The sequence below is a fragment of the Cryptomeria japonica genome, chromosome 3 (assembly GCF_030272615.1).
Source record: "Cryptomeria japonica chromosome 3, Sugi_1.0, whole genome shotgun sequence".
In the NCBI taxonomy this organism is placed as follows: domain Eukaryota; kingdom Viridiplantae; phylum Streptophyta; class Pinopsida; order Cupressales; family Cupressaceae; genus Cryptomeria; species Cryptomeria japonica.
The window spans coordinates 28,694,915-28,839,093 of NC_081407.1; the positions used below are offsets into that span (position 1 = coordinate 28,694,915).

General features: G+C 38.5%; 1 protein-coding gene across 1 annotated transcript; it reads right to left on the bottom strand.

Annotated features, from left to right (window-relative positions):
- Positions 1 to 28,321: 28,321 nt before the first annotated feature.
- On the bottom strand, positions 28,322 to 91,158 carry LOC131068603 (uncharacterized). The gene is made up of 3 exons (XM_058003831.2): positions 91,010 to 91,158; positions 28,858 to 29,556; positions 28,322 to 28,731 (listed from the first exon to the last, which is right to left on the bottom strand). Exons 1-3 carry the CDS (start codon positions 91,085 to 91,087, stop codon positions 28,378 to 28,380), a joined length of 1,131 nt encoding a protein of 376 aa, XP_057859814.2. The 5' UTR covers positions 91,088 to 91,158; the 3' UTR covers positions 28,322 to 28,377.
- Positions 91,159 to 144,179: the final 53,021 nt, after the last annotated feature.

Below are 144,179 nucleotides of genomic sequence, written 5' to 3' on the forward strand. Positions count from 1 at the left end.
CCCCAGGATGGATGGTCAGTCAAGGGATGCCCAGGTGCCCGCGGGGTATTCTAGGGATGGCAGGGAGTCCCCAAGCTACCCCTTGTAGAAGGGAATAACCCCTGCACAATATTCTTTGCACTGCCAGGACGTCCTAGGGATGTTCCCCCTTGTAGGTGGCTAGAGGGGTGGCAGGGGGGCATCCCTGCCACAAAAAAGACTGGATTTTGGGGGGAACATGTTTCCATGGAACGCTGCTTAAAAGTCGGGGGAAATGATGGGTGAGTTTTATATCCTATTTTGTTCTTTATTGAATGATGGAGTATACTCTTATGCTTCTATGTATTGGTTATTGGTGATGGGATTTGAAAAATTATTTGATTTATTTAGCTCAGCTGATGTTTTTGATTAAGTTAGCAGGGAAAGGGCCCTGATGTGGTTATGGTGGACTGATTAGCATTGTTTACAGGCTGATTTGTAGTTCTGAATGTATTTTCATTACCATTGTGTTAACATGGTATACTCATATGTTGATCCTTTTTGGTGATTGTTGTGAGGTATTCACACATCGCCCCATTGCAAATGGGGACCCCCACTTTTTCGCTTTCTAGGTTAGTCGTCTTAGCTTAGTTGCTAGTTGTTGTCGAGTCTTTGCTATTAACCTTGTGCATGTAGTAGCTCAAAAGCTGGTCAAATCTCTCTCTTTGAGATGAAGTGCGGTTCAACACTCCCTTTACCCAACCAAGGCATAATCACCTCCACTTCTCCCAATCCTGTCAGTGGGTGCCCAAACCCGATCACTCCCGTTTCCATTTCGCATCATTGCCATCACCATTTCACCATTCCATTTCCACCTCCCCTACTACACTTCACTTCCATTTACCATAACCTCTACCCACCTACCTTTCTATCCTCTATCAACCCTTTCTTCATCCATTCCCATATCCTAACCTACTTCACCTGCATGACCTACCTTATATTTCCTCTCCATCCTGTTGACGTATTTTTTATGACAACGTCTAACACAAAATAAAGTTGCCTAACGGTCACTTCACTCTCTCTTGATCAAAGGACGATTGCATGCTAAGATTGCAAGAAGTTCAAACAATCGACTCCAAGGTTCCTAAAATGCATGGACGTGACTCAGTTGGCTGATGTGATTGCTGGTAATCCAAGGGGCCTTACGTGTGCATCGTTCTTTCACTTCTTTGCTGTGGCTGGAACTCCATCATCGGATATGGCAATTCTGCGATGCTATTGCTTCGAATGGACTAAAATGAATTGAAAGTAAAAGGAAAAAGGTTTAGAAGGATCTAAATCTACTCCTAAGGGCAGTGATAACAATGGATAGTGCTTTGGTGGACAGATTCCAAATAAACCAAGCTCTGCTTCGCCAAGATAAACTACAACTCCGTAGGAACCGGTGCAATCTTCTGAGGATGTTGGAGGATTTTCATATTGAGAAAAGTGCATCTGAATACCCAACACGGCGCAATCCAAACGACTATTCACAATTGAACTTAGCACAAATTTGGGGGTTCAAGCTAACTTTACACTGCAACTTACAATCAGCAAGATGCAAAAAGTATGAACCATGGAAATTCATCAAACACCATTACATTCTCCATTGGAATCAAAGCACTAAACTAATTCTAATCTAAGCGAGGAAGGTGAAACCATGCAAGTTTTGAAAAAATAACTTAAGTGGACACCATCAAAGAACAATGTTTCACTATTATTATCTCAAAACTTATCGCAACAATTTCATACAAAGCTCCCTCTCTTACAAATGAGGGGGGTCATCCCTTTATATAGGCCTCCGGCCATGATTACATGCAAACCCTAATTAGGGTTTTCCCTAAAAGATTCTCCACTCAAGATGCAACAAGGTGGGAATCTCCAATTAATAACCCATCATGCCCATATACAATTAATTCAAAAGTACCCAAAATAGCATCCATTGTGCATTAAATGCACCACCTCCTTCAAATTCGCCCAACATGCGTTGAATATTCATCCATGCAAAAATCACCCCATTATGTCATAAATGCTCCATCATTTCCACATGCGGCGGCTGCATGCAAAAGGAATCTGTCATAAATTCAACATGCAATGACTAGGTTGCCATTTGGTCAAATATTCCGGCAACGAATGCGCCACCATACTGCCATGCGTTCAATAGATCCTCGCCATGCAAATGGACTCTGCCGTCGTATATCCGCTCCTGCACATCTAGAATTGTTGGAGAGGGAAAATTTGATTCAAGAAGAATTTTCTTGAAGTCTCCTCAACTTTCCTTGCTTGAAGAAGGTTTTTCATCAATTCTACACATTTCCTATTTTTTAAGAAGATTTCCAAATTAGGGTTCCACGGTCCAGGAGAGAGAAAATTCTCCTACGAATCCAAATCTGTAAAACTTTTGAAATTTGGATGTGATTTGATGCCCGAGAATGGATTTTTCAAATTTTTCCTAGAGGGGAAATTTCTTGTTCAGTTCATCCCTGATTCCTTCCTTGCCTTAGAAATTTTATGTTCAATTCATCCTTGGGTGTATTTCTTCCTTGCTTGGAATTTTGTCCCGAAGGAAGGAATTTCCAATACTTAGCCAAATTTTCATCTTTCCTGGAATTTTGTCGTGAAGGAAGGAATTTCCAACACTTAGTCAATTTTTCACCTTTCTTGGAATTATGTCCTGAAGGAAGGAATTTCCATTACTTTGTGAATTGTCCATGTCTCCTTTTCAACATCCCTATTTTTAGGGATCCTCCTAAAATTTAGGAGTCAGTTCATTGGATGGAGAATTCTACTACGATTCCGAATCTATAAAATTTTCCACACTCTGTCGAGATTCGGTGTCTAAAAATAGCAAATTCAAAAATTTGCCCGAGGGGAATTTTGTTGTTTTTATTCCTCCTTGACTCCTTGGATTCCGTGCCTCAGGCGAAATTCCAATTCTTTTAGCTCAGGTGAAATTTTCATTACGCTCATGGATTCATGGATTTTCTTCCTGTGAATACCTTCCTGGTTTCAGAGCTCCAGCCCAGATCTGGGCGCATTTTCAGCATGTCTATGGAGAGGTTGATTTTTCCACTTGTGAATTCATTCTTGGTTTCAGCGCTCCAGCCCAGATCTGGGCGCATTTTCAACATGTCCATGGAGAGGTGGATTTTTCCACTTGTGAATTCATTCTTGGTTTTAGCGCCCCAACCCTGACTTGGGTGCATTTTCAACATGTCCATGGAGAGGTGGATTTTGCCACTTGTGAATTCATTCTTGGTTTTAGTGCCCTAGCCTTGACTTGGGCGCATTTTGGCCATGTCCATGGACACATGGATTTTTTTCACAAGTTCCAGGCTCTTCATTAGGATATAGATATGAAATATAACATTTAAGTATAAGTCATACTTTAAGTTATATTTCATATATATTGTCAGGATGTTTGAGAGTGGTTTCAGGTCCATAGGAATCATAATGCAAATTCTGGATTTTGGAAGATCTTCCAAATTTCCAGACTTAGTCAAATTTCAGGCCATTTTCGGATCAGGATGACATTGGTGGATTGATGTGAATTTCTGGACTTGGATGATTTTGCATGCTTTCCTCTTCTGGAATAGGAGTTCCAAACCTAACCATTTTTTGACCCAAATTGTTTGCCTTCTGACTCTTTCGGATTTAGAAATGGTCTTCAGGAACATTCAGTCTTCAGAGATATTCAGCTTTCAGTGTTTTCCTATGAAGGACCTGCCAAAAATAGATTTTTCCAAATAGTAAGTGTTTCAAAATGTCAAGGTTTGGGCAAAATAGGTCAGAAAAGCACTTACTAAAAATAGAAACTTACTAAAAATAGAACTTACTAAAAATATTAAGTTTAATTTTTGGCAAAATTAGACCAATCCGGGACTCAGTAAAATCCCTAAAAAATAGGGACTTTCTAAAAATAGAAAGTTGCTCCATTTTGGCTCAAATTTTACTGGGAGGTTCCTTGAAGGATCCTAATTCCAGGTGTATGTTCAGTTTTTCCAAAACCCTAATAGAAACCCCTAAAATCTAGGACAAAAGGCAAAAACCCTAAAATTCACAAATGAGTCCTAGACTTAGCCGAATTCGCTCAAACAAAAAAGCAGATTTAATCAATATGACCCCAAACACTTGCAAAGCAGAGGGATTGACAAGACTGTTGCGAAAAGACCACAAAAACGCAAGCCAAAAAATCGGGAGGGCCTAAAAAGAAGGGGGTCCCCATTTGCAATGGGGCGATGTGTGAAAACGTCACAACACATCCCCCATCCTTAACCTACCCCTACCACTACCTTTACCTTTACCTCCATCACCCATTCCATCTCATTCACCTCCCACCTTCTAACCTATACCTTTACCTACCTAATCCTCTTCCCATCCTAGCATACTCATCCCCTACCCTTCACCTACACTCACACCTATATCCTCTACCCTCTATGATGGGGAGGTTACTCAAAGAGAGCTAATTCCTTGCTTAAGGGCAGTCAGATGTTATTCTAGTGGGCTTCATGCATTGTTCATATTGTCTTATAATCAATTTAGACACCTAAGTTCTCTAAGAGTGCCCCCAGTCCAGATGTGCTCACTGGTTGCTCAAGCATGGTTGAGATTCACAAGGGTAAATCCAACCTTACACTCTAAAACTCCTTAAGAAGTGCTTGCAGAGGTTGTATTAGGTATTTGGGAAGTTTTTCAAGATCAATCAATTGGTTTTGAGTGAGGATTTCAGTCTTTTCCCCATCGCTCCTTCCTTTTCCTATTTTCTAGGCCTAGTAGCCCTAGAGCCCCAATTAGCCCTACCTAACCGGTTTTTGTGGATTTTCTCCCAATTTCTCCAAAGACCCACACAATCTCTTTGCTGATCAGGATACCCTTTTGGAAGTACTTTCCAACTTCTGAGTTTAGGAATCCTAGTCTGACCGTACAGGTACAAAACCCGAGAAATGCTTGTTTTGGGTGGTTTTGGGCTTGTTTTGGTCTTTTTCCAAGGGTTAGGTGTCTTCCTTGATCTGCCACACCTCCAAATTCACACATATGTTCTGCCACACATCATTTGTTCATCCCAAACACTTTGCAACTCCAAACCTGCTCATTCCTGCAAACACTTGCATAATCTCATTCATTTCCTAACTGGGCTATGATTGAGCTTGCCTAGGAAATGATGCTCATTGGCCCTTCAATGACCTCCAAAGGAAAATAAAAGCTATATGCACTACACAAAGTTTCCATGGCTCAAGTCACAAGGGTTATTGAGAAGAACTCAAAGGACTTCAAGCTAGAACCATGTCTGGGCCTCTCAAACCCTTACTCAGGCCGAGAGCTTACAAAATTGAAAACTCAATTCAAACCTGCAAATAAACTAATCAAATTGCTTCCTGAGTACTACAAGAACATGTGCAAAACAACAAGCAAGGTACAATAATGCAATCAATCCATCAAGTACGGATTGCTGCTCTAATTCTTGACAATTGCAATGTAAAACTTCAAAAATGGTCTCAAAATGTATTCCAATCTACTCCAAGCATTGAACAACCTTGTTACATCCATTCTCAGGGTTTTTATATGCCATTTGTGTCCTAACTAACTCTCCATTGGTTCCCTAACCAACCTTTTGCTCAATGTTGCAAAAAGTTGTCAAGCAACTTTGACAACTTTGGCCAAAAATATGCATTTTTGCCTTACATGCTTAATTCTCTCCTCCAAACCATCTAAGATGACTAAAAACCATTACATTGACATGTCCCAATGCCAAACAAGGCTATTCAAGGCATGTTTCATCAAAATGCAAGATTTTGCCATTTTAGGCTTACAAGCCAAAATTGAGCAAATGCACTGTCCTAAGGACATTCAACCTACCAAAGCACTACAAAAACATATTAAGACCTAAGAGAAGACTCTTATTCATCATTCCAAACCAACCTATGAACAAACACACCAAAATGAAGAAACTGGACTCAAAACTAGGTGCTCCTGCACCACTCTATCCTCCATCTCACACCTCCTACCCTTCTACTTCCCTTAGCCTACCCTTTCCCTTACCTACCACTCTCTACCTCCTCCCCCTATCCTAGCCTAACCCACCTTCCATTTCCTACCTTTTCCCTTAACTACCACCTCACCTCCTCTACCCTTTCATTACCCCCTTATACCTCCCATTACATTTTACTCCCCAACCTCCGCTAACTCCATCTACTACTCCTTATACCTCTTAACCCCACGTATCTCCTACTTCCATCATTTATATCCCTTATGTCCCCCTTTCCTCCAACATCCCATTCCCCTCTTTCTCCACGTAGCAGCTACCCTTAACATTTCCTACCACTCCTCCCTCTTATTTCTCTCCATCGTATCACATTATATGCTGGGCTCCACACACTTCAAAATGGAGAATTAAATAGATTTGTCTTAAGGACTCTTGCCGGGACCCACTAACCACTGGCTGAGAATGAAAACTGTTTTTTTAATCTTTGATATTGCATGGACCACCACCACAAATTTTGAATGAAAGATAAGTTTTTTTTTAGGAATTTTAAAAGATAAAGTATCCACCTCATCAGTCCTTGCAAGGTGTGGCAACAAAACATAAGGAGCTGGCCTCTGAATGAAGATGTGTCACTTTAGTGAAGATAGAGTAAAACAGACCCGTTAAAATCCACCGTCTATATAAGAGGACATACATCCTCATTCCAAAGCATGAATCAAAGCAATTGATACGATCTGCTCTGCAATCTAAAGACAGTGAATTACAGCAGACAGAGAGGCAGAGCTACAAATTTGAGGATCAAAATTCAGATCAGAACTGATTTCAAGGACTAATTCCATCAGTAGATTGTTATTTCCCAGATTTGAATTGATATTTGAAAGCACAATTAATGATGCATTAGGGGTGTGTAAGATTGTTTTATTTGCATTCATTATGTGTCTTTCAGGTTTTGATAAGGGGACCGAAAGCTAATGAAGAGATGATTTCATTAGGAAGTTCAAAGACTTCTCTCCAAGGCAAATCAAATTCAAGGAGGACTAACACATCAATATCAACATTTGGGAAAGGGACAATATCAAGGTTCGATCACATGAAGAGGGTGGATCAGACCATTACTATGCACTTACAGAGCTGACTGCAGGAGATTCACCACCTTAAACAGAGTTGGAGTTTGATACAAAAGCAAAGGGAAGCTCATGGAATGATGAAGAAGAACGAGCAAGTGCATCATGTTTACTAAATTTCTTCAAGTTTGAAATCCACTTCATGCTCAAGGCTAGAGGAGCGTACTTCATCACTTCAAGGAGAAGAGCGAACTTCATGTGATGGTTGATAGGAACGACTTCATGAGTTCAGCATTTGGAGTGAATTTCCTACTTCATGAGTTCAACATTTGGAGCGAATTTCCTACTTCATGACTTGCCATGTTGGAGCGAACTTCATGACTTGCCACCTTGGAGTGAACTTCATGACTTCACCTTTTGGAGCGAATCTGATTAATGAGCATACATAAGCGAGTCCACATGAGCGAAATTGAAGGAAAAATGAAGAATGTTTGATAGCAATCGCCTTGAATGGATTCAATTCCAAATGCACTTCGTGAGTTGACAAATTGAAGCGAAATTTCTTACTTCTTGAGCTTAGCAATTGGAGCGAAATTTCCTACTTCATGAGTTGCAAGTTTGGAGCGAACTTCATGACTTTGCATTTTGGAGCGAATTTCCTACTTCATGAGTTGCAAGTTTGGAGCGAACTTCATGACTTTGCATTTTGGAGTGAATTTCCTACTTCATGACTTAGCATCTTGGAACGAACTTCATGACTTAGCCTTTTTGGAGTGAACTTCACAACTTCACCTTTTGGAGCGAACTTTACAAAATGAACTTCATGAATCAATGAAATGGAGCGGACTTTATACAAAATGCACTTCACGAGTAAGGGAAATGGAGCGAAATTTGTGATCAAAGGTAGAAGAACAAATTCAAGTGTATTGAGAAGCATAAATGCACTTCATGAGTTAGAGGTTTAGAGCGAATTTCATGATTTAAGAAAATGGAGCAAATTCCCTATGAAGGTGAACTTCATGAATTCATAATTTGGGCGAACTGCATGTTTGAGAGATTTTAAGCGAACTTCATGAGTTCAAGGTTTGGAGCGAACTTCAGGAGTTGAAGATTTGGAGCGAATTTCTACAAAGGTGAACTTCATGACTTAGAAGATTGGAACGAATTGATTGAAGCAAGCTTCACGTCCACACCATCTAGAGCAATCTTCATCTTCAAACATATATAAGCGAATCTCAGCTTCATGTTCGAACCTACACGAGCAAATCTCAACTTCATGAATTAGCATGCATGAGCAAATTTCATATTGAACTTCACAAACTCAACATGCAAGAGTGAACTTCATGAATGGATAGAGGGGAGCAAACTTCATGTTCTGAGCTGCAAAAGTGAATTTCAAGAATGAAAGTAAATTCAAAGGCAAGACGAGGACAACTTAATGAACATCAAGGGTGGAATAAACTTCAAGAACTCCTCTCCAAAGAGCGCAAAAACAACTTCAAGTGTTGCTTCATGAGGGCGAATTCTCTTTATATGTTCTTAATCTATATATCAAGTGTATTTGATACTCGTTTGTTTTGTAGGAGATGAAGCAAGATACAAGGAGAACCTCTTCAAGAAGCTTCATCAGCAAACACAAGAACATCAAGGAGGAAAAGATCTCAAAGTGTTTAAAGCCTCTCACCACCTCAATTGCATGAAGAAGACTCAAAATGTTACTAGGTTGAAAGACTTCAAATGTTCAATAGCTGCAAGCAATAGAGCGGGATATCTTCAAGGTTCTCATTTTATCACATTAACATGGAGAGATCACAGGAGTGCAAAGGAGAAATCATCCAACTACCTCAAGGCACTAGAACATAAAGGAAGGGTAACCTACATGATGGAAGGATGTTTTGCAATATTGAATTCCCTTCAAGAATCCAAGAATCGAAGTCAGTACGATGAAGAGCTGCATTCAATCAGTTGCATCATTCATCAAGTATGTTGAAAATGAAAGAGGATCAACCAAAGTCATCACAAGACCTACATCGAGCATGATTGAAGAAGCAAATAGTATCAGAAGAGTTAATCAAAGTTTGCTTCTCATCATCATCATTACACTGAGTAAACTGGATAATGTTGAGTATCAAGAGATATCTCTCAACATCCCTTCATGATGATGAATCAAATCAAGATACACAAGTGCAAGATTGAGGTGGCAACCTAGTCATCCCTTCCACCAATCAATGAAGTCCACATTAGCACGTCTTGATTCAATGTACCTGACTCACTAGTGATGGCACAAACTCTGAGGCACCTACCCTTGTTATCTATTGGTCATGCCAAAGTGTTGTAACTATTTCATTGGCCAAATTGAGTTTGTTGTAACAAAACCTAATTAGGGTTTCAACTGTAAAATCTTGGCCACTGATCTCAAATTGATCCGAGTTGTTGAATTGTATTGAGAGCACTATAAAAAGCTCAGGCTCTTCATTTGTAAAGGTTAACAACTAATAGTGTTAGAATAATAGTTAGCAAATAGTGAATAGAATAGCAATTAGAATAGAAGTTAGATTAGGAGAAGGCAAAGATTGTTGTCAAATCTTGTTGTAGAGAACAATTGATTTCATTGAAGTTATGGTGAATTTGATTGTTGCTTCAACAACTCGCATGGTCTTTACTTCTCAATTTACTTTCATGTAAATTAAGATTGAATGGAGGAATTTGTTGAATGTATTTGTATGGAATCCGTTTTGTCCATACCACTGGCCTCTTGCTAATTGTAAGTGTGCCTTGTGTGGTCAACTAGAATGATATGAACTTAACTTTGAATCGTTATACACTCATTGTTTATGCACTAACTTGAATGGTGATCAATGTTTGATGGTATTGATTCGAACATCTTTGAAACGTCCTTAGAAGATTGCACTGAGCTTGTGTCAAATTGTTCAGTTTGATGGTGAGACCTCGCTCAATAGGATTTCATCTAATCATTCACATCTTCCTACATTCTTAGGATTAGAATAGACTCTCTCAACCCCTCATCTTTTGCCATTTTTTCAAACTCTAGCTAGTTTAGGGTCAAAAGCATCACCATATTGTAACATCAGATGATCTAAGTTCCAGCGAATCAAGCATTCAAATGTAAGTACCCTTGTGATTCTAGCATAATCACATCAACCAACAAAGCTTATCTAGACGTAGTGACCCTACATTCATGAACCTTGGAGTCTTCTCAAGTGATCCTTAAGCTAATCTTCAGCATTTGAGAGATTTTGTTCAAGAGAGGATAAGATACTCTTGGGTATTTTATTTTGTGTTCGCATGTGCATAAAAAACACATCAACAGTGATCAATTGTACCAATATGTTTATCATTACATTAAACTAGAGTTCCATGACTTGCGGCGAGTCACGCGAGTTAGCGGGCCGGGTGACCTCCGCCGGGTCACGGTGACCCTGACCCGGGCCCAGATGAGTCACAGGGTGTGACTCGCCTAACTCGCCGAGTCAGCGAGTCACCCCCTGACTCGCCGAGTACGAGGGTCGTGACCCGACCGGGGCAGCTTGCAAAAAGTGGATGCAAAAAAAAAAAAAATACAACACATTTTTATTATGTTTTGTGCCATTTGCCTTTGTTATAACCCTAAAAGGGATTGCCATTCAGTTTTATGAGTGGAAGAGAGGAAAAAAGAGAGGAAGAGAGGAAAAAAGAGAGCCATAGTTTTGCAACCAGCTGAGAGGAAGAGGTGAAAAGCTTGCACAAATCACATTGGGGCAGCACTACAGTTGCATTGAGAGCATCAAGGAGCTCATTTCAAACACTTGTCAACAAATTTGAAAGAGGTAAGTGTTAATTTTTATTGATTATGTTGGTTTTTTTTCTATATTTATGGATTTTTTCATTTTTTTGTTATTTTTTTTCTAACTTCAGCTTTCCAAATCTATATTGCTGCTTGCATACTTCAATGATTCAATCACAATGACATAAATAGAACAATAGCATAGCAAACCCTAGACTTTTTTTTTTGAAAAAATTGTATACATGTATTTATAATTTTTTCTAAAAAAAATCTAGGGTTTGCTGATTTTTCTGAATTGTTAATTTCTTTCTTTGAAATTTGAAAATTTTCAAGAAAAAAAACAATGCACAAATTAGTCTTTGCTGATTTTTTTTAATTAGTTTAAAATTTTTAATTTAAAACTTTGTCAAACACAATGCTCAAATGGTGATTTGTAAAATTGTCTTATTGCAGCAACCCTCACGTTTTGAAAACAATTTTTTTTCCTAATGGCTCATCCTAATCCTCCACCTAGGAAACATGGTCAGAAAGATGAGGCATGGAAATACACTGAAGAATTCCCTGGTAGACAAAGAAATCAAACCAAGTGTATGTTTTGTAAAGAAATTAACCATGGGAGGATAAATAGATTAAAATATCATATTGCTGGCATACGTGGTCATGATATTGAGCCTTGTGACAAGGCAACTCCCGAAGCAGTCCATTTTTGTTACGTCCTATTAGAAAACTTTGAAATACATAAGCAAACAAAAAAAAGACAAAGAGAGGAGTTATGTCATATTGGTTCCCCTCCACCCACATCCGCATCCGGCTCCGCATCCACAGTTGCATCCATAGGTTGTGTTGGAGAGGGTTCTTCTATGCCTCCCTTTCGTCCTAGTGCTTCTGCTAGTGTTAGTACTTCTATTCCTACTCCTAGTCACACTTTTGGTCCTGTTGACGTGTATTTTGTACACAATCATACACAGAATAAAATACCTAAAGGCATCTTATCCTCTCTTGAGAAAATAGTCTCTAACTGCTGAAGATTCGCGTAAAGGATCAGTTAGGTAGACTCCAAGGTTCTTTTAGTGGGATCTCCACGTGTGGACAAGCTTTTTAGTGGTATGATGTGATTTGCTGGAATCACAAGGGGACTTACATTGAACTTCCGATCTGCTTTGCTGGACACAGGCTCTTACTAACTTAGATTAAAAAAAAGGAAAAAAGGATAAGGGCGAAAAGAGGATCTAATCCTAATACTAAGAATGTAGGAGCAATGATTTGATTTTTGATGAAACTCTAACTAGGTCTTGTTTTGACATCAATGGAACATCTACACAAGACTAGTGCGATCTTCTAGGGAAGCTTTATGATGTTCAAGTCATCACCGCAGGCATAGATACCATCCAAGTTGATGCATATCAATGAAGAGGCGACAAATTGAAATTGAGCTTAAGTTGAATGATTCCAGTTGACTACGCAAGGCAAGTCTGCAATCAACAAACTGCTAGTAGTATGGATGTACGAATTCCACCATCAATCAATCACATTTCCTCCATTCATCTAATCATCTACCATCTAAGATTGAAGACTCAACAAGAAACCATGCAAATTGCAAGAAAACGACATATTTCACCATTACTTCAATGAAAATGGAGTTTGTTTACAATCAATGGCAACAATTTCTTGCCTTGTCCTCCTATTCTACTCTAATTGCTATTCTATCAACTATATTCTAACTCTTCCAACTATTTACAACTCTCTCTAATCATCTAAAATTCTCCTCTTGATTTTTATTAATTAATAAATAATTAATTAAATGCCTTTATCATTTAAATTGACAAATTTGATTTTTACAAGGCAAAATAATTAATTAACATTAAGCGCAATACTTAAATGCTATTTTTAATAAAATATCGATTTTGTTAGCATTTAAATAAATTAAAAAATGTGTTTTAAGCGCCAAAATGAAAAAGTGAGAAGATACGTACCTCATCGCCCTGGTCCCTGACTGGGGGACAGGAGCGATCCATCAATTTGATCATAATTCTTGCATTTTGACGTTCAAAGTTCTCATCTCCACGTTGATTTTGCGATGTTTGTTGGGTCCTTCAAGCTTGAATGTCTTTCTTGTGCGAACAAGTGCATCTCATGACCATTATCGCCCTGGTCCCTTGGAGAGGGACAGGAGCGATCTCCATTCTTTTACGTGAGATTCTTCGTTCTTGATGTCAATTCCTCGTCCATTATCCTTTAAACAACGTTTTGAACCTTTTGCAAGTTTGTTTTGCCATGATCTTCGAAGGAAAATGAGTGCTTTGGCAAATATCGCCCTGGTCCCTTCCTGAGGGACAGGAGCGATCCTAGTGTCCTGGCTCAAATTTGCAAACTTTTGATCTTCGTTCTTCGTTCATTGCCTTCCAAAGGACGCCCTTGATCTTGCGTGAACTTGCCTTGACATGCATTTAAAGGAACATGAGTGTTTTAATGAAATCGCCTTGGTCCTTGTCCAAAGGACAGGAGCGATATGGGTTCCTTAGCTTAATTGATAGCATTTGGACGTTCCAAACTTTGATATATCACTTTCAAAAGACGCCTTGGACCTCTTGCGACCTTGGAAAACCTTGACCTCACGTGATTTTTGCATGAATTAGCAAATATATTCAACATCGCTCTGGTCCCTTCCTGAGGGACAGGAGCGAATTTCAAGATTTTGAGCTTGTCTTTGCCTTTTTCAACTTGCCATTGCCTTCATTGGGTAAAACGTGGTCCCTTGATCCTCCTCAATCACTTGATGCGTGATAAACTTTCAAAATTTAGAACCTTTATACAAATTTCGCTCTGGTCCCTTCCTGAGGGACAGGAGCGAACTGGGAGTCTTAGTGCAAATCTTTCAATGTGACGACCTTTGTAACTTGTTGCTTGATGGAAATGCCTTGAAATGTCCCTCGCCACCTTGTCTTGACTTGGATCGACCTTGAACTTGCATAGGAAGTAACATCACCATTGTATCGCCCTGGCCCCTTGGAGAGGGACAGGAGCGATCCTCCTTTTGTGGCCTTCATTTTACTTTGTCACCTTCCAAATTTATATTCAATGGATTTGTCATGCTCCACTCCATTCATCCATGCCTTGACGTCATTCGTAACTTTGCAAGAAAAGCAATTATATCAAAAATCGCTCTGGTCCCTTCCTGAGGGACAGGAGCGAACTAGACATTTAGGACCTTTGTGGACGTCCAAAAAAATCTTCATTTTGTATTCAATGCGTCCATCTCATGTTCTTCCTTGCTTTTGAACGTACACTTGTCTTGACATTTGCCTGGATTCTGTCTAATGAAGGGAATCGCTCTGGTCCCTGGGAGAGGGACGAGAGCTACAAGGTACCTCGCCCTGGTCCCTTGGAGAGGGACAGGAGCGAACTTAAGCATTTTGGTCCTTTGTTGACGTTTGATAATCTTCAATTTGTCTTCAACGGGTTCGATTGACCTCCTTTCTTGCCTTCGAACATAAAATTTGCTTGGTCTTTGCCCAGATCGTACCTTATGAAGAATTTCGCTCTGGTCCTTCAGTGAGGGACAGGAGCGAATTTGACCCTCTAGGCAAAAACTTCATCATTTCATTGTTTTTGATCAAGTCTGGATGCTCTATCATGCTCATTTCGTCCTTCACCATGCCTATGATGTCTCGATTCGTCCAAACAAGGTCAGGAATGGCTCAACTAAGCATTTTCGCTCTGGTCCCTTGGTGAGGGACACGAGCGATTCGCCTTGGTCCCTTGGAGAGGGACAGGAGCGCTTTTCGCTCTGGACCCTTGGAGAAGGACACGAGCAAAATTTGACTTTTCGCACTCTCAATCAGGACAATTTTAATGGAATATAACATTTAAGTATAAGTGTATACTTTAAGTTATATTCCATATATACTTTCAGGATGTTTGAGAGTGGTTTCAAACCTCCAGGAGTTATATTGCAAAATCTAGTTTTTGGAGGTTTTTTCAGTTTCCAGACTTAGTCAAATTCCAGGATCAGGACATTCCAGACTTAGCCAAATTTCAGGATCAGGGCCTCACTCAAGCCGGACTTGCCACCCTATTGATTTCCCCGACAGCGCTTCAAGTTATATTCATTTGATAAAATGTACCTCTTTGGACCTTTTCACATCGTCAAGACGTTAAAATCTTGCAAGGACAAAGCAAAATTGGATTTGTAGCTCTGGTCCTTCACTGAGGGACAGGAGCGATTTAGGCAATTAGCACTGTTATGGACGTCCCAAAAATCTTCAATTTATATTCAACGCATTTATCTCATGTTTTTCCTTGTTTTTGAACGTAAACTTGCCTTGACCTTTGTCTGGATTTTGCATAATGAAGGAAATCGCTCTGGTCCCTGGGAGAGGGACGAGAGCTACAAGGTACCTCGCCCTGGTCCCTTGGAGAGGGACGGGAGCGATTGGGTCAATATAGGTCATTCTCCTTCGTTTTTGCATCTCAAATTATATTCATTTGGCAAAGCATCTTCCCTTGGACGTCCTCAAATCATTAAGTTGTCGAAATCTTGCAAGGACAAGACGAAATTTGAATTGTAGCTCCGGTCCTTCACTGAGGGACAGGAGCGATTTTCCTCCTGGAGGCATTTCTGTGCTCATGAAAATCTTCAATTTATATTCAATGGAAAGATCTCGCCGTTCTCCGTCACTTCAAACGTAAAATTTGTCTGGACTCTGCAAGAATGATGAGATATTTGAGATTGAGCTCCTGTCCTTCACTGAGGGACAGGAGCGATTTTGCTCCTACAGGCCAAAATAACAAGATTTTTCACATTTTAACACTTCACGAGGCGAAAACAAATCATTTGAGATGCCTAGGATCAAAATTCAAAAAAGTCAAAATTTGGTCAAAAATATTCAATTGGACAAAAAATCACATTTCATCTTCAACACTTAGACAAATTTAAGCTCTGCATCAACATTCCAATTGAAAATTAGACCATTCTGGCGAATTCATTTCATTCAAAATTTGCATTCTAGAAAAGGAAACTCAAAAGCCCTCAAAAACGACTGGATTTTGGTCCGAAAAGACGGTAATTAGAACCCTAAGGCTTGACCCTAAATCCAGACAACTAACAAACTAACAAAACCCTAGAAAAAGCAAAGCGAAAACGAACAAAATGAGCAAAAAAACATGGGTCCCCATTTGCAATGGGGCGATGTGTGAAAACGTCACAACAGGTCCTAGAGTGCGAAAATCCAAGATAGACAATTTTTTTGTACCACGCACTACTCCTGGCGCACAGCCCTCGCTTGAGAGCATGTCTTGGAACAAGGAGGTCCATGATACAGGAAGAAAAGCAATTTGCAAGTTTTGGTACTTCTGCAACATTCCATTTATTGCAGCCAGGTACTTTTTTATTTGATTGTTTTAAATTAAAATTTAAAATTTTATGGTTTGAATTTGAAAGTTGAAATTGAAATTGAACTTTTCTTATTTAATCTATTTCAATTTGTGACAGGTCTCCTTATTGGCAAGGCATGATTGATGCAGTAACCATTTGCGGGCCGGCGTTTAAAGCCCCTAGTGATACTGAGTTGAGTGGCCCTCTCTTGTTGGAAATGGTGGAAGATATGAAAGTTGACCTAGAGGACCACCGCCAATCTTGGAGCCAGAAGGGTTGCACCATCATGACAAATGGTTGGACTGATAGGAGGATTAGAACACTCCTAAATTTTCTTGTTTCCAGCGGAGGTGATTGATCATTTTACTTCTCTATATGCATTGTGATTGAAATTGAATAATTTACATTCTAATTTATTGATAATTAATTTGTTTTATTTTCAGGATCCACCATGTTTTTGAAGTCCATCGATGCTTCCTCACATGTCAAAAATGCGGCATACTTATGTGAGGCTATTGAGGAAGTTATAGATGAGATGGGGGACGAAAATGTGGTGCAAGTGGTGACGGATAATGCAGCAAGTTATGTTGCTGCAGGTAAACTTTAAAAGTTTTCTTTTAAGTTTTAAGTTTTAAGTTTTTAACTTTTAAGTTTTTAACTTTTAAATATTAATGGTAAAATTTCTTGATACTTATCACATCTAATTCTTTAACTAATTTAAAATTGTTGCAGGAAAACTTTTGATAGAGAGGCACCCAAAAGTCTTTTGGTCTCCATGTGCGGCCCATTGCCTTGACCTCATGCTGGAGGATATAGGTAAGCTTGGATGGGTGAAAGAATGCGTTGAAAGGGCCAAGAATATATGCAAATTTATTTACAATCATGCATTGGTCCTTAGCATTATGAGGCAATACACGGGGGAAAGGGAATTGGCTCGTCCTGGTATAACGAGATTTGCCTCAAATTTCCTCACATTGAAATCCTTGTTAAAATCAAAGGCATCTTTGAGGCGCGTGTTTGTGGGTGAGGAGTGGACTTCCTCATCCTATGCTATGACCACTGCAGGGATGGATGTAGTAGATTGCATTTTTGATGAGCCAGGTTTTTGGATCCCTTGTGCAGAGATCGTGCAGGTAATTTTATAAATTTATAATATTATATGCATATTTTTGTTTTGTTTGCATTGTGCAACTTTGCAATTTTTCTTATTTTCATGCACACTTGTGAGTTAACTATTTTTGTTTAACATTATTTGCAGGTCACTAAGCCTCTAGTAGTTCTCCTACGAGTTGTTGATGGGGAGAAGCCCGCTATGGGCTACATATATGAGGGCATGGATAGGGCCAAGGAGGCCATTAGATCCATATATGCTGGAGTTGAGGATAAGTATAGGCCCATTTGGGACATAATTGATAGAAGATGGCATAACCAACTTCATAGGCCCATCCATGCAGTAGCTTATTACCTCAATCCATCATTTCGTTTCCGTGCTAATTTCAAAGCGGATGAGGAGGTTCTTAGCGGGCTATATTCAATAGTACAACGAAAGGGCACTGATACCATAGCTACACTTCTCGAGATGGATGCATTTAATAATGCATCAGGGGCAATCTTTGCCAGCCAATTGTGCAAAGAGGGTCGGACAAAATTGCAGCCAGGTAGAAAATTCTAAAGTTTATGACATGCATTTTAATTTTTCATTTTATAATCTACCTTTAAAGTTGGAAATGAGACTAATGTTTTTTTCTTTTCCTTATCTCAGATAGATCGTGGCAAATGTTTGGGCCTTCAACCCCAAACCTTCAAAAAATTGTCATCCGCATATTGAGCCAGCCGTGCAGCGCTTCTAGATGTGAGCGCAACTAGAGCATGTTCGAGCACATCCACTCGAAGAGGCGAAATAGATTGTCTGTGGGGAGGTTGAATGATCTAGTCTTTGTTCATTACAACCTCCATCTCAAGACCAGACAGATTTTGAATGATGACTCCTCTCCGATCACTCTAGAGGAAGTCGACCCCGAGTCCGATTGGCTCACTGAGTCCACCGATCCAGTCTTCACTGATGAGGACCTTGAGTGGGTTGACCAGGCAGACAGAGAGGCTGAGGCTGTGGCGATGGCAGAGGAGGAGGATAGAGCACGATCAAGCACAGCACCTATGGCTACTCAGACTGGCACATCACAGGTAGAGACTATGGCTACTCAGTCATCCAGGACCTACCTTAGACGCCTTTGTAGGAGGCAGATAGACGAGGCTGAGCCAGAGCCTAAGCCATAGACTTGTTTTTTTTTACACTTTACAGTTCGATATATGTTTGGGAACATTTGAAGTCATGGATTTTATATTATACATTGGACAACATTTATAACTCTATATATCGATGTTTTCTAATTCCTTCAGCTACAATTTACATTTATACGCATGTGATGGATGTATGTTTATGTATGTGATCAAATTAGCTTCTATTTGATGATGTTATAGTGTCTTTAAGCTTAATTCAATAATGGGTGTATGAAACAAGTTTTAAATCGTTAAAAATCTCTAAATTTCAAGGGTTTTCTTATTTTGCCGAGTCCGAGCCGAGTCACGAGTCGAGTCAGCCTTGCCGAGTCAGAGCCGAGTCCGAGTCTGGGCTCCTTTTTGCTCTTTGATCAAGATTATCACCCATCTTGACCTCTTCACCTTTTTCCACCATATTTTGCTCAACTACCACTATTGGATCATTTTCAAAGTTCGGAGTTTCACTACTGATTTCAGGGACTGACCATTGAACTGAGTTATGTGGAAACTAAAATTATTTTTTGCACTCTCTCTGATAATATATGTTTTCTTTGTCACATGGATACATGAGATAACAACTGCTACATGATAGAATTAGCATAAAAATCACAGGCTGGCAAGATCACTAGGTCTAATACCACTATAACAACCCACCCTACCATTTTTTTTGCAATATAAAATGCAATGTGATGTATTCAACACTTCCTGATCACTGAGATCTCACAGTGGGCATGGTGAGAGCATATGGTCCAACCACGTGATTAATCTAGATGAATGCAATTACATATGAGATGGTGGCAAGCTGACTACAATACATAGGTAGTAGAGCCAGCCTTCTCAACACCTCTTCAATATATGGTGTAATATGACACATAGGCAACAAAACCAACCTATCAACCCCTCTTTAGTGGATTGTGTGTATGTAATGCAAAGCCACTGACATAATTTCTAAGCTTGACTTAAACCAAATGGTTGATAATGCTAGCTTGTTTATGCCAAAACAGGTTAAATGTAAAATGTTACAATTATTGGTGGTATAGTGTCCAACTTACAGAATGATAATGCTTTCAATGAAAGGCTTCAGAGGTACCACCATATGGGGTTTATGAGATTATATGAGATGCATACAAAGCAACATTTTGAGAAATAAATTGTTGATATAAGTTGATACAAAGTTCTGATTATAAACTTAGACTTCTACAATAACTCAAAATACATCAAATAACATGGATAAATTAGTCTTATCATGAACCAACTACAGAGTAGCTTGCAAAGATCAAATAAATGTTGGTACAAGTCTGATATTACTCTACTATGCTGATAACATTGCTCAAACAGGTTTGGAACACACTGTTAACACATTGAAAGCAATGCTCAGAAGCATGCCAATACCACCAAACCGTCATACAATTGTAAGCACATTCCAAAACTCGTCTACACACACCCAAACACAATAAAAGGATTAATTTATCAAACTGATAATAAAAACTAGACATAATAGTTCTATAAAGACTTACTGTGTTGCTGGTACAACAAGTACATTTTCATCAAAATCTCACCGAACATTCATGTGTCCACCCAACAATGACTTATAATCTACAAACAAGCATGAAATGCCTCAAAACTGAGTGATCAATGCTCCCATAGAGGAGAATTTCCCTTCACTTCACATGCCCCTACACCAGCTTGTACAACCAGCAAGTACAATGGTACAACCTCCCAAACTTCAAACTTCACCTCACAACAGCTTGGGTGGCAAGGACAGGTTTGTACAGCTGGGAATGATGATGATTTGTTGCTTCAATTCATGAAAAATCAAAGACTATTTCTGGTATGGCCTCGCCAAGAAGAACTACAACCAATATGAGAAGTAGTACAACCACCCCTAGCACCTCTAATCATGTCCACACACAGGAAAGAAACTCATACAAACAATATCAAATAACATTGCAAACCAAACTTGTCAAAATACATCAAAATGTCCATCTCCAATAACAAACTGGAAAACCTTCACTTGCAGGCACAATTGTGACTTTTGGACGAAATCAACAAGTCCAGCTAGGAGGGTTTTGGTCCTTTGTTTACTGCTATATCTGATAAATTAAATACATGAAGTAACAATACAAATGACAATGCATACCAGATATAGGAGTAAAATATATCTTTATTCGCACATGAAATTATTGAAGACCAGAGATAGTCGGCCAAGGATTCCTGTTTATTCAACTATACCATGCTACACTCCTTGATGGTACACAACATATTTAAAGGACCTGATGATTGCCAAGAGGAACACAACCATCAAACTACCAACACATATAAGTCATAACTATCCAAGAGTGACAACAACTTAATTTGGACAATTAATATATTGTTGAATAACCAATATTATCAAACATAACAATAGGCATTATACGCTAACTACATCATCCCCCCAAAAGAAAAAGTCGTTTTCTAGATGACAAGTAAACATCAAATTATATTTGGAAAAACTAATGACGAGTGTAGACAATGACTTGTACTAGGCAATCCCAACTTGTAGTGTACCTAACAAATCAAATGGGTGCCCCTAATGGGCTCAAGGGGCAATGCCCCTTGTGAAGGTCTGGGGGTAGTGCCCCCAACGAGGTCAAGGGGCAACACCCCTCATGGGGTCCCGGGGTAGCGATTCCATGTCAAAACCACACAAAACTCTTAAGACGTTAGAAGCAATGCTGATGAAGCCAAAAAATAGTGATTCCATGTCAAAATCAGGATCCACTCATGCTAACTACCCTAAAATCTGTATGATATGTTTTGTCATACTCTGCCAATAATGATGAAAAAGCCGTACATAAAAATGATGCCAAGTTTGTTATATAACATAGGTTGAAGGATATTGTACAAATGGAGGATGTGAATGCTCTATGAGAGCAATAGGGCTCTGTCGTACGACCAAGAACTGTCGCATGGTGCTATCAAGCAACAACTGTTGTACGGTACCACCAACTAGCAATCATCGTATGGTGGAGAGAAATGGCTTAGGACGTACCAAATAATGAAGATGCCATATGGAATGATGACCAAGATGTTGTATGGGATGGAGTCCAAGATGTCGTAAAAGACCAAAATGTTGTACAGTTTGATGTTGTGAGAAATAGTGTCATTTGGAAGAACTTGCCAAAAATGTGTTGTATGTGAGAACATGGCAAGTAGTGGCGTATGGTACTACTAAGCCATACAGAAAGAGCATCAAGGTGTCGTATGGGAAGCACAAAGGATTGTTGTACGATGGGCAACTTAACATGCCATATGTTATGAAATGGAGATCGCACGTGAGAAAGACAATGTCACCGTACGGTGCAAAATGTGAAATGGCACTTCCGCATTTGGGGTGTTGTACAGTGATGAGCAGAAGCCGTATGGGCTTTAGAAGCTATCATGCAGTTTGGAAAGTACTCCCTACGCAATGCCTTACAATATACAGTGGAAACCATCTTTGCAACTATGGAGTCTGAATGCATGCAAATGTAACAAGTGGAATATGCATATAACTTAGCCTATTCAAACAAGAACATGTAAACCTCAAAATGATTAGTAGCTTGATATAATGATGATTGGTTGGATATGGTTTCTCATTGATCCAGCAACATAATGGTGGTGTGAAGATGATTGAGTGATAAACTTGACAGCATAATGATAGCATATGAAGGGATGATTAAAATGAAAGAAAAGGCCCCCATTTATAGATTTTTCATGAGGAAAATAAAGGGCCAAGATTAAAAGATAAATGGATGGTTAGGATTTAGAAGGGAGTGTGGTCCCAGATTTGAAGGCTTAGCCTTGTGACAAGTGTCACAAGGAGAAGTGGGGTGTAAGGGTAAGTGTGTGAGCACACATGGGGAAGTTGATAAAAGGGACATGTTTATGACATGTATAAGAGGTAAGTTGACTTGTGAGTCACATGTTGAAAAGGTAGAGTGGTGCAGGAGCACCTAGTGAAATTCATGCCTCAAGGAGGCCATTTTGTGAAAAATACTTTGTGTTCATGTAATAAGGCCTTTTAGGCAATTTTTAATTGAGTTGTGTCAATTAGGAGTCTTAGGGAGTCATTTGGCAAAAGTTGCTCAAAAAGTGAAAAGTTGTCATGCAACTTTTTGTTGTAAATGTTGCCATTATGAACATAATCATGTTTTTGTTGGTTACAACTCAAAAGTTGGTTTGTAACCATTGGAAATGATGTAAAACATATAAATACCTTGTATTCATCGACCAAAGGTTGGTTGGTGTCATTTTGGAGTGATAAGCAATAAAATTCTGCCTTTTTCTCCTGCATTTTAACATTTTGGTCTCTGTTGCAGCAGTTTGTACGTTCTTGTACAAAAGGATTATCCTTTGAAACTAGGAGAATCTGAAAGAGGGGTGAATTTACTTTCATTTGGTCCAAGTCATCATCAATTTTCATTGGGTGTTTTGCATTCTACAAGATTTGTTCTGAAAACAGTCCAGAAACCCTAGTTTTGAGGGTTTGGAGAGGAAAAATCATGAAATAGGGCCATTCCACCGATGGAAAATTCTACAAATTGGTGGAATGGAAGCATTTTGCATATATTTTGAGTTCCATAAGGTTTCAGGGGCAGGAAAAGGTGTTGGGGGCAATTTTGGTGATTCCCTAGCCTAATATCCCTATGTATTAGGCTTGTTTTGCATTAGTAGAAGAAGGGTTTGGTTGAATGGTGAATTGTGGAGTGTTCCAGGGGATGGAACTTGTTGGTTCAAACCTTTTCTAACTTGCTTAGTGCCCAAGAGTGAAGGATTGAGAGTTGGGATTAAGAATCTTGCCACTTGCTTTGTAAAAGTGACCTAATTATGCTGGCATTTTTGATGATGTTTTGGAAAATGTTGGCATGATATGCGACCGGTAAAGGACTGATGTTGGAATGTGATGAAGAGATTGCAATTGTTGATTGATGACTAAGTTTTGTGTTGTCATTGATGGCAACAATGTTTTTGTAGTCATCTAAGTCTTGTAGACCAACCGGTAAGGCATAACCGGTACAGAAGATAGTTTAACAATGAACCGATAATTAGGACCTCAACCGATGAATGAGGAACAAAGTTGCATTCAAGCAACCGGTATAGGCGATCTATGGAGAGTTGGATGATGCGGTTTTACAAGTGTGTTGGAGACGGGTATTTGGAGCTATATTCACAACCGCATTGGCAGATTCAACAGGATGATCGAGTTTTGATGTACAGTGTAGACAGCCTTGAAGAACATTTAACCGGTAGTGATAAACTCACTTAGATGGGTAAACCGGTACAGTTTTTGTTTTATTTTTGGATTGTTATGTCGGTGGCCGACATAAGTAAGGCGTATAATGTAGGAATGTCTACATTCATTGAACCTAGGAAATTGTTCCAAGGTTGTAGCCGACTAAAGAGATGTTTATAAAAAGTGTGATGAGTTATGAGTTGGTGTGTGTGAGATCATAATCGAAGGATGCGAATTTGATTGTGTGGTGATTAGTGAAGCTCTGTAATGATGTGTTGTTGAAGTTTTTGAAGGATCTAAAGCGGATCTTATCAGACACAAAGGTGTTATATGAAGATCACTTAACTATTGTTATCCTAACAGTTGCAGCGGTCAAATCCCTTGACCGGGAGGTTCTAACAGACCTCAATTTGTAAATCCCCTAACAGGGTAGCTCAACATCTGAGTTTAAATCCTCTTGCGAGGTTGCTCCTAACAGGGAAAAGCTCCTAATAGGGCTCACCTTAGCAAATCCCTTCACCGGGTGACTCCTAATAGGGTCTGCTCCTAACAGGGCATATTTCTAAGATCTTAACTGGACAGAGATTTCTATTCTGTAGATAGTGAATCTTGTGGGTACTAACTCCCACCGTGGTTTTTCCCTTTTGGGTTTCCACGTATAAATATCTTGTGCTATGCGGAGTTTGTTATATTGGATGATAGCTTATGTGGTGATACTTCTTTTGTGCTTGATAAGTTTTAAGTTATATAAGTTGGTGATTAGATTCATATTGTTTTTGCTTGCACTGATTCACCCCCTCCTCTCAGTGCCTTATAAGTTTATCAATTGGTATCAGAGCCTAACTTCCTTGAGGCTTAACCGCTTGGGAAGGATCCTTAAGGCAGACATGGGGGAAGGAATGAGCTATAGAGAGAAGTCTAATAGACTTGCAGAAACTGAGGAAGCCCTAGAAACATTGAGAGGCAAGTATAAAGCCTCACTTGCTAAGAGAAAAGAGCTAATTGAACAACTGTTGGAGTTTTCTGAAAGCAGTTCTTCTGATGAGGCAAACATAGATGCATTGGTTGATGAAGTTGAGAAACTGAATGATGAGAAGGCTAACTTGAGAAGAGAGCTAGAAGCCCTAACCATCAGAATGAGCCAAGAACTTGAAGCAAGGAGGACAACAGAATACAAGATTAAAGAGAAAGAAGATGGATCTTTAAGTTGAATCAGGGAGTTGGCACTCTATATGCTCATTGGCATGAAGAAAAAGAGGAAAAAGAAGAAATAAAGGCAGATCTTGATATGGCAATGTCTCTTAGAGAGACCCTTATGAAGCAGAATGAAGATCTTACTAAAGAGCTTGTTGATGCTAATGAAAAACTTGCTAAGTTTAACAAAAGTTCTACCATGCTTGATGAATAGATTCAATCACAAAGGATGAAAGGTGACACAACAGAATTGGGTTATATAACATTTGAGAAAGGCGAGTCTTCCGGTACTAAGGACAACATGGAAGAAGGTAAATCTGCACCTAAAATTCAAAAATCCACCGGTAAGAAATCCTATAAGTCTGTTTGTTTCAATTGTCATAAGCCAGGACATACTACTAATGTTTGTAGAAGCAGATCTAATGTTAATATTGGTTATAAATTTAATACTCATCAAAGATATGTGCCTAAAAATTTTAATGTATATTGTTACACATGCAAGATGTATGGTCATAGATCTAATGAATGCAGGTATGGAGCTAATAATCCAACACCTCACATGAATCAGAGATCTGGTGGTGATTGGAGAAAGAATTTTAATGACCGGAGAAACCCTACTTTTTAGAGACCCTATGCTAACCAGTCTAGCCCCTATGAGATGGAAAAAAGGATGAATGTGATTTGCACAATCTGTCATAACTTTGGACATGTGGCTATGAATTGCAGAAGGAGGACTGGTAGAGGCAATGCAAGACCTTGGAGAGCATCTGGAATGGCTTGATTTCATTGTCACCAACTGGGACACCTTGCAAAGTTTTGTAGAGAAAAGATAAATCAACCGGTAAATCAATCTGCTGACCGAAAACAAAAGAAGAAAGTTAGTGTTGAGGAAACCAGAGCTGAAATGAACAAAATTTGGATGAAAAAGAGCGATGAGAAACCATCGAAAGAGTCCCATTCTTCACCTAGTGTGGAGAACCCTTCATCGGTTAATTAAGTTGTTTATACAACTCGGGGAGAGCTTATTGTCAAATCTTTTCAGAAACCCCTGGATGAAGTGTGGTAAGTCAAATCTACACATTTTGATACTTTTAGATGTTATGAAGTGATTTTGAATCATAACCGGTAGAAATTTCATAATTTTGGCAACCAGTAGTATGTTAGAAGAAGTTTTAGGGTTTTATCGGTAAAAGCAATTAATGCGGTAGATAATGGGTAAATAAAAGGAACTTTTTGAATATCATTTGTCACATTGCATTCTTGTGAGCACACAGAGAGCGAATAGAGCAGAGAAGAGATTGTATATGCAGCATCTGAACAGATTGGCAGGAGATTTGGTTTGATTTGTGATCGGTAATCGGTGAGAGAACATTGTTGGTGTTTGGAACCCTAGTGTGGAAGCGTTGAAAGGTATTTATCTTGTTATCTGTTTATCTGCCTGAATCTTTGAGAATGGACACCCCACATTTGGTAGATGTTACCGATAGACCTCAACCTGAATTCAAAAGGCACCCATTTAAGTCTGAGGAAACTGATCCCGCCAGAGCTTTATCCGGAGTTCCTTATGGAGTGTTACATGTAGAAGATGCTAGATCTTTTTATCATTGAAAACTGGAGGATCTTGGTATGTTTGCGATTTTTTATCAATATAGAGTGTTGTGTGATAAGAATGGTGTGTTGAAGGAACAGTTCAAGAGGGTTACTGAGAAAGGGTTTCACCATGCCCTTAACTCTATTGATGATTTTGATGATGAAAACGTCAGATATGTTCTTAGCAGGATTCATGACCAATTTATGTGGCTCAACAGACCACATTAAATCTCAAAAGAAGCTATTCATGCAGTCACTGGATTTTGTGCCACCAGTGAGGTTCCAGACTTAAGATCCGTTCCGAAGGATGATGTAGCTAATTTGACAAGTTCAAAATGGGATGGAAGAGCTATGATAGTAAATAATATCAATGATCCGCAGTTAAATATGCTTCTATGGTTATTGGTTACCGGATTTATCATTCTAGTAGGATCAACAACATCCTTGCTGCTGCCATTCACACCGCCTACAGGATGATAAAGGAAGATATTGATTATGATTTATCTGAGGCATTAAGGAGTTAGTTGATGCTGAATCTTGAGTCCATCAAGAAGGAAAAAAGATTAAAGTTTAAATTTGGACAGTTGATTCTTGGTTTATTCTTCTATTTTCAGAATTGTTTACCCGGTATTGGTGATGTGCACTGGATAGATGGCACTCTAGCATTGATACAGATGAAGAACAACATAAGAATGTTGGGAAATGATTTTGGTAAAATTGCATGGGGATACTTCAAAGCTAAGTTACTGGTTCGGGTTCGAAGAACCCGGTACGCCGGTACGGCAAAATTTTGAAAAGGGGTTTGGGTTCGTTAGTACAAAAACATGTAAATTTTATATATATATATATATATATATATATATATTTGATATTTGTGAAGCCTATAAGCATGAATTAAAATTTGCATGTCACATAGCATCATATAAACAACAAAACAAACATAAGCTTGTAATAATAGCATCATGATGATACCAGTTCAAGAGGGTTACCGAGAAAGGGTTTCACATGCCCTTAACTCTATTGATGGTTTTGATGACGAAATCATCAAATATGTTCTTAGCAGGATTCACGACCAATTTATGTGGCTCGACAGACCACATAAAATCTCAAAAGAAGCTATTCACGCAGTCACTGGATTTTGTGCCACCGGTGAGGTTCCAGTCTTAAGATCTGTTCTGAAGGATGATGTAGCTAATTTGACAAGTTCAAAATGGGATGGAAGAGCTATGATAGTAAATAATATCAATGATCCGACAGTTAAATATGCTTCTATGGTTATTGGTTACCGGATTTATCATTCTAGTAGGATGAACAACATCCCTGCTGCTGCCATTCACACTGCCTACTGGATGATAAAGGAAGATATTGATTATGATTTATCTGAGGCATTAAGGAGTTAGTTGATGCTGAATCTTGAGTCCATCAAGAAGGAAAAAGATTAAAGTTTAAATTTGGACAGTTGATTCTTGGTTTATTCTTCTATTTTCAGAATTGTTTCCTCGGTATCGGTGATGTGCATTGGATAGATGGCACTTCAGCATTGATACAGATGAAGAACAACATAAGAATGTTGGGAAATGATTTTGGTAAAATTGCATGGGGATACTTCAAAGCTAAGTTAGCAGTTCGGGTTCGAAGAACCCCGTACGACAAAATTTTGAAAAGGGGTTTGGGTTCGTTAGTACAAAAATATGTAATATATATATATATATATTTGTGAAGTCTATAAGCATGAATTAAAATTTGCATGTCACATAGCATCATGATGATACCATAATAGCATCATATACATCAAGTTTAATATCAAAATGACAAAATATTCAAGTATCATTGTTTCAACTTTCAACAATATAAAGTTTAATCATCAGATGGATCATCTAATTCATCCTCCTCCTCCTCCTCATTGACACTGACATTAGATGAGACAATGCCACTTGCACTTGCACTATAAGTTGGCTCGATATCCGAGTCATCAAGTGTCAATGCAAGAAGCTGAGAAGCGGGAGCATCCAAATCAGTATGCTCTGGCTCTATAACCCACATCTTCATTTCCCCTTGTGTGTAGTCATGTTGTTTGTGTGAAAGAAGACGTACATTGGAATGCACATATACTAAATTCTTCGCTCTTTTTGATAGCAACCTATTGCGCTTTACTGAGTGGATGAAAGAGTATGTGCTCCAATTTCTTTCTGAAGCAGATGAACTAGCAACCTATGAAGACAAAGTAAACAATTAAAGTTATACATTAATAAAAATAAAATTACTAGCAACCTATGAAGACAAAGTAAATTATAAATAAACTAAAACTTGTAAATTTAAAATTTTAATTAATTAAACTTGTGATAAAAAATTTATAGCGAGGGGTTGTAGGTGTTGGAAGCATGTGCCATGGAAGTACCACCAACTATGAGCATCCTTCTTGGATCTATGACGAAGTGCATCAACACTTAGACCATTCCCATTTGCGAATTCTATGAACTCACTTGTAACAACATCTCGCAAATCATCATCAAGATATAGTCTAAGAAATGCTGCCTTGTACCCATCAGATACTTCTAGATCTCTCCATGGTGGAATCCTTCTTGGTTTATCAAGAAACTGATTGCTATAGTACTTAGGTGTCAAGGCATAGGCAAGAAGATGCAAAGGAGTGGTCATCTTATTCCACCTTTCTACAACAATTGCTTCCAGTTCTTTGAAGAATTTCTCTTGGGGGTCATTCTCTTTTCCTTTTATAGTGACCTTTATTTTTTCAAGCATTGAGTCAATGCCATCATAAATCTCACCTATGCAAGGCCTATCCATGTCTGTATAGCGAATCACGCTCATGATGGGCTCAGTAATACTTAGGAGATATGTAACAAGATCCCACCATTTCTCAATCAATATTCTCTCCCTAGTTTTTTTTGCCCTCTCAGTGCTACTCTGCTTCCATACAACCCAATTGGTGTTGATCACCATATTGCATAGTGCCACTCTAAATTTCACAAGTCGTCTTAAGACAATTGTGTTTGATGCAAAATGGGTCTCAGCAACCTGTAACACGAATTATTAATTAATGCCAAATGATTAAAAAATAAAGCCAAACTTTAAAGAAGAATACACAATATAGCTTACAAAATGATATTATGAACATTGAAAATTAAAAAAATCAGAAAATGTAAAATTATATTACTATTTCACTTACCTTCAATAGCTCCAAATTCGAATAGGTTCTAAAAATCCCTTGAGACATGTGGTGGTTTGTGATGAACATCTGGATGTCCTCAGCCTCTGCATACACATCTCTGATCCATTTTATTTTTTGCCCAATCCTTTGTAGCATAAGATTGAGTGAATTTACTGCATAATGTGTCCAAAAGATGTGATCATTGCGTTGCTCAACCAACAAACCAGTAGCTCTACAATTTTTTGCATTGTCCGTTATGACTTGGACAACATTGCGGGGTCCCACTGACTCAATGGCGGAGATGAGAATTTCTGCAATAAATTGGCCATCTTTTATTTGGCCCTCACAATCCACAGCTTTCAAAAACATTGCCCCTTTAGGGGACACCGCTATGACATTGATCAAGGGACAGTTCTTAGCATCTTTCCACCCATCTGAAACAATTGTTACACCTATCTCAACCCATGAATCCCTTATGAGTTTCAATGCATCTTCAACCCTCTTCACCTCTTTCTCCAATAATGTTCCACGTACCTTCTCATAACTGGGGTCCTTATACCCTCTTGGAGCCTCATTAACACTTTTTATCATTTGCTTCCAATATGGGGAGAGAACAACATTGAAAGACAACCCATTTGCATAAATGCTCCTTACTATATTTTCGTCAACAATGTCTCTACTCTCATTTTGGAATGCGGTTTCTAAAGGCCCCTTTATTCTTTTGTGTGTCAAGGGTGGTTCACTTTGAGGTTCATTTGTGGCAAAGAAGGGGTAGTCTTCTACTACAATATTGGGATTAGAAGGGGCTTGCATTCCCCTTGTTTTCTTTGATGCAGTTTGGTTCAATCTATGGGATTCTCTCTCTTCTGCCGCCTCATGCTCCCTAATATATTCCATCACTGTCTCATCTGGTATAAGTTTACCATCTTTTCCAGGGCATTTTTTGATGCCTCTTCCTTTTATTCCACACAAATGGCCTACCACCCGATAATATGAACTATTACGTTCAATACCACATCCTTGGCATCTCCAACGGAATCCCCTAGCTCCTGGAAGTTGTTTTATAATGTCAACATACTTCCATAAAGGAGAATTTGGATCATTTCTTTGTTTTGCAATTGTTTGTTCATTGCCAATGGAGGAAGATGTAGATGTCATTCTAGTTCCTATGGCAAGAAATAATATAAACACATTCAAAAACAAAAACTAAATAATGAAAAAAAATTCAAGTTTCATGTTTGACAATTTGTGAAACAAAAATAGTTGGAAAAAAATGTTAAAAAACCTACCTCTTGCAACCAATGGAAGCTTGAAAATGTATGGAAATGATGCTGCAACACTTGTTGAAGCTTCAAAAATCAGTCTTCAACTCCTCTTTGATCTTGGAAGCCAAATTTTGTTCACCCTTTCTTCAACCTGCTCTCATAAAACTTTTCTTTGCAACACAAATGAGGTGAAATGAGTGAATATAATGTTTTAGAAGTCACTTTTAGGGTATGAGTTTCACTTTTTAGCAAGCAGAATTAAAAAAATAAATAAATTTTGCATATAATTTGCTTTTTTGGGCCGCCTGGGTTTGACATGGGTCCGCCCGAGTTCGACTGGGTTCAACCAAGGAAGAACCACCTCTAGGTTTTTCGAATCCTGGTCGAACCTAGTCCGAACCAAGAACCCATTCAAACCAGGACCAATACCGGAGGGGTCCAAGGGCGAACCTGGTAATTTAGCTTCAAAGATTTTCAGAAGAAAATGCATGCAAGGGAAAGGATACTGGCAAAAGTTGTTAATCGGTATGAGAATACAGTTTGTTTTATGGTAGACATTGATACATGCATGACGGAGGCAGCTGATCCCAGGACAACTTGGGTGATGCCCATGGGATACAAAGTAGACAAAGATCTTTTGATAGCCTATGCTGGTCATTTGCTAGCCCAACCGGTAGACACAACTGCTGAGCGGTTTGACACCTACAAAGAAAAATCCTTACAGGTGCATTCAGAACTTAATAAACCGGTTATTGCTAAGAAGGTAAGGAAAGAAGTTGAGGCGTTTGCTGAGCAACAAGGATTCACCAAGGAGAAAGTTGTTGAGGCTAGAGATAAACATGCTTCACAACAGGCAGGTGCATCAAGTACTTCAACCGGTACCTCCATCGGTGTGGAAACAAGAGCTGGAAAGGAGAAAACTGCAAAGAAAGACAAACCAACAGAAGCTAAGAAGGAGAAATCAGTAGAGACTAAGAAGGAAAAACCTTCTAAGATTCAGTTCAAAAGAAAAGGTAAGATTGTTGAACCACCTGCTGCACTGGTAAAGATTGGTAAAAGAAAAAAGCAACAAGCACAAAAACCAGCAGTTGTAGATGATGAAGAGACCAAATCTAAAGGAGAGAAGAAATCCCTAAGGGCCAACGGCAAAAGGTCTAAGGGTGTTGGTACATCAACTGTGAAATCTTCAAAGGAACCGGTAACAAAGCTCACACCTCTTGAAAACTTAATAATAAACATTAAGGAGTATGGTTTATTGTCTGGTGTGAAGAAACTCTATAATATTTTTAAAGAGGATGAACAAAGACAGATAGAGGATTCAGTTGTTTTCATGATGAATAAATACAACAAAGCTCTAATTGAGTTGCAAGGGCAGATTCCAAATTCATTGTATAATAAGATTGATGCAAGATGATAGGCAGCCATGAAACAGGATAGAGAATTTGTTGAATTCATTCTTAAAAATCTGCAACCTGAAGCTACAAGAGAGGAGATAGATGAAATTATTGCTAAGATAAAATCATCTTTTAGGTCTAAGAAAAGGTTGACAAGAATTTTAATTGGTGAGATCCAATCAGTTCATATGGAAACTGAACAAATTTTGAAAAAGTTACTGGGTTTGATTCCGGAAAAGAGGAAGAAGATGAGAAAGATGAACCGGAGAGGCCTAAGGCTGAAGATCTTCCAAAAGGTGTTAAAATTACTGATTTTGAGCCTGATGAAATTGTGATGGGTGATCAACCGATAGATGATCAACTGGTGAATGCACAGACTGAGACAGAGACAATTGTCATATCTGATGATGACATCGGTAATGATGATGTTGATGCAACTAATGATGTTGATGTGCAGGTTGAAGATGTCCAGATGAATGACCAATAGGAACAGGGACAGGAAGAGAAGAAAGATGAAGAAGAAAAGAGAACAGAAGAGCCACCGGTAATAACTCAGACCGTTAATACACAACCGCCACCGGTAAAGGATAGTGAAGAAGAAAAGGAAAGAGATAATGACAAGGAGAAGGAAGAGGAAAAGAAAGAGGAGAAGAAAACAGAGATGTCACTTCTAAGAAGAAAGTTGTTGATGATGTGGATGATGATGATGCTATAAGCATTCAAGGACCAATTGATATGGATAACTTGAGTTCAACTGAATTGATGGAGATTGCAACAGCCATGCAATCCCGAGCCAAGAAGAAGAGGATGAAGGAGCAACAGAAAGAGGCTGAAACAATAAAGAATGCACTTGAAATTTTATCTAGTTTACTCCCGGAGACCGATATAGACAACTTTGCTACTCCAATTGACAAGCTTGGTCAATTGGTAGCTGATGCCGAAGAACCGATGAAATCTTTTGAGGATACAACATATGTAAATGTTGAAAAGGAATACAAGAAGCAGCAGACTGAGCAACTAATGAAAGATATTGATAAAAGGAAAGTTGCTCTAACTGTGAATAAGGACCACTTGAAGGAAGCATTGGAGACTGGTGGTAAGATCCTTTCTACTGTGGCCAAATTTTCATTATTTTGTGATGATTTGAACAAGAAGAAGCAAGAAGCAAAGAAAGAACTAAGTTCTAAGTGAATCATTTAAGCCCCTAAATGATTCTGTAATAACCTTTGGAAATCAGTAGTTGAACTTCAACATAAGCTGAAAGCTTATGAAAACAGGGTAAGAGGACAAGATCCCTGCAGGAACTATAGACATAGTTGATACCAAAGGTTGAAATCTTGCAAAGAGCTTATAAAGAGTCTGAAGGAATCCTTGCAACACCGGAGATGAGCACCATAGATGCCATGAAGGAGCTTGCTGGACAAATTAGAACACGTGGAGATAACCGGCACTATTTTGGAAACCTGGCATAATGATCTAAAGCAATTGAAATCTCATTTTAGTGATGCTTTTTCTAGAATTACATTGTAAAAGACATTATAATCTTGACATTTATATGCAATTTTGATATAAATGTATTTATCTTTTCATGTATTTACTTTCCTTTGTCATTGTTGTCAAAGGGGGAGTAGTAGTTGTAAGAGTTAGTCAAAATTTTGTTGTAATTATAATGGGTAGTAGTAGTATGAGTCTTGTAATAGTTTAAATTTTTTGTAATAGCATGTAATTGCTAAGGGGGAGTAGATGTCATGACTCAAGTAAATTTTTGTATTGCACACTTAGTTGACAAAAATTTTCCGAAGTGTTGCCATCAATGCCAAAGGGGGAGAATGTTGGCATTTCTGATGATGTTTTGGAAAATGCTAGCATGATATGCAACCGGTAAAGGACTGGTGTTGGAATGTGATGAAGACATTGAGATTGCTGATTGATGACTAAGTTTTGTGTTGTCATTTATGGCAACAATGTTTTTGTAGTCTTCTAAGTCTTGTAGACCAACTGGTAAGGCATAACCGGTACAAAAGATAGTTTAACAGTGAGCCGATAATTAGGACCTCAACCGGTAAATGAGGAACAAAGTTGCATTCAAGCAACCGGTACAGGCGATCTATGGAGAGTTGGATGATGCAGTTTTACAGGTGTGTTGGAGACAGGTATTTGGAGCTATATTCACAACCGCATTGGCAGATTCAACAGGATGATCGAGTTGTGATGTACAAAGTAGACAAACTTGAAGAACATTTAACCTGTAGTGATAAAGTCACTTAGATCGGTAAACTGGTACAGTTTTTGTTTTATTTTTGGATTGTTATGTCGGTGGCTGACATAAGTAAGGCGTATAATGTAAGAATGCCTAGATTCATTGAACCTAGGAAATTGTTCCAAGGTTGTAGCCGACTAAAGAGATGTTTATAAAAAGTGTGATGAGTTATGAGTCGGTGTGTGAGATCATAAGCGAAGGATGCGAATTTGATTGTGCGGTGATTAGTGAAGCTCTGTAATGATGTGTTGTTGAAGTTTTTGAAGGATCTGAAGCAGATCTTATCAGACACAAACATGTTATATGAAGATCACTTAACTGTTGTTATCCTAACCATTACAGCGGTCAAATCCCTTAACCAGGTAGGTTCTAACAAATCTTAATTTGTAAATCCCCTAACAGGGTAGCTCAACATCTGAGTTTAAATCCTCTTGCGAAGTTGCTCCTAACAGGGCTCATCTTAGCAAATCCCTTCACCGGGTGACTCCTAACAGGGTCTACTCCTAACAGGGCATATTTGTAAGACCTTAACCGATCAAAGATTTCTATTCTGTAGATAGTGAATCTTGTGGGTACTAACTCCCACCATGGTTTTTCCCTTTTGGGTTTCCACGTATAAATCTCGTGTTATGTGGAGTTTGTTATATTGGATAATAGCTTATGTGGTGATACTTCTTTTGTGCTTGATAAGTTTTAAGTTATTTAAGTTGGTGATTAGATTCATATTGTTTTTGCTTGCACTGATTCACCCCCGCCCTTCTCAGTGCCTTATGAGTTTATCAAATTAGGCCTATTTGGGACTAGGACAATCCATTTCTGAAGCATACTTTCCAAAGAAACCCTATCCCATTTTGACATATGTTGTATAAAGCCCAAATGGGTATTTGAAACAAGTTTCCTTTCTGGGAGATCGACTTTGATTTGAAAGTTATGGGCAAAATACACGTGTTGCTACTCTAATTAGGCCTTAGGACATAATTACCGATCAATTATTGAGCCATGTGTTCCAAAGTAACCCTAGCCACAAACTGGATATGTTGGAAAATGGCCAAACGGGTACTCAAAAATGTTTTCTTCTTTTGTCTAAAGTTGTCTGTACAGAAAGTTATGCCCCAAAAATCCGTTTGGGAGGGCTACAAGGATTGAGACCTAGTGAAGGGTGTTCATCATTGAGTCATGCCCAAGGTTTTGAACCAGTACATGATTGATTCTACCTTGTTTTTCTAAGTCACTTGAGAGGTCTGCATTTGTAGTTAGGATTCGGTTGAATCCTTTTCTAAAAGATATGGGAAGATAAGCTTGGTGTAGTATACCCAAAGGGAGTTTTGAAGAGTTTATGATAAACCATCAAACCAAACCCCATAATTGTGAAACTTGACCAGTTTGTGATCTGTTTGAAGGCAACCTACCCCTGCTCTACATCATAGAGGGCTAGTGAAAGTGACACAGTGTAAGAGGTAGGGTGGCTATGAGGTGACCTTTCATGCTCACACATGTGCGAGCACGACGAGGGTAGGAACACTTGTCACATGATGACAAGTTTAGATGTTGATCCATGTAGATGGATTCAAGGGCTAGGATTGAGTGGTCAAGGATTGAGGTGAGGCGGAATTAAATAATAGGGAAAATGGTAATGAGGTTTAATTAGCTTAAATCAAGTAATTAAGCAAGTATTAATTAAATGATTTAGTAGGAGGTTTTGGAGGACAAGGTTAGACAATTAAATAAATGTAAATTTATTTAATTAAGGGTGAAAGATAGTTAAATAAATGCAAATTTATTTAATTAAGGGTGAAGGCTGAATTTAATTAAATAAATGTAAATTTTTTTAATTAAAGGTGGTGGGTTAAGATAAATGATTAATTTTAAGTAAATAATAAATATTTATTTAATTGGCTAGAATGGGATAAGGTCAAGTGTAGTTGGGTATAGACAATTTTAGGTGTCTACAGAGTCCATACGGAATAACATACCTCGGGCTGTACGATACAGAATGGAGGTTGTGCAACAAAAACAGTAGGCTCCCTTGACAATGATATTGTTGTATGAGGAAAAACCTATCGTACACAATGTGCTTTATTTTTCTCTTTCACCAGCTCCCCTTTAAATTTGATAATTTTTCCCGTTTCCATTATTTTTTGCTTTCTATTTCCCATCCCTCTTAATTCCCTCTTCCTTATCCTATGAATTTCCAACGAAGCTGATTTCCCTTGACAATTATTTATATGCTCCACATTACATATTCTTCTCTTCGTACTGTCACGATGTATCGTTCATAACTTTACATGCTTTCATTGATTTCTCTTCAACAAGAGTTGTAGCTTTAAGAAAATTACATGTTGACGAGAACACCTCATAGTCCTCCACTTGCCAGTGAAATAATCCATTCAGGGAACTGTTGATGTGTTTTTTGTACACATGCGAACACAAAATAAAATACCAAGGTATCTTATCCTCTCTTGAACAAAGTTTCCCGACTGCTGAAGATCTCACCGAAGGATCAGTCGGAGTAACTCCAAGGTTCTTGTATGTAGGGTCTCTACATGTGGATAAGCTTCTCACGGTATGATGTGATTTTGCTGGAATCACAAGGGGACTTACATTCGATTGCCTGAGCATCTGATTTGCTTTGAATATTGTTGGAACGTGAGATTTTACTGGTCCTAGATTTTGAAAAAGGAAAAAAAGGATAAGGGCGAGGGAAGGATCTAATTCCAACACTAAGAATGTAGGAGCAATGAATGACCTTTGATGAAATTCTAACTAAGTCTTGCTTTGACATCCCATGACCATCTCCACAAGGTTAGTGCGATCTTCTGAGGAAAGCTTTATGATGTTCAGATCACTGCTACACGCATGGACACCATCAAGCTGATGCATATCAATGAAGAAGCAACAATTGAAGTTAAGCTTAAGCTGAATGACTCCAGTTGACTACACAAGGCAAGTCTGCAATCAACAAACTGCTAGTAGTATGGATATACAAATGTCACCATCAATCATACACATTTCTTCCACTCATCTAATAACATGAAATCAAATTTGAGAAGTATAGAGACCATGCAAATTGTTGAATCGACCCATAGAATTCACCATTTCTTCAATGAAGTTTAAAAGTCCTTTACAACAACATCTTGGCAACAATCTTTGCCTTCTCTTTCTATTCTACTCTAACTATTTCCTACTCTCTGACTATTCCCTATTATCTATTCTCTATCAACCAACTATTAACTATTAACTAACTATTGTCTATTAACTAGCTATTCCCTATTAGCTAGCTATTCTCTATCAACCCACTATTAACTATTAACTAACTATTAACCTTTACAAATAGACGGCTCTGATTGATTTAGAATCAATGGCTAGGATTACAAGATAGAAACCCTAATTAGGGTTTGTTACAACAAACTTCCTTAGCCAATTAGAAAATTACATTCCAAGAGTGAGGACCAATAGGAAGCAAGGGTAGGTGCCTCGAAGTTTGTGCCGCCTCAGATAAATTAGGTACATTGAATCTGGACATGTTGAGGTGGACCAATCCGATTGGAGGAATGATGACTGGGATGCCACCTTGTCTGACACTTGTAACTTGGTTGATGTTTAATTTGATGAGGTTGAGAAGCTAACATTGATTAACTCCTCTGAGACTATCTGCTTCTTCAACAGACCCTTGCACTGACCTTATTTGATTCTCCTCTGTCTTTGACGTGATGGATGGGTGGTGTACCTTTCCTTGAAATGCTGGCAACGCCTTTCATTGTCATCTTGTGGTTCCTTAGTGTGGCAAAGTGAAGGTTCTGGAGGTAGCTGGCAATTCCTTGAACACCTTGAGTCTTCCCTTTTGCCTGTGGAACGTCCTTGACGATGATTGACTGGAATTGGTCGTCCTTGATGATGCTGGACCGAAAGAGGTCATCCTTGATGATGCTGGATTGGAAGAGGTCGTCCTTGATGATGCTCGACTGATTTTCTCCATCTGCAAAATAAACCAAAAGGTGTTTAAGTACATATGACATGTTCATTTCAACAAAGCATTTTCACCTTAAATCATCAACAAGAAGACTTTAAAATAAAATAAGAATTTCGCCTTGGACCCTTTGGAAGGATCAGGAGCGAAATTTTGCATTCCTGGCTCAAATTCTTCTCACTTTGTGACCATACTTGCTTAGATACATGTCCAAGGATGCCCTCATTCTCAACCAACACCAAGCTTGATGTAAATTTGCGGCAAAATAGAGGTTTTAAGAATTTCGCTTTGGACCCTTCGAAAGGGTCAGGGGTGAAATTTGCATTTTAGGACAAAATCTATCATGTCTCTACTCCAAAATGCCTTCCAAGGCAAGCATACACTAGTCTTCTCTCCTCTAAAGCCTAGGAATCCACAACATGACCATCATGAGCAAATTAGGTGAAATTGAGGATTTTGCCCTGGACCCTTTGGAAGGGTCAGGAGCGAATTTCTTGATCTTGGACAAAACACTCACTTCTTTCACTCACAACCCCCTCTAAGGCATGCTTGAGCAATCTTTTAAGCCTAGTCACCCTCACCAATGATTTGACCTAACACAATTTTGAACGAAAAAAGAGATTTTGTGAATTTTGCTCTGGACCCTTTGGAAGGGTCAGGAGCGAAATTCATGATTTGCTTGTTTTCCTTCACCAAGGTCCATCTTTTTCACTTTCTATACTTGGAATCTCATCCTTGGATCCCTCTCCCATGCTCGCAACATTTTGTTTGACCTCAAAATGACTAGAAAAGAGAATTTCGCTAGAAATCATGGCCAAGGACAGGACCTATAATGAATTTCGCCCTGGACCCTTTGGAAGGGCCAAGAGCGAATTTCTTCCTCTAGCCAAAAATCATCATTTTTGAAGGCAACAAACCATTCAAGGGCAATCCTAGGGGCATCCCCAACTTGGTCTAGGCCTAGCTTGGCACAAATTTTTGGAGGACAGGATGGGTTTTAGGATTTTTGCTCTCGACCCTTTGGAAGGGTCGGGATCGAAATTGAAATTCGCTTTGGACCCTTTGGAAGGGTCAGGAGCGAAATTTGACATTTTAGCCTCTCCGTCAAGATTCATATATGGAATATAACATTTAAGTATAAGAAAGAAGAAAGATATACTTTAAGTTATATTCCATATATACTGTCAGGATGTTTGAGAGTGGTTTCAGACCTCCGGGAGTTATAATGCAAAATCTAGTTTTTGGAGGATTCTTCAATTTTCCAGATAGTCAAATTTCAGGATCAGGATGACATTCCAGACAGCCAAATTTCAGGACATTTGAAGATCAGGATGACATTCCAGACTTCATCACTCATCAACTTGACCTAACTCAGACCTTCAAAGAGGATATTCACTCACCAAGCTTCATTGACCTCCTCAAACTCAAACAAGACACAATTAGCAACAAGAGCAAAACCTTGGCCTAAGGGAGACTTTCAAAGAAACCCTAACCTGGAGCATCCACTGACTCACCTTTAGCTAAAACAGAGCCTGCTCTCTTAGTGATCCCTTTGGCAACACTCAGCATGCAAAGGCTAATAGACAAAACCCTAAAAGACCTAGAAAAACAAACCCTAGAAAGCAAAAAAGTAGGGGTCCCCATTTGCAATGGGGCGATGTGTGAATACGTCACAACAGGAACTCGTCTCATCTTCAGATTAATCTTCCAACTCGAGTACCCCTTCATCATTTCGTTCCATGCCTTTCCTTCCTTTGTCCATACCCGACTCTCCATCTTTCGACTTTGATTCGAAGGATGCCAACTCCTTGCTCACCACCTAATTTTTTAAGTCGAAGACGTACTTCCTCTTGTTACTCTTGATTGAGAGTGTGTTTCACTTCCAATTGTGATTTTCCTTAGCGATGATCAACTAACCCCTTCGGGGAGTGCATCGTATGCCTTCTTTTGTAATGGGATGACTACAAAGTCCAAAATAAATTGTTGTGTTCCAATCATTACTTTTTGTGCCATCAATGTTCCCAACAGTTTGATGTTGTGCTGGCCGACACCTACCAAGTGGAAGGACGACAACTAGAGTGTTGGTCTTCTTAGGCATTTCCAAGTATCTTCTAGTAGTATGTATACTCCTAAGCCTTTGTCGACGATGGTGTTTGTCAATTTCCTTCCCATAATTTCCAACTCGACGATGGTTGTCTTCCTATCAATGCTCACCATCAGCAACATTGGATCATTGGCCTCATTCCCTTCACATGGTGGTTTCCTTGCTGGTTGCTCTTGTGGCTTACATTGTTTTGAGTGCACTACGTTGTCATTGACTGTGTTGGTAATTGCCACTCCTAGATGCAACATAGTTCAAAGAAGGTCTATCACTTGACCGTGTTGGTAATTGATTATGATCGAAGATGATAATCCTAACATTTGCGTAAGTCCCCAAGTGAACACAACAATTCACATCGACCATTGAGTTACCCACTCGTCAAGACCTGGCATGTAAAAACCTTGGAATCATTTTAGTTGATCATACCCTTAGCATCTGAGGTGATTTTGTTCTCGAGAGGATAAATTACTTTGGTATTTTATTCTGAAATGTTATGTGCATAAAAAACACATCAACATTCTTTTGGCGCTAGAAGGATGGCCTGAGTATTATTAAGCCGTGAATAGCTGAACTGCAGATCATATCAATTCATATTCGCAAGGAGTTATCCAGGACTTTTGTCCCTCCTTCGCGCTCAACATCCTTTTGGGTCGGCCTGATTTGCGATCATCTTCAAAGATTATTGGTGTTCCCTGAGGAAGAACTTATCCAAGGTGAACAAAGAGATATCATTTCACAATTCAACACTCTTGCTTGGAGAAACCAAAGTAGTCATGCTGAATTCGGACAAGTGAGAGCAGTGATAGATAAAGAAGAACAGTTGGGAAACTTGCCTCCGATTATCATTGTTCCTGGAGCAGTTGATCATGAGAACCGGTCTACCAATCAGCCTAGAAGAAATTGAACCAGTTGAAGATTTTTAAGTTGATATGAGACACAATGGTGCTGCCTGATCCTGATAGAACAAACGAGCTTGAATTGGACAAACTTGAGTTCAAGCAACCGAACCTAGGAGACGAAAGAAAGATCATATCCAGTTTGAACAACCTTGCCTGGGAAGTGAAAACAAGTGCACCACAATACATCGTAGTTTCTTTTGTCCTGGACGAAGAAGAAGAGATAGCTGAACGAATTTACGAACAAATTGAGGAGCAGATTGAAAGGGATTTACTTGCTCAAAGATTACAACAAGTCCGGATTGATTCTAGATAGATCACACTAGAGCATATCAATTCCTTTTCACCCGAGAGACTTCAGAGAATTCTAAGGTCAACTCTTGGAGAACGAAGACATTGTGAGTTGAGGACTCCTTGCAGATTCAGACTTGGAAGGCGAGAGGCTTCCCCGAGTTCAAATATATCAGACAAAGATAGATTATTCAATCAAAGGGACATGCTGAGAGAAGACAATACATTTCAGGATCAAGATCCAAATCAAGAGGAAGCTCAATAGTTTCAACAAGAAGACCAAGAGATGGCACAAAATCAAGGACCACCTCCAAACGACGCTACCTGGTTAGTTACCAATCCATCACCGCTCGCTTTCAATGACATTCATGAGATGCCGAAAAATCCAGATAATTTTTGTTCAAAGTACAATGCTAGTGACTCAAGCCGGACGGCGGAAGATCACATCAAGATGTTTGAAGACCATCTGAGAAATAGACCAATTGAGTATGGAGATGTGGCTTGCAAACTTTTTTCCTATTCCTTGGGAGAAGAAGCGTATCATTGGTTCATCCACTTACCTACAAGATCCATCACCTCATGGGAAGAATTGAAGGAAGCATTCATTGGAAAGTTTGGAATTCAAATTTCCCCATCGGAGTTGCATAGACAGTTTGTTGAGTGTAAAAGACAAGAGAATGAACCTATCAATTCATTCAACAACCGATTTCAGAAAGCTTATACAAGGTTGCAGACTCCTCTTATTCCAGGTGCTCGAGAGATATACTATCATGCTCTAGATCCACTTACAGCTATGTTTGTGCGAACTCATCCCTCTCCAGCAAATTTGAATGAAGCATATGCAAAGGCGATAGAAGTTAGTAAAATATTGCGTCAGAATCTTACTGGAACTTTGCTCAATTTGGGGTCGCCTGTGGCTGCAAATCAAATTCAGAATTTAAGCCAAGTTCTGGTGCATCATACGCCAATAATGAATCAAGTCCCACAACTGATGTATCCAGTTGCTCAGTCATCAAATCAGTTGGTACTCCATCCTGGAGCACCCATTTCTCAAGCTCCGCAAACGCATCTAGTGTACATGCAAAATGTCGTGACATCCATGAGGACACAAGAGGAGAAGGAAGAAATGAAAGAGTTGATAGACCAAGTAAAGAAATTATCTACAAAAGTTACTCATTTGAGGAACCAGAACAATCAGCTCTACAGTATGAATAGAAATTACCAAGGTGGTAATCAAAATAACAATCAAGGTTACCAAAGTAACAATCAGAATTATCAGAGCAACAATCAGAATAACCAAGGATATCGTGGCAATAATCAAAACTATCAGAAAAGAACGTGGAATACTACGCTCAAAAATGGAAATGCGTCGTCACCTCTTGGCAATCCGCCAGCTTCAAAAAGTCGACCGGCTAATAGAGTCTTCCTTGTGGAGGCAACCTTATCAAATTGGTGAAGATTACACAACACTAGTCAGCATTCAGAATTGCATTGTCCCGAATTCAAGGTTGTTGTTGATATTTTCCAGCAGGAAGTACGAAATAATGAAGCATCAGAAAGCACTCCAACAACGGGATATGAAATTGTTCCCACTACAAGATATGACCAAGCATAATCATTCAACAATTCAAGTTTCCTCCAGTTTATAAAGAAAGTTTAGTATGCAAACAAAGTGGGAGATTTCCTCCAGAATCGGCGAATGGACCTATAGTTTCGCCTAGTTCTCAGTTCCCACCTACTTCAGCCAATGGGCCTATTGAAGATCCAGACTATTATTTTCCACCATTGAATAACAGTGTTTTGGTTGAAGGAATTAAAGAAGTGTTTCATCAGTCGTCAGAATAAATGGACCCAGAGTTTATCAAGGGAATCAAGAGCCCTTAACTACTTCCGTTCCTCCGAATAATTTGCTACGCCACCAAATCCTAGTGCTAGCAATACACCAAGCTATCCACAAGATTAACTTGAGTATAGACAAAAGAACATTCCCCCTCCAAGAGAGGAGTTGAAGCGGTTGAGTCTGTGTGTGTTAGAAGAATTCAAGAAAGTCAAGGTAAGCCTACCATTGTTCGAACTAATGAAGGTACCTGATATCAGAGATACATAAATGAATGGACTAAATGAGAACAATGTCGGGAGAGCTATAGCTCAAACCAGTTCCAACATTCAAAGAGGTACAAATGTTCCTCAAGCAAGCATAAATGTGGTTCAAGATGAACCAAATATTCAACAATTATTAGAAGAGGCATGTGTAGTTCAAGATTCATCTAATATGTTGTTGATGTGTTTTTTATGCACTATCAAACACAGAATAAAATACCCAAAGGTACTTTATCCTCTCTTGAGTAAAGCCTTTGAATGTTGAAGATATCGCGAGAAAGGATCAATCAGGGTGACTTCAAGGTTCTTCGTTGTAGGATCTCTACGTGTGGATAAGCACCAGTGGTCGTTGTAAATGCTATTTCTTCAAGGGGCCTTACGTTTTCGAACTACAGGAACATAATTTTCCTAAAACTAACAAGTTCTCAAAAAAGATCAAAAGATAGGGTTTGCAAGAGATGAATTCTAATCTAATCCTAAGAATGACTCAATGTAGGCTAGACTTGGTAAGATTCTACCAATTTCAGTATTGCCAAGGAATTACAACTCTACTGGAATTGATGCGATCTTCTAAGGTGATTAGTGATTTTCAAATCATCAAGAATTACAAATACTACCATAAAGGTACATATCAATAGTTCAATAATGATTGAAGGTTTGAGCAGTCCAAAGATCTCCAGTTGACCACACAAGGCGTCCTTACAATCAGTAAGAAGCTAGTGGTTTGGAACGTGAATCTCACCAAAGATCAAGCCCAACACTTAGTCCTTCAAACTTAAATACTACTTCGACTGAGAATGATTCAAGAAAGTAAACAACCATGAAAATAGCCGCAATAATTGCAATAAAACATCATAACCTCAATATTTTATTGATCTCAAAGCCAAAATAGACAACAATTGCTTGAAATTCTTTCTTCAATGCTCAATTTTGCTACAAAATTACTCTCTTCTCTCCAAAAGCTCTAATCTTCTGATTTCTAACTATGACAAAATGAAAATGAGTGAGGGTATATATAGCATCCTCAATTACAATGAACGGCTCAGATCAAAAGAAGATCAACGGCTGAGATTCTGACACCTAAACCCTAATTAGGGTTTGTTACAAAAAGTCCCCCTTTTAGTTGAACATTATTAAAAGCATAGCCAAATATTTAATTGGCACAAAAATCGAGGGAACATAGACCAATGATAATTAAGATGCCACATCATTTTATAACAACTTCTCTTCTAGAACCTTATTCCCCTTCCAATGTTCTTTCTTAGCATATGCAACGAATTTGGACACAATTCCTTCAATCTCAGCAATAGGAATCTCGGGAAGATTCCTCATTCGTTCCTCCAAATGGACAACCTGATCAAAGGCCTTGAGAAGAGCAGCTTCCCATCCAAGTTCGAGTTCTTTGATCTTCTCAATCAGGAGCATAGTAGTGAACATTAGATCCCGTTGCTCATCTATGATGACATTCTCATCTTTGCAAAAGATGACTTTGACTCTGTCTTCCAACTCTTGAAGGTCCACATCTGTCTCAACTTCGACCTCCTGCCAAGAATGGTACACAACACTTCAAACACCTTGTCCTGAATTGGATGGACGACACCCTCAACTTGATTGCATTTGGTGTTGATGTCCTCGAAAAGAACCTCTTTCATTTGGAGTAGAGTTGACCACTGAAGTAAATTATGAGCTCCTCCATCCATTATCTTTTCTTGTGCTAGGATCTTCCTTGGTGTTTGCCTGATTACTTGCAGAACAAGAATGATAACATCTCTAGTGTGAGCGAAAGCGGCTACAGTTATCATTAGGTTATGGATAATCTCAAGAACCTGGATAGCTCGATGGATTGTTTGCATCATTCTTGTTGCGAATTCAACGGCAATTGTGTGGGATTTGTCAATCCAAGAGCTCATAAGCTGAACCAAGCTCTTGACTCTTTCTGCCTCGCCAACTAATTCAAGGGGAAGTGCTTGCACAGGAGACACTGCTAGATCCTGACGTCCCAACGGCTGATTGAGATGGCTAAAGTAGCCTCTCCAAGCACCGACCTCTCTCTCAAGCTTTCTATTCTTTTCCATTTCTTCCTTAAGCTTGTCTTTAAGTACTTCAAATGAATCGGTTGCCTCATCCAGTGCCTGTTCAGCAGTGAGTGGACCAAGCTCAAATGTTTCTACGTCATACTCTTCTGCGAGAATTTCACCTTCACACTTGTCCACTATTGGTGTAGCTATCTGCAACTTCCTGGACCTTGTCTCATCTCTGATCATCTTGGACATCTTGGTGGCCTTCTTTTTCTCCGTTGCTTCTTGAGAATTTCCTATAAGGCTCTCTAAGTCAATTACATCATCTTCATCTTCAATCACAATCACCCTTGTCAGTCTCTCCTTCAACCAATCTGGAATGGCGGATCTTGTCTCTTTAACTTGTATTTCCTTAAACAATGGTTCATCTTCTCGGAGAGGAGATGTCACTTCATCATCATTCTTTTCTTCATGTAGCTCATCAACTTGGGGAGATTGACTTGACAAATGCTGAGGTGCCTTCCCCTTTTCAGGTTTATCATTCTGTACCATTGACTCCATAGATTCATCAACCTCAGGCACCGTCTTCTCTTGTCCTTCAACTTGACTTGTCCCTTTTTCATGTCGAGACGATGTACCTAATGAGCGATCTCGATTGGCCTCTTGCTTCTTCTTGGAGGGTTCCCTTTTCTCAGGTCTTTCTTCCCTCTTCGCGCCTCTAGGATGAGAATTGCCTTCACTCGCGCTTGCTCCTCCTTCTTCTGGTCTTTCCTCCAAAGTAAAAGTCATTGATATGTTCTGTTCTCTTAACTTCTGATGTTGTACATCTACCCATCTGCGAGTACATGACAAAACTGGGGCCATCAAAGCTCTCAAGTCTGAAATCTCAAGCTCGTTCCAATCTATCTTCACTGCTTTGTCTTCCCTGTCATAGGATGACTGGAGATGTTTGCCACTGTCCTGAGCTTGATCGGCCACTCTGTAGACTTTGCATTTCCTGATGAAATCTAAAGGTAATCTGGAATGCATCTTTCTTTTTACTTCTAAATCACTTGAGAGATTCATCCAAAAATCTTCTACCTGAAATTCATGCTTGTACTTTCTACCAGCTATCTCTTCCATATACCCATAAGGATCAAAATTCTCCCTCAAGGCAAAGAACGTGAATGAATATAAAGCCAATTCCTTCTCTGCATCATCCAAGGCTAAAGCATTAGGACATACCTCAACTGAATTCCCCAATATGATGGGCACGGGAATTCCACTTCCATGCCTGTGTCTGAATGCCTTCGCTTAAGCTGCCAACTGCCTAGTCACCTCAAGTAGCACTATCCTGTCTGTCGGATACCTCAGCAACATATAGGGAGGTGAAGGACACCCATGAACTCTGATATATGTAAACTTTTGAAATTGGATGAACCAAGCACCATACCTTTTTACAAGCTCTTGTGCATCCAGAGATAGTCGATTGTGAATCCTGCCTTGCAATATCCTGGTGATGTTCATCGTGAAGGTATCATTGACTAACTTGTAGTCACTTCTAGGTGGATGATGCAAATGAACATAAGAGTCACAAACTCTCACCTCTCCGGGTCCTCTTCCGATCACTCCTCTGTGAGGTAGTCCTGCATATTCGAAACTCCTGATCAAGGCATATATGACGTATGAGCTCATGTGGAACGACTTGGTAGGCTTTAGTCTTCTCAACTGCACGTCCAAGCAATGGCTAATAATTCTAGCCCAATGAATCATTCCTTTCCCTTGAACTATCACTTGGATGAAGTAGAACATCCACTTCTCAAAGTAGAAGGCTTGAGGAGTCCCTGTAACTCGATTGAGCAAAGTTATCAAATCTCTGTACTCCTCCTGGAAGTCGATCCTATGTGGTGCGTTGGGAATCTTGCTCAGGCGAGGACGACTTTTGAGTAACCAATTCTTATTAATGATGCTCAAGCAAGTGTCGGGATAATCTTCATACATTGATCTGGCTCCTTCTAGGCTTTTGTAAATTATATCTTTATGCTCTGGAAGATGGAAAGCTTCACTTATAGCCTTCTCTGAAAGGTACGCCAAAGTGTTCCCTTCCTTGGATACAATTGATCTTGATTGTGAGTCATAATGGCGGGCACACTCGATCATCAGCTCATGGCACTGGACTACTGGAGGGAAACCGGCCGCCTTGATGATGCCACTTTCAATTATTCTCTTTGCGACAGGTGATGGCTTGCCAATGTAAGGGACCTCTCGAAACTTCTTGACACTGAAGTTTCCCAAGTTGGTATCTCCAATATTGCTCCACTTGGACATGATCTTGGTCTCCAATTCCTCGTTCCTCTGATCTTCCTTCATGAGGGTTGGACGACTAGTAGATGCTCCTGCCTTTGGAGTCGCCATCTTGACACCTACACAACATTTCATAATTAGTAAAATATCTTGAAGCGTAGAAATATAGAGTAGAAAGGAAGATTTAAGATTTTTAATTAGGAAACTTCATGATAAATCTTGAGTTATCATTTTCTAATTAACTACATCAAACTTAGGATTTTCAAAACAAAGCGCAAAATTCAAATCTTCAATAATGGTGTCAAAGTGATTTCGCCATACCTCCTCTTGAGAATTAATTCTAAGAAATGATGCAAAAATAGGAGAATTCGCTAGGCAAAATGTGGATCAAAACTCCCTTTAGCAAAATGCGCCTCCTTTAGTCTTCACAAGCATCAACTCCACCACCTCTAGTCTTCAATCCTTGAGATAAAATCGCTCCAAATAGACCAGCTTTCGCACTTCCTTCTTGCTCTCCAAATTCACACTTGAAATAATGAGTGAATGATTGATTAAACTTGATCAAAACACCCCTATTATATAGGGCACTCACCATTTTGCTCCCCATAGGCCGACTTATCAAAATAGGCCTAAAAAACAAATAAAATTGCAAAAAGGAGAGGCCGACTTGACAAAATAAATGAAAATAAGCCTCCAAGCGCTCCATTTTTAATTTTAATTTGATGAAAATTAATTTTAAATGCCTTTATAAAAAAATCGATTTTCTAAGGCTCAAAATTAATTTATTAAATACCAATGCACCTTTTATTAAATGCCAAATTAATTAATTTTTTTCAAATATTTCGAAGTTGTCAATTTTGGCATCTAATGCGATTTTTAGAGGATATCAACGTTGAAATAAGGTAAAAAATAAAGAAGGCCAATAACTTCGCCCTGGTCCCTTGGAGAGGGACAGGAGCGAACTTGCAATTTAAACCTTGCATTCTTCATTTTTAATTGCCAAAACTTCATCTAGGCATCTAAAATGGCATTTTCAATTGGGACCTTGAGTTTAATTTCAATCGATCTCTAGGAGGAAAGAGTCTTTAGGACTTTTTCGCCTTGGACCCTTGGAGAGGGACAGGAGCGATTTTTACTTTTGTCCTCAATCCTTAAATTGCCAACTCACGTTGTGGGGTAAGCAATGATCCCTTTCATTCATTCAATGCATGCTTAACTCGTTTTTGCAAGGCAAAATTGATTCTCGAAGATTTTCGCCCTGGTCCTCCAGTGAAGGACAGGAGCAACTTTTGTATTTTAGCCTAGGATTATCAAGTTTTGGAGTCAAACCTTTGTTCACCATGCTTTAGAAGACCTTTCCCATCTTGCACAATCTTTCCTTAGAGTAATCTTGGAGGGAAATTGTTGATTTTATAAAAATCGCCCTAGTCCTTCAGTGAGGGACAGGAGCGCTTTTGAGTCCTTGTGCAAATTCTTGATCGTTTCAATCTTCAAATTACCCTCCAGGCGTAGAATATCACACCTCACTACCTCGAGTCTTGGGAACAAAAATATCATTTCAAAATGTAAGGTACATGGGCACATTTGGAAATTTCGCCCTGGACCCTTGGAGAGGGACAAGAGCGATTTTCCTTATTATCATCAAAATTTGCAAATCTTGCTCCTCAATTCCACCTCGAAGCATTTTAAACATCATTTCAAACTTGTGCCTTGGCCTAGATTTGTCCAAAATTGGAGAGAAGAGCTAGATATTAGGTTTTTCGCCCTGGTCCCTCAAAGAGGGACAGGAGCGATTTTGCAATTTCAAGCTTATTCATCCTTTGTTAGTCTTCCAAATTGTCTTCAACGGGCTAAACATGCCTTCTTTCATTCATTTCAATCACAAAACTTGCCTTGTCTTTGCAAGAAAATTGCACTTTTGGAGAATCGCTCTGGATCCTTGGAGAGGGACAAGAGCGCCTTTTTACTTCTTGGTATATTTCTTTGTCCTTTAAACTCCCAATCGCACCTAAGGTATAAAACATCATTTCTCCCTCCTATCTAAGTCAGGTTTTGCCTCAAAATCTCAAACAAAGAAGAGAATCTTGAAAAAACGCCATGGTCCTTCAAAGAGGGACAGGAGCGCCTATTGTCATTTGGGTTGATTTCCTCCTTTGTGGACCACTCAAGTTATATTCAACGGACAAATCATGCTTTCCTTGATCTCTTCAAATCATAAAATCACTTTGATCTTGCAAAAATAGTGCAAATTTGAAATTCAAGCTCCGGTCCTTCAGTGAGGGACAGGAGCGCTTTTTGCCTTCTAGGCCAAAATGCTTCATCTTTCATCATGAAATGTCTTTGCGAGGGAAGATTTCATCTTGTTACACGCCATGAATAAGAGTTCAAGTCCAAGAAAGGTCAAAAAATGTGGATATAAAGAATTTTGCCCTGGACCCTTGGAGAGGGACAGGAGCGAATTTACCCTTCTGGACAAAAACTCCATCATTTTATTGTCTTTAATCAAGTCAGGATGCTCTATCACGTTCATTTCGTCTTCCACCATGCCTTTGATGTTTCAATTTTGGCCAAACAAGGTCGCGAATGACTCTGCTAAGTCTTTTCGCCCTGGTCCTTCAGAGAGGGACAGGAGCGATTTTTCCTTAAGCCTTCAAAATTCATCATTTTCATGCCTTCAAAATCTTCAGAAGCATTAAGTCACATCCAATTGTCTCTCTTGGAGACCCTGCACAAAACAAAATAGAAAAGTCAGTGACAAATATGCATTAAATAACATTTTCGCCCTGGTCCCTTGGAGAGGGACAGGAGCGATTTTATCCTTTCTGGCTAATCCATCCAAAATTTAAGTCTCCAATCACTTCACAAGGCAGAGTTAGGTCATCTTCAAGGCCAGGAACCAGTTAGCAAGGCTTCTCAAAACAAGAAATTGTACTTAGAAAGAATTTCGCCCTGGGCCTCCAGTGAAGGACAAGAGCGATTTCTCTGTTTCAGGCATCATCTTGCCTCCAAAATTTGATCAAAATTTACCTATGCAAGAACACACAATTCCATCTTCAAAATGCTAACACTTAGACAAAATTTGGATTTTACCTCAAAAACCCCTGAATCTAGACCTACCCTGAGACCTACCTGACTCTCTTGACAGGCACACCTTACTTTAACAATCTCAACCCTCGGAAGGACGCTTAATAATTTTCAAAATTTGACTGGACTCAGCTTAAAAAAACATTCAAAAGGAACCCCTAAGGTTTAGTCCTAGCCCAGACAGATCACTCATTCACTCAAAACCCTAAAAGCAGAGAGAAGAACAGGCAAAACAAAAGCGAAAAAAAAAAGAGGGTCCCCATTCTAATGGGGCGATGTGTGAAATGGTCACAACATATGCCCTACAAAGAAGAGTTAGTAAAGACGGTAGATGTTCCAAAGAAAGAAGATATGTTAGAAGGAAAACTTTTCTCACAAGAGACAATGTAAAAAGAGTTAAGAATTCACCAATTTTGACCGAAAAACCTACCAAGGGTGAAGTCCTTCCTAAGAGCGAGATTGCTTCCGTCGAAAGCGTGATTAAAAATGAAGTTTCCAAAGAAAGTGTGAAAAAAGAAGAGAACTTGCAAGTCCATAGGGATAAGCCAGCAGTGAATTATCAAGATGAGCCACCCCCATTCTTGCTTTCAGTAAGGATTTTCGGCAAGCTTTTGCATAATTGTCTCGTAGATTCTGGAGCTTCAAGTAATGTGATGCCAAAGGCTATATGCGAGAAATTTGGTCTCATTCCCATACAGACTAGTAAAAGAGTTACACAATTGGATAAAAAAGAGGTACCTATGATTGGAGAGTTAAACAATATTCATGTGCAGTTGGTTGTGGATCCTAGAGTCCAGCACTTCATAGATATATCAGTTGTAGACATTCCAAATGGATATGGCATGCTCCTGAATCGAGATTGGTCACGAAGACTGAATGGTTACTTTTCGACTGATTTCTCTCACATGTGGCTGCCATGGAGAGGTGTACCAAACCAAATCAAGATAGATAGTACCCCAAGATTAAGATTGATGATAACGGAATATGGGGAAAACAATGAAATTCTTTTCCTAGAAACCGATCTAGGGAATTACAAACCAAAAGTTGCGGAGGTTTTGATGCTTCAAAACCCAGTTGAAAAGATAGAAGAAAATTATGAGATTGTGAATTCCACAGAAGTTGTAGTAGAAAGTGATCATGATATAGATGAGGAAGTTGATATGTTTGAAAGTTTCGGAGGATTTGTATTCAAGAATATTCAGCAGGGAGTTGAGTTAGGCAATCGTGCTCACATTCAAGATTTATTATTGCCTAATTGGTGCTGAATTCACAATGCTGCTCATTTTGAATTCTCTTGCACAATGTGCAAGGTTGCTTTGAATCAAATACACGAGAATTCCTGAAATTTTGACACTTGAAGAAATTAAAGAGGCCTCTCCTAGGCCAGATGAAGAAATTACAAATAAAACTGAAGAAGAAATACACAACGAAGATCAAGTTTGGACATTGAGATTTGATAGTTCAAAGTCAAAGAAAGGATTAGGAGCCGGATTTGAATTGATCAGTCCCTTAGGGGAAACTTATTTGGCCTCCCATAGATTACAGTTTCCATGTACGAACAATGTTGCTGAGTATGAATCCTTAGCTCATGGGTTGCTGTTAGCCATTCAAAAGAAAGTGAAGATTTTACATGTGTTTGGGGATTTGGAGATTGTAGTAAGACAAGTGCAGGAGCAGTATGTCTGTCACAACAAGAGATTGACAAAATAAGGTAATAGGATATGGGATCTCATCGAAAGCTTTGATGCTTTCAATATCAAGTCAATATACAGATCACAAAACCAAGTGGTAAATGCACTTGCACAGGCTGCTAGTTCCTTGGCACCCATCGCCATGGAAGAATTGAAGAAGTTTACAGTGGAACTCGCATCAGTTCCATCCGTACCAGATAATGTTACCAATTTCCAAGTTTTTGAAGACGATAAGCATATATTGGATTTTCTAACAAATATAGATATTTTCCTGAGTCAGGTTATTGATGAAGAGGAAGCCGAAAAAGCAGAATATGATTCAGATGGTATCCTAGATTTGAAGACAAACTTCATTCCTAAGGGAATGATAGAGCTAGAAAGAATATTTGATCGAAATAAAATGAAAGTAGAAAGATTGCATGACTCAAGTGGAAGTGCCTGTGAAACAGTGAATTTGGGAAATGACAAAGAATTTAAGAATGTATTCATAGGGAAAGCATGCACGCCCAGTGAAAGGGAAGGCATATTGAAGAACATGAGAGATTTTCCCGATGTGATTGCATGGGAATATGATGATTTGAAGACATATGATACATCAATCATTACACATACTATTCCCTTGAAACCAGACAATATGCCATTTAGGCAGAGACAGAGGCCAGTGAACCCTTTGCTAGAGCCTCTCATATATCAAGAAGTGAAGAAATTATTATCAGCAAGGATTATCTTTCCCGTGCGACACTCGACGTGGGTCGCCAATTTGGTCCCAGTTAGAAAAAAGAGTGGAGAGATAAGGCTTTGTGTTGATTTCAGAAATTTGAATAAAGCGTCAAAGAAAGATAACTACCCACTTCCATCATTGGATGAGGTTTTACAGATTGTGACTGGATCGCAAATGATGTCCTTTTTGGACGGATATTCAGGATACGATCAGGTGATGGTAGAATATGAAGATAGATTAAAGACAACCTTCACCACAAAGTGGGGTACGTTTGCATACAGAAGGATGCCATTTGGCTTAATTAATGCTAGAGCCACGTTCCAAAGAGCCATGGACATTGCATTTCAAGGTTTGATTGGAAAATGCATCATTATTTACATGGATGACATTACAATTTTCTCAAGAAAAAGAGAAGATCACATTGAAGATTTGAGAAAGGTGTTTCAAAGATGCAAAAAGTATGGGATATCTCTTAATCCCAAGAAATGCATATTCGAGGTTACAGAAGGTAAATTGTTCGGACATATTATCTCAGAAAAAGGAATTTCCATTGATCCGGAAAGAGTTGAAGCTATATCCAAGATAAACCTCCTGAGCAGTAAGAAAGAACTGAAGTCCTTCTTTGGTAAAATTAATTTTGTGAGGAAATTTATCTCCGGATTTGCTGAGATAATACTACCACTGAATGAGATGTTGAAGAAAGACGCTAAGATGGAATGGATGACAGAAGCAAAGAAAGAATTTGAAGAAATCAAGTCCACCATCGTTGAGGCTCCTGTTTTGGTCAATCCTGATTATGCGAGACCTTTTTATGTGTATTCATTCACCTCAGAACATACTTGTGCTACAGTCCTTACATAGAAGAACGAAGATAAAGATGAACATCCCATAGCATTTATGAGCACACCATTAAAAGATGCGAAATTGAGACATCCAAACGTAGCGAAACAAGCTTATGTTTTGGTTAAAGCAATTAAGAAATTCAGACATTACATTTTGAGGGAAAAAGTTCACGCCATTGTCTTAGATACAGCAATTTATGCAGAATGAATTAGGCGAAAGGAGAGGAAAGTGGGTCGCCACTATCCAGGAGTACGACATTGAGATCCAACCAATGAGACTTGTTCGAGGTCAAGCCTTAGCGCAGATTTTAGCAGTTGATGGACCCAGATTAGTCCAACAAGTCTATGCAATTGAGTACGTCACTCCAAATGAATGGTATAGAGATATTGTTTGCTATTTATTAAACCAGAAATGCCCCGTGCATATGAACTTTATGTTACAAGGCTTGATTTATTAAACCAAATTTTGAGAGCAGGCTATTACTGGCCTACTTTGTTCCAAGATACTGATGAACATGTGAAGACATGTCACACATGCCAGGTTGTTGTCGTTCGAGAGAAGAATCCAGCTATGCCGCTGCAGCTCGTGATCAAGTCCAAACCCTTCGCTATGTGGGGTATCGACTTCATTGGTATGATCAATCCGCCTTCCTCTGCGCAACACAGGTACATTCTAACCGTGACTGATTACTGTACTCGGTAGTCAGAAGCTCAAGCTTTGAAGTTATGTACAACTGACGGTATGATTAAATTCTTAGAGGAGAACATCATTACCAGGTTTGGTTGTCCACATGCTATTGTTTGTGATAATGGTTTGGCCTTTACATCATTAAAATTTTCGAATTGGGGTTTTGAATATGGTATAACCCTTAAGTTTTCGTCAAATTATTATCCTCAAGGTAATGGATTAGCCGAATCAACAAGTAAGAATTTGCTGAGTGTTATCAAGAAATTGCTAGAGAAAAATCTGAAAGATTGGCACACGCAATTGAGATTCACCCTTTGGGCAGATAGAACGAGAGTGAAGAATTCATTGGGCACTTCCCCACATTTTCTGGTATATGGCCAAGAACCTGTCTTCCTCGTACAACTGAGAATTCCTACGACAGAGTGCAAACAAGACTGACACAGTTGATGAACTTAGAAGAAAAGAGAGATAAAGCATTAGAGAATTTCGCCAAACATCAGGGCGTAGTTAAGAGATGGTTTGACAGACAAGCACGGGTAAAAGCCTTGAGGATTTCTGACCTAGTGTTGTATTGGGATAAAGCCCACGAAAGAAGGGGAGATCACGACAAATTTGACAAACTATGGAAAGGCCCCTATCAGATTGCTGAGATATTGGGAGAAAATGCATTCAAGATGAGAACCTTAACTGGTGAGGATGTTCCGTTGCCCGTCAATGGACAATTCCTCAAGCATTACTTCCAACCTTAGGCTTCTTCTAAAGCCTACCCCTTGTATCATAGTTAGAATAGGTCTACTTTGGTTTGCCTTAGTTTAGGTCCGCTTCCGATTCTGCTTTAGGTTTTAGGTCGGCTTTGCTTAGGTGTTAGTTCCGAGGGATATCCGCTTGTGATGTGGGAGTTGTTGTCAAGACACACTCTGCATTTCACCAGGTTTTGTTTAGTCCATTTCTTGAGCGATACCTCATGAAATTCTTTGAATTAGAGATTGTTTTTGTATAGTGTGTCATAGGTTGAATCCGTATTTGACAGGATTGGAAAACTTTTATTGTATTTTGACACTAACATCATTTGATTATTATATTTCACACATTAATTTTGTCCGAGTTATTATAGATTCTCAGGAGAAGCTGTGACTAGTGAAAAATCTTATATCCTGCTTCAGTGCCATTGTAATTCTCGAACCCTAGTAAGTTCATTGCTTATGAGCTAAAGGAATTGACAGAATATGAAAGGAAATATCGAAAAAAAAAAAAAAGAAATGCAAAGAAATGAAATATCTAAATTGGCTAATGGGAATATACGAGTAACTCCACCGAGGCTATAGACGTTTGGTCGGCAGTGGAGTAATATTCGTAAGGTTGCAATTGGCCACTTGCGAAGTATGGACATCTTACGTAACTAGTCTCACTGGATCCTTTGACTTTACAATATTCTCATGAAGGTAATGAACGCAATTGCACACACGTGGATAAGCAATGACTAAGTAACTTGATACAATTTTTGGATTCCATCTTTTCAAATGTGTTTACTAACCTTTTGCTATGTTGTGCAAGGATTAATTGAAGATTCTAAGAGTCGGATTGAACTTTATTCTTGAAATGTTCTAGAACATTTCCTCTGTGGAGTCGCCAGATGTTGTGACCTTTTCACACATCGCCCCATTGCTAACGAGGATCCCCTTTTTTCTTGCTTTCTGCGTTGTTAGGTTAGGGTTTTGGGCTGTTTAGTGGGCAATTTTGTGTTTCCCGTGCCCGAGTTTCAGAGTTTTGATCATGCCTAGTGCCGTTTAGGGTTTTGAGGTTATAGGATCAAGAGCGTAAAATTAAGATTTTAGTGATCCTAGTTTTGTCTAAGTGTAGACCCTTTTGGAACGTTAACGTGTTTTAAAATGTCCTCGTCAGTGATTTAAGTGCTAAGGTGTTTTCAAACCTTTTGGAATTGTTTTCTCGCTCCTAGAGAATTATTTAAGTTAATTTCGCACTTTGTCCTAATAGATTCCCTTGTGTTACGCTCCAATTTTAATGAATTTGCCTAAGTCCAGTTGAGTTTTATTAAGTTTCGAAGTTTCTAAGTGATTCTGAGTAGAAAAATCATCATTTTCCGAAGTAAAATCCATATTCTAAGGGTTAAAAGGTCAAAATTCCATACTAGAGGTGCTTTTCCCCTCATATTTCTGACTACCCATGGTTTTCCCCTCTCAGAATCCAAACTGGACATGGATTTCCCCTAAAATCCATACTTGCTCCATTTTTCCACCACTATGAATCCATACTAGGGTCGTTTTTCCCTTGGAAGCATTAAAATTTGAGTAAGTGTCAGGATTTATCCTGACCACCCACGATTTTCCACTAGGGAGGTATGGATAGGTTGCTGATGATGTTTGCATTCATTCCACACCTGGGTCGATTTTCCACCAGGTCTTTATGACAAGTTTTTGAAGATTTTTGTTCGGATTTTCATCCAAACACAGCGATTTTCCACTGAAAATGCATTCCATGATTTTGAGTCTAGATTTTCATCCAGACTGAGGTCGTTTTTCCACCAGAGGGGTAATTTTGGGTGATGACTTAATTTTAGGTGGAATTTTTCATTCCACTCATATCGATTTTCCCCTAGCCCCATTTTTGTGCACATTTGATAATTTTGAGTCCGGATTTTCATCCAGACTAGGATCGATTTCCCCCAAAGGGGATATTTGGCAATTTTTAAAGTGATTTTGTGAGGATTTTTTAATCCTTACTAGGATCGATTTTTCCCAAATGGCCCATTTTTTATTTAAATTGAAATATTTTAATAAATGAGCCTCATTTTAATTGTTTTTAATAAAAGGCAATGATTATTTAAAAGATGAAAGCAATTAATAAATGATTTGCAATGAGCATTTAATGTTTTCAACCTTCTAGAAGAAAATTAGTTTCACCCAAGAAAGTATAAGAACAAGTGTTTTATCCCACATTGCTTGTGTGGTGAAAATTGGTGATGAAAGTAAGTTTAAAGGGAGGAGTCTAGCATTATTTTATTATTAAGTTTGACAGGTGGATTCCATGCAAGGGCGATTTTCTCCATAATTGGCGATTTTGGAGCAAGTGTTGAAGTGAAGTGTTAGATTGAAGACTTATTCCTTCCTCCATTGCAGCTAGTTGGACAATCCACTCCATTGTTGCCATTGAAGCTTATTGACTCCATTGTTTTCGGATTTTCGATTTTTGGGAGATGGTGATTTTTTTTCCAAGTTTGGCAACTTTAGTGGCTAGGCGATTTTCTTCAAGTTTGGCGATTTTGGGTGAAGTCCGCCATTTTTACTTGCTGATTGGAGTGCCATTGAGACCCCCCCATGCCACGATTTCAATGTGAAGTCCGCCATTTTTGGGTGAATTTCACGATTTTGGTGAAGGCGATTTTTTGTGTTGAGTTTTCCACCCTCTAAACTTTGGCAATCTTCCTTGCCCACTTGCTGTTCTCAGACCTAAGTTAGCAGATTGCATGCACATCGGAGACATTTTTCAGATTTGTGGAGGATGGCGCCATAGCTGGAAAGTTCGATTTTATATTTGTCAAGTGTTTGGGGCATATTTTGGTGGATTCGTGGATTCCTTTCATGTTTGATGCTGCCATCGCCCTCCTACTTGCTGTCATTTGCCTCAGATCTGAGTGTTAACTCCATTGCTTTAGGTTTTGACCTCCATTGTTGGTTGTACATTCATTTTTCAAACTTAACTTTTATTGCCCAGCCAGCTGCAACTTTAGCGATTTGCATTTGGAGACATTTTGGAGGCATTTTGGGATCATTTTCAGACCATTGGAGGGCTCTCTCGAGTCTGCAACTATGTTATTGGCTGCTTGTCCTCATAAATTTATCTTTTACCAGCCATACCTATGTTCCCAAGATTGATTATTTTCATCATCAAGACTGATTTTTATCAAGTTTGTGCATATTTTTGAAGGATTGCAACATGTTTTGAGAGGTTAATTCATTTAGTTGCAGGTTGTCTTCAGATTTGTGACCTCCATTGTTGACTACGAAAGGTGTCTTCAGACATAATTTTTTTTATGAAAACACAACCTTTCACACCTTTCCCTAGTCACTCTTGATCCGGTATACTCCTTTGCACTATGGTTTACACGAAATTTCTAAGTATAAGGAGGTGTTGATTTCATGAGGGTTTTATACCCTAGTCTTGTCACATTTTGTGTTTAAATTGTTAAGATCTACCTAGAGTGTGGACTATTTTTCTGACTTCATGCTCTAATTAGCCTAAATCATTAGGAAGTCAGGAATTCTATTAAGAATATTATATTTTTCCTAAGTTCTAACTTCAAGCTTCGTATAGGTGCAATGTCAAAGTCCAGATTTAAGGAAAGGAGAACAACAGAAGATACTGGAGACTGGATTCTATCCAAAATCCAAGATGTCATCCAGATGGAAGGAGATTACGGATACAAACATGCATTTCCTGAGCCTGAACCTGATGCGACAGCGGATGTTCGGAGTCGGAAATTAGATTCCTTCCCCAACATATGTAAACATTATGAAGAGTGGTATTTTTCAAGCCATTGGGTTTCCACAGTCCATACAATGCAGTGAGCTTATCTTGGAATGTGCACGATGTTATGATCCTCGCTCGCGAATGATCAAGACTCCTAAGGGCGCTGTCATTGCCTACCTTGCTAAGGATGCAATTGTTGAGGTGTTTGGAATTCCACACGGAGCGGATATGAAGAATGCAACTAAGGATGAATATGAAGAGCGGTACACGAAGAAGATGGATGCGTGTAAGAGTATGATAAACAAAGAGTGGATGATTGAGCCTAGGCTTCATCATTCCAAGGCTCCCAAGACACTCACGTGCACAAACTTCAAAGAGGAATATAGTGACTTAGTATTACTACTTAACAGAGTGATTGTGACGCCGCAGGGTGCAATATTCGATGGATGGATGTTCTACTTCATCCAGGATTGTCTTAAAGGGACATTGATAAATTGGTCTAGAATCATAAGTGACAATCTGGACTTTCAGTTGAGGAATGTAGAGCGGTCCAAGTCATTCGCCATGACTTCCTACTTGGTATACCTACTTGCACGGTTTGTTTCATACAAAGGATTGATATGCAGAGGTGAATTAGAGAATGGGCAAGGATAATTCAGGAGTCATGAGTGCTATCCCCAGCTGAACATGTATAGAATTGAAGACTATAAGAGAGTGAATGATGTATTCACCATGTACATCATGCGGATGCAGCAAGGCGGAATCCACAGAAGATTGTCCAAGGAGGCAACAAAGCTAATAGAGAAATATGGATCGTGGTATATTCAGTTTCCCACTTTCACGTACCTTAGGATTCATGGGTTTAAATCCGAACCCTACAGGCTTCCTAGGTATCCGTCTGACAGAATGATCTTGTTGGAAGTGGTGAGATAGATTCTAGAGTTTGATTCAATTCAAAGAGAGAAGCATAGGACGGGCATGACATTCCCTATTTCAATTGGGAAGACGTTGGAGGTTTGCCATTTTGCCTTAACTGCCAACACTGTGAGTGAAGAGCTTGTATTCTATCGATTTGCAACCTTCAAGAAAAGAGAAAGATTTGATCCCGATAAGAAATTTGGAAGGATCATGAGAGAGAAGTTCATCCACAAGGTAGACATAGAAGATTATTGGGCCAATGTGATGGACGAGCAAGCAGTGAAGAGACGAATGCGGTCTAGAATGTCAATGGATTTCATGAGGAAGTGTGGACTTTTCCTCATTCCTGATCAGGTGTTAGATGACAGGGATCATACGCATCCACAGTATGAAAATGAAATGAAGAAGGCAATCTTATTGACTAATTGGTCAGAATCAGAAGAGATTGATTTGAATGTATTGATGAGAGAGGTCTTGAGTTTCTCCCGTACATGGGTAGATATTCAGACGAATAAGTTAGTTGATATGGGTGTTTCCTTCACTTATGAAAAGATGAAGCCGAAAGAGTCTACTTCCAAAGATGAACAGAGGACTATCAATGAGGTCAAGATTCATGTAGATGAAGAGAGTCAAGCTCCCAAGAGAAGGAAAAATGCGCCAGGAGGAGTCAAGGCCAAAGGGAAGAAGATTGAGGAGGTAAAGAAGAAGAAACAAAAGACTATCATTCCTCCACCTATCATTCCTTCACCACCTCTCAGTGTCTCATCAATTAGGGAAATTGAAATAACAGAACAGAATAAGGAAACCCAACAATGTTCCAACACAGTGATACTACCAAAGAATATTCAGGAGTTACATGCCACAACGATATCTGCTCCACCAAATGAGAATGATGATCAGTCGGGATCCCCTACTGTCCTTTTGGAGGTTAGTTTGGGAAATGAGATATACGATTTGACCAAGAGTAATCCTGATGATGATGATGATGATGTTATCTTGGCATTGAGCGGACTTGATAGAGATATGTGTCTCGATGATGGTATGGAGATGGCCGCTATTCCTGATTGGCTGATGAGAAGTATGGAAAAGAGTATGAAAATGATAGAGGTACAACCTATTGATAACATTGATGATTACCTAGCTAGGAGCAATAAGGAGAAAGAACTCAAGAGAGCTGAGATTTTGTCGCACATAGCTAGAGATGAGATAGGAATGCGGATTGCGCAGGTTGCTATTCCTATTGGAGGTGTGACAAAGGACATTGCTACTCCTATGGATTTCCAGATTACTTCAATTTCCCTTGGTTGTACATCGAGAGAGCAATACTTTCAGGAGGTTGGTGATGACCTTAAGGCGATCATCGCAAGGTTAGATGGAGAAATTGAAGAGAAGGAGAAGTGCAGAGAAGAGAATATCAGACTTAAAGAGTATATTGCGGGGATAAGGCATGAGAATCCCACCCTTATTTCCCCTATTGCGGTTGATCATGGACTACATTCACACTATGAGGCAGCAAGAGACACACTCTCGGAGGTGGAAAAGTGGATTGAGAGTGCAAGAAAACAGGCAGATGATTTCCTTACTCAATTTGTCCAAGCATATGATAGGACAACAAGGCTCGTGTTTAGAATCCAGTATTTGGAGGGAGTTTGGGAAGATTTCCGGCCTATTCAGGAGAAGACTATTCCAAGCCTCAAAGCTTTGAAGAAGATTCCTAACTCCACTTTGATCAACGAGAGCATTGTGCACAATGGAGACAGATACGATTTCCATGTCTGGTATTGTTCATTGACCGTAAAGAGATCAACTTATGAGAACACCCAGTTGAGTTGTACGGAGATGGAAGGATTGACTCAGGACATTCAGATGAAGATCCTTGCCTCAATTGAGGAGTTATTGGGTGTTGATTTTAATGATGCTAGTGGTTTACACTTAGCCGAATTAAGAGACAAGATGAAACTTATGTATTTTTGTCAGTTGGACTCTTTGAAGAAGAGTCAGATAGATGACTTGGTCTCTTTGTTGATTCATGTTCATAGTTCCCAAAAGCTCATGCCAGATTGGGAGAACACTTTGGACGCTTGCTCGGATTCAATGGACGTGATTGATTTGCAGCAAAATACCTTGCCTAGCATTTCCATGGAGGAGTTAGATTTTGTATTGGCTAGATTCTTGGAGTATGCTAGGAGAGAGAGAGATGCGGGGAGGAATCTTCTATAAGATTCCCTATTTGATGACTAGGTATCTTTTTATTGGGCCATATCTTGGTGGCACCATTTTTTATGTAAACCCTAATTAGGGCAATTCTAGGGTTTTGTTGGCATGATCTTGGCCATACATTTTTGTAAGATACTCTATAGATACCTCCTTGCCTCTCATTTGTAAGAGAGGGTTTTTGTAGAATTGTTGGTATATGTTGCAACTATTTGAATCTAAATCATTGTTCAATTGTTGGTGATTTTGCTCTTCAAATGTTGTCTTTGCATTCATGGTTCTCAATTCCTCCAAGTTAGATTAGAATTTAGTTTCATGTTTGTTAGATTGAGTGAAAGACTTGTTGAATATATTTGTGTGGAATCTTAATCCATACCACTAGCCTCTTGCCGCTGGTGAGTGCGCCTTGTGTGGTCAACTGGAGATTTGAGTAAGCTTAACTTCATCTATTATACGCCCCTTGACAAGCATCAACTTGGATGGTGTCAACGTTTGATGGTGATAGTCTGAAAATCCATAAGTATACCTTAGACGATTGCACAAAGCTTGTGTCAATACCTGTTTGTGAGACCTTGCCTAGTTTGATTCCACTAAATTTGTTCATCATTTCCTACATTCCTAGGATTAGAATAGATTTCCTGAACCCTATTCCTTTTGCCCCCATTTTAGTAAGAATTAAATCCAGAACTATATTGCTAAATCCTAAGTTGTCAGCATACCTATTCCGCATATTTCATGTTTGAAGAAGATAATCCTAACATTTGCGTAAGTCCCCAAGTGAACACAGCAATTCACATCGACCATTGAGTTACCCACTCGTCAAGACCTGACATGTAAAAACCTTGGAATCATTTTAGTTGATCTTACCCTTAGCATCTGAGGTGATTTTAATCAAGAGAGGGTAAATTACTTTGGTATTTTATTCTGAAATATTATGTGCATAAAACACACATCAACACGTCGCCAAAAGGTAATGTCTGAATTTTTGCACGACATATACCATCCCTAGGGCCTCTTGCTCTGTCGTACTTGTTGTGACCATTTCACACATCACCCCATTAAAATGGGGACCCCCTCTTTTTGCTCGTTTTTGCTCGCCTTTCGCTTTGCTTTTTAGGGTTTTGGTAGTGTGCCAGTTGTCTGGATTAGGATCAAGCCTTAGGGTTCCCGTTTTGTCGTTTTCTGGCCAGTATCCAGTCAATCTTGAGAGTTTTTTTGAGCTTCCTCTCGCAGGATGCAATTTTGAATAAAGTGAATTCGCCAGAGGCTAAGTGAGTTGGTCTATTTTTTCAATTGGAATTTTGAATGCAGAGTCTAAATTTGTCTAAGTGTGAATGATGAGATTTTTTGTTTTTGTCTGATTGAGTGATTTTGACCAAATTTTGAAAATTTTGATGATTGATCCCCGGCATTGGAAATGACTTGTTTTTACCTTGTGAAGTGATTAAACCCTTGAAATCATGATATTTTGGCCTGTAGGAGCAAAATCGCTCCTGTCCCTCAGTGAAGGACCGGAGCTTGTTTCTCGAAATTTTACTGTCTCTGCAGGATCAAGACGAATTTCGAATTGGAAGTGATAAAGGGAGGCATGATCTTTCCGTTGAATATAATTTGAAGAATTTCGCAAAGACAAAAATATGCCAGAAGTAAAAATCGCTCCTGTCCCTCAGTGAGGGACCGAAGCTCAAAATCAAACATTGCCTTGTCCTTGCAGGATTTAAACAATTTGACGATTTGAGGAGAACCAAGGAGATATGTTTCATCAGTTGAATATAAGTTGAAAGCGCAAACATGAGGAAAACATGACTTTGAAGCAAAATCGCTCCTGTCCCTCAGCCAGGGACCAGGGCGAACTCAATGATAGCTCTCGTCCCTCTCCCAGGGACCAGAGCGAAATTCCTCATGAGGCATGTTTTGGGCAACAAGCAAGCAAGTTTTGAGTTTGAAGCAAGAAAGGAGGATGAAATGAACCCGTTGAAGACAAATTGAAGATTACAAGACATCAATAGGAGACTCAAATTGGCCTAGGCGCTCCTGTCCCTCAGTCAGGGACCAGAGCGATTTTTGCCTTAGGTCAATTTCTCGCCAAGTTTGAACAAACTCCAAGCCAAAGTTGAATGAAATGGGGCACTACAAGACCGTTGAAGATAAATTTGGAAGTTGGCAAAGTGTAGTTGAGCTTGAAAATGCAAATTCGCTCCTGTCCCTCAGCCAGGGACCAGGGCGAAATAATGGTTATCTTGCCTTCCACTCAAGTTCAAACCATTCCAAGTCAGGATACAAGGAGGCAAGGACGTTTGGGGTGTCTCGACGAAGAACAAAGTTACAAAGACCGCCAAGGATGAAGGATTTTCATTATATGCTTAAATTCGCTCCTGTCCCTCAGTCAGGGACCAGAGCGAAATCTTCATGAAGGCTTAAATTTTGAATGTTAATCACGTTGCAAGCGTTCAAGAAGGATCAAAGGACCTCGTTTTACATTGTGAAGGCAAGTGCGCGTTGATAAGAACAAGGATGAGCCCAGGATACCTAAAATCGCTCCTGTCCCTCAATCAGGGACCAGGGCGATATTTACCATATTGGCCAAATCCTTCAAAAATCACGCCAAGTCAAGGATGTACAAGGTTGCACAAGGTCAAAGTGTTCTTGAGAAGATGATATGCAAAGAAACCAAACGTCAAATGGTGATCAATTTGAACAAGGAGATAAAATCGCTCCTGTCCTTTAGGCAAGGACCAAGGCGATTTTCACATAATCACTCATTTTCCTTCAAGATCACGTCAAAGCCAAGGTACACAAGATCAAAGATATCATTTGGAAGGCGATGAACAAGGAGCAAAGGTTAAAAGACAGTAAATTTGAGCTAGAACATAGGGATCGCTCCTGTCCCTCACCAAGGTACCAAGGCGATAATCCTCCAAGCATCAAAATGCCTTGTTAACGACAAGAAGAATATGTATGAAGTGAAAGGGTAACGTCATTGTTTGCCACATGATGAAGGTTGGTGATCGTAGAAACAAAGACCAAGGAGAAAACATAAAGTTCGCTCCTGTCCCTCACCAAGGGACCAGGGCAATATCCACCTTAAAGGGCACTTATTCACACAATCAAGACGATCAAGCTCGAGGTTTTTGACAAACATGCCAGTTTCAACGTGGAGATGGAGGTTCTGAACGTAAAAAGCAAAAGAATCCAGGCTAAAATGACAATTCGCTCCTGTCCCTCTCCCAGGGACCAGAGCGATAGGTTTGTATCTTTCCACCTTTCCAAATTTTTGGCGCTAAAACATTTTTTGGATTTATTAAATGCTAAAAATCGATAAATTTAAAAATTCAATTAAATGGTATTTAAAAAAATAGCACAAAACATTTATTAATTAATTTTTTGCCTTTAAAAAATCGAATTTATTAATTAAAAAACGAAGGCATTAATTAATTAATTATTATTTTAAATGAAAAATTGGAGCGCTTGGATTTATTTTTGCAAGGTCGGCCTTGGTTTTTATTTAAATTTTTTTTTAAATTACCTTATTTTGCAAAGTCGGCCAAAGTTGATGCATGAGGTAAGCGCCTATAAAGGGAAGGTGATAATTTAATTTTTAAATCATCATTTCATCTTTATTCATATGCGATTTTGGAGGTGTGCGATTTGTATTTACAAGGAGCGAATTTCATAAAGGAGAAGTGCGAATTTAGGAGTGCGAACCTTAGTTTGAATTAAGGCGAACTTGCCAAAGACATTGAAGAACACATCAAAGACCCCAATGGTGGCGAAGTGCTAAGAGGACGTTCATTTGAAGAAAGATCACGTCGAAGCCAACCAAACATTAATTTTGCCTAGGCGAATTCCTTTGTTTTGCATTTTAGAGTTAGCTTTCAAGAAAGGTATGGCAATATGGATTTATTGTTTTGATTTTGAATGTTGATCGTCATAGCTTCAAATTTTGAATTTTGAAATTTTGAATTTCAGTAGCTCAATCATTTTTAGGAAATGATAACTCAAAGACTTATCATGAAGTTTCCTAAAAATAATCTTTAATCTAATCTTGTTATGCCTTGCAAAATCTAGTTCTTATTATGAAATGTTGTGTAGGTATGGTGACCCCAAAGGCGGGAGCATCCACCAGCCGTCCAGCTCTCATGAAGGAAGATCAAAAGAACGAGGAACTGGAGACCAAGATCGTGTCGAAGTGGAGCAACATTGGAGATACCAACTTAGGCAACTTCAGCACGAAGAAATTTCGAGAGATCCCTTACATTGGCAAGCCATCACCTGTCGCCCGGAGGATAATCGAAAGTGGCATCATTAAGGCGGCCGGCTTCCCTCTAGCAGTACAGTGCCATGAGTTGATGATCGAGTGTGCCCGTCATTATGATCCACAGTCCAGAACGATCGTGTCTAAGGAAGGAAACACTTTAGCTTATCTCTCCGAGGAAGCTATAAGTGAGGCTTTCCATCTTCCAGAACACAGGGATATGGTCTACAAGAGCATAGAAGGAGCCAGGTCCATGTACGAAGATGATCCAGATGCTTGCCTAAGCATCATTAACAAGAGCTGGTTACTCAAGAGTCGTCCTCGCCTGAGCAAGATCCCGAACACACCACATAGGATTGATTTCCAGGAGGAGTACAGAGATTTGATTACAATGCTCAACCGAGTTACAAGAGCCCCTCAGGCCTTCTACTTTGAGAAGTGGATGTTTTACTTCATCCAGGTGATAGTTCAGGGAAAAGGAACAATTCATTGGGCTAGGATGATTAGCCATTGCTTGGACGTACAGTTGAGGAGATTGAAAGCTACCAAGTCCTTCCACATGAGTTCATACGTCATTTATGCCTTGATCAGGAGCTTTGAGTACGCAGGACTACCTCACAGAGGAGTGATTGGAAGAGGACCCGGTGAGGTCAGAGTTTGTGATTCCTATATTCACTTGCATCATTCGCCAGGAAGCAACTATAAGCTAGTTAATGATACCTTCACAATGAACATCACAAGGACATTGCAAGGTGGGATTCACAACAGATTATCTCAGGATGCACAAGAACCAGTAAAGAGGTACGGTGCCTGGTTTATCCAATTTCCGAAATTCACTTATATTAGAGTGCATGGATGTCCTTCACCTCCATATATGTTGCCAAGATATCCGACAAACAGAATTGTGTTACTTGAAGTAACAAGACAGTTGGCAGCATATGCGAAGGCATTCAGACACAGACATGGGAATGGAGTTCCTGTACCTATCATCTTAGGCAATTCAGTTGAGGTATGTCCTAATGCTTTAGCCATGGATGACGCAGAGAAGGAGTTAGCTTTGTACTCTTTTTCATTCTTTGCTTTGAGAGAAAGCTTTGATCCACATGGATATATAGAGGAGACAGTCGGTAGGAAGTTTAAGCATGAGTTTCAGATAGAAGATTTTATGATGAATCTCTTAGACGATCTTGAAGTGAAAAGAAAAATGCATTCTAGATTGCCTTTGGATTTCATCAGGAAATGCAAGATTTACAGAGTGGCCGACCAAGCTCAGGACAGTGGCAGGCATCTCCAGTCATCGTATGATCGAGAAAGCAAATCAGTAAGGTTAGATTGGAATGAGCCCGAGGTCGTGGATCTAGATGCTTTGATGGCTCCAGTCTTGTCTTGTACTCGCAGATGGGTTGATGTGCAGCATCAGAAGTTGAGAGAGCAAGGCATAGCTATGACTTTCACTTTGGAAGAGAAACCAGCTGAAGGTGGAGCTAGTGTAAGCGAAGGCAATCCTAATCCCAGAAATGCAAGTGAAGGCAACCTTCGAAGCGCAAGTGAAGGCAATCTCCATCCAAGAGGTTCGAAGAGAAAAGAGAGACCTGAAAAGATAGGATCTTCCAAGAAGAAGCAAGGGGCCAACCGAGATCGTTCATCCGGCACATCTTCTCGACCAGAGAAAAGGACACTTGAAGTGGAAGAATCTATGGAGTCGATGGTACAGAATGATAGGCAGGAAGAAGGACAGGCACCGCAAGGGTCACCGGATGGATCTCTCCAAGATTATGAGCTACATGAAGATAGAGAAGATAATGAAATAACATCTCCTCCTAGGGAAGAAGAAACATTACATAAGGAGATACAGGTTAAAGAGACAAGATCAGCCATCCCAGATTGGTTGAAGGAAAGATTAACGAAGGTGATAGTGATTGAGAACGAGGACAATGTAATTGATTTAGAGAGCCTTGTTGGACGTTCTCAGGAAGTGACAAAGAAAAGGAAGGCTGCCAAGATGTCCAAGATGATCAGAGATGAGACTGGATCCAGAAAATTGCAGATAGCTACACCGGCCGTGGACAAGTATGAAGGTGAGATCCTAGCAGAGGAATATGACATAGAGACATTTGAGCTAGGTCCATCTACAGCCGAACAGACGATGGATGATGCTACCGATTCATTTGAGGCCTTGAAAGATAAGCTTAGAGAAGAAATGGAGAAGAATAGAAAGCTTGAGAGAGAGAGAGGTGCATGGAGGACATATTTCAGTCATCTCAATGAGCCTTTGGGACGTCAAGATCCAGCAAGATCACCTGTACAGGCGCTTCCCCTTCAATCAATTGGTGAGGCAGAGAGATTCAGGAGTATGGTCCAGCGTATGAGTACTTGGATGGACAAATCTCATATAGTTGCCGTAGAATTTGCAACAAGGATGATGAAGACTATTCATAGGGCTATCCAGGTTCTTGAGATCATCCACAACTTGATGATAACGGTAGCCGCTTTTGCTCATACCAAAGATGTTATCATTCCTATCTTGAAAGTAATCAGGCAAACATCGAGGAAGGTCTTAGCGCAGGAAAAGATTATGGATGGAGGACCTCACAGTTTACTTCAGTGGTCAACCTTACTCCAGATGAAGGAAGTTCTCTTTGAGGACATCAGTACTAGATGTAGCCATGTTGAGGAGGTGATCAACCCAATCCAGGACAGAGTATTTGAGGTACTTCGTACCATTCTTGGCAAGAGGATCGAGATTGAGACAGATGTGGATTTGCCAGAATTGGAGGATAGAATCAAGGTCATCTTTTGCAAGGACGCTAATATCACAGATGAGCAACAGGACCAAATGTTTGCTACCATGCTCCTGATTGAAAAGACTAAGGAACTTGAACCTGGATGGGACGCAGCTCTTCTAGATGCATTTGATCAGGTCATCCACTTGGAAGAAAGAATGAAGAATCTTCCCGAGATTCCAATTGCTGAGATCGAAGGAATCGTATCAAGATTCATTGCATATGCTAAAAAGGAGCATTGGAAAGGGAATAAGATTCTAGATGAGAGGTTGTTATAGATGACATGGCACCTTAATTGTCATTGGTCTATGTCTCCTAGGTTTTTGTGCCAAATTTAATATTTGGCTATACATTTAATATTGTTCAGTAAAAAGGAGGCTATTTGTAACAAACCCTAATTAGGGTTTAGGTGTCATGATCTTGACCGTTGATCTGCTTTTGATCTGGACCATTCATTGTAATTGAGGATGCTATTTATACCCTCATATTTCATTTCATTTTGGTGATTAGATAATTAGATGTAATTAGAAGATTAGATATCAGAGAGAGTTAGAAATTATTGATTAGAGTTAGAAGCAATTTACTTTTGTAGCAAGATTGAGTTTTGAGGAAAGAATTCAAACAATTGTTGTACATGATGACTTTGAGATCAATGAAATATTGAAGTTATGGTGTTTTGTTGCATTTCTCTTGGTTATCTTCATGGTTGTTCAATTTTCTTGAATCATTCTCAATCAAAGTAGTGTGTTAATTCGAAGGACAAAGTGTTGGACTTGATCTTTGGTAGGATTCGCTTTCCAAACCACTAGCTTCTTGCTGATTGTAGGAACGCCTTGCGTGGTCGACTGGAGAATACTTGAATCACTTAACCTTCAATCGTTATTGTATCTTGGATATGTACCTTCGTGTTAGTATCTTTGATCTTTGATGTATTGAAAAATCATTTGTTACCTTAGAAGATCGCATCAATTTCAATTGAGTTGTTATTTTATGGCAAAATTGAAGTTGGTAGAATCTTGCTAGGTCTTGTCCACATGAAGTCATTCTTACGGTTAGACTAGATTAGACCTCTTGCAAAACCCTACCCTTTTCATTTTTTTTGAAAAGCTTGTTTAGTTCAGCAAAATCTTCGGCGACGTAAGGCCCCTTGAGGACACAGCAAATCACAACGACCACTGGTGCTTATCCACACGTAGAGACCCTGCTAACCAGAACATTGGAGTCATCCTAACTGATCCTTCTTGCGAATCTTCAGCAGTTAGCCACTTTATTCAAGAGAGGATAAGATGCCTTTGGGTATTTTATTCTGTGTATGATTGTGTATAAAATACACGTCAACAGTACTGTAATTCTTTTCAGCCTTAGACAATAATCTAGTTGCAAAATAGAGTGGATGGTCCAGCCCATGGTCACCCACCTAAGTTAATGTGGCTTCAATTGCGAAATTGGAGGCATCCACATGGACATGAAACTCCTTGTCCCAATTTGGATATGCAAGGATGGGGGCCGCCACCAGCCTGTTCTTTAATTCTTCAAAGGCTTCACCTTTCGAGGTCCCCCACATGTACGACTCACCCTTCTGAGTTAGTTTATCTAAGGGGTAGGATATCTGAGCAAAATTCTTTATAAACCTTCTGTAGTAACCAATGTGACCCAATAAGGATTTTACCCCTGTGACTTCTGTGGGTAGCTCCATCTCCACGATCACCAGGACCTTATCAGGGTCTGTCTTCAACCCGACTTTACAAACAATGTGCCTGAGCAATTTGCCTTGAGGCACCATAAATCTGCACTTCTTAGGATTGAGTGCCAACCTTGTCAACAAATCGTCGAGGAAAGCCTTAAAGTTTCCCACAGACATCTTATCAAAGATGTGCAGGATGATCCTTTGAAAAGTTGCAGGCGCGTTGCATAGACCGAATGGCATCTGGTTATATGCATACACGTCGTCCTCCACCACGAAGGTGGTCTTGAGCTTATCCTCCTAGGCGATGGATATCTGATTGTATCCTGAAAACCCGTCTATGAAGGAAACATTTCGTGGCCGGCTACCTCTTCCAGTATGCTATCCGTGAAAGGTATGGGAAAAGGATCTTTGATGGTGACTGCATTCAAGCACCGAAAGTCGACGCAAATCCGGATTTGATTAGCCTCTTTCTTTAAGGAAATAACAATCGGAGACACCCATTCGCTAGTCTGGACCTGAAAAATGACACCAGCTTCTAACATTTTTTCTATTTCCTCATTCACTCTTGCAGAATAGTTTTGGTTCATTCGGTACGGCCTCTTCTGCACCGGCTGAGCTCTAGGTACCAACTGAATGCGATGTACACGCAACTTGAGGGGCACTCCTTTCAAATCTTTATATGTCCAAGCGAAAACATCCTCATACTCCAAAAAGATTTTGAAAGCTGCTGCCTTCAACACAAGATCCCAATCGTCCCCCACCAATATGTTTTTGGGATCTTCCTTCGTTGCCAAATTGGTCACCTTTAACTTGAACTCCTCATACTTGATAGGTTTGTCTTTCTCAAATTGGTGTGCAGGAGCATCATCCACTCGGGCCTTCCCTTCTCTATATTCTCCATACTCTGGTGGAAACACAGTTTTCACCCTCGGATCTTCTACCTGAAGCATATTGCATTGGAACAGCTCATAGTCCTCCATCTGCCAATGGAAGAGTCCATTTAATGAGCACATGTCATCCTCTGAGCAACCATCGAGTTCAAGCACTCCTTCACTATTTGGTTCCATCTCGTCTCTGCCTTCATAGGAATCCCACTCCCATCTGTTTGAGTCTTCTGAGTCGGAGTCGGAGTCGAATGATGCAAGCTCCTCACTGACGACCTGGGTCCTCATATCAATAACGTACTTCCGGCCCCCTTTCTCCATGGAGAGGGTGTTCTTCTTCCAATTGTGATTCACTTTTGCTGTGACCAGCCACCCTCTCCCTAAGATGGCGTCATAGCCCTTCTTTTTAAGTGGGATTACCACAAAATCTAGTAAGAAGGGTTGTATGCTAATGGTCACCGGCTAGGCCATCAGGGTGCCGAGTGGCTTAATACCGTGTTGGTCTGCTCCCACCAAATTGAATGTGGGTGGCCATAGTGTCGGCTTCCCGATATTCTTCCATGTATCCTCCGGTAGCACATTCACCCCAGATCCTCCGTCCACAATGGTGTCCTTACAGATAGTCCCGAGGATTCCCATTTCCACTACTGCAGGATGTCGACCACTATTTAAGGCCAACAACATTGGATCAGCCGAAGGGCTGACCGGGACTTCCGTCTGAGGCACACCTAAAGGTGGGTGTGCGGTGCTTTGTACGGTGTTGAGAATGGCGGTCCTCAGCTGTGACATTGTGTCCATAAGGTCCTTCACCCTTATCGGCACCTCCATCTACAAGACTTGCCCAATAATGTTCTTTTCTGCTTCAGTACGGGATGAGGTACTCACCAGCTCTACATTTCTGCATTGTTCTGTCGCCATCTCCAATTCAATGTCGGCCTTTGCCTCTCGTAATCTCTCCTTCTCTGTACAGGGGTCAAGATAAGTGGCCTTCTTGGCTTGCACATGGGTGATTGCCAACACTTCTTTATCATCACCCGTTTTCTCAATATTGAGAAGATTAACCCCTAGCTTGGGGCAATTTGTGTCGTCGTGGTCTCCAGGACCGCACCATCTGCACAAGTTCTGGGGTGTTTCCTCTTTCTGGCAATCCTGCACAAAGCGTCCCCACTGGTTGCAGGCCTGACACTAAATCATCGGCCGTCCTTTTGCATCGTTTTTGTATTCGGCTCCGGTTATTGCTATTATTGTTGCTCTTTCCTCCCCTTCGGTTACCTCTGTAGCTGTCGGATGATGTCATGGTGTTGGCCTAGGGTTGGGATGTACCAGCCGTAGCGGAGGGTGACAGCTGCTCCTGGGTGAAGAGCACCTGATTCCCTCGTGTCTTCATGTTGTAGGGACATTCTTGGTGGAGTGTCCCAACACTTGGCAAATGTCGCAGAAGGCCTTTTTAGGACAGGTGCCTTTTATATGACCTTCCTCTTTACACTCCGTGCACCACACTTTCTCATTCTTGCTTGTGCTTCCCTTTATATTTTTTAACTCTTTCATCATACGATGCATGTCCTTCTGGAGGGCTTGCACCTTCTTGCTCGACCCCTCGTCGCTGCTACTTCCCTCCAAGGAGTCCTCCTCGCCAGAGGACTTGTCTTTCTTCTTCCTGGATGTCTTGCCTTCACTTTCCAGGTCCATTGCTCGGTTATAGGTATCTTCGTAGGAGGTGGGTGGTACAATTTTCATTTTCCTCCTGAGGAACGATTTCAAACCCTCCACAAACCACTATTTCTTTAATCCATCCTCGGGCTGGTTGTCCATTTTTCCTAGCAATTCTTTCAGGCACCGGCTATACGCTCAGACGGTCTCGTGTTTCCCTTGCTTGGTACTCAGGATTTCCGCCACGATTTCATTGTCGTCCCTGAGAAGTCGAAACTCTGTTTCAAAGGCTTTATGTAATTCGTCCCAAGTTGCCAGCTTCATTTTATCAGCATCAGAGTACCAATCGATCGTTACCCCTCGTAGGGTGGCGGGGATATGCACCACCCATTCCGCCTTGTCGGTCACACCATTGACTGACCATATTGTTTCACATGTACGACAATGTCGTACCGAGTCTTCTTTCCCATCTCCATTTAACTTAGGCAATTTTTTCCGACTCGCCATCACACTCCTTGGCGATGGCCCAGTCTGCCCTCTAGAACTCGAACTCGAACCTCCAGGAACTCCTCCAGAAATTGATCCTCTCGATGGTGCTCCAGACATTGGTCCTCTAGACGGTGCTCTGCTCAGATTTGGTACATTGGGTTCCACCAGGTTACTCCGACCACCAGGGTATGATGAGCCCAAACCGAACAGATTGCTTCTAGTACCGTGCCCTTGTGTCCTCCCAACACCTTCGATCGCACCGGTATCTCCCGCCTCTCTGTTTTCGGTCTCGATCCCCTCTTCTCTTCTGGTCTCGGCACCTTTGAATGGCATGTACGGCTCTACCGTACTCCCGTCACCAATCTCTTCCAACATGAGGGAGAGGACCCCCAACCGCTTTCTAGTGGTTTCTATTAGCATAGAAACTTGGCCCTCACCACTCGAGCCATCATTGCCATTTCCGCTTCCTTCTTCAGCAAGTTTCTTCAATCGTCGCCGACGTTCGGCTTCTTGTTCCAACCTTAGTGCCCTCACGGCTGCCTCGTGCCTGTCTTCCTCTTGTCCCTTCGACACACGGTTTTTGTCCTTATTCAGCGTCACAGGCATCAATTCCTTCGTTCCGTGGGATTGAAGGTGTGTCGACAGCTTTCGTCACGTTCCTCCTCACGCCGACTCCTCTCCTCGAACTACTATAAGATTTTTTGCCGCCAGTTCTCACGGTATGTTTCCTCCCGGCGGTTCTGAAGGGCAAGGAAAGCTTGTGCCAAGAGGTTGGGCAGGTTGTTTATCAAGTGGTTCACTACAGGGTTCACTCTAAGGGAAGTCCACACAGCACTCTCAAGAACGTCTTCTCGTACTGCTTCCCTTCTAACATGAGTTTCAATGGACACTTGCCATATGCACCTAAAGTCTATCGTCAATGCCCTTTCCCCTTCGAACAATTCTTCGGGTCTGTCTTCCTCAGGACTGCTCCTCCCTTCATTCAATGGTTGGCCCATTATTGTTGTGCCATGTAGCAGACTCCCGTCATTCCCAGGTTTAATTCGGCAACGGCGCCAGATGTTTGCCCTCTAGGCGAACAGTTTAATGTATGCAGATAGAATTCATAACAGAGAACAGTAATGCCATGGATTTCAGATAGACAGTAATAAATCACACAATGTATATCAGTTGCCAGACAACAGAAAAAATACCATTTCATTCATAATCATAATAATGACCAGTTACATCACATGGTATATAAAGGTACAGAGGGAGTGTGAGGGACAACCGTCGCACCGCTAACTACCTACCCTCGGTTACATCACTAAACAAGTACTTCCTAACTAATTACTTTTTATTCCCATATTGCCAACAGCTGGCTTTTCAAGGGGTATGAAACCTTATAGAATTGTCCTTTAAACACATGTTCCAACTCAGAAAGTGACTCCATAAGACATGTTTCAAGAACAAATAGATCAATGAAATAGGAAACAACAAACAAAACAAAAGAGCCTAATGTTATGATTCATCTACCTAAGCAAAATAAGGGCAACACAAAGAACACCTCAAACAAAATCAAAAGAAATATGGAAAAGCAAACGTAATAACAAGTACCAAAATTTCATGTTAAATAGACAAAATGGAAACCAAAGCAAAGAGATGTGGTGCACCAAATGCCTATTTTTATGCTACAACCACAGGTTAAGAAACAAGAATTGCTGAGAAAAGAAGTGTCTAAACTTAAAATTGTTGACCATGCACAATCAATAAAAAATACAAGCAAAGATGAACAAAAAACAAAAGAATATGAAGACAAATTTGGCAACTTTTGTTGTCCAACCTGAGTTGGCCTAGTGGTGGAGAGCTTGTGCTCTTGAAAGAGAGGTCACAAGTTCAAATCCCATAAGGGGGTAGGGTGTGTACACCTTATCGGCTTCGGCCCATAATCGATCAAAAACAAAAAAAATTGGCAGCTTTTGTTGGGATGATGACGACCTCCACAATTAGGATGAGCTTAAGCCTTTGGTGACAATTAATGATATGTGAGCACCACTATAGCATATAAAATTACGCTTAGATTTCACTTTTGTTCTTTGATTTCCTTATTTGTTTTCATCCTTTGACCTCTTTTACTACACCCTGTTTGTTGTACTTTTCAAACCGATTTCACCTTCAATATTTGATTTCATGCTTGTTTTCCCCTATTCAGAGGGCATCTTTGGCTTCAACCTTCCTTGCTTCATACACATTCCCTCTTCTATGCCACCTTTTTTATCCATATGCTTGGTTTACCTTTGCCTTGCCCTCTTATTCCTCACTTGAGTTGATATCTTATTTTCTTATTTCACCCTTTCCCTATTTATCCACCCATGATTTTATGTTACTTGACATGCCATTGTGTTAATTTCCACTATGTGCTTGATACATCTTCATGTTTACTATAATTTGCTTATGTTACAAATGGTTGTACTTACAACATTTACCACATGTTATGATGCTTATGCCTACCCATTGCCTATTGACTACCAACAACCTCCTAAACTTGCATCCAACTATGTTGCTTGCCCACTTCCTCCTATGGCCTAGGTGTTATCCCATCCAAAGAAGGGAAACACACTCCATGAAACACCACCTTATGCCATTAGACCCAATGAATGGAACCCACACAAACACAAGGACACTAAAATCACCAGAGACCTCCAAGTGAACCCTAGAATGAGTTATCATAAGGTACTCGAGGACATTGCATTATCATTATAGTAGAGTCGAAGTAGACAAATCATGATGATCAAATTCTTCCTCTTGAAATTTCCACTTTCCCTTTGACTGCTATCCCAAATTTCATAAGAGGCATTTCCAATTTAACCAGCTAATGTCCCCTTTTTAGCAATCATGAGGTGATTTGTCGTTAGCCCATCTTGCCATGGTCTTGAGGGCTAACCAAGACTTTATAGGGATCGGTGAAGGTTTTGGCCTGGGCAATTTCAGTTTCAAGCCAATCGGAGGTGTTTCGACGGGTTTTCTAGATACTTACTATTTATAGTAAGTCAATTGTGGCTCAATGTTTGGTAAACTTTGATACAATTTTGGTTGTCGGTATTTTGGTGTATTTAATTCTTCACCTAGATTGCAAATTTAATGGGCCATTAATTAATTGGGCAATAAATCAAAAGTTCACAAAGTCAAATTTAAATATTTAACTTTAGTGATTTATTTAATGCTGGGACTAATGTTTAATGGGAAAAATTAAACATCCCCTTTCTTTTTGGAGACATAAGGGATAATAATATTTTATTATATCATTCATTTATCCCACATTTGTGGTGTCTTGGGAAGTGTGCCCAAATGAAGTCATAAATAAGAGCATTAAATGCTGATGGAGTTATCTTGGGAATTGTGTTATCTTGAAGTTTGAATTTCTGGAGAAATCTAGAGATTTGTTCTCAGGCAATGGAGGACATACACCCTCTCTTGCAGCATTTCTCACACCTGTGAAAGACCGGGTCTGGGAGATTTTTAAAACAAAGTGGCATTGATCGAATTGATTGGTAGAGATTATTTTCAGTTTGTTTGTGGAAGTCCAGCTGAGAAGAATTTGCAGCTCGAAACAAGTATTCCTTCAAGCTTCAGCAGTAAGAATTATTGTTGCAAAATGTCTAAGGTATTAGAGGGTGGATATGTGTGTTGACTGGAAAGTCGATGCAATCACTAGTTGCCATAGTGTTGACGTGTATTTTGTACACCATCATACACAGAATAAAATACCTAAAGGCATCTTATCCTCTCTTGAAAAAAGTCTCTAACTGCTGAAGATTCGCATGAAGGATCAGTTAGGATGACTCCAATGTTCTGGTTAGTAGGGTCTCTACGTGTGGACAAGCACCAGTGGTATGATGTGATTTGTTGTATCCTCAAGGGGCCTTATGCTCCGAAAGTTCGAAATTTTACTAAACTAAAGAAGTTTTTAAAAAATAACAAAAGAGTAGGGTTTTCAAGAGGTCTAATCTAGTCTAACCCTAAGAATGACTTCGTGTGAACAAGACTTGGCAAGATTCTACCAACTTCAATTTTGCCATAAGATAACAACTCAATTGAAATTGATGCGATCTTCTAAGGTAACAAAATGATTTTCAATGCATCAAAGATCAAAGACACTACCATGAAGGTACATATCCAAGATACAATAATGATTGAAGGTTAAATGATTCAAATATATCCAGTCGACCACGCAAGGCGTTCCTACAATCAGCAAGAAGCTAGTGGTATGGAAAGCGAATCCTACCAAAGATCAAGTCTCACACTATGTCCTTCAAATTAACACACTCCTTTGATTGAGCATGATTCAAGTAAATTGAACAACCATGAAGATAACCAAGAAAGTTGCAACAAAACACCATAACTTCAATATTTCATTGATTTCCAAGTCATCATGTACAACAATTGCTTGAATTCCTTTCCTCAAAACTCAATCTTGCTACAAAAATAAAATTACTTCTAACTCTAATCTCTCTAATCTCTTCACTATTATCTCTTCTCTACCACATCTATTACAAATGAAATGAAAAATGAGGGTATAAATAGCATCCTCAATTACAATGAATGGTCCAGATTGAAAGTAGATCAACGGTCCAGATCATGACACCTAAACCCTGATTAGGGTTTGTTACAAATGGCCTCCTTTTTACTGAACAATATTAAATGCATAGCCAAATATTAAATTTGGCACAAAAACCTAGGAGACATAAACCAATGACAATTAAGATGCCATGTCATCTATAACAACCTCTCATCTAGAATCTTATTCCCTTTCCAATTCTCTTTTTTAGCATATGCAATGAATCTTGACACGATTCCTTCGATTTCTGCAATTGGAATCTCGGGAAGATTCTTCATACTTTCTTCCAAGTGGATGACTTGATCGAATGCATCTAGAAGAGCTGCGTCCCATGAAGATTCAAGTTCCTTTGTTCTTTCAATCAGGAGCATGGTGGCAAACATCTGATCATATTGCTCATCTGTAACATTTGCGTCCTTGCAAAAGATGACCTTGATTCTATCATCTAATTCCTGCATATCCACATCTGTCTCGACCTCGATCCTCCTGCCAAGAATGGTATGAAGTACCTCAAATACTCTGTCCTGGATCGGATTGATCACCTCCTCAACTTGGCTACATCTAGTACTGATGTCCTCGAAGAGAACACTCTTCATATGGAGTAAGGTTGACCACTGAAGCAAACTGTGAGGTCCTCCATCCATGATCTTCTCTTGCGCTAAAACCTTCCTTGATGTGTGTCTAATTACTCTCAAGACAGGAATGATAACATCTTTGGTATGGGCAAATGCGGCTACTGTTATCATCAAATTGTGGATTATCTCAAGAACCTGGATAGCTTGATGAATAATCTTCATCATCCTTGTTACAAATTCTACGGCCACTGTATGAGATTTATCCATCCAAGTACTCGTACGCTGTACCATATTCCTGAATCTTTCTGCCTCATTAATTGATTGAAGTGGAAGTGCCTGCACTGGTGATCTAGCTGGATCCTAACGTCCCAAAGGTTCATTGAGATGACTGAAATATGTCCTCCATGCACCGACCTCTCTCTCAAGCTTTCTATTCTTCTCCATTTCTTCTCTAAGCTTGTCTTTCAATGCCTCAAATGAATCGGTGGCATCATCTAGTGTCTGCTCTGCTGTGGATGGTCCTAGCTCAAATGTCTGTATATCATATTCCTCTGCTAAGATCTCACCTTCGTATTTGTCTACTGCCGGTGTAGCTATCTGCAGTTTTCTGGATCCAGTCTCATCTCGAATCATCTTGGACATCTTGGTAGCCTTCTTCTTCTCTGTTACTTCGTGTGAACGTCCAACAAGGCTCTCTAAATCAATTGCATTGTCCTCGTCCTCTACTACGATCACCTTAGTTAATCTTTCCTTCAACCAATCTGGGATGGCCGATCTTGTCTCTTGAACTTGTATTTCTTTATGCACTACTTCTTCTTCTCTGGGAGGAGATGTTATTTCGTTATCCTCTTTATCTTCATCTAGCTCATAATCTTGGAGAGATCCATCTGGTGACCCGTGCTGTGCCTGTCCTTCTTCCTGTCTGTCATTCTGTACCATAGACTCCATAGATTCTTCCACTTGAAGTGTCCTCTTCTCTGATCTAGAAGAAGTACCGGATGATCGATCTCGGTTGGCCCCTTGCTTCTTCTTGGAAGATTCCTTCTTTTCTGATCTTTCTTTCCTCTTCGAACCTCTTGGATGGAGATTGCCCTCACTGGCACATCGAAGGTTACCTTCACCTGAATTTCTAGGATTAGGATTGCCTTCACTCACACTAGCTCCACCTTCGGCTGGTTTCTCTTCCAAAGTGAAAGTCATAGCTATGCCTTGCTCTCTCAACTTCTGATGCTGTACGTCAACCCATCTGCGAGTACAAGACAAGACTGGTGCCATCAAAGTATCTAAATCCACGACCTCGGGCTCATTCCAATCTAACCTTATTGATTTGCTTTCTCGATCATAGGATGACTGGATATGTCTGCCACTGTCCTGAGCTTGGTCGGCTACTCTGTAAATCCTGCATTTCCTGATGAAATCCAAAGGCAATCTAGAATGCATTTTTCGTTTCACTTCAAGATCATCTAAGAGATTCATCATAAAATCTTCTATTTGGTACTCATGCTTAAACTTCCTGCCGACTGTCTCCTCTAAATGTCCATGTGGATCAAAGCTTTCTCTCAAAGCAAAGGATGAAAAAGAATACAAGGCTAACTCCTTCTCTGCGTCATCCATAGCTAAAGCATTAGGACATACCTCAACTGAATTGCCCAAAATGATGGGTACTGGAACTCCATTCCCATGTCTGTGTCTGAATGCCTTCGCATATGCTGCCAACTGTCTTGTTACTTCAAGTAACACAATTCTGTCTGTCGGATATCTCAGCAACATGTATGGAGGTGAAGGACATCCATGCACTCTAATATAAGTGAACTTCGGAAACTGAATAAACCAAGCACCGTACCTCTTTATTAATTCTTGTGCATCCTGAGATAATCTGTTGTGAATCCCACCTTGCAATGTCCTTGTGATGTTCATCGTGAAGGTATCATTAACTAACTTGTAGTTGCTCCCTGGCGGATGATGCAAGTAGGCATAGGAATCACAAGCTCTGACCTCGCCGGGTCCTCTTCCAATCACTCCTCTGTGAGGTAGTCCTGCGTATTCGAAACTCCTAATCAAGGCATAGATGACGTATGAACTCATGTGGAAAGACTTGGTAGCCTTGAGTCTCCTCAACTGTACGTCCAAGCAATGGCTAATCATTCTAGCCCAATGTATAGTACCTTTCCCTTGAACTATCACCTGGATGAAGTAGAACATCCACTTCTCAAAATAGAAGGCGTGAGGGGCTCCTGTAACTCGGTTGAGCATCGTGATCAAATCTTTGTACTCCTCCTGGAAATCAATCCTGTGCGGTGTGTTCGGGATCTTGCTCAGACGAGGACGACTCTTGAGTAACCAGTTCTTGTTGATGATGCTTAGACAAGCATCTGGATCATCTTCGTACATTGACCTGGCTCCTTCTATGCTCTTGTATATCATGTCCCTGTGCTCTGGAAGATGGAAAGCTTCACTTATAGCTTCCTCTGAAAGGTACGCCAAAGTGTTTCCTTCATTGGACACTATCGTTCTGGACTGAGGATCATAATGACGAGCACACTCGATCATCAACTCATGGCACTGAACAGCTGGAGGAAAGCCGGCCGCCTTAATGATGCCACTCTCGATTATTCTCCGGGCGACAGGTGATGGCTTGCCAATGTAAGGGACCTCTCGAAACTTCTTCGTGCTGAAGTTACCCAAGTTAGTATCTCCAATGTTGCTCCACTTCGACACGATCTTCGTCTCCACTTCTTCGGTCTTCTGATCTTCTTTCATGAGAGCTGGACGACTGGTGGATGCTCCCGCCTTCGGGGTCGCCATACCTACACAACATTTCATAATGAGAAACTAAAATTTGCCATATATAACATAGATTAGAGAGTAAATTTTAGGAAACATCATGATAAATCTTTAGAGTTATCATTTCCTTAAAAAAAAACGATTGAGCTAGGAATTCAAAATTTCAAAATTCAAAACTTCGACTATGACGATCAACATTCAAAATTAAAACAATAAAACCAATATCGCCATACCTCACTAGAGAACTAACTCTAGAATGCAAAATGAAGAAAATTCGCCTAGGCAAAATTAACGTTAGATGGTCTTCAACGTGATCTCTTCTTCAAAATAGCAACTTCGCCACCTTTTGAAATGTCCTTGACGTGATCTCCAATATCTTTGACAAGTTCGCTCAAGTGGAAACTAAGTTCGCACTCCTTGGATAATACTAGCGCCTTCCTAGCTTGAAATGAAATTCGCACCACCTTGAATATAATTCGCACTTCTCCTTTGTCTTCCTCAAATCGCACTTGAATGATAAAATGGTAATGTGAAAATAACAATCTTCACCACCCTTTATAAGCGCTCACACCACCAATTCACTTAGGCCGACTTTTGTAAAAATAAGGCAATTTAAACGATTTTTAAATAAATAACAAGGGCCAACCTTCATAAAACAAATAAATACCAAGCGCTCCATTTAATTTTTTAATTAATTTAATAATTAATTATTAAATGCCATCGTTTTTTATTTAACATATTCGATTTTTTCACAAGGCAAAAATAATTAATTAATATCAAGCGCAATATTTAAATGCTAATTAATTGAATTTTTAAATTTATCGAATTTTAGCATTTAAAATAAATTCAAAAATTAGTAGGAAGATTCAAACCTCATCGCCCTGGTCCCTGACTGAGGGACAGGAGCGATCCATCACCTTGGTCATGATCCTTGCATTTTTGACGTTCAAAGTCTCCATTCTTACGTTGAATTTGGCATTTTTGCTAGGGATTTCGAGCTAGATTGACTTGCTTGTCAAATGAATGCCTCTAGATATGATATCGCCCTGGCCCCTTGGAGAGGGACAGGAGCGAACTTTGTGTTTTCTCCATTTCAAGCTCAAATTGGTAATATTTTAACGTTCACCTCCTTTGTATCGCCTTCCAAATGATGTTTTAAACCTTGTGCAACTTTACTTTGACGTGATCTTGAAAGGATAACAAGTGACTTAGCAAATATCGCCCTGGTCCCTTGGTGAGGGACAGGAGCGATCCTGGTGTTCCTCTCCTTGATCTCGTTTCTTTGATCACCAATCCTCTTTATAAGGCGAATAATAACATTATTTCTTCATTCTATGCTTGTTTCACTTGACTTCTACAAGGCGAATTCAATGTTTGGAGGATCATCGCCCTGGTCCCTTGGAGAGGGATAGGAGCGAACTTTGTGCTCTAGTCAAAATGCGCCATCTTTCAACCTTGGTTCCTTGTTCATTATCTCTTAAATGACTTCCTCTACCTTGTGCGACCCTGCCTTGTCTTGATTTTGAGGAAAAATGAATGTTTTAATAAAAATCGCTTTGGTCCTTGTCCAAAGGACAGGAGCGATATAAGTTCCTTAGCTCAATTGATAGCCTTTTGACGTTCAAAACCATTGTATATCATCTTCAAAAGACACCTTAAACCTTTTATCATCTCGCATAACCCTGACTTAACGTGGTTTTTGAAGGATTTAGCAACTATAGTCAATATCGCTCTAGTCCCTTGGAGAGGGACAGGAGCGAATTCCAATGTTTTGAGCTTGTCTTTGCTTCCATTGACTTGCAATTACTTTCATCGTGCAAAATAAAGTCCTTTGATCCTCCTTGGTCGCTTGATGCTTGATAAACTTTCAAAATTTAGAGCCTCATGAAGATTTCGCTCTGGTCCCTTGGAGAGGGACAGGAGCGAACCTAGATATTTAAGTGCAAATCCTTCACTTTGGTGGTCTTCGTAACTTTGTGCTTGATTGAGACACCTTAAAACATCCTTGCTACCTTGTACTTCGTCTTGGAGTGTCTTGAACTTAAAGAAAAGGCAACCTAACCATTACATCGCCCTGGTCCCTGACTGAGGGACAGGAGCGATCTTGATCTTGTAGGCTTCATCTCACTTTGCTAACCTCAAAATTTATCTTCAACAATCTTGTTATGCCTCCTTTCATTCATCCATGCCTTAAGATTCATTGTAACTTGGCAAGAAATTTGTCTAAGGTAAAAATCGCTCTGGTCCCTGACTGAGGAACAGGAGCGAACTTGGGCATTTGGGTCCCTTGTAGATGTTTGGTAATCTTCAATTTGTCTTCAACGGGTTCAATTCACCTCCTTTCTTGCCTTCAAACATAAAACTTGCTTGATCTTTGCCCAGAACGTACCTTATGAAGAACTTCGCTCTGGTCCCTGGGAGAGGGACGGGAGCTACAATGGATTTCGCCCTGGTCCCTGACTGAGGGACAGGAGCGATTTTTACTCCTGGGGCATTTCCGTGTTCGTGAAATTCTTCAATTTATATTCAACGGAAAGATCACGCTTTTCTTCATCACTTCCAATTCGAAATTCATCTTAACCCTGCAGGGACAGTAAGATTTTTGAAAACGAGCTCCGGTCCTTCACTGAGGGACAGGAGCGATTTTGCTCCTACAGGCCAAAATATTAAGATTTTACACATTTAATCACTTCACAAGGCAAAAACAAATCATTCCCCATGCCCGGGATCAAAAATCAAGAAACTCAAAATTTGGTCAAAATTACTCAATTGGACAAAATTCACATTTCATCATCAACATTTAGAAAAATTTAGACTCTGCATTCAAAATTCCAATTGAAAATAGACCATTCTGGTGAATTCACTTCATTCAAAATTTGCATCCTACGAAAGGAAGCTCAAAAAAGCTCTCAAAACTGACTGGATTCTGGCCTGAAAAGACAGTAACTAAAACCCTAAGGCTTGACCCTAATCCAGACAACTGACAAACTAACAAAACCCTAAAAAACGAAGCGAAAGGCGAGCGAAAAACGAGCAAAAAGGAGGGGGTCCCCATTTTAAATGGGGCGATGTGTGAAATGGTCACAACACATAGCAGCCTCAAGAAGAAATCGCAGTCTAAATATAGAGCTGGGCGTCTGTTAGTCTCGCCATGTAATGGAAGTCTGAGTTAAGAGTGCAGCAAGTAGTGATACAGCTGGGACGTGATTTCTTTATTCAGCAGGGACGTTGTAATAAGAAGAGCACACACATTCCATTTCACTGGGACTGACATTGTGCTGGCCGAATACTAGTTACAGCTGGGTAGTAGTTAATATAGCAGCAGGGAGCGAAGACTTGAGAGCCAAAGCATACCCTCCTTGATGCAGGGATGCAGTGTTGCGCTGGGAACTACACTTAGAGACGCCATGAGTCTTAAGTTAGACTCTATGCAGTACTGGGAATAGGTTGTGGAGTGGAAGTAGTTGGCTTCTGATACTCCAGCAGTGTATTTACAGTGGATGGACTTCAGTGCTGGACGAGGGAGTTTGGGAGGTGCTGGGTGCAATATTCAGCAAGTACACTGTCACAGACAAGTCACTGTAACCAGGTTCCTAATGTTAATGTTTGTTAGACCATTAATGTTGAATGCCAAAGTTCGTTTGTTCTCTGCAAAGTTATAAACAATAATTTAGTGTATAAACTTGCATGTGACCATTAATGGAATGTAAAGATTGCATAGCTATTGAAAGAATACATTAATATGAGATGTCCATTAATGAATGTACACCAACTGTTTGTTGAAATTACATTGAGTTTGGCATATGGTTTCTTGTGAGCTTAATTGTGTTTTTCAAGACATCTCCAAACAATCAAAACACACCAGGTTCAACTAAACCACAGGGCCACACAAATAAAAATTCAGACACCTTGTATTCCAGAATAGGGCAGCCTATTACAAACAGCCATAGCATAAGTTCTTTGTTTGGCAGAGCCGCTAACAATTTTTTGAGATGAAATCCTTGCAGATTGATGCCCTCAACCTTGGTGCTACTCCTAGACACAATTCTTCTCTACTGAAGATAGCTTTTATGAATCGTAACTACAATTGGTTGGAGCATGAGAAAATATGAGAAAATAGAGTGTAAACACCTATCAAAGAGTACAACTTTTCACCAAGGATCATGAATTGGGACTCTAATGTCATGACATTAAAAAACTAAAATAACAGAAGCTAGAAACACCACGCCAAATCCAGATGCCAAAGAGATACAAACCACTGCAACCACATTGACAATTGAAAGAATTGAATCATCTTAAATGAAGACCTCACCCAATCCCCATCGTACATGAGATATATGAAGAGGTAATATCGCATGGTCCATACAAGATTAGAATATTTTCAGTATTAACACACCATCATACACAATCAATAAAAGTATCTTTCTCTCACATGCAAATAAGAAGGCACCTTTGCAAATAATTAACATTTGCCTCAAACTATACAAACCTCCATAAAAAATAATGATCGTAAGCTCATGAAACAATATAATTAATATAATAGCAATTATAGAGGCTTGTATCTTTGATGTCGATCTATGCCCTCACAAGAATTGTAAAGATGGCTATATGGGGCCACAAGATCTTCTTGATTAACACCAAAAATTTGCCACAAAATTTGTTGTTGCACTTGATTTGTATCTACAATGTTGAAAGTGTATGAAAGTGTACATTGGTAAAATTTGATCCAAGTTGCAAGATCTCTTCTACATAATGCCTTAGCCTACAATCTAGGAAGGAACATTTGCACAAGGCATTAATCAATAACAAGGAATCCCCTTCCACAATGAGATTGACAATGCCTCTAGACATCACAACTATCATGCCTACCACTAATGCTTCACATTCAACCTCGTTAGTAGTTCTAACTCCTATGAAGAGGGAGCCAACATATATAAATTCACCTTTTGCATACCTCAACACAAATCATGTACTAGCATTTCCTAGGTTGCCCCAAGAAGGTCCATCAAAATTCAATTTCGCAAAATCCACTAGAGGGGGACCCATTGATTCTTCAATGCATTAGCATCACTTTGATGACTATTATTGCATCCAATATTAATTGCTTTTACCCCATGAACAGCGGAACTTTCTCTAAAATCATTAGTACTTAAGTGTCATATCATTCTTTTAGAGCTATCACACCATACTCGGAGGGCATCATGCCTTCCCCTTTTGACATTTCATATCCACATCAATCTTATTGTCATCCTTAATATCAAGGGCATCATGCCTTACCCTATGTATCACATTGTCCCTACATAGATTCATGTTACACTAGGGGCCTCTTGTCTCCCCTTGCCCCCTATGTGCTCAACTTCCCTATATGCTTACACAAATGTTCCTAGCCATTGAGGACCGCATCACCATTCACCATTTCCCCAAGTTGGGGGCAGCCTCACCTCCTTCATACTATCTCTAGCCCACATATGCTTATCATGCATCATTATAGACATTACATTTGATTATCAGAAGATGTAGTTTCTATTGTTGGCACTTTACATGATTAATGCTTATCTCAATATTACATTTACTTCATGTATTGTTTTCCATACCCTTCAATTCCTTGCATCCAATGAACACAACCACTTGTTGTGGGGCATATGTTGTCACTAACAATCCTATGCTGAGTTTTCAATTAGGTAGTGATAGGTGGTGCTAGATACAGACTCGTTACCATGACTAGATGGATCATCATCCATGACATGCTAGTGCCCCATGCACCTTGTCATGCCATCACCACCAAGCAAGGTGGAGCCATATCAAACTCTGAACAACTAGAATCCCCTAATTGTAATCATTTCCTATTTTTCCTATTTTATAGGCAATTGAGCAAGCTTGTATTTTCACCTACTTTTCATTTGCAAGATAAAAGTTGCTCATTCCATATTTTTCCTTTGTTTTGTAGGTGCAAAGGATGACCATTTACGATCACATCTAGCAGGATCTATTACTTAATATAAACCTCTATAATATCCTTTTATGTTTGAATATTTACTTTACATGCATGTTTGTGAGTGCTACATACATTAAGATACAAGATCATTTTAGGGTTCACATGCACCTCAATATAGGGACAAAATGTAAATGTGAAATTTGCATACCAATGCCATTTCCCATGTAGTTTTATGTAGTTTTGGGAGAGAATCTTAATACATAAATATATTGGCAAATGGTGCAATCTTGTGTGAAGTTGGGCTCATTCTCCTAGTCTTTACCTATCCCCAAACACACATCACCATACATTTATCTGCACCCTATCCATACATGCACACATTCTGATGCATTCACTGAAGATATGCATTAAATTTGCACACATATGTTATGAATCTTGATCTGATCATTTTCATCTCTCAAGTCAAGTCCACAATTGTTGAGTTTGGGAGAATGTCTCGATACATGAACATATTGATGAATGGTGCAATCTTGTGTGGAGTTGGGCTCATTCTCCTAGCCTTTACCAATCCCTATACACACATTTCCATACATTTATGCACACCATATCCATTCATGCACACATTCTGATACATTCACTGAAACCATTCAATAATTATGCCCATTTGTACACCTATCCCAATACGTCCATTTTTTTCCTGATCTGACCATTTTCATGCTCCAGGTTATTTTTGTGGACATAGGGTCAACCCCATGGTTGTGAACTTGACCTATAAAATTTCGAAATTCACATACAAGTTTAGCCAGTTCATACCCAATATACATGCTTGCACAATTTGATTCTATAGGCTTGTATTTAAAAGCAATCATTTGCCTCCATTTCATCATTTCTCACCTCTCTCACATCCACTCATCTAAGAAGCATTAATAGAACACTTCAGTTTGGTGCTTTAAAATGAATCTAAAGTTGTGCATACTCATTCTAGGATGCTTGCTGTTTATTGACCTTTTACACACATTTCCAAGGGATGACCTAAGAGAACATGTCCCTTTGTAAAATACCAACAATCCTCGAAAAGTATTTCTAAATACTACTAGTCTAGATAGCAGAACAGGGGAGCAAACTTGGAAAAGAAGAAAACAGGATTGCAAAAACACAGATCAGACCCACACAGCTGAAGGACAAATCCACGGATGCAGAAAAAACCCTGAGGCACAAACTCAACTCCAGACAGTACACCAGTTCAGCACACAGATAGAGAGGAAGTATTTCCAGGTTAGAGACGGTTTACAATTCAGCACTGTCAAAAATCATTCATTCTTTGGTCATAGAACTAAGCACCTATATCTTTTGTATTTATTTCCTAAAATAGCATTTAATTCAGAATTACATTAATCCACAGTTTGTCATTAATTAATCTAAGTCAATTTATGCTTATATTTTTATATCCTATTGGATTAGCCTAGATTAAACCTAGGATATATTATTTTCCTTTACAATAATATTGCCACACCCATATTCACTTAATCACATTTACTGAATCGAAATGGCATCTACGCCACATCTTCTGGTGTTTATATTTATGTAAAATATTGACACACTCTATTCACCCACTCGTGCAACTGCACATTGAATTTAAATGGCATCCTCATCCGCATAGCCCACATCTCAAGGTAAAATGTGGTACTGAATTGAAATGACGTCCTCGTCCTATAGCCGTGCTGAATTGAAATGATGTCCTTATCTCAAGGTGAAATAGGGTACTGAATTGAAAGACATCAGATGTTTGCAAAAAAGGAAGAAATCTCTCTGTCAAGATGTATCCATCCAAAAGACTGGAAATATCATTTCCTATGTTTTCATATCCCATGCTGCACTTCCTTCGAGAGTTGCACTGTATTTTCCATGTGCTTAACACCAACACTTGGGTGCATTATCAGCATTGGCTAAAGTCAATAAGTCACAAGGATTTCACCACAAAGGCTGTAGGGTGCACTTCACGGTGAAATTTATATTCAATTGGTTGGCAGAAAGGGCAAGCAAGTTCTAGGCTTAGTACTGTGAAAAGCATTTAACTCATATTCAGCCAACACCAAAACAAACTTGTAAAATGCCTTCCATTCAGGGCACCATTATTATCCTTATTTAGTGGCAGCACCTTCATCAGCTCTACAGGGCTTCCCTTGTTTGTTAACAACATGTAAATTGAAATCCAAACAGGAACAGCTCAGGTTAAATACTTGATCTGAACATATGCAATATTCTCTTTAGATTCTAATTTATTTAAGTTCTTGTAAAATCCACGAGACATGGAAATTTATGTTAATTTGGGCACCATGGAATAACACTAATAGTATCATACTAATCTGAACTGCTAAGCTCCAGGAAAAAGAAGAAACGTCAGAAAAACAGAATGCACTCAATACCAAATTATCAACTCAGGTTGGAATCCAGCTTTACCTGATTGTAGAAAGAAAACACTCGTTTTAGCCATTGCCCATTGCTCCTTATTGTTGGATATCCATCGGCAAGCTTCATTTAGCTATTTGAAATTTTTGGGAAAAGCAATGGAATATTTTAGGCAAAAGCTATCATAAAAATTCTCAGCATTCGTTATGGATAAATCCAAGTTTGTTTGTTTTTTAATTATTTTAAAAGAAAATTTGAAAGGAAGACAAGCGTCCCCAAGTGTCCTTTTCAGTAAAGGAATTGCCGATTGTGGGATACCAGGCGGTTCTCTCAAACATACGAATATAAGTTTTTACTAAAAATGATCGTTTAATTTTCTCTTAAATATAAGTATTGATAAAGCGAAGTCCTCAAAAAATTATAATTTTTTAAAACGGTAAAATATTAAATAAAATTAAAAATGAATATTATAAAGATAGTAAAATTAAGTGTGGTCATCAATGTAGAAATTTCAAATTCAATCCAAAGTTCAATTCAATGAGTTCTTGAGATTAGAAAACATGTTAAAATTAATTGATTAAGTGATCTAAATTAACAAAAATTCTATATCATGATTAATAAATTGAAGATTCATAAATTAATTAATTAATAAATAAATAATTTAAATAATCAAATAATCTAAAAAAATTGTATAATAAGAATCATAATGTAGCTTTTAGAAGCCATTCAAAAGAGGTAGGGGTATAGTGGATTCAACTTCGTGAATATCTTATAAAAGTATCACAAATGTAAGACCTTCTATTGATTCGTAGAGAAAATATGGTATAATTGAAGTTCTCATAATGATAATACATATTATCATTCAAATACACAAATTTCTACTGTATTAAAATGTAATAAACCATAGAAAGTAGTTTCTCAACACTAATATCTAATAAAAACATCTAACATTTGACATAGAGAGTAACTCTAAATAAAATGACATATTAGAGACCAACCTCAATTCAAGTAACATAAAAACAAAGATTAGATTTTCTTTAAACACAAACAAATGTAATTCTATGACAACACTAATGAATTATTATATTTTTTCTTAGAACCAATTTGTACTCAACCCTTAATTATGCTAGTGCTCCCAATCTATGATAGAAAAGATATTACATAAACTCAAATTATAATATAAGGCAGTGAAAGTGAAATACACATTTTGTTAAAGTAGACCTATACCTAATTTATTCTTTTCATGCACATTGACTTCAAATGTAGCTATCTATTGGCTTTGGACGTGTAGTGTTGTGGTTATTACACTTCATTGGTGAAGTAGCCACCAAGGTTCAAACCTCTATGGGGCCACTGTGCTTGCAGGCCTTGTGTCTTTGCTAGGCCATTGTGCTCGCGAGTTTGAACAAGTGAAGTGTGGGGATGAGGTCCCCCGTTTGTGGCCTCACTAGTTCATAGCTCCAGGTCAAAAGTGTTTCATGTGGAGCCGGAGGGCGTGTCATGTCAACGTCGTTGGTCATGTTAAAAAGTTTACTAGGCATTAATTTTTTTTTTTAAATGTAGTTATCTAATCATAATATATTAAAATGGCATCGAATATCTTATATTATTATTTGAGATACAATCACATAATGAACAAGTGTCCACTTATTTTATGATTATTTTTCACATGCTTTATCACTTAATTTTTTATAATTATTTTATATGCATAAATCTGTGTGTTTCAATCTTATACATTAATTCATACATTTAACGCATTGATTCGTAATAAAATCTTACACAGGAAAACACACACACACTTGTGTACCCTACTAGACCACATATTCATCAACATAATTAAGAACTTAATAATTCATTAAATATTCCTAGATTGTAGTTTCTAACTTATTTCATAATCAGAAATAGAAGATCAACCACTTATTTTTTTATTATTTCAACCACAATTCAACCCTATATATTTCAAAAAATTCTTCAATCATGCAATTATCTCCTACATTTTTCTCATTTTCTTTCCTCTGGCGCAACATAACTAAGTTCATTACTAATCAACTTATGTTTTATCCTTGACTATAATCTCTAGTCCTCAAATGATAACCAAATATTCAATTTTCAAGAGTGTTCAAGCATTCATGATAGAGTAGCAATCCTATGCATGGTAAATGAAAAGATGAAAAATGCTTACATATAAATGATAGCATGATGAATAGTTATCCAATGTATCTTATTATTTCACATAAACAAATAAAATATAGCATTGTAGTGTTTGGGTTATTTCAAGCCTATTTGGACCTTATCCTATCCTAATATTAAGACCAAATCCTATGTCCTCGGTCTAGAAGCTCCACCACCACCTTTTTTATTCTTTGATTAAGAGGACTAGAGTGCCCAATACCTTAGTCCCTTCAAAAGGGGCCTAAATTCAAATGTGTGTGTAGGTTGGTCTCTATCAGTTGTGATCTGATCCCAATATTTTTATTTGACCATTAGATGTTGTCCCAAGTTTTTAAATGCCTCATGAACCCTATATAAATAAATATTTTATCGTTCACAAAATCTAAGATATTGTATGATCACAATTCAAGATTTCTAGTTTAATCCATTCAAGAACAAATTTGAGTACAAGGAGCATCAAGCTACAATTCATTATATCTTCAAGTATGATTTCATGATGGGTTATGTTATATCTTATCATGTTATTGTATCAACACTTGGAGGACTTGTCGAAAGAGCATTGTATCATCACCATTATTAATCCTAAGGTATAATCTTGTCAATTCAACTTTTCAATTATGATTGAATCTTTAACTTTTTTGAGGATATGCTCTCTTTTCTTCAATCATAGTTGTTGTGGAGGTGGGAACACCAACATAGGGTTTGACTTGAGCAAGCCCCCATACAAGGCAACTATTTTTTCCCTTGTTATGTGTGTAGGTTTAGATTTGACCACAAAGGAGGCTATAAGAGTGTAGAGAAAACTGAGACAGACAATCCCAAATTTCAAACAAACGAAAACCCCTAGATTAAATTGCCCTAGTCTAGTTTGGTACTTTTCAACTAATTTTCAAATAGACCTACGAATCCTTTCGATCCAAAATCTAGAACCTTCTAAATTGATGAAAATACCCTCAAAGTGGGGTGCCCTACTCCTTAGTTCAATGTATTTTTCTTCAGACTGCAGCTACAAGTTCCTTGTTCTATCTCATTTCCAAATTTAGCTTACTATGTTGGTTCTCGGCTCTGTATTTTACTGTTTATACTAGAAGTCATCATTTTGCTATCATTTATCCTAGTTCATTCGCACACACTTCACAATCTCAAATCTAAATTACAACAAAGTAACCATAAACCTTTTAAAGTTCAACTCTCTTATTAGGATTATAGTTAAAACTAGTTTATGCTTCTAATAATATGCCATGTAGACTTGAGATCTTAGTTTGCATTATTATGCCTAGGATCTCATTTCCTACTTACCATTTTGGTAAACCCAACATATCTTATACTTTCGTAACCTTTTATTTTCAATTTTAGATCTAATTTTTGCATGAAATTTTTAGATTTAGATACACTCATATATGAAATTTATTGCTTATGTACTTGCATTGCTTAATTGATCACAACATTGCTATTTCATACTACCCAATCAGCCACATCATTTATATCTCACATCACTTCATTGGTTAATTCACGAAATATGTTATATTTAGAAAGAAAATTGTTTCTTTAATCTCATTGTGTGCAACCTTCTTTGATTGTACACATGCAATGTTACACCTTCTTCCCATACAAGTACTATTTTCTATTGATGTTCAAACTTAACCTCACTTTGACCAATTTCATCTTTTATTTTGAACTTAATCCTATCTAAATTAAATTCTATGAATATTATTTCTACCCTCACTATTTACTTTGTGGATAATATATTATTATCTTTTTGGCCTATTAATGGGCTTTTGAGGGTTAATCCTCACAGGAAGGGTTACAAAAGTCAGGAGTGGATTCCGCCAGCAAAGGGCTAGATCAAGGTCAATTGTGATGGGGCTTCTAGGGGGGATCTTGAGATCTCCAGGGTAGGGGTCATAGCTCGTGACGAATGTGGAAGCATTCTAACTTTTGGCGCTAAGAGGTTGGTGGATGGTTCAAACAATGAAGCCAAGTGTCAAGCGGCTATAGAAGCCATTCTTCTGGCAAAGAAATTAGAAGTGAAGAAACTCTAGCTGGAGGGGGACTCCCAGATTTCGCTAAATGGGATTGCTAAAGGTTGGATGGAGGCCTGGCAACTTGACAAACACATTAGAAAAATGAATCTCCTTTTGTGCGGGTTTGATGATTTTAAGGTTTCGCATGTACTCAGGGAAGCAAATGTTGAGGCAGACAAGCTTTCGAATGTTGGAGTTAATGGTTCTTTGGATAGAAACTTTAATTTATTTGAGGACCTATGAAATGTATGTCCTCATGAGTTTGGTTGATTGTGCTTAAGAAGTGGGAAGCGAACCCGAGTTGTGTTTTTGAGTTTGGTGTGATTTATTTTTTACACTAGATTTGTGGGAAGTGATGTTTCTTGTGGCTTGTGAACTACGCTATGGTTGCAAGTTGCAACAGAGGCGTAGGAGTGATGATGGTAGCATTTGGCAGGTTGATCAGTTGATGATGCAAGGTTTGAGGTGCTACATGTGGAGTAATTATTTCTTGATGTGGCGCTGACTATTTTAGGGCCTAGTCCCTTAGTTTTCTGGCACTTTGTAGTGGTTGGTTTTGGTTTTGTTTGTGAGTGCAGGTTTTGGACCAGAGTGTGGGGAAGGATGGAAGCCAATTTCTCCCTATCTACAGATGGACAAATGCCTGCATTCCATGGTTTAATTTCATGCAATCGACTGTTGAATGTTTTTAGGGTTGATGGGGATGTGTTTTGGAGGGCTATGTGCTTGATGGTTGGGGAAGAATTTATGGTGTTCAACTGCCGACCGCATACAAGTCTGGACATCTCGTCGTTGTTTGTGGCGTTGGCCCTGATTGTGGGTGGTTCGTCTGAGGAGGTGTTGCGCATGACGTCCTTAGTGCTGAAACCAAAATGGTCGGGAGGGCTGGAGGAGGTGGTGGCTCGTGCAGAGATTGGCAAAGGTTTGAGAGTGCTGCAAGAACTGTGGTGGCGGCTTGGTGTGGAAATGGGTGATGTGCAGCAATTGGTGGTTTGGTCAGCTTCCCGAACTATGAAGGTCCAGTTGGAGGATGCAAGAAAGGGGTGGAGGGACATTGTGAAGTTTGTGTGGGAGATGGGACCGGCGGAAAGAGCAAAAATCTGTGGTAAGCAGACCCCAGTTAAGTTGGAGGCTCCATTGGATGAAGATGGGCGGCCACTGGTCCGTCATCAAATTCCTCAGAAGCAAGCGAAGGTGGTGGAGCATAGTTTTCTTCGAGATGGCAGGTCGAGAACCATGCCAGGTGGCAGGCCCCAGTCAAGGCATTCCTAATTTCTCATGGGAAGAGGCCCTTGGTTGGTTTCGATAGGCTGGTCCCTTAGTGTTGTTGGGTTTTGGGTGGGGAAGTATTTAAGTATGGTTTGTTTTTGAGGTGGTAGGACATGTAGGTCTGGTGTCTTTCTCGGGTTCTGTTGGTTTTGTAGGGGCGAGACCCCATGTAGTGGCATGCTGGTGAACAACTTTAAGCATGTAATCTTTCCTTTTTAAGCAATATAAATCTATCCTGGATATCGATAAAAAAAATATATATTATTATCTTTTTAATTTAAAATTATGATAGAGAAATTTAAAAAAGGGAGTCATTTTTTAAACAAATATAGCCAGCCCTATTATAGTTTGACCAAGTTAATTAGATTGTTACCAGAAAATTGACAGTCAAACAGTGTTCCAAAAAAGACAAAGCAAAGAATAGTAAGAAATTATTTTAATACGGCAAATACGACAAGTTTTTATTATGAAGTTACTTTTTCCAAGCGGGATCTTTCAAGTCTCTTGTTTTGCCGGTCACTTGTATTATCAAACTGTGTATTCAGTTTTGTCTCATGGAAATTAATTTATTATGATAATAATAATGGATTAGCTTATTTTTTAATTCATCTTTAATGAGTGAAAATTTATGAAATTTTGGTTGCTATTTCTAAAAGTTTTTTTGTTTGTTTGTTTTTTTTTGTTAGAAAATGTTAGAATTTAAATGTATGATTGGATTGAATGGATTTTTCTAAAAAGAAGAGAAAATGTTTTTGATTAGTAAAGCAGCGTTAACTAGGGCACTGACCCTTAACAAAGTCAAAAACCAACAACAAACAACAAGCAACATCAAGAGAGATGATGTTGGCAAAAAAAATAATAGCCCAAAGGCAGTTAGAAATAAACACCGTCAGACAAGCAAGGAAACTTATACAACCGGAGAACTGAAAAGACCCCACTCAAGGTGGGGGGAAAAGCCACCCAAACCCCAATGAGGGGGGGTTTGGGGTAGGGGAGAAGGCTTGAGGAGGTGGGAAAGCTAAATATTTTTTACATTCTAATATAATATTTTTCCATATATATTCAAAGAAGATGGAAATTATATATATAAGAATAGCAGTCCAAAAAAATGGAACTACAGAAAGAGAATCAAAGATCATACACTAGAAAAATTTGGACATCTGCCCAAACAAGGCTAATACTACTAGCAACAACACTACAAAGATTACAAATCCACTTAAGCATAGCAGAAAAACAATTAGAAGCTAGAGGATCAATATCAAAAAACCTCATAAACAAAGATAGTCAACCCAAGCATGGTAGATTTGACCAACAAACAAAGCCTTATAAAGATACAATTGAGGCAAATTTGGCAAACAACAAGGCCTTTTAAAAATACAACTGGTGGAACATAAAAACTAATACAATCTAAAATAGACTTTGAAAATGTCTTGCACAAAAAATTATCTTTATCATGAAGCTACAAAAATTGATACTTGATTTCTTCCAACCACTTGTGATAATGAATGTCATTCTTCAGTTGCAAACATAGAGAAACAAAATGTAGCATGATGTCAAAGTAAAACCTAAGAATTATCATTTCATGATGCAAAATATGATTAGAAAACATGGTTGAACATCTACTTTTCCAAATATTAAGCAAAACAGTTTCTCTCATAGTAACAACAATAACGTTATTATGAATTACATGATCCAATAAAACTTTTTTCCAACCCAAAGTATGATTAAATATTGCAGGAAACTGAGTATTTAAGGCCTTCCATTTTTTTAGATAGAAAATAACCTGAAAAAATATGTTTCAGATTTTCATTATGCTGGAATAAGGGGCATTTAGCAAATATAATCTTCAAACATTTCAATCTATCACCAATTGGAAGCTTAAAACGAAGAATCTTCCCAGCTAGGCATTGGGCATTAGCTATACCTTTTGACTTCCAAATTTGAGTGATTAGGATTCTTTGTTTTCTTTCTCAAAAATTGCAAATCTATTTTTTATTGAGTCTCGGATTTAGTGTCATTTTTGGAAGGAGTTTAAGATATATTTTCATAAGGGTGAAACACAAAACTAATATTTGTCTAACTATAGCTAGTCTTTACAGAAATTACATTTTAGAGGTGTATAGATTTTCATAAGAATCTCAACAGAAACTAATGATTTAACAAAGGCCACAAACCCCTTATAATTATTATTTAAACAAATTGTTTCTTTTGTGTATTATCAGTCATCCCAATCAAGAGAATGAAAAGTCCAAATATCCTCAAACTAATGTACACGTTTTTTAAAGAGATATTATGACTATCTAGGAAAGATAACAACTAGTTGCTGCCCATGATACTATACAAGCCTATTCTGCAAAATGCAAGAAGTCCCAAAGCTGAATCCATGCTATTTAGATATTTGCAACCTTGGTGTCAAGCCTTTCAAATAGATTGAAGAGGAAATGAGGCTTTAATACAGAAAAAGGGAGAAAGTGAGATTTTTGTCAAACAACCCCACACCTTGTCAATTATTATTCATAGTGGCACTACCAATGCAATAATGAATTAGGATCTTTAATTGTTCTTCTCCTGATATCACTCTCATGATCCATTTAGCTACTAAAAAAATTCCCTATGTTTGTGGATCTAATAAACTCAACCCACCTTTATATTTGGGTTGAATGCAATGTTTAACTTGTTGATTTTTGTGATTAAAATTAAGAGCAATTAGAAAAACACATAAGACAATGAAAACATCAAATTATCTTGGGAAAACCCTCCAACTTGAGGGAGAAAAACCCAACGATGGTATATATCAAATATGAATAGCAATAATGCAATTACAATGGCCAAGAACAAAGGCCTATAAGGATTGCTTCCCTCCTTGAAGCACAATAGATGAATTTGCCTCTTGCACAAAGTGGACTTGTTGTAGATAATCCACGATCTACTCTTAACATGATCTTCTTACCTTGCTACAAATTATCCTTTCTTGTATTCAATATGTTATGAGGAGAGAACCATCCTTTATTTATACAATAAGGTAGGCACCCTTTCACCAAGGGCCGGCCTCCTTTTAATCAAGGCAACTTTACATAGGGTGGTGGGCTTTCACAAGTCAACCCTATACAAATAAGTAAATAAAATTTATATTTTATATTTACATTTAATGAAGCACCTCTTCATTGGGTCGACCAAAACAAGGATCACATATATTAAATATGCTAAGTTGCAGACAACTGGCATATTTGTGAGTCGCCCTTAGAAGGATCCCACCTCATCTACAATCATCAACAATCCCTCTTATCTAGGAAGGAATCCTTCTCGATATATGTTTCATGAAATGACATCTACCATGGCTACTCCCAGAGGGTGGAACAAGATTTATCACTGTGGTACTCAACGTGATGACATCCATAATGGCTACTCCCATGTATGGAAATGCATATGAACACAAGTGCCCATCACGGATTCACTCAACATGATGTCGTCATCTCATCATGCCAGTCACCATGGCTACTCCCAGAGGGTGAACAAACACAAGTGATGTTGTCATGGAGTCTCTCAACATAAACATCCACCATGGCTACTCCTAGAGGGTGGAACAAGGGCTTTCACCTCAAATTTCTCTATCACAGAGAAAGATGCATTACCAAGGGCTTGCACCTCAAACTTCCCTCTCACAGAGAAGAATGCATTAACAAGAGCTTGCACCTCAAACTTCTATCTCACAGAGAATAATGCATTAACAAGGGCTTGCACTCAAACTTCTCTCTCACAGAGAAAAATGCATTTAACAAATCTTCATGATGATGTGGCTCCCTCTGAAGCTTCAAGCTCTTGCATCAACCTTCTGACCTTCTTGTCCAAGGTTACCTCAAATGGTTTGTCAAACTCCCTCTGAATTTTAATTCCTCCTCTTTGAAGAAACAGATAGGCTCTTCCTCTTCGAGAGATGTCTCTAGTTATGTGCCACCAACTTAGTCCTATGGCAGCCAGTTGTGTCTCCATTCTTCATCTTGCATGACTTCTTCATTGGATGTGTCAAGCTATGCAATCTCTCATCATCATTATGCTTCTTGACCTGTCCTGGAAGCATTTAGAGAGATTACTAATAGTTTATAGAACTAAACTATCCCGAAGAGAAATACCAATGTTAGTAGCATGCATGATTCTCTAATCAAATGTAACTGCATGAATTAACATGACTACATATGAAATTCATGAATATTATAAAATTCTTATCTCTTTATAGATTCTGTTGTAGCCATTTTACTTTTCTTGAAAATGCAATGGAAATCCACTCCAAGGATGCACTCAGGTCTGAATTGTCTCCAATGATGGGCGAATCAGGCATGCTCCGCTCTTGCTCTAGATCTCTGATACTACTGAGAATTTAGGACTATCCTTCTTGACCTTATCCTAGATCACTCTATTCTGAATAGGTTTGCAATCAAGAATACTCATCAAAGGATAGTTATTTATTATTGCATGCTCAATCCTTCCATCACTTTTAGTTCCCTATTTAGGATTTGAAGCAAACCTATTCGATTTATCTTGTAGATTATTAGTACTGGACTACGGTCTAGTCCATCGTGTTCCAAGTTGTGTCTTGAAATGAGAATCCTCTCTTGATTCCTTCCGCAACAACTCTTCAGTTTGGGCGAGCAATTATACTGTAGGATGCATTAGAGTTGAATTTGCTGGAATAGGTCTCCTCATCACATGCAATGATTATTTATGTCAATGATCACAACACTGCTCATAGGAGCAGTTTCCCATACACAAATTTACTTGTCTGATTCCATAGTAACATGAGTGAACATGTAATAAACTGTGGATTTATCCCAAGGAAAATCTCTATCAAAATCACAGTTGACACTTTGCAGAGACAAATAATGAAATCAAGCCAGAGATACGTGCCCTGCGTCTATCCAACCCAACCCAATCTTGAATTCACCTCAATGCCATGGGATAATCCAACTCTAACGAATCACTTTACCTCAATTCCAATAATCTTCTTCTATAGTAGGCATGTTCCTTCTTAAATTCCTCTCTAGAAGCAATATAAGAGAGAGCAAATGTTGATTGTCGGTAATAATGGTCTGATGCCTTCAATAGCCGATATGCAATGTTTTCCAGTTATCGCATGTCCTAAAATTGATCAGGAATATGAGTTGAATGGTCTTGAACTATTCTTCTATGGTTATTGCTTTGTCTCGTCTTATGGATAGGGTGATTGATTATACAATGTTGGCGCTAGAGTCAATACACGTGCACTAACATTCAGATGTATTCACCGCGGGTTGTTCTAAATAATATCGCACCAATATTCAAATGTGTGATGCCAATGCATCTTCATCACTCCCACTAATTACGCATCTTCAATCATTGCTAAGAGTAGAGGTGTGATCTACAAATGTCCAAACTTTAAATTTTTAAGTCGCTAGCACAATTCTAGAGTCTTCGCTCCACCAAATATGGAATTCGACACCTCTTAGATTTTAGAACAAGATGACTGCCATCTCATAAAGAGTCGCCTGGATTAATATCTAGACTTGTCTTTCCTAAGAGTTGCCTCATGCATTTAAGCAGGTGAATCAACCAAGTTGTTGACACTTTCTTGCCAACAACCAATGCACGGGCTCATGATTGTATCCGCTCTAATACCATGTTGATTTTTATGATCAAAATTAAGAGTAATCAGAAAAACACACAAGACAATGAAAACATTAGATTATCCTAGGAAAACCCTCCAACTTGAGGGAGAAAAACCCAACAATGAATGTCTCCTTTATATATTAAATATGAGTAGAAATAATGCTATTACAATGGCCAAGAACAAAGGCCTATAAGGATCGCTTCACTCCTTGAAGCACAATAGATAAATTTGCCTCTTGCACAAAGTCAACTTGTTGTAGATAATCCATGATCTGCTCTTAACATGATCTACTTGCCTTTCTATGAATTATCTTTACTTGTATTCAATATGTTATGAGGAGAGAATCATCCTTTATTTATACAACAAGGTAGGCACCCTTTCACCAAGGGTCAGCCTCATTTAATCAAGGCAACTTTACATAGGGTGGCTGACTTTCACAAGTTAGCCCTATACAATTAAGTAAATATGATTTATATTTTATATTTACATTTAATGAAGCACCTCTTCATTAGGTTGGCCCAAACAAGGATCGCATGTATTAAATATGCTAAGTCGTAGACTACTAGCATATTTTTGAGTCAACCTTAGAAGGATCCAACCTCAGCTACAATCATCAACATAACCAACATGATGAGTAAGAGACATGAGAAACCAAAAGATCTTGTTAGCAACTTGTATCCTTATTGGAAATGAAAGAATTTGTTCCCCCAAGTAAATAATTTGTTTTTTAGCTTAGTTAAAAACTAGTTCCACGTATCAAACAAACTAACTCCCAATCCAAAAGGAATGCCTAGATATCGTGTGATTTGTTCATGTTTAATTTGTTTCCATTCCTTAGAAATCTAATGGGGAGGGTAAGTTGAGTCTACTTAGAGAGAAAGTTTTTGACTTAGTCAAATTTGGGAAATCATGCATGCAAGACAAAACGAGATCTCAACCAAAATGAATCAGGATCCTATTTAGGTTTGAGATCCTAAGCAGAAAAAATAAAATGGGAGATCTTGATTCATGGAGGGATCTCGAGCCAAAAATTACGAAATGGGATCTTGATTAAAACTGAATGGGAGGATGTCGTTTGTTTTAATCGGGATCCCATTCCATAAAAGTATATATATATTTTTAAATGAGTTCTAGCTCATTTTTATTGCCCACGAGTCAGGATCCCAATTTGGAGAGTAGGTCAGCCGCCCAACAACCCCTCTAGGTAGTTTTTTTTCCATTTTTTCGCCCATTTTAGTATTTATGTATTTTTTTGTTTTACATGAAAAAATATAGTTTTAGTTAGTTTTTTATTAAAAAATTTGATTTTAGGTTTTAATATTTAAATAGTTTATATTTTTCATGATAAATAAATAATTTTGCATAATCATACAAGAATAGAATAGGAAAACAAAAACAAAAACAAAAGCAAAAACAAAAATGAAAATGAAAATGAAAACCCACCACATGATATCATCACAAGGCTCCACAACATGATACATTATATAATTTATCTAATTTTAATATGATTTTTATCACACTTAAGTCATCCTATTAGGAGCCCCTTGAGATGTACATGAACTAGATCTTGACCCCTTAAGCTATCCTAAATATTAGGACACGTAGCTTAATAATTTAATCCAACCTCGTGTACTTGACATCATATTCTAGGGCCCCTTAATCGACATACTTGACATACTTAACATGTATCACCAATTAGGACCTCTTAAGCTTCTATGTACTTGACATATCTATTAGGACCTCTAGCTTAACAATTTAATCCAACAAGTATATCTATTCTATGACCCCTTACATGCTTTCATTTATCTAATCATGCTTCTCTCCTTAAGCCATCTTATTCTAGGACCCCCTTAAGACACATGAACTATCTATCTTGACCCCTTAAGCCCTCCTATTATGACTTATATCTTGATAATTTAATCTAACCTCATACAAGAGACATTCTATTCTAGGACCCCTTAACATGTTATCAATCATGACTCGGGCTTAAGCTTTCATACTTGACATGTTCTTAAAAATTAGATCACCAATTATGATCTCTTAAGCTTCCATACTTGACATATACTCAAGACATATAAGTTTGATCATGACCCCTTAAGCTCTTTCATACTTTTAACATACTTGACATAATTAAAATTTTGGATTAGGACCTCTACCTAAACAATTTAATCCAATAGGTCATACTTGACATTCTATGAACTAGGACCCCTTAAGCTTTCATTTATCTAATCATGTTGAAATCCCCTTAGTATCGGTTGAGACGGGTTTTTATGATTCATTGTGACAAATTGTGTAGCTTTCTCTTTGGATGGCCTCTTCTATGTCCAATGGTAGTGGCATGGTGGAGGGCGAGAGCATTTACATATGATATGGTGGTTACTTTATTTCTTGTTGCAAGTGTCTTGATGGATCACATGGAGCAATTTGATTCCATGATGGTTGTGAGATTTTGCCAAGATCAAGAGCTCAATGAAAAGTATAGTAGAGAGATAAAATAGATGATAGGAATAAATTGTATTCTATCAAGATGAAAATATTGATCAACTGGATCATCAATTAATCAATTACATACAATGAATATGAGCCTTCTTATATAGGCAAGGCTATATGGATATGTGAGCATACAAAGATGACATGTGGCTCAATGAGAAACAAGGGTAGGTAGGAAATAGGTGTGGTAGGTAGGAGAAACAATATAATATTCCACATGAGGTGGATCACCCACCGAATGTGGAATGTAACAACAAGATAAGACCACAAAAGGTTGAAATTATCCTACACACACTATCCCAATGTGGCACAAACACCCAAGTGTCTCATACCCAAACTACTATGATATGCATGTACCTAAGTAAACTTAAAGTAAGGTGTAATAATATCCAACATGAATAATTAATTACACCAACACCCTCCCTTAAGTGCAACTTAGGGGAATGCACTTAAGTCTACAATGCAACTAAGCAATGCAAGATGGGTCTCGACTACTAGGCCATGTTAGGTACCCATGTACAAATACAAATGCACGCAAACCAATGCAATTTCTCATAAAGCAAGGAAAGAGAGAAAAACCCAATGGGAAAAAATCCTCCCCCAAAAAGGGAGATGAAAATTATATATAAAGAACTCTCATAGAAGCATGTGAAGGACAAAACCCCATGCGAGGAAAACGTCCCCTACCCCATATGAGAGAAGAAGAGAGACTAGGTAGCCCCCCCTCAATGTAGATGTATATGGTGAAAATGGATAACAATAATAACGATATTGAAAGGCTAAATGAATTCAACCACAAAACCTTATCCTAACAACAACAAAGATCCACCATAACATGTGAAGATTACCTAAGACAATGCAAATCAAATGAAATCACAAAGATTATACCATCACATGTCCAATAGGGTTTGGATCTTCATTCTTCCTATCTCCATTGATCTTGCTTGATATATTTGCTCTCATATTTTATGTGCACAAGAGCTCAACAAAGAACGGAATGTGGTTGCAAGTAGGATCACATATGAAAAGCGTAGTGTAGTCAAGTAGTCGGGTAGTTAGCATAGATTGATTAGAATGATTGATTAGGGTTTGATAATGAAGGAAGTATCTCCTTATATAGAAGACACTATATGAAATGAAGCGATAAGATTGAGAGGTGTAAAAGAGGTCGGCTATGATTAGAGGGTAGGTAAAGAAAATAATAAAATAATGAAAGGGGTAGGTAGTGTATGAATTAAGAGATGAATGACATGTGTCATGGGTAGAAAAGGTTAATGAATTAATTAAATAAATAAATATTTATATAATTAATAGAAGAAGTGGGATCAATTAAATAAATAAGATATTTATTTAATTTAGGAAAAAGATAATTTAAATAAATAAATGTATTTATTTAAATGAGAAATAAGGCTAGAAGAGGATAAATGAATTAATTAAATAAATAAAGATTTATTTAATTAATAGAAGAATTAAGCTTAGATAATTAAATAAATAAAATATTTATTTAATTAGACTGGACAATTTTGGGTGTCTACATTTTGCCCCTCTTTGAGACAATGCGGCTTGTCGCGTTGTTTCAAAGAAGATAATATGAACTGATACAGAGTTGCCCCAAGATGGGAATGATATGCCCCTCGAGAGATTGGATGAAAATGTCTGAAAAGATTGCAGACAATCTCTCGATAAGAAAGAAAGGCTAGAATAGACTGACCAGATAAAATGACAAAGTCACGGGATAATGAAGACTGACTCGGGAAACGAGGGCTAGGGTAGTCTATAAGATAGACCACGAGGGAAATGCATCCTCGTTGTCATCTACACCTCCAAGAGATTAGAGTGCAGAGAGAGAAAAGAGCAACAACAGTCAGTAGCGATGGCTTTGGTTCACAGATTCGACTGCGTTCGCTGATTCCAGAGGCCAGCGGAGGCAGGAGAGCCAGTAAGTACCACAAAACCTCCTTGTACTTTGATGCATTTATTGTTGTCATTAATGCATACTAGGTAATGTAATAAATGAGTGTTTATGTTAGGAAAGCGCATTTGTGTCCAAAAATGTGAATTTTTGTTTTCTAGGTCAAATCGGCAGTTCTGTGATGAACATACGCTGTCGATTGGATAAGCTGCTGAGAGGATACACTCAAGTAGGTCCTCTAGGGAAGACTAGGATAACAAATAGGGCTAGGATTGACAATTCTGTGATAGAACATACGTTGCCAATTAGGAAACTACTCAAGAGGATTCACTCAAGCAGAGGCCCTAGGATAGGATAGATCAAGGCACTTTGTGATGAATAGTGAGTACCAAGATATAGTACTTTGTGATGAACAAGGAGTACTAAAATATGAGCAGCACTTTGTGATGAACAGTGAGTGCAAAACACGTAGTACTTTGTGATGAACAGGGAGTACCACTAGGATAGAAGCAACACTTTGTGATGAACAGTGAGTGTCACTAGGACTGAGATGATAGATTTGCTTGACTGCAGGAGTATTTGCCTATGCTGGAGTCACGGGAGAGATTCCCATTGATGCAGAGGTTGCAACCTGAGTTGACAGCTGAGGACCGAGCTACGATTGAGGCTATGGGATTGAGACATATTCTGTATGTGCCTGAGTTTCGAGCGAACATGGGATTGCTGACTGCACTAGTGGAGAGGTGGCACTCTGAGACTTGCACTTTTCATTTGTCGATGGGGGAGATGACAGTCACCCTGGAGGATGTATACAGGATTATGCGGATACTGATTGATGGGGAGTTGATTCCATACGATCAAGACGGAGACAAGGATGCCCTTAGACGAGTGTTCTAGGATCTGAGACTAGAGATGAGGGTGGGACACGTGGCATGGGATACCATGACATGGACAGGATTAGCACTACCAATAGTGTTGGCAGGAGTTATTAGTGGATTCCTTTGTTCGGATAGGGTGACACGAGGGGTGGCTGCAGAGGACATAGGGGCTAGGAGAGATGATCTTGGGGCTGGTCCTTCTAGGGCTTAGACTCCGTTGAGGCCAGCTGGCTTTGAGGGAGGGAGTTCATCATAGCCGTAGAGGGCTCCCTATGTATCAGTATTGTACCATTTTTGTATGATGATGTAGACACCTGCGGGTGATTGTAGCCATATGATTTTGACATCATTGTATCATGACACTTTATATATATATATATATATATATATATGAGATGATTCATCTTTGCGGCAGCTATATGCATGCGTACCTATGTGATGAGATGTTCTTATGTGATGCTTATGATATGGATGCAAATATGTATACGATGAAATACAATATTTTTTTCTTTTATGTTTTTATATGTTATGCTAATGCAAATGTGAACGTATGAAATGCGGATGGATATGACAATGCAAATAACTATTTACATGATGAGAATATAAAATGTTCTAACATGTGTTGTGTGCAGGATGTGATGCAATTGTGATATCTATATGTATGTATGGAATGCTAACATCTGATAATGCAGGTGCAACTACATGAAATGCAAATGTTTTTGGCGTGTCATTATACTCAGTCATGTGATAGCAAGCTACACGGACTTGAGAAGGACGATGGAAGTCAATCAAGAAAGGGGGATGGAAGACAGAAGATATGAAAGTGAAAGAGCTTCTTGTGCATTATCATCATTGAACTTATTATGGCAAAATAGGTTATGACAATCGAGGCCTATGTTCGACCCAGAAAGTCATTGTACCTGTTTGCATGGAGATAAGACAATCACAAATAAGGAATGCCCCAGTTCACACTAGACTCACAGTGTCCTTATATCCTTAGACAAGTCATAGCATTACTAAGAGACAATCCACAGACAACAAATACAAATAGGTGACGATACCCCATCCTCGCCTTTCTAGTCAAAGACATCTTGGAGATAGAATCTCTAGTCAGAGACATCCCGAAAAAGCTAAAAGCCATGTCACCAATAAAGATGAAATCAAAAGAAATCCAAGACTCAACACGAACATCCACTGTAGCCCTCAAGTTTAGTGTCTCTTGTCACTTGTATAAGTCTTATTTGATTGTGGTCACAATGTTTACTTTCACAAAATGGATAGATAGCACTGAACCATAATGTTGTCTAAGTCTGTTGAAAGATTTGATTTGTTGAAGCTCATTGTTACTGTTGTGTCTCATCTGAAACTGACTGAATCCATGAAACTGATACTTTATTGCGGAGAAGATGAAACTTTATTACGGATCTGTGATGCAAATGTTTCTTTATTGCAGATTGTGCGTGGATAGACTGAAGGAAGCTGGAAGAAACTGTACTCCTCGAAACATGTGATGTTCTCAGTTCCACACCCATCACTAGACGTAGGATTTGCCTTAGCCACAAATAGGAGCTGATTTATTATGGATGGAAAGGGAGGTGAAAAGGGAGGTTTATTATGAATGGCTAACCAATCTTGGGTAGATCAATAACAAGCCATGATGGGAATGGGTAAGTTTATTATGGATGAATTGGTCATGAGTGTGTGCAAAGTGAAGTGATGAAAGAGAATCCTGAAGGAGGGAGGAGCAATGTCTCTACACATGGCGCTAGTGACCCAGTTTTCACCATGGTACTTGCCCAGGGTGCCACCGAAGTGGTTTTCACTATTGGACGAAATGTTTTTCTTTACTTTTTTCAATTTTCAATGTTTTTTGTGTCACAAGGCGCCTGTTTGCCAGGTTTTCACCAAGTAACGATTTTTTTTTGTTTTATAATTTTTTTTGTATTTTTGAATTTTTTGATTTTTTTGCATTTTTGCATTTTTGAATTTTTTTTGTATTTTTGAATTAGGATACTCTGAAGAGCTATGTGTAAAACTTGTGAAGGTGCATGCTATTGATAGGATCCTCCAAAGGTTCACCTTCTGTAGTTGAGAGCTGATATGCCCCAGATCCATATGTTGTTGTAATGATGTAAGGACCAAGCCAGTTTGGTTCGAACTTTCCCTTCTTCTCTCTGTCTTGCTGATTTTTGGGATTTTCTCTGAGAACTAAGTCCCCTACCTCAAATGTGTGAGGCTTGACTTTGTGATTGTAACTGCATCGTTCCTTGACTGAATGATGTGTAGCTTGAGTGATTGTCTTCCTTGATGAAGGAACTGAGATAGAATTACTAGTGTGTGGACTACACAAGCCCATATGCATGTCACCTAAAGAAGTTTGGGCATCCTTGGTAACAAATTCCTTCGAGGAAGCTCCATTAAAGGTCCATGATGTATCACCAGAAGGAAAAGGATGTGTGGAACAAGTGGATGAGTTATGAAGGTTTATGATTGTGAAAAGAAGTGAAAGTAGGATAGCATGATGGAGACTTAGGATTAACAAGTGTGCTTTTTGACTTGAAATTTTAGAACTTTTGCCCCCAGTTATTTTGATATTAGGGGAGATCATCTCTTGTTCCTTTTCTTTCATAGGATTTTTATCCTTGACTTTGAATTTTTCAGAGTCCAATAACTTTTGATTTTGATTTGGACTGAAGGACTTTTCTTTATTTTTGACTTTTAGATTTTTCTTTTCATAGCTTGATTTTTGATCCCCAATTAGTAAGGGCTTTTGTAATTCTTGTTGATCCAAGTCTGGAAGTGGAGTGGAAATGGAATGAGTGGATGAAATGGTAAAGCTATGTGAGTTCTCAAGAGGGCTGGCAATATGCTCAATAGATTCTTTGTTGGAACCACTCCTAGGACTATTGATATCAAGAGTTGCTTGCACCACTAGAGGAGATTTGCATTCAGACTTAGTAGCCACAACACTAGGTGGTTCACACCCAATTCCTTGGCATTGCAAATTGTTTGTACATTGTTCCTATCGACTAAATACCTTAGGAGATAGTGGGAGTTGATCAACATGAAAGATATACTCACCACATCCTAGGTCTTTAAATTTGAACTTTTCTTTGTGCTCTCCTTGTTTTGATGTAGAAGCTCTCAAGGATTGTGGATCCACATATGTTGATGAAGGAATAGCTTCTCGATTGACTAGGATTGTAATTTCTGATCGAGGTCATAGATTGTTGCAATATATGAATGGATTAGGATCACCATTAACTGTTATTTCAACTCCATTGTGAGGAAACTTAATGCATTGGTGATATGTAGACGGGACTGCCCTCATTTCATGAATCCAAGGATGTCTTAGCAATATGGTGTATGTGAGATCAAGATCAAGTACTTGACAAACCACATCCTTTGTAACTGGCCCAACTCTAAGAGGTAAGGTGATTGTACCCTTGGATGAACGCTCTTCATCATCATATGCTTTGATGGTAATTTTGTTTGTAGAATTCACAGCTTTATCAGAATATCCCAACTGTTTAATTGTGCTCAATGTACAAATGTTTAGACCAGCTCCTCCATCTATCAGGACTCATTTTATTTGATGTTTATGTATGAAGGATTCAATGTGTAGTGGTGCATTATGTGGTTGGCTCACAGAGGTGTCATCGGCTTCTGTGAATGTAAGGGAGTGTGGAATGGAAAGGTATCCCACCATGGCTTGAAACTGGTCCATGTTCAGATCAGTAGGAACAACAGTTTCTCTCAAGATTTTGTCAAGAATGGATTTATGTGTGGGGGATATGTGTAGGAGCTCAAGAATGGAGATGAGCGTGGGTGTCTTCCCTAATTGTTCTACAAGGTCATACTCAGGCTTGGTTGATGAGGAAGCGGTGTTTTTGGCTGGAGCACCTTGCAAAGTGAATTTACCTCGACGGGTTGTAACATGACATTCAAAGGTAGGTTCAGAAGAAGATCCAACGCCTTTTAGGACAATCTTGGGTCTTTGGGTAGAATTTTCAGGTGTTTTGTCCTTGATGATAATGGTAGAGACATAATTGTCCATCGAAATGTTATTGATGGTTGAATCATAGTTATAAGATGCTCTGGTATTGTTGGTTTGGTCATCTGTGGCTACAGCTTTTCCCTTGTCATGCTTTGGGAATGGTTCCTTAAACATTTCATGTTCTTGATTGGATGAGTGTCCCTCAATCTCAATGTCACCTCTATCAATGAGATCTTGTATGATGTTCTTTAGTCAATGGCAATTTCTTGTCTTATGACCCTTGCTCTTATGAAATTCACAATATTGATCATCATTCCACCAATTTGGTTTAACCTTTGGTTCATATGGAGGAAAATCTGGAACTGTGATTACTTTGTTTGCCACTAGCTTCTTGAAAACTGACTCAAGTGGTTCTCCCAATGGAGTATACTTCCTTCACGATTTAGAAGTTGTTTGAGTATTCACCTGATTTGATCCAGAAAAAATGAATTTGGGTCGCACTGTATTGGCATCAACAACACCATCATTGACTGTGTTCTTGTTTTTATTCCAAAATCTTGGCTTGTCTTTTCCTTTAAAGTCATCTTTGTTTTCCTTGAATATCTTAATGACTCCTTGTTCAATTAGGACCTTTTCTGTCGCTAAGCCTTTTTCAATGACGTCCTTAAAGGTGGACAAACAAGCTTTTCTTAAATCATAACCAATGTCTTTGTTAACATTCTGGGTGAACATCTCTACCATTTGTTTTTGTGGAATTTCACAAGAGCATCTGCTAGCTAGATTCCTCCATCTTTGTAAAAATGATGCAAAAGACTCTCCCTCTTTTTGCTTGGTGTTGCACAAAGTAGTGACTGATGTGTTTGTCTCTATGTTGCAGGAGAAATGTTGAATAAATGCCTCTGCTAGATCACCCCATGACTTAATTCTAGGTGGAAGTTGGGAGAACCATTCCATAGCTTGATCACCTAGGCTTTGTGGGAATAATCTCATCAAATATGTCTCTTCTGAAGCTACCTCAATGCAAGCTGTGAAAAACTGTCGTATGTGTGCCTTAGGATCCCCTTTTCCTCTATACTTATCAAACTTAGGCGTCACAAAGTGTGTAAGAAATGGAGGCATTGGAATGCTTTTTTCAAATGGATAGGGACATATGTCTCTCATTGTGTATGTTGGCTTCGGTGTATTTATGTCCTCCATTTTCTTTTGTAAGTCCCTGATTTGTTGCTCCAAATTGCTCTTAGGTGGAGATCGACTTCTTGGACCATACCCTATGCTTGAGGCACCAATTGGAGGAGGAGCATGTTGCATATATGGATGATATTGATCATACACATGTTCATATGGAGGAGGTCTATAGTGATGTTGCATATATGGACCACTCGGTATAGATTCATGTTGAGGAACGAAATATCTATTTTGTCCATGTATACCATACTCTACAGGCATGTCATGTTCTAATGTGTTGCCCCCAAATTTAACATGGGGTTTCCTTGTGTCCAAATTTTGAGCATGCCTTTGAATATCCAATTGCTTTGGTGGTTGATCCTTAGCATTGGTATGTGATTGAGCATATCTTTCTGCATAAGACTTCCATAATGGTCTGCGAAGGTGAGTTTCATATGCTTGACCATGTGTATGTGGGACTTCTGGTTTTTGAAACAAAGATGATGGTGATTCAGGCACCATATGTGGTCTTCTATTGCCTCCACTATTAGGCCTTCTTTGATCCATGTTGGAGTGAGGTTGTTGCAAAGGTCGATTTTCCATTATTTGAGACATGTCAAAATCATGAGGTATCTTGGCTCCACTTTGTGCCATCATTTGTAAGAAGTATTGTCCATCCCTCCTCATTATTTCCTCAACCAATCGATTGAAACGGGGATCCATAATGGATTCTTCCACATCTGCTGAATGTACTGAAAAGTTGTCCATATCATCATTGTGTGTATCATTGTTGTTTGTAGTGTCCATGTTCTCAACATTTGGAATGTTTCTATAGGCATCCATGTCAGGTAATGTAGTATGATCAAAATTGAAAAAGATATCATTGTCATACTCATAAGAACTCATGTTTGCGGACTCTTGAGCCTCTTTAGTTTCTCTCCTAGATTTTTGGGAACGGGTTTCAACCATGAACTAGGTATTGATCGAGATGTGTGAGACTAGATAAAAATGGAAAAAGTATGGAAGACCAAGGGTTGGATGGAATGTAAATGAATCTGAAGTGTACTTGCAATGTCCAAAGTGTAAGACCAAGTATGTATGTAGTAGAGTAGGTGTGACTTCCAAATGGAGGATAGTTTCTCTTGATGAGGTAAGTTGACCTTGACTCTAAGTAAGACCAAATGAGACCCAAAGGTGATAGACCTTGATGAGGGACCACTTAGCAAAATGTTGTTGTATGTAGTGTGTTGACAAAGTATGATGAGGACAAGTAAGTGACCTTTTGACTCAAGTTTAGACAAATGTAAATTTAATGCAAGATGTAAAGCAATGATGGACTTTGTGAGACCCAAAGACAAGTTGAATGCTAGATGAAAACTTGGAGAAACAACCTAGGAAGCTCAAGAATTTTGAAACTAATTGCTCTTGTTTGCTGGACTGTAAAATTTTTCCAATTTGTGAAATTGTTGGTTGTGACCAAATCTGAATGTTTGACTATTTTTCATGACAAGAGGACACAATGTTGATGAGGACTCAATGTTTGCAAGTGTTTAGACTCAAAATGACTCCAAGAAAAGTGTGTTGTTTGATGTAAAAATGTTTTGCATACACTTGAAGACACAAAAGACACAATGTTTTGCTATTTGGTCTTGAATGTTTTGAATGTTTAAAATAAGTCAAGCACAATTCTTATGGCTAGCCAAGACAATAGTTGTTGATCCCACATGAGGTTTTACCCTCGAGGCTACGCTATTCAGAGTGGATAGTTAGATGCTTGACCTCACTGGCTCCACCCTCGGCACTCACTTCTCAAGTCAGCCAAGCATTAATCCCCACGAAAACTCCCCGTGGTGAACTTTGTATCTCTACTAAAAACCGTATGTGTGTGGGCCGCTACCAGAGGTTCGACCTCCTGCCTCAACAACTAGAAGGATTTTGGCTTCTAAAATAAAAAGGTGCTAGTAAGGGCATCCGCTCGTGTGGCCATACATGTAGCACTTTCAGCTCTGTAAATACATAAGGCTCCCAGCTGGTAGGGGTTATGCCCTACCACTGATCAAATAAATTTGATCAAACGGGTTTATGGGGAGACATAGTGTCGGTATGAACTAATTAGCACACGTTATCCATAGTTTTCACCATGAATACAGTTGTTTATAGTGGTTCGGAAGAGGTGGGTTTTCCTCACTACCACTTGGGTCATTCTCTTCTCACTAGTAGTCCTAATGACCACACGGGAAGACAGACCCTCTAAAAATTAAACAAAAAGAGCCTATTGCTCAAGACACAAAAGACAATGATTCAATTTTAGTGCACCAATTGAAGTGTTTGCTAGTCTATGAAAATAAGGCACACAATAAAAATCCAAAAACCCTTGTCAAGGACCTACAACAAAGATTTATTAGTAGTTTGTATTGTTTCAAATGATCACCCCTTCCTGCAAGCACACAAGTTAGGTAAATTTTAGATCCAAAAGACTTTGTGAAATAGGGGCCTTCAACAATGCATTTTGTTGATCAATTCAAAGATCTGATTCATCATAAAAAAAGACCACTTGTAAAATTTCAAGAGATTTCCAAAAATATAAGAAAATCCAAAAAAATTGCTAATTTGCTCCAAAAATTAATTTTTTATGAAAAATCATAAAAAATTCATATAAAATGCAAAATCGATCCAAAAAATCTAAAATTTTTATTGGAGAGTCCTGATGGTCTTCCAAACCTACATAAAAAAATTTCTGCAATAAATCCAAGCAGTTTGTGAGATATGAGTAAAATAATGCAAATCCCTAATTTTCAAAGATCTGATTTTTGAGGAATGATTTTGCATCAAATTTAAAATCACAAATAATAAATCCTATGTATAATTTTGAGATATTTCCAAAAATGTTAGAAAATCCAAAAAAATTGCTAATTTTCTCTCAAAATTAATTTTTTATGAAAAATCATAAAAAATTCATATAAATTTGACAAAATGATCCAAAAAATCTAAAAATTTTACTGAATCCTTTTGATCTGCACAAAAACTTTTATGCCAAAATTTGAAGAAGTTTGTGAGATCTAATCAAAATAAGGAAAAACCCTAATTTTTAAACATCTAATTTTTAAGGAAATATTTTGCATCAAAATTAAAATCACAAAGAATAGATCTTGTATATAATTATGAGAGATTTCCAAAAATGTAAGAAAATCTGAAAAATTCTCTCATTTGCTCTCAAAATTAATTTTTTATGAAAAATCATAAAAAATTCATAGAAAATGAAAATGTGCTCCAAAAATTTTGAATTTTGTATTGAGTGCTCCTGATACTTTCTTCAACTTGAAAAAAAAATTTCGTGCAAAATTTCCTAGCTTTTTGTGAGATATGATCAAATCTCTCCAAGATCTTGATTTTGTGTCCAAAACCTTAGCTGCACAAGGTTATTCTCCAAATTGTTTTACAAAACAACAATATAGGGTTAGAAAAATCTGCAAAAAAAACACAGATCTAATAAAAATCCATGTCCCATGGGGCATTCCAAAATGTATATGGTGAAAATGGATAACAATAATAACGATATTAAAAGGCTAAATGAATTCAACCACAAAACCCTAGCCTAACAACAACAAAGATCCACCATAACATATGAAGATAACCTAAGACAATGCAAATCAAATGAAATCACAAAGATTATACCATCACATGTCCAATAGGGTTTGGATCTCCATTCTTCCTATTTCCATTGATCTTGCTTGATATATTTGTTCTCAAATTTTATGTGCACAAGAGCTCAACAAAGAACGGAATGTGGTTGCAAGTAGGATCGCATATGAAAAGCGTAGTGTAGTCAAGTAGTCGGGTAGTTAGCATAGATTGATTAGAATGATTGATTAGGGTTTGATAATGAAGGAAGTATCTCCTTATATAGAAGACACTATATGAAATGAAGGGATAAGATTGAGAGGTGTAAAAGAGGTCGGCTATGATTAGAGGGTAGGTAAAGAAAATAATAAAATAATGAAAGGGGTAGGTAGTGTATGAATTAAGAGATGAATGACATGTGTCATGGATAGAAAAGGTTAATGAATTAATTAAATAAATAAAGATTTATATAATTAATAGAAGAAGTGGGATCAATTAAATAAATAAGATATTTATTTAATTTAGGAAAAGGATAATTTAAATAAATAAATGTATTTATTTAAATGAGAAATAAGGCTAGAAGAGGATAAATGAATTAATTAAATAAATAAAGATTTATTTAATTAATAGAAGAATTAAGCTTAGATAATTAAATAAAAAATATTTATTTAATTAGACTGGACAATTTTGGGTGTCTATAGTAGAATCAACAACAATGGTAGAATCTCGAAGATGAATGAAGAAACTGCTCCACGAACATCGAACAACTTTCCTCCCCTTGGGAAGAAACAAAACGAAAGGTGTATCCATGAAGTCTCCCCAATCATGAAGGGAAGATGTGGGAAAAAAACTCATGATGAATGAAGTCTTTGAAAACTGTTCAAGTGTCCCCATGTCGATGCTGAAAGATACCCTCTCCAAAGGTGGTGAACTGCTCCACACTACTGAAAAAGGCACTCCAAGATCTAGTGGAGAAGAATGTAGAACAATATCCAAAGAATCACATGTCTCCTCTAAGAATAAAGAGACCTCCTCAAACTGTTGTACAAAAGTATCCACAATCCTGTCAACCTTGAAAGAAGGATCATGTAGAGAATGCACAAGAGGGTTAGAGTGTTCCCTCACAACAATCAAAGAAGGATCATCTTCATCAAAGAGAAGATGTATATCTCAATGATGTCTCCCAAATCTGCAATGTAGGACTCCAGAAACAAACCTACAATGACTATCAAGTAGGCATCCCAATCAACTGAAGTTGGAAGACATGAAATATCATGTTGCACTGAATCACAAGAAGGCAAAATTGTCGCACTAGATGCATCATCAGGTGAAATAGGTGATGTGATATCAATAGGAGGAGATGAAATGCAGGGCTCAAGAATGGGGTCACATGTGAGAATCCCCAAGTTAAAGTACCCAAAGTTCTCCTCAAAATCTAAATCATTAACATAGGAAGAATCAACCTCATCAATAGGACCAAAATGTGAAAAGGAGTACAACCGAGATGCATGATCAACCACCCCAGTCGCAATGATAGCTCTAGTCTCCAAGTCTCTAATGATAACTGAATCAGGTGTGAACTCCACAGTTTTCCTAGTTGCCCCATGTGTGATTTGATAAATGGAAAGAAGATTGTTTGTCAAGTGGGGTACACACAACACACAATTGAAGGAGTTATCCCTAATAGCAATAGATCCTTTCCCAATCACATCCATGTATGTATGATTTCCCATCAAAATCTGCGGCATGTGGCAAGGCTCAAATAAAGAGAACATAGATTGCGAAGATACCATATGATGAGAAGACCCTAAATCTAGAAGCCATCTCCCTAAATCATGACTTGTAGTAGCACAAAGAGCTTGTCCCTTTCCTTTATCTATCCCAAAAGAGTGATCCTTTCTTTTATCCTTTTCCTTGGAAAAAGAAGTCAATGCAAACATTCTAGAAGGTAGGTTGATTTTGTTCTTCTCATGAAGATTCTTCAACTCATCAATATCCTTCTTGTAGCAATGTTGTTCATCATGTCTTGACTTCTTGCAATATGCACAAAAAAGATTGTCCTTATATGATTTTCTCTTAGGTGAGGAAGTAGAATCACCTTATTGTGGAGAGGATGATTGTGCTCCATCTTGTTTAGGCTTAGGTTGCTTTTGGTTCTTGCCTTTTCCTTGATTGCTTTGATTCCCTTTGTTAACTACCAAAGCTTGTGACTTTGAAGATTAGAGAATCCCCATCTTGGTCAACTTAGATTTCTCAAGTATTAACATCTCCATGAATGCATCAAATGAGGGAGAAGTGTATGAGGAACCTTGAGCTAATCTATGGGTGTGAAAGCTAGATACAAAGGCTACATACTCTGATGGAAGCTTGTCCAACAAATTATAAACCAATTGAGCATCATTTTTGTCAATTCCACAATCCTTTAGCTTTGCTCTTAGCTCATTTGCTTTTGTGACATAATCTTGGATTGTATCAAAATCCTTGGGATCCAAATTTGTGAGTTCACTATCAAGCTTGTAGCCCTTAATCTCATCAACTTGACCATACAATTTCTCATAAATATCCCAAGCCTCTTTAATTGTAGTACACTTATCAATGTGAAAAATGAGGTCATCTGATATATACTTTCTAAGAGTTCCAAGTGTCATAGCATTCTTAGTGAACCATTCAATTTGCGCAATAGGATCAACCTTAGGATCAGGTGGTGTTGTAATAGTTCCATTTACATAATGAATGAGTCTTTTTTCCATTAGCTTACTCCATGCTTTTATCTTCCATGATGCATAATTATGAAGAGTTAAAAGTGGAAATTTAGGAGAACTCATAGCACCAAAATGAAAAAACACAAGATAGAGAAAGGCACAATCACACAAGAAACCCTCCCCCCCCCCCCCCCCCAAATGATGATTTGGCACTTTATACTTAGTATGTATACAATGGGCCACTTGTAAAACAAGGCAAGGTGGACTTCTGATTTCAATTTTACAACTTCTCAAAATGAGATATAAGGAGTTCTACAAATACTGCTAGTGATCTAAGTTGAGATCCAAGCAAAATACAAGTACCAAATAGGCCAAAAATGACCAAATACTGAAAGTACAATTTCTACTCAAAATCACTGCAAACTAATGGCAAATTATAAAATTAGATGAAAAATTATGCACTTTTTAAAAAAATGGCACCTGAAAAGGAGGTCGTATGACCCTGAACGAGGCCTCTGAAGTTGAAAAATCTGGGATTAAACAGGTACAGTCATGAGAATCTGCAAATTTTGAAAAATCTATCCATCAAAATAAAAAAATTCCTCCACCACTGCAAAGAGAACAAAATTCTAGCCCATTTCAAAAAAAAATTGCACCAAAAAAGGAGCACAAATGAGCAAGATATGGCCTCCTGAAGTCAGACTACGAAATCAAAAAGCCAAATGGTGAGGGGGTTAAAAAAAATTCAAAATTTGCTAACATGTGCTGACATCGACATTTCACAAGCTTAAAATTGACGTCTGTCTACCCATCAAAATGACCATCGCACCCCCTGTGATGGTCGTACGGAAATGACACATGGCGGTTTGCAAATAGTTCCGTACTGTATAGAATGGTGATGTGTCTCTTGACTCAACAGGTGACGTGGGCGTTCATATGTTGTGTTGGCCGCTGACTTTACAAAAACTCTGTAGTGACTGGGTGTACCCGTGGAGGAATCAGAACACAACATGTGTCTTTGGGCTCTTATTATACAGGCAAATACAAAAGTGTCGTGTGGACTGGAATGTGTGTCCACGTGGCGCACTGATGGCAGGGTGGCCTGTGTGGTGGAAGGCAACAATTCCGTCGAGGAAAATGCATTGGCTACCGGGAGGATCTATGGAAGGGTCGGAGCACGGGCAGAGGACGCTGGCGGTGGCCATGCGGAAAAGACATGCAGACAACAGTGGCATCGATGGTACGGTGGCGAGGGCACACAAATAAAATTTGCAGACAATTTTAAAGTGCAGTACGGGTGTCGTGGGGGGTTAAAACCCCCCCGTAAAACTAATATATATATTTTGAATAAACCTTTTTACAATAAATTTTTAATAAAACTTTTTCAATGAATAAAAAAAATTCCTGTGAATTAATGAAAAATTAAAATTGAAAACAAATTCGCAAAAATTATTATTATTATTATTTTTTTTACAAAATTCGTACAATATACCAGAATAGGCGAATTTTTCCTTCACGAAAGTCGACTTTCTCCAAAATAGGTCGAGTTTATACTCAGTTTTTATGGAAAAGACCTCTCAGACTTGACTGTGATGTCCAAATCGTTGTATGACGACCCCAAAAAATAGCAGCAACCCAGATCTGAAAATGCAAGCCTTCAATAACGCCTCTCAAAGACAAATCAATGAAGCCCTTTAGGCTCTGATACCATGTGAGATTTTGCGAAGATCAAGAGCTCAATGAAAAGTACACTAGAGAGACAAAATAGATGATAGGAATAAACTGTATTCTATCAAGATGAAAATACTGATCAACTGGATGATGGGTTAGTGTAGGATCATGGGTTGACTTTTTGCTTGGCCTGGGTGTCAGTACACCTTGGAATGGTAAACACCTAAGCAAATCGGATATCTGATTATCCGATTAATCTGATATTTATGTATTATTTATTATTTGATATTATGTATTATTTAATATATAATATTATATTATATATTATGTATTATATAATATATTATATAATATGTAATATATAATATATTATTATATTACATTATATATATTATATATATATTTTTTTATCGATAAATATTTTTACTTTATATTGATGCGGAAATTTAAATATACAAAATTGTAGTCTTCCACGATGCATAAACACAGTAAACATCAACCCCATATCACCCACAGACATATCTTATGAACTACCCAACCCTACAACTTATGACATCCAAAAGAAAATAACTAGATCCTTACTGGTTCTACAAACCCAAATGTTCCAAAAATAATTTAAGTTTTAGAGCAATACCAGTTGAAAACATGTAAGAACATATGAAATACACTGGCCAACAGGTCACTCACTCACTATCACCCTGGCTCGCCTTCTCCCCTCCCTCCTCAGTGGTCAGCGCTTTCCCCTTTGTCGCTTCACCTTTCATCCTTGGGATGCAGTCCAGACATCCGAAGTCAGGGTCACCCTCCAAACTCGCCAGTAGCTGAATGGACCGTCCTTCTTCAAACCTATCTCTCAGGTTCCTATGAACTTCCATCCTTGCCACCACTGCAGAGCATTTAGGACTTCATCCGCTCTGGTTAATTTCACATAGAGCTTCATCGCTTCCCATCCCACTTGGGCACGTTCTCGACATTGGTCTTTGATTTCATCCTCCGGTCCATGAACAAAGGGAATCAACTCCTCCTGGTCATCCTCTTCCTTAATACGGATGCCAACTCGAGGTACCACCCATTCCAGGATTGAATCAAGGTTTATCAAAAAGTCCCCATCGATCAATTTGGTCAGTGTGAGTTTTATCTTCTCCACCTCCAGCTCAAACTCACAAGCCCACGCCAGAAGTAAGGAATACACCTCCATGTTCGTCCGATATCGGTGGCGGACGTAAACTACCTCCTCAGCAAGCATGAGACGAGCCACCACCCACAACTTCTCTGCTTTAAACAGGAAGAGTCCCTGCATCCGCTTCTCCGATACCTTGCCCAGAAAAGGCACCAGCTTCTTGTCCATTCGTAGAGTGAAATTAGCTTCCATAGTCACCTGCAGATTTGAAACAACAATTCCTGCAATGCAATGTCATACAATACTACAAAGATACAATTAATTCTACTACAAACAAACCTTGACATGCATCTCAATGGGTAATAAATTCTTCCGCTGTCATATAGGGTGGGAAATGAGTGCCAAAGATATGGCATTAATGCCATGAGATCATACACAAGATTTGCTGCCATCCTCCACCCGCTCCAATCGTACGACCTGCCACATATAACTATCTTCTTCAAAGAGCAGGCACCAACTTATCTTATGTACTTGCCAAACTTTGCTCTCGCTTTCATGTTGAAGACTGCACATTTCTAAAAGGCTGCAATTAATACCATTTCCACACATGACCATCTCCTTTCCACCGTTTGGCCGCACAGCTATCCAATTCGCTTCCAATGTTAGATAGCAAATCTGCCACTGCATTTGCTCCTCTCCTTATATGCGAGACACGAAACTCCATAAATACTTTGAGTTTCTCTCGGATCATAGCCACCCATTGGTTTAATTTCCAGCATGGTGTGTTGCCTTTAGCTATCGCATTAATAACTATCTGAGAGTCCCCTTCTAAGTGCAGCCTTTGGACTTTCATATTTAAGGCTAGTTATGTTACTACAAAGTTCGCCTGGACCTCTGCTTCATTATTAGTGCCATACTGCAAACGTTGTGCTCCTTTGAAAAGGATAAATCCGTTATCATCCCTTGCCACCACCCCAGCACCTGATATTCCCAAATTTCCTTTTGATGCACCATCAAAATTAATCTTTATCCACTATTTACTAGGTGGTTCCCATTTAACCATCTCTGAAGAAAGAGCTGGATCAACCCCTGAAGACCCATTAACAGTTATATTATATAATGTATTACATTATATATTATATAATATATAATATAATATAATATCATATATTATATAATATAATGTTATTTTAAAATAATTTAACTATAAAAATCTGATATCCAATTTTCTGAGACAATATAAGTGGACTGTGACAGCCCGTGAGTTATTTTTTACCCACGGGCTACATGATTTTTTAAAATCCGATATCCTGTTGGACCCGATATCTATTTTATGACCCAAATTTGCAAAAAAATCCATTTAAAGGTAGGATTTTTATTGTTTTTCATCATTTTTATTCAAATTTTTGTATTTTTTTTAATATTTATTTGTTTTTTCATTCAAAATATGTTTTTTTCATGAAAACTAGGTGTTTTTAAGTCAAATACAAAATTGTTCAAATTTGTTAACTAAATTCAATTGTTTACATTCAATTAGGTTAAAAATGGGGGATAACAGTGAAAACATTGATCAACCACAACCGCAACAACCAAACCCTCCTTTGCCAAACCCCCCCTCAATTTAGGATTTAATTGCACAAAATTTGAACCAATTGAGGGGGATTGCAAATGTCTATCGTAGGATCCCTTGCCTGAACCCAATGTTTGATCCCCTCACGTTGATCATAAAGAGTATAGAAATTGTTACTGAGGAGCACAATGCCGCTCTTTTGTGGCGAGATTCTATGAGGGAATAATATGCAGATGGCTTGTCCTATAAGGAGATCAAGGATCTCGAGATATCCAAAGCCACTATCGCTACATTGTTTGTGAATCCCCGTACTAGTCAACCCATAGACCCCAAAAAAACAAAACTTTCTATTAAATGGTGCACAAATGATGGTATTGTGAAATTATTTTGGGATTGTTGGTGGATGGTTTTCGATAAACCACCCAACAACAATCTTGATGTCCCCTTCTACTTCATCAAAAAATTGTATGTTGAGTTTGTTTTAAGAAAACATGTAAACTACTTTGACATCCAACATTTCTAGGGTGTGGGTTTAAGTATGCCCCAAAATAGACCTGGGGTAGTTAGAGTAGTCCAGGGTCCATATTTCCCCCCTCTTCCTGTTGATCCCCCACCTCCAGTGCATCATCTAGATATCATCTATGAGGCGGCATCACAGACCATATCGACTATTCACTCTCTTGAGTAGCCTTTTGGTTTCTTAGGCTGGGGCAGTAGCTCAACCTACTTTTGATGGTAGTGGTGCATCCAATGGCACTGAAACGTCCTCCTCGGCTCCACACATTTGTGTGCCCCATAGTTGTGTCATGCGTGGGCATGTATGCTTGGGTCCAGTTGGACAACCTGTTGATCCTCCTGCGTACACTGCAGATTATGAGGTCAATCAGATGCACGATGCACCAAATGTTATGACACAGATTGGGGGATATCCTAGAGAGTCCTCGCATGCTAGAGGCGAGGAGGCACCTTCATCATACATTGATGATGTAGTGGTAAGATTTGTATTTTCATAGTTCATTCTATATGTTAAATGAATATTTATAATCTAGATAATATTAAGTACTAATTTTTATTTACATGGTCTATTTAACAGTTGATGACAGAGGAGGAGTTGACACAGATCCAGGAGGGTACCTTGACAGCCATTTCATTTGGCCTTGATAGCTTTACGGTACATATATTATTGCACCTAGTCGTTTGTATTTTATTGTACCTGCATGCTCATCATTTATATTGGTATTAATTAGATTATGTAGTAACTTGCATGTATATCTTATTTTACTCTTGTAGGGCACAAGTAGCACAAGTGTGAGGCTGTGTGATTCAGGATCTGGTAGTGCAGTTGGAGACAAGGGAAAGGTAATTGAATGCAAATATGATTGAATGAATAGTTTAAATAACTTATAATTATTATACACGTCAAGACATAGATTGATAGTTTCATATACTTGTTGTGTATATGTACAGAGAATTCTTGGCTTCACATCCTTGTTGACTACACCCACTATACTTGAAGATGATGAAGAAGAAGAGATACCTCAAGTACATGTGTGTATATTATATTTTGTGTTTAGTAGATATAATTTGTTATTATCAATGACAATTATATGCTAACTTGTATCAATGTCATGTTTGTGAACATATGTAGGTTGTGTACGAAAATATTGAAAACATGCCTCCTCTACCGAAGGCATACATCAAGAGTCTTGCAAAGCCGAAGAGAAATGTGGAGATGAGGTAAAAAAGAATAGTTCAATTATAGTTCATTTTTATGTTAACTTTTCGAATGTGAGTTATATAATATAACTAATCTTAATCATGGTTTGTTTTTTCTTGTGCAGGATCCTTCAGAGCCGAGCTTGTGACGAAGAGGATTGATTTTGATGATCCATCAATAGCTTAGGATGTTATAGATAGTTTTGGGATGCTTACATGTCTAGTTGGCATGTATATTTTGTATATGGACATACATTCATGTATATAGACATACATTTTGTTTGAGTTGGCATTTATGCGATATTTGTGTATGGACATACACTTGTAATCATTTGACATTTTCATATATACAGAAGTTGATATTTGATCATATAAATTGTTTCTCATGTGTGCATGGTGTTATCATGGAAAACTTTAATCTTCAATCCAATAATTAACAATGGTTAATAATGGTTATTTAATGAACAATACAATTCATTTCATTTTATCATAAGTGTTGTTTGTATAATGAACAATACAATTTATTTAATGAATAATACAATACAATTCATTTAATGAACAATACAATTCATGAACAATACAATTCATGAACAATACAATTCATTTAATGAACAATACAATACAATTCATTTAATGAACAATACAATTAGTTTTTACCCTATGCATTCTCCTATTTTGCCACCCCCACTCGATTGAACACTCGGGGTCATGCCCTACCAGCGTCGTCCCTTGAGCACTCTAAGTGCTAAAAATTGTCAAAATTTGACGAGGCCTAACTCGAAATCTATGGCACCTACAAATGATTTGTTTGAACTACGGGGCCATGAGAGGGGTCCCTACAAAATCCTATCTCGGTTTTTCAATTTTCCCTACGGTTTTATTAGGGCAGCATTTTTTCAGTTGGCAAAAAAATCGCCAGTCTCATTCAATCGAATGTTGTCGCATGGCCGATTTCTCATTCTGCTTGTTGTGATAACAAACCGTCATTTCTGACATGTCCAATTAGGTATTATTACCCTATGAATTCTCCTATTCCCCCCCCCCCCCAACACTCGGTCGAATGCTCGGGATCATACCCTACTGACGTCGTCCCTTGAGCACCCTAAGTGCTAAAAATTGTCAAACTTTGATGGGCCCTAACTCAGAATCCGTGGAACCTACAAATAATCTATTTGAACCTACGGGGCCACGAGAGGGGTCCCTACAAAAGCCTATCTCAGTTTTTCAACTTTCCCTATGGTTTTATTAGGGCAACATTTTTCAGTTGGCAAAAAATCCTCAATCTCATTCAATCGAATGTTGTCGCATGGCCAATTTCTCATTCCGCTCATCGTGATAATGAACCGTCAGTTCTAACACATCCAGTTAGGCATTATTACCCTATGCATACTCCTATCTCCCTCACTTGGTTGAATGCTCGGGGTCATACCCTACCGGCGTCGTCCCTTGAGCACCCTAAGTGCTAAAATTTTTCAAACTTTGACGTGCCCTAACTCGGAATCCATGGCACTTGTGAATGATTCATTTGAACCTACAGGGCCATGAGAGGGGTCCCTACAAAATCCTATCTCAGTTTTTCAATTTTCCCTACGGTTTTATTAGGGTAGCATTTTTTCAGTTGGCAAAAAAATCCTCAGTCGCATTCAATCGAATGTTGTCGCATGGCCAATTTCTTGTTCTACTCATCATGATAACAAACCATCGGTTCTGACATGTCCAGTTAGGCATTATTACCCTATGCATGCTCCTATTTTCCCCCCCCAACTCGGTCGAATGCTCGGGGTCATGCCATACCAACGTCGTCCCTTGAGCACCCTAAGTGCTAAAAATTATCAAACTTTGACGGGCCCTAACTCAGAATCCATGGCACTTGCAAATGATCTATTTGAACCTACGGGGCCACGAGAGGGGTCCCTACAAAAGCCTATCTCAATTTTTCAATTTTCCCTACGGTTTTATTAGGGCAATATTTTTTCAGTTGGCAAAAAAAATCGTTAGTCTCATTCAATTAAAAAATATAGATAAACACGCATTACACTGTAGACACATAATGATCATTAATATTTCCATGTATTGTATACACATAATTTCCATTACACTTGCATGTGAAATCCATGAATGAATATGCAAACATGATTTTTTATCATTGTCAATACAACTACACCAATGTACTCGTGTACAAATACATTGTATATTATCAATATAACTAAACCAATTTGCTCATGGACATTGTATATCATCATAATAAAGTTACATCAATTCACATCCATATACAAATACAACATCCCACTTCATCTGCATTAGACATCCTCATGTCCTAAGAGAAAAGCTTACGTACAACAATGCCTGCATATAAGTGAAGACCAAAATAAGCAACCTTTTTATGTGGAATGAATGTGCTACAAGAAATAAATTATAACACTTGATACAAATTATTTTGTAAAATTATAAATAGATAATTTGAAACATTTTTAAGATGTACAAGATTGTATAATTACGAAACTTACCAGTTTCTTTGCAAAGTCTACAAGCATAACTTTGAAGAAAGACGCATGTTGATTAAAGCCCTTCTCACTGCATTTCTCTACATGGTTGAAGACGATGGTAGATATTGTCATTTATAAATGGAAATACATTTACTTGACTAATCTCATTAATGCACAAAGGAATATGTACCATCACCAAGAGTAAACTAGTCAACGATGGATGATCTAGCATGAACTTATATTTTTAAGAATTGTTAGTCTGCACATAAAATGCATGCATGAACATAAGGCTTTATGATAATCACTTCAACTAAAATGCATGATAATAAATGAAAAGGTGGGATTATATACGATAAGAATACGTCCCTTCGAATTATGTCAAGAGAACCCACTATGTTGATGCAAAATCATAATGTGATAGTGTTGTATATCATCAAAAAGACTTGCATAAGCATAAAGGTTTTGTGATAATTATATCATCAAAAATTGTCAAATAGTGTTGTCTAATAACAAAAATTGTAAAGATCATCAAATTCATGATAATAAGTCGTGTTGCAAAAATACGTCCCTTCGAATTATATCGAGTGTACCCGCTATGTGCATGCAAAAATCGTGTTGCCAAAAAAAAACGTTCATCAATAGACCTGCATTTTGAACACATTCTTAATATACACGTAACAAACTTGAACATTAAGGTTTAATGACCATTGTTTGAAATGAAATGCATGATAAAAAAAATAAGGCACCATTAAAGACCTACTACTCAGGTATGCCCGAAGGGTCATCTCTTTGCTTAAGAGTATCCAGTATTGCTTCATGATCAGCAGTAGTCACTGTCCATAGGTCTTTGGTCTTCGGTTTTTATTGATTCTTCAACAACTTGACATTTGTAGCTATAATAAGGTGTGAATACATGAGAATGGTTTTGTGTCTCTCATAGTCTTCAAATGCAGGTATGTCATTGTTTCTAATCATGTATGTTTGCAACCAAGTTCCCACAACAACAACTAAATCTGTAGGATATGTGAACCCATCATCATTTGTCACTGGTTGTGTTAGCTTCTGTTTTCCCTGTACACATTGTGCCAACCAATATTCTAATCTCTCTTCATTCCCTTGCAATGCAACAACTACAAAAACATGTCCTGGTTGTACAAGATCTAATAGAGGGTCATACTCAAGTGAACTTTCCATGTCATTGTTTGACAAGGATATTGTTTGAGATAAAGGAGTTGGATATTGGGGAACCCACGTATCAACCCACTCACTTGTCTCGCACTGATCCCAATCACACCGAACACAACTCTGATAAAAACAAGCCAACGCTCATGTCCAAATGGTCCATGTACTTGCATCTAAGCTAAGAATTGAATGCATCTTTGAAGAATCTTTAATTATTTGACAAACCAATTTGTATCCCACTGTGCCCTCCTCAACCAACCAAAATAATCTGGTCACTGCTGAATCAAGAGTACCTCCATGTGATAATGTTGAACTACACCAATCAACAATAGAACGTGCATCAGAGAAATTTGCACCTGAAATCCTCAATTTGTCCTTAACTAGAACTCTCTTCAAACATGCACCTGCTCCATCATGCTCCCCCTTCCCATGCCCTGCCTAAACAAAACACCAAATATGAGGTATACGCCTCTCTACATGCATTCTACTCAACCAATAAAACATACGGGCATTCTTTAATTGACCTGTACAGTTATCTGACCATATGATATATCGATCAATTGCAATATATTTCTCATGCAAAAACTCAAAAAAATTCTCGAAAGAATGATGCACATACTCTGAAGAGTGTGATCTATCATCACTCATATAAAAATGATACTCCTTGATTATCTTCCTGTCCTCTTCTGTACTATCAAGAACATGTCTATATGTAATGTGAACAAAAATAGCAATTTGGATTGAATTGTAGTACTGAGACTATACCTCATTCTGTGGTTGCAATGCATAGTTCTCTGCAAAATCAACCACCGATACAATAATGCCAATCGGGAAAGAGTTCTTACACATCCTTAACTATTGATCCAGCCATTGAGACCTATGGGTGTGCCTTGCATACTTGTAGAAAATATTTTCCTTAAAATCCAAAATAAAATCAGCAACACTCACTTCTCTTGAGACTAATTCGCATCTAGAACCTTCATCTCCACTCTTCAAAGTATATTTCACTGTCTCATATCTTTTTTTCTCAACATAATTCTTTCCAAACTCATGTTTGTTGCCCTCATGAAAACATGAAACAAACTTTGACAACTCACCACATTGTGAGAACTTCTCATTCAAACAATCATTTTTATAGATATAGGAACCATCATCTCTAGGGTATAAAAATAGATCTTTCAAGTCTCTTGATGATCTTGAAAATAGCATTGCACCACACTCCTGCAACATCTCACTAGTATGCATCGTAGAATGAATATGGCATAAAAGTTCATGGTACATTGAAAACTCCACATGGTACTTGCAACAAAAAGTATTACGAATCTTAATAGGTACACAATAAAATGGCTTCAAAGATTCAAAGGCCCTTTGTGATATTTGCAAAGTTGGATGTACTTCACAAAATTTTTTGTACAACATTGTTTGGCTTGATTCTAAGAAATGTTTAGGATGCGGTGTGCGGTCTCGGTTGCTAATTCTTAATTTCAAAACATCCTTTACATTGGGTGATACTCTAGAATTAGAGTGCCAAAATTATTGAATCTCCTCCTTCATATTGCCAAACAACTTTCTATCAACACGTGGAAGCCTCCCACCAAAAGCCCATGTATCATGTTGATGTGGATAGTCAAGTCTATGTCTTCGTGCAAGTGCTCTATCCAAAGTTTTACGGTTTATGTTAAAATCAACACAATTTTGTCTCATTTGATGAGCCTTCCTCAATTGATGGCTTACTAAGGAGGTTGTAATCACTCTTCGAGCGACTCTCTTATCTCTTTCCTTGGTATCATTTCCAAAAGAATTAAGAGCATCAAATAGATTTTTGGCAGTAATAGAATTTCTCTCCATCTTCTTGTTCATACAAATCTTCAATTTGTTTGGCAATAGTCTCATCTTTATCATCTTTAGCAATTGAACAAAAGTTGGCATTTCTCGGTCAATGTCTTATTGCTAAAATTTTGGTCGAAAATTTGTGTAGCCCACAATCGAATGGTTCTTGTTGACGTCTTGCCTTCAAGATTCACAATAATGTTCTCATCAATTTTAAGTAACCATTTTGGGGTTCTTGAAGGTCTTGGATTTGGAATTTGTCTTTCATCCATGAGAGGATCTTCATTTATAAATTAATTAGGTGTTACATATTGTTCACTTGGTTGAGCAATTCCACCTTCAATGTCAAAGTTTCCCACATTTTCACCTCCAATGTCAAAATTTTCCACATGTTCACCTCCTATGTCAAAAGTTTCTACATTTTCACCTCCAATGTCAAAAAATTCCATATTTACACCAAAATTATGGACACCTTCATTGTCAACTCCCAAATTTTCACTTTCCATTCTCAGGTCATGTTGAGCATTTTCATTATCACTTTCAACATTTTCAACATATTCAAAATTTTCACTTTCAAAATCTACATTTTCATTTTCAATAACTTGTTCAACATTTTCAAATTCAATTTCCTCTTCACTTGAAGTAACATTAGCATTATTTAACATACCTTGTCTTCTCCTCCTATGACCTTCTCAATCTCTTTCTCTATACACTTCAATTTGGTTATTTGAAAGTTTTCTTTTGCGTTTAGACTTCCGACGACTACTACTCCCCATTTATCTCCACAAAGATGCTCCTAAATGATTGACAATATAAGATTTGACTTTAAGAGTCTCTCAAAAGCACAAATTTGTCTCAACCTATTTGAAAACCCATGATTGTCAACATAAAACAAAATGTGAAGAATGTGGGCCATTGGAATCCACAAAATGGCCCACAAGTCTCTTTTTTATTTACAAAAATAGGATATCGTATTCTATCAGATATCTGATTTTAATGTATAAATTTGTGGTCCCAAAAATTATTCCCGTTGTCGCCTTTTTTTTTACTATTGCCACATTAATGGAAGTGGTAGAAATTGGATATCCAATATCCAATTTCTATACTCATATTTGAGAGAGAGAGAGAGAGAGAGAGAGAGAGAGATTAGGGGAGAGGGGGTAGGGGAGAGAGAAATATTAGGGGAGAGGGGAGAGAGAGAGATTAGGGTCGTAAAGGGTCATATTGTGTCCTAAGGGGTCATATGGTGTCTTAAAGGGGTCATATGATACAATATGACCCCTTAGGACATAATATGACCCATAACGACATAATTTGGTGTCTTAATGGGTTATATGGTGTCCTAAGGTGTCGTAGGACACCATAGGACTCGTAACGAGCCAATATGGTGTCATAAGGGGTCATATGTTGTCCTGAGGGGTCATATGGTGTCCATGACCCCTTAAAACACCATATGACCCCTAACGACACCATATGGTGTCATAAGAGGTCATATGACCCATAACGACACCATATAGAGTCATAAAGGGTCGTATTGTGTCCTAAGAGGTCATATGGTGTCTTAAAGGGGTCATATGACCCCTTAGGACACAATATGACCCATAACGAAACAATTTGGTGTCTTAAGGGGTTATAAGCTGCCCTAAGGGGTCGTAGGACACAATATGACCCCTTAGGACACCATAGGACACATAACAACCCAATATGGTTTCATAAGGGCTCATATGTTGTCCTTAGGGGTCATATGGTGTCCCATGACACCTTAGGACACCATATGACCCCTAACGACACCATATGGTGTCATATGACCCATAATGACACCATATAGAGTCGTAAAGGGTCATATTGTGTCCTAAGGGGTCTTATGGTGTCTTCAAGTGGTCATATGACACAATATGACCCATAACGACATAATTTGGTGTCTTAAGGGGTTATATGGTGTCCTAAGGGGTTGTAGGACATAATATGACCCCTTAGGACACCATAGGACCCATAACGACCCAATATGGTGTCATAAGGGGTCATATGTTGTCCTTAGGGGTCATATGGTGTCCCATGACCCCTTAGGACACCATATGGCCCCTAACGACACCATATGATGTCATAAGGGGTCATATGACCCATAACGATGTCTTCAAGGGGTCATATGACACAATATGACCCACAATAACACAATTTGGTGTCTTATGGGGTTATATGATGTCCTAAGGGGTCGTAGCACACAATATGACTCCTTAGGACACCATAGGACCTATAACGACCCAATATGGTGTCATAAGGGGTCGTATGTTGTACTTAGGGGTCATATGGTGTCCCATGACTGCTTAGGACACCATATGACCCCTAACAACACCACATGGTGTCATAAGGGGTCATATGATAAATAACGATATCGTAATAGAGTCGTAAAGGGTCATATTGTATCCTAAGGGGTCATATTGTATCCTAAGTGGTCATATGGTGTCTTAAAGGGGTCATATGACACAATATGACCCATAATGACACAATATGGTGTCTTAAGGGGTTATATAGTGTCTTAAGGGATGGTAGGACACAATATGACCCATTAGGACACCATATGACCCATAACTACCCAATAACTACCCAATATAGTGCCATATGTTGTCCTTAGGGGTCATATGGTGTCCCATGACCCTTTAGGACACCATATGACTCTTAACAACACCATATGGTTTCATAAGGGGTCATATGACCTATAATGACACTGTATAGTGTCGTAAAGGGTCATATTATGTCTTAAAGGGTCATATGGTGTCTTAAAGGGGTCATGTGAAACAATATGACCCATAACGACACAATTTGGTGTCTTAATGGGTTATATGGTGTCCTAAGGGGTCGTAGGACACAATATGACCCCTTAGGACACCATAGGACCCATAACAACCCAATATGGTGTCATAAGGGGGCATATGCTGTCCATAGGGGTCATATGGTGTCTCATGACCCCTTAGAACACCATATGACCCCTAAAAACACCATATGGTGTCATAAGGGGTCATATGACCCATAACGACACCGTATAGAGTCGTAAAGAGTCATATTGTGTCCTAAGGGGTCACATGGTGTCTTAAAGAAGTCATATTACACAATATGACCCCTTATGACACAATATGACCCATAAAAACACAATTTGGTGTCTTAAGGGGTTATATGGTGTCTTAAGGGGTCGTAGGACACAATATGACCCTTTAAGACACCATAGGACCCATAACGACCCAATATGGTGTCATAAGGGGTAGTATGTTGTCCTTAGGGGTCATATGGTGTCCAATGAACCCTTAGGACACCATATGACCCCTAACGACACCACATGGTGTCATAAGGGGTCATATGGCCCATAACGACACCGTATAGAGTTATAAAGGGTCATATTGTATCCTAAGTGTTGGTGTAAATAAATATTCATTATGGATATTATTACACTTAAGTTAACTTAGGATAATGCATCTCTTCATAGTTTGGATTTGAGACACTTAGGGAAGTGTGCACATACAGATAGAGCTTGTAGGAGAAATTCCACCTTTTGTGGTCTTGTTTTGTTGTTACGCTCCACATTTGGTGGGTCATCCACCTCTTGTGGAATATTATATTATTTCTCCTACCTACCCCTAGTATTTCTTACCTACCCTTGTTTCTCATTGAGCCACATGTCATAATTGTGTGCTCGTACATCCATATGGCCTTGCCTATATAAGCAGGCCTATATTCATTGTATTGTTGAATCTAGTTGATCATTTGCATATTGATGAGAATACAGTTTTGTTCTTGTCATTCTATTGTCTCTCTTTTTATGCTTTTCATTGTGCCCTTGATCTTGGCAAAATTCTACACTAAGGGGTCATATGGTGTCTCAAAGGGGTCATATGACACAATATGACCCATAATGACACAATTTGGTGTCTTAAGGGGTTATATAGTGTCTTAAGCGATCGTAGGACACAATATGACCCCTTAGGACACCATAGGACCCATAACTACCTAGTATGGTGTCATAAGGGGTCATATATTGTCCTTAGGGGTCATATGGTGTCCCATGACCCCTTAGGACATCATATGACCCCTAACGATGCCATATGGTGTCATAAAGGGTCATATGACCCATAACGACACCATATAGTGTTGTAAAGGGTCATATTGTGTCTTATGGGGTCATATGGTGTCTTAAGGGGTTATATGGTGTCCTAAGGGGTCGTAGGACACAATATAACCCCTTAGGACACCAGAGGACCCATAACAACCCAATATGGTATTATAAGGAGTCATATGTTGTCCATAGGGGTCATATGGTGTCTCATGACCCCTTACAACACCATACGACCCCTAACGACACCATATGGTGTCATAAGGGGTCATATGACCCATAACGACACCTTATAGAGTCGTAAAGAGTCATATTGTGTCCTAAGGGGTCACATGGTGTCTTAAAGGGGTCATATTACACAATATGACCCCTTAGGACACAATATGAACCATAATGACATAATTTGGTGTCTTAAGGGGCTATATGGTGTCCTAAGGGGTTGTAGGACACAATATGACCCCTTAGGACACCATAGGACCCATAAAGACCCAATAAGGGGTCATATGTTGTCCTTACGTGTCATCAGGTGTCTCATGACCCCTTAGGACACCATATGACTTCTAATGACACCATATGGTGTCATAAGGGCTCATATGACCCATAACAACATCGTATATAGTTTTAAAGGGTTATATTGTGTCTTAAGGGGTCATATGGTGTCTTAAAGGGGTCATATGACACAATATGACCCATAATGACACAATTTGGTGTCTTAAGGGATTACATGGTGTCCGGAGGGGTTGTAGGACACCATAAGACCCATAACGACCCAATATGGTGTCATAAGGGATCATATATTATCCTTAAGGGTCATATGGTGTCCCACGACCCCTTAGGATGCCGTATGACCCCTAACGACACCATGTAGTGTCATAAGGGGTCATATGACCAATAACGACAACATATAGAGTCGTAAAGGGTCATATTGTGTCCTAAGGGGTCATATGGTGTCTTAAAAGGGTCATATGACACAATATGACCCCCTAGGACACAATATGACCCATAACGACATAATTTGGTGTCTTAAGGGGTTATATGGTGTCCTAAGGGGTTGTAGGACACATTATGACCCCTTAGGACACCACAGGACCCATAATGACCCAATATGGTGTCATAAGGGGTCATATATTGTCCGTAGAGGTCATATGGTGTCCCCTGACCCCTTAAGACACCATATGGTGTCATAAGAGGTCATATGACCCATAATGACATTATATAGAGTCGTAAAGGGTCATATTGTGTCTTAAGGGGTCATATGATGTCTTAAAGGGGTCATATGACACAATATGACGCATAACGACACAATTTGGTGTCTTAAGGGGTTATATGGTGTCCTAAGGGGTTGTAGGATACAATATGATCCCTTAGGACACCATAGGACCCATAACGACCCAATATGGTGTCATAAGGGGTCATATGTTGTCCTTGGGGGTCATATGGTGTCCCATGACCCCTTAGGACACCATATGACCCCTAACGACACCATATGGTGTCCTAATGGGTCATATGACCTATAACGACACCGTATAGAGTTATAAAGGGTCATATTATATCCTAAGGGGTCATATGGTGTCTTAAATGGGTCATATGATACAATATGACCCCTTAGGACACAATATGACCCATAATGACACAATTTGGTGTCTTAAGGGGTTATATGGTGTCCTAAGGGGTCGTAGGACACAATATGACCCCTTAGGACACCATAGGACCCATAACTACCTAATATGGTGTCATAAGGGGTCATATGTTTTCCTTAGGGTCATATGGTGTCCCATGACCCCTTAGGACACCACATGACCCCTAACGACACCATATGGTCTCATAAGAGGTCATATGACCCATAACAACACCGTATAGAGTCGTAAAGGGTCATATTGTGTCTTAAAGGGTCACATGGTGTCTTAAAGGGGTCATATAACACAATATGACCCAATATGACCCATAACGACATAGTTTGGTGTCTTAAGGGGTTATATAGTGTCCTAAGGGGTTTTAGGACACAATATGACCCCTTAGGTCACCATAGGACCCAAACAACCCAATATGGTGTCATAAGGGGTCATATGTTGTCCTTAGTGGTCATATGGTGTGATATGACCCCTTAGGACACCATATGACCCCTAACGACACCATATGGTGTCATAAGGGGTCACATGACCCATAACGACACCATATAGAGTCGTAAAGGGTCATATGGTGTCTTAAACGGGTCATATGACACAATATGAACCCTTAGGACATAATATGACCCATAACAACACAATTTGGTGTCTTAAGGGGTTATATGGTGTCCTAAGGGGTCGTACGACAAAATATGACCCCATAGGACACCATAGGACCCATAACGATTGGATATGGTGTCATAAGGGGTCATATGTTGTCCTTAGGGGTCATATGGTGTCCCATTACCCCTTAGGACACCATATGACCCATAACGACATCGTATAGAGTCGTAAAGGGTTATATTGTGTCTTAAGGGGTCATATGGTGTCTGAAAGGGGCCATATGACACAATATGACTTCTTAGGCAACAATATGACCCATAACAACACAATTTGGTGCCTTAAGGGGTTATATGGTGTCCTAAGGGGTCGTAGGACACAATATGACCCCTTAGGAAACCATAGGACCCATAACGACCCAATATGGTGTCATAAGGGCTCATATGTTGTCCTTAGGGGTCATATGGTGTCCCATGACCCCTTAGGACACCATATGACCCCTAACGATACCATATGATGTCACAAGGGGTCATATGACCCATAACGACACCATATAGAGTTGTAAAGGGTCATATTGTGTCCTAAGGGGTCATACGGTGTCTTAAAGGGGTCATATGACACAATATGACCCATAACGACACAATTTGGTGTTGTAAGGGGTCATATGGTGTCCTAAGGGGTCGTAGGACACAATATGACCCCTTAGGACACTATAAGACTCATATCAACCCAATATGGTGTCATAAGGGGTCATATATTGTCCTTAGGGTTCATATGGTATCTCATGACCCCTTAGGACACCGTATGACCTCTAACGACACCATATGGTGTCATAGTATGTCATAAGGTGGCACGATGGGCCATTATTACAATATAAAAAGTAGTGCCAATATTTATTACAAAAATTTGACACCTGAGGAGTCATATGGTGTCCTAATGGGTCATAGGACACAATATGACCCTTTCCCCCTTCCTCTCTCTCTCTCTCTCTCTCTCTCTCCCTTCCCCCTCCATCTCTCTCCCCCTTCTCCCTCTCCCCTAATCTCTCTCCCCCTTCCCCCCTCTCTCTATCCCTCCCTCTCCCCTAATATCTCTATATCCCCCCTCTCTCTCCCCCCTAATCTCTCTCTTTCCCTCTCCCCTAATCTATCTCTCTTTTCCCCCTCTCTCTCCCCTCTCTCTCCCCCTCCCCTCTCTGTCTCTCTTTGTCTCTCTGTCTCTGTCTCTATCTCTCCCTCTCTCTCCCTCTCCCCTAATATATTTATCTCTCTCCCTTCCCCCCTCTCTCTCTCCCTTCCCCCCTCTCTCTCTCTCTCCCCCTCTCTCCCCTAATATCTCTCTCCCTCTCTCCTAATCTGTCTATCTCTCTCTCCCTTCCCCCTCCGCCTCCCCATCTCTCTCTCTCTCTCTCTCTCTCTCTCTCCTAATCTCTCTATCTCTCTATCTCTCTCCCCTAATCTCTCTCTCTCTCTCTCCCCCACTCCCCCTCTCCCTCTCGCTAATATCATATACTAATTTATTTATAAATTAATATATTGTATATTAATACATTATATATTAGTATATTAATAAACAATAGATTAATTATGTGCAAATTAAGTTATTGAATTTACTTATTAAAATCGGATATCCGATTGTACCGGATATCCGATTCTATCAGATATCCGATTGTTGTTGTACAAACTTCAAATTTGAAATTTTGGCTCGGGAATGCTTTGGGATTTGGCTTGGAAGTGACAAGCCTGGAAAGTCAACTGAAAAAACGTGTTTTTCAGTATTCCTTGATTTTCAAGACTTTATATTGGTGGTTGATGACTTTTTTAATAGCCAAAATTGATAAAACAAAAAGGGTTTTTTAAGGACGTTCTCAACTTTCCAACAATATAAGGCTTGTCTTATTTTGACTTTAATAAATAATTATTATTTATTTTCTACTTGAATTCTTACAAAAGTCCTGATTGATACATTGATTAAGAAACACTCATAACTTTCAAACGGTATAATATTTTTTGAATCTGAAACATGCGTCACATCCTATGCTTTGTCTACTATAGGGAAAAATTAAAAAAAATTAAATTTTATAAGGTTTTGACCAAGTTAAGGTGGTCAGATGTAGGAGTTTCTGAATTTTTGAAAAGTTATAGTAAAAAAATCATAAATAATTATTTACTTCATACAAAATTATAAAAAAATATGTGTCATGTCCGGACAAGAGTCTAATACTTATATTATAAATATTATAAAAAATTATTATTATTTGATTGTGATTAGGGTGGTCAGACATACGCCTACTTCTTATCTTTTTCCTAAAATTTTAGTACCACTGCATTGAAATTTGAAATTTTCATCAAATAGGATTTTTTTTTCAAAAAACTAGTAGCTTAGAAACTACATTCAATTTTCTATAGATTCTCTTCTTACATATTTTAAAAATAATGCTCACAAATTATTCAAATTTTTATGTCAAGTTGCATAACTCTGATTTTCTGAAATTTCATTGCCACTTAAGGGCCTGTTTTGGCACACCATGATCCTACACATACCTTGATCAATCAATCAATTACATACAATGAATATGATCCTGCTTATATAGGCAAGGCTATATGGATATGTGATCACACAAACATAACATGTGGCTCAATGAGAAACAAGGGTAGGTAGGAAATAGGTGTGGTAGGTAGGAAAAACAATATAATATTTCACATGAGGTGCATCACCTATCGAATGTGGAATGTAACAACAAGATAAGACCACAAAAGGTGGAAATTATCCTACACACACTATCCCAATGTGGCACAAACACCCAAGTGTCTCATAACCAAACTACTATGATATGCATGTACCTAAGTAAACTTAAGCAAGGTGTAATAATATCCAACATGAATAATTAATTACACCAACAATGGTATATGTGGCTAGAGGGATTGTCCCCTTGTTCATATTGTGGTTACTTATTGCCCCTTACGCAATGCATACAACAAGAGGTAGAAAGTTGGGAAAATAGGTGTTGTACACCTTGTGTAATAAATTTTATAATTGTAATATTTTAATTTATTATGTGAGTTGCACTTGGATGTGTAAAGTGTAGAGATTCCCTTGGAATATTCTCGGACCACTTGATGAATTGTATTATAACATTAGGATATTATATAATTGTAATTATATAATACTAGGAAAAGTAAATTTAATAAAGTACCCAATATTGGATGTGAAGTCAATGGGAAAGTTAACCCATGGTCTTTGAACATGATTTTGTAGCACATGGTTTTGATGTAATACCACTTGGTGGTTTTGTGAGCTTATGTCTATAAAAGCAACCACAAAGGTAGTTGTTTGGAATAGTTAGGTTTAACATTTGTGGAAGTTGGAAGCATGGCCATTGGCTTGGAATGTGTGTTTATATGCTTGTTCACATGGATTGCTTGTTGATGGCTAGAGTTTTGAAAGCTTTTCTGATTATATTTGTAATGTTGCATTGTTGATAATACATAAATGATAAATAATTTTGGAGATTGGGTTTTTCTCTCATGAGGGTTTTCCTAGGGTATATCTTGTATCATATTCAATGGGTATGTTATCTATTCTTTGCATATGGATTCTAAGTTATTGTTTTTTTAATTTCTCAATTGGATTATGTGGAAATTGCCATATGTATGGCTGTAAATTTCCTTTCATTTTTAAGCTATTATACAAAATCATCAATATAAAAAAGAATATGTCATTTAATGCATAATCATTAACAACATAAAAAAATTTGGTGAACTAAACTTACTCTTCTCTCTTGGTGATATGAAAATTGCCATTTAGGTGTGTTGAATATACAAGTTTACTATACACAAAGATAAAAAAGTATCTTATCTTGTATGATACAATTTTTCTATTAACGTTTGAAAAAAGAGAATCAATAATACCATCCATAAGTCTCATGGATTTTGTATTCTAAGACTTGGAAAAACACAACACCCAAATCCATTTCCCACTCCTATTCCCACGTCCCACCATATATCCTCCTCCATCACATCTTTATTTTTTTCTTCATCATTAGGAGAAACAAATGATTTTTTAAGCATGTCAAATTGATTTGTAGGCCACAAAGATCTGAATTTTTGGAAAATGATGAGAAATCAAATGTCATCATTTGTCCTCCTTATGGTATTGTAGACACCTAAAAATGTCTCATTAATTCTACACTAATTATTCATCTATTTAATTAAGTAATTCTTTAATTATTTGATTAAGTTAACTATTTCTTCTAATCATCGCCTTTCAATACTTCTAATTATTCTATTTCTATTCTCAAATCATTTAATTAGTTAACCATATCTCAATTATTAATTAAATATCATTTATTTAATTAATTATAATTTATTCCTTAGTTAAATGATCTTTATTATTTAATTAATTCTATTTCCTAAGTTTAAATAATTTCATTTTAATTATTTAAGTTTAACTAATTAATTCCTCCAAATCCCCAAATTCAAATTCTAATTAATTCCATCTAATTTCATCTCATATTTCCCCAAATTTGAATTTCACTTAATTTCATCTAATTTTAAATCATCAAATTCACATTTTCCCCAAATCTGAATTTCAATTAATTTCATGTGCATTTCAGCATTCGAATGACCAAATTCAAATTCAAATTGAAAATGAAAATCAAATTCAATTTCAAATTCCTACAACACATGCCAAAATCAGAATTGATTGATCAAATTAGTTGTCTAATCGGTTAACTCAGTTGACTCATCAATCATCCCTTTTAACTCAAAATCAACTTTTTATGACTAATCCATCAATCCACTTATCTCTCCAATCTATCTAGTCTTCTAATCCATCTATTCGGTCTACTAATCAATCAATGGAGTTCACTCTTCAATCAATCTTGTTGACTACTCAATCAAATGAGTTAACAAATCAATCATGACTAGTTCATTGATCAATCAATTTCAGTTATCTATCAATCAACACTTGAGTTCTATTTCTCACCCCCTTTGTGTTGAAAATCTATAAATTCAACATAATTTTCATCAATTCAATCTAGCTTTTTGAGAATCACAGTCTTCAAAACATTTGTATGCAGGAAATTGGTGCAATACCTGAGAGCCACCGACCACTCAAATTGGTGAAGTGCAATGGAAGCAAAGATGCAGAATGAGGGAGTTTCTATTTGAATGCATTTCTCATTTATTGTATTGATTTTCATTGATTGTGTTTGATTTTTGTTAATTAGTTGAGAATTGGTGATTCATTCTTACTTGCTAATTAGCTTAATAACATATGACATTCAAGCATAGAAACATGTATCATTCCTAATAACTTATTATAAGACACATCAAAGTAACTCAAATATGTGAGATTTTGCAGCTCAAAAGGAAACATCCTAGACAATTCATTTCTAAAAAGATCAAATCATTGAAGCTAGACCATGTTTCCTAAGGATTTCAGAATTTCATTGCTGAAATGATTTCTTAAAATATTGAAAATTATCAATCCTTTGAGGGATTTAATATGAAGAGGTATTATACCTAATAAATTGTTGTTTGATACATCAAGGCATTTTACAAATCTCAAAATCCTTGAAAACTCCATATCTTATACTTTGTTTTAAATGATTACACTATCTATACAAATTTGCTACCAGCCCTTGTAAAATCTAATTCAAGAGTTTATGTGTTTTCTATTTGATTTGTCATTGCACTTAATTCCATAAAGCCACTGGGAATAATACCTGCAATTTTATTGCTTGAAATATTCAATATTTGAAGATTCTGGGAGCTTGATAATTCTTAAGGTAAGTTGGCAACAAATATGTTAGATTTTACTATTAGGATGAAATCCAAGTAGGAATGTCCCCATGAATATTATTATTCCTTAGATCTAGGATTTCCAAAGAACTACAATTTGCAGTGGATGATGGTATGTTCCCTTTTAGCCCATTTACACATAGTTTCAATGTTTCTATGGAAGTCATATACCAAAACATATTTATAATTGTGCCCTTAAGATAATTCTTTTCTAGATCTAACATGGACAATCCAAATCATTGGTGTAAGCTTGAGGGAACTTACCACTAAGTGAATTATTTGACATGTCTAGAAAATGCAAATTATTAGACTCACAAATAGAATGTGGAATGAGTCCATCAAATAAGCACTCTGAAAGATCCAAGAAGTCCACATTTTTTAAAGAAAGGGGAATATTTCCTTGTAATTTATTTTTATTACAATCAGTAACTTCAAATCCAAGCAGCTTGAAAGGTAAATTACCTACAAACTAGTTGGAAGAGAGGATGAGATTATAAAAGGACCTAGAATCCCATAGCCAATCAGGAATATTTCCACTAAGAGAATTTTGAGACAAATCTAATGAAATTAAGGAATATTGAGTTGAAATGAATGATGGAAAATTCTCTTCTATGTTACAAGATCCAAAAATTGTGTAGTCAAGTTGAAAATTGAAAAGATAAGTGGCATTGAATTCTGCAGTTAACATATTCCTTGAAATAGACAATCCTTAAATATTGGGGATTTCGTTAGAAATGGAAAGTGTGTAAGTTCCACTTAGCCGGTTGTTGCTAAGATCAAGTTGTGTGAATTTGGTTAGGTTACCTAAGAAGGTTGGGATGGTGCCTCTCAAAGAGTTAGAATGTAGGTCAAGATATGTGAGCGGTGACAACTTAACCAAAGATGTTGGGATGGTGCCACTCAAAAATTTAGAATGTAGGTCAAGATATGCGAGCATTGACAACTTACCCAAAGATTTTGGGATGGTGTCACTAAAAGAGTTAGAATGTAGGTCAAGATATGCGAGCATTGACAACTTACCTAAAGATGTTGGGATGCCGCCACTAAAGTAGTTAGAGTACAGGTCAAGATATGTGAGCTTTGAAAACTTACCCAGAGATGTTGGGATTGTGTCACTCAAAGAGGTAGAACTCATGTCAAGTCTTGTGAGCTTTTGCAGCTTACCCAACGATGTCGGGATGGTGCCACTCAAAGAGTTATAACTTAAACCAAGATATGTGAACATTGAAAACTTACCCAAAGATGTTGAGATGGTGCCACTCAAAGAGTTAATACTCAGGTTAAGATATGTGAGCTTTGACAACTTACCCAAAGATGTTAGTATGGTGCCACTCAAAGAGTTAGCACTCAAGTCAAAACCTATGGGCTTTGACAACTTACCCAAAGATGTTGGGATGGTGTCACTCAAAGAGTTAGAATGTAGGTCAAGATAAGTGAGCATTGACAACTTACCCAAAGATGTTGGAATGGTGCCACTCAATGAGTTAGAGTGCAAGTCAAGATATGGGAGCTTTGGCAGCTTACCCAGAGATGTTGGTATGGTGTCACTCAATGAGTTATAATACAAGTTAAGATATGTTAGCTTTGATATCTTACCCAAAGATGTTTGGATGGTGCCACTCAAAAAGTTATAACTCATGTCAAG

What these genes read in the sequence shown, in the direction of transcription:
- LOC131068603 (XM_058003831.2), bottom strand. Translation starts at nt 91,087, where the DNA reads ATGAAGCTTGCCGATGGATATCCAACAATAAGGAGCAATGGGCAATGG. An exon ending in TGTTTTCTTTCTACAATCAG is followed by an intron (nt 29,557 to 91,009) that starts GTAAAGCTGGAT and finishes TTCGTGTTACAG; the next exon opens with GTTGCTGAGACCCATTTTGC. An exon ending in CTATAAATTTTTTATCACAA is followed by an intron (nt 28,732 to 28,857) that starts GTTTAATTAATT and finishes TTGTCTTCATAG; the next exon opens with GTTGCTAGTTCATCTGCTTC.